This window comes from Gymnoscopelus microlampas, assembly GCF_963454915.1.
Source record: "Gymnoscopelus microlampas genome assembly, chromosome: 6".
NCBI lineage: Eukaryota > Metazoa > Chordata > Actinopteri > Myctophiformes > Myctophidae > Gymnoscopelus > Gymnoscopelus microlampas.
The window spans coordinates 51,237,641-51,381,819 of NC_139943.1; the positions used below are offsets into that span (position 1 = coordinate 51,237,641).

At 41.1% G+C, this 144,179-nt stretch overlaps 4 protein-coding genes across 5 annotated transcripts in view; 1 reads left to right on the plus strand and 3 right to left on the minus strand.

Annotated features, from left to right (window-relative positions):
• The window catches only part of gtf2h1 (general transcription factor IIH, polypeptide 1), a 17,083-nt gene extending 12,681 nt beyond the window's left edge, over positions 1–4,402 (minus strand). Inside the window, exons 1-3 of the mRNA XM_084060466.1 lie at positions 4,245–4,402; positions 2,748–2,903; positions 1,814–2,006 (exon numbers count right to left, since the gene is read on the minus strand). Coding sequence (XP_083916592.1) covers positions 1,814–2,006; positions 2,748–2,901 — 347 coding nt within the window. The 5' untranslated portion in view covers positions 2,902–2,903; positions 4,245–4,402. The remainder of the gene's footprint in view (positions 1–1,813; positions 2,007–2,747; positions 2,904–4,244) is intronic.
• Positions 4,403–20,373: 15,971 nt separating this feature from the next.
• Positions 20,374–28,494, minus strand: LOC311047510 (E3 ubiquitin/ISG15 ligase TRIM25-like). 2 transcript variants are annotated; one of them, XM_084060250.1, is made up of 6 exons: positions 27,692–28,494; positions 27,012–27,369; positions 23,877–23,999; positions 23,284–23,439; positions 21,090–21,200; positions 20,374–20,957 (listed from the first exon to the last, which is right to left on the minus strand). In XM_084060250.1, the coding sequence occupies exons 4-6, from the start codon at positions 23,322–23,324 to the stop codon at positions 20,567–20,569; spliced, it is 543 nt and encodes a 180-aa protein (XP_083916376.1). In that variant the 5' UTR covers positions 23,325–23,439; positions 23,877–23,999; positions 27,012–27,369; positions 27,692–28,494; the 3' UTR covers positions 20,374–20,566. The 2 variants fall into 2 exon arrangements, with proteins under 2 accessions (XP_083916376.1, XP_083916375.1); XM_084060249.1 differs by having other exon boundaries at positions 23,284–23,445.
• A 16,077-nt stretch (positions 28,495–44,571) lies between these two features.
• LOC311047895 (mucin-5B-like) lies at positions 44,572–104,188 on the plus strand (the record flags this gene model as incomplete). The annotated part of the gene is made up of 50 exons (XM_084060844.1): positions 44,572–44,596; positions 44,863–44,946; positions 46,885–47,010; positions 49,451–49,553; positions 50,177–50,315; positions 52,332–52,433; positions 53,004–53,139; positions 53,857–54,021; positions 54,547–54,641; positions 55,865–55,991; positions 57,111–57,360; positions 57,573–57,661; positions 58,180–58,280; positions 58,588–58,739; positions 59,020–59,158; positions 59,910–60,008; positions 61,438–61,611; positions 62,253–62,489; positions 63,304–63,460; positions 65,033–65,158; positions 66,998–67,148; positions 68,557–68,601; positions 69,143–69,220; positions 69,753–69,765; positions 70,764–71,043; positions 71,341–71,553; positions 71,911–72,068; positions 72,342–72,496; positions 79,906–79,957; positions 81,392–81,575; positions 81,714–81,900; positions 82,933–83,102; positions 83,225–83,294; positions 85,394–85,518; positions 85,630–85,661; positions 86,029–86,200; positions 86,346–86,593; positions 87,503–87,686; positions 87,825–88,011; positions 89,363–89,532; positions 89,656–89,725; positions 90,686–90,810; positions 90,922–90,953; positions 92,811–92,994; positions 93,133–93,316; positions 94,353–94,522; positions 95,853–95,884; positions 96,952–97,135; positions 103,229–103,382; positions 104,029–104,188. The coding sequence occupies 50 exons, from the start codon at positions 44,572–44,574 to the stop codon at positions 104,186–104,188; spliced, it is 6,795 nt and encodes a 2,264-aa protein (XP_083916970.1).
• Positions 104,189–111,400: 7,212 nt separating this feature from the next.
• Positions 111,401–144,179, minus strand: part of LOC311048065 (uncharacterized protein) — a 57,951-nt gene continuing 25,172 nt past the window's right edge. Inside the window, exons 26-48 of the mRNA XM_084061085.1 lie at positions 142,874–143,002; positions 142,099–142,249; positions 141,645–141,688; positions 139,510–139,713; positions 130,943–139,198; positions 130,283–130,461; positions 129,211–129,382; positions 128,843–129,084; positions 128,089–128,272; positions 126,835–127,021; positions 125,549–125,724; positions 124,769–124,838; positions 124,461–124,594; positions 124,286–124,317; positions 123,112–123,280; positions 122,202–122,306; positions 120,946–120,986; positions 120,651–120,773; positions 119,238–119,336; positions 118,715–118,837; positions 117,934–117,973; positions 115,041–115,161; positions 111,401–113,358 (exon numbers count right to left, since the gene is read on the minus strand). Coding sequence (XP_083917211.1) covers positions 113,193–113,358; positions 115,041–115,161; positions 117,934–117,973; positions 118,715–118,837; positions 119,238–119,336; positions 120,651–120,773; positions 120,946–120,986; positions 122,202–122,306; positions 123,112–123,280; positions 124,286–124,317; positions 124,461–124,594; positions 124,769–124,838; positions 125,549–125,724; positions 126,835–127,021; positions 128,089–128,272; positions 128,843–129,084; positions 129,211–129,382; positions 130,283–130,461; positions 130,943–139,198; positions 139,510–139,713; positions 141,645–141,688; positions 142,099–142,249; positions 142,874–143,002 — 11,147 coding nt within the window. The 3' untranslated portion in view covers positions 111,401–113,192. The remainder of the gene's footprint in view (positions 113,359–115,040; positions 115,162–117,933; positions 117,974–118,714; positions 118,838–119,237; positions 119,337–120,650; positions 120,774–120,945; positions 120,987–122,201; positions 122,307–123,111; positions 123,281–124,285; positions 124,318–124,460; positions 124,595–124,768; positions 124,839–125,548; positions 125,725–126,834; positions 127,022–128,088; positions 128,273–128,842; positions 129,085–129,210; positions 129,383–130,282; positions 130,462–130,942; positions 139,199–139,509; positions 139,714–141,644; positions 141,689–142,098; positions 142,250–142,873; positions 143,003–144,179) is intronic.

A 144,179-nucleotide genomic window follows, 5' to 3' on the forward strand; every position in this document is an offset into this window, starting at 1 on the left:
GCTGAGAGGCCAGGTTTAGGGTGTGGGCGTAACACCTTACGTGCAGGAATTTGCCCTCTTGAGCTGCAGAAACCATGTTTGTAGCATTATCAGTAACTATAGCCAAATGATCTGTACTGAACTGCCATTCTTCTCCTGCTTTTATTAACATCTCCTTCAGGTTTTTTCCTGTGTGTTGCTCTGTCATTCTCCTTGTTTGGAGTACATGAGAGATGAGCTGCCACTCGTCACTGATGAAGTGTGCAGTTATGGTGATGAAGGAATCTGTGGCAACCGATGTCCACGCATCCGTAGTTATAGCAACCCTTTCTGCTTTTTTTAGAGACTCTAAAACGAAGTCTTTGGTATCGTTGTAGAGTGCGGGGATGACTGTATCTCTAATGGTTGACCGACACGGGACGACGTACCGTGGCTCCAAAGTGCGCAACATAGCGCGGAATCCATCGTTCTCAACGACTGAGTATGGACGCAAATCCTTGGCAATAAAAGCCCCGATGGACTTTGTAATTCGCTGCGCCTTTTGAGAATGTATGGGCAGCTTTGTCAACGTGTCTGGGATCGTTGTTTGGGTTGCAGCAACAACTGGCTGTTCTTCTCCCAACTCAGGGTGCCAGCGTTGAATATGGTTCCTGATGTTAGTCGTGTTCCCACAATATGCATTTTTGGCTTTACATAACTTGCACACGGTGTGACTTTTATCGAGTTCCTTTTTTCCCTCAACCTCGTAGAATCCAAAATGCTGCCATACGCTTGCTTTGAATTTCGAAGGAGCCGGTCGAATTGTTTTTTCTGTCATATTTTCTCTTGCTTCTCTCGGTGTTTCTGCCATATTTTCTCTTGTGTGTCTCGGTGTGTCGTCATAAGTTTGTTTAGCTAGTTTGTTTTGAGTGAAGCGCGTGGGTATGTTTGCAGTGTGCGTCACCTTAAAATGTCCGGTACGGCGCCACAGCGCAGTCTCATAATAGTTCCCCCCTTTCACTCCATCCGCGAAAGGGGGGAACTAATCTGCGACTGCGCTGTGGCGCCATACCGGACATTTTAATCCTGACGCACACTGCAAACGTGCACACACGTGGACGCGCTTCTCTCTAAACAAACTCATGAGACACAACACAAGGGAAAATATGACAGAAAAACGAATTCGAACGGCCCCTTCGGGATTCAAAGCCAGCATATGGCAGCATGTTGGGTTCTACAAGGTTGAGGGAAAAAGGAAGTGGATGAAACTGATTTTTTTTAACATAATGTGTAAAATATAATATATATTTTTTATATTAAAAAATCGATTTTTGACATTTATGAATCGATTTATAATCGCGCATGTCCGAATCGCGATTAATTGCTGAATCGATTAATTTCCCCACCCCTACTAAATATATTGACAATTTTGTCAACAAATAACAACTAGAATAAAATGTTAGGGAGGAACTAGTGGAGAAGAGATCCAGTAGAACTAAGACTAGTGGAGAAGAGATCCAGTAGAACTAAACGACAAGTAATTTTAGAGACAAGTCATTTTTTGTTTTATTTGCGCTCGGGTGTGCTCTGAAAATAGCAAATCTACAAGCTCACAACGCGTCGTTGTGTGCTTGTAGATCGGCTATTTTCAGCATGCAAGTGTAAAATCAGCCATTACGACGCCATCAAGGCACCGCCAACATACATTTTAGTCGACTAAAACATAAACTAAAACATTTCAGATGACTCAACCTTTATTCAAAAGACTGCGACTAAAACTACATCAAAATGTGTTGTCAAAATCAACACTGAAACTAAGCTGAAGAACTAAAGCCATAATAACACATCTCTCAACCTGTTCTTCTCCTCCAGCTCCTTGTTGGCCTTCTTCTTGAACTTGGGCAGCAGCTGCTGCAGCAGCTCTTTAGCAGCATCTCTGTCCTTGGTGGCACTGCCCTGGTTGGAGAAGTGGAAGGTGGAGCTCTCTCCTGTGTGCAGGACCAGCTGCAGCTGGATCTTAGCCTTACCGTCCGGACTGATCTTCTGACCTGAAAAACACACACACACACACACACACACACACACACACACACACACACACACACACACACACACACACACACACACACACACACACACACACACACACACACACACACACACACACACACACACACACACACACACACACACACACACACACACACACACACACACACCACGGGATCCATTAGGGGATCCACTAGTACCTGTGTACAAGATCTATTAGGACCAAAAGAAGATCCATTAGGATACAGGAGCATCAGAATAAGCTGAATAAGAGCTAAGCCTGCTGCCACCGAACTGTTTTTTAACCCATTAAGACTAGCAAAGTCATTTTAGATTTGAACCACTTTAACCATTATCTTATACTTTGGCTATTCAAAAATAACAGATATACAAATATTCTACAAATACGTCTTATAAATCCTAATAGTTTTTTGAAAAAATGTTGTTATAATCTCAGTGGTTCTCAAACTTTTTTCATGTCAAGGACCCCCAAAATTATATGTATTTGGCCGCGGATCTCAGAATATGTTGTTCCGGGGACCCCCAGAAGCAAAGATTTCAGTTAAAAGTGTTCGCTTTAAAATATATATATATATATATATTCAAAGATTTGAATATATATTTTTTATATATATTCAAAGATTTGCAAAAATGCTATTTTTCCCCCCTCAAAAACAGCAGATCTACAAGCTCATAGCGCGGCACTCGGTACTTCAGTACTCATTCAGTACTTTACTCACAGCGTATATCTGCATACAGGTGGCTGACAGAGAAGCGGTCTTTCCCCTCGGGACCCCAGGCGATGCGTTCAGCCATCAGGTAAAGGGTTCCGTCCTGTTTCCTCTGACGAACCTTCTTCACCACCAAGAGCACTTCCTCTGACAGAGACGACATTACTGAGGAACAAGACACAACAACACAGAGACGCCATTACTGAGGAACAATACACAACAACACAGAGACGACATTACTGAGGAAGAAGACACAACAACAAAAAACAACACACAGATCACATGAAGTCCACTTGAACCCCAGCATTCATATTCTGGGATTCTGGGAGATTAGCCAAAATAAAACAAGCTCACAGCGCGTTGACATTTTACTTGACCATTAACACGTTGAGTGCCAAAGACGTACTGTAGATCTACGTCTTTTCCCCCCAAAAAAGCGATAGAAACATGTTTGTTCCAGTGGATGGACGGCAGCGGTGTAAAGTAACTGAGTACATTTACTCAAGTACTGTACTTAAGTACAATGTTGAGGTACTTTTACTTTACTGGAGTATTTTCCAAGTAAGTGTCGCTCAAATAAGTGTGATTAACAATGCAATTTAGTTTTTATGTGAACATTATGAATAAAAATAACATTTCTTACATCATTTAATAAATGTATATGAATAGTGGACATAGCCGATCTACAAGCTCAAATCGTGTTTGCGACACATTTTGAGCTTGTAGATTGCCTATTTACACTTTTTCTTTTATAATCCAACATGGAAATGACGATTATGCAAAAAGAAATATTGCGATTATCTCAAATAATTGTGATATGTGTTGATGATATTGTGTGTTTGTGTTATTTCATGCTATGTTGATTAATTGAATACATAGGATCACAATGGAAACAAGTCACACTACTGCTCAATATGCACTAAAAGCCACATGAGATGAATTATGCTCAATGATATCAGTTTGCATTAATACAGATGTTTATGTACTTTGTATGGATTAGCCAGCTAAGCTAACAATGTCTTTATATCTGTCTCTAGTTAGCTTAGTGAGTAGAACACACACACACACACACACACACACACACACACACACACACACACACACACACACACACACACACACACACACACAGACAAAGAGACACACACACACACACACACACACACACACACACACACACACACACACACACACAGAGACAGACAGACAGACATAGAGACAGACACTCACACACAGACACAGAGAGACAGACAGAGACAGACAGAGACACAGACAGACAGACAGACAGACAGACAGACAGACACTAGATGAGCGATAGTTAGTTATGAACAATGAATGGACCCTTATGGGTCTGTAACTCTGCGAGGTCCATTTGGTGCCATATGTGTACACTCTGAGTTACATTAACACACACACACACACACACACACACACACACACACACACACACACACACACACACAGTTCAGAGAAAAGTCCCTCTCTCAGTGAATTAGATAAACTGACCTCTAGTCGGCGCTCCTCCGGTGGGCTAGGACGCAGGAGGCTCAGATAAAGATGTGAATGATGATAAATGAATGTTATTATTCCTATAAAACACATTAAACTCATTAAACTGAATCACAAGCACAATTAAACAGACGTTAACATGACTGCTGCCGCGCGGTGCTGCACTCTAATGGGTCCGGGTGGAAACACCGGACGGACGGGCGACAGTTCTCACCTTCTAGCTCTGGGGCCAGTTGCACCACCTCACACTAAGTTCAAACTTAGCCTAGTTATAGCTTAGATGGCTTTTTAAAAAAAGCCATTTAAGCTATAATAGCCGGGAATGTATGTGTCATTTTTAGATTTCTTTGGCTATTCAAAAATAGCAGATCTGCTATTTAAAAAAAAAAAGTGAACATTTGTGCAAATCTTTATTTATTCAAAGATTTGCACTCATTTTCACGATTAAAAAAAAAGAGCAGATCTATAATATATATCTTATCTGCTATTTTTTTTTATAGCCTAAGAAATCTAAAATGACACATATACTTTCCCTTTTGATTGAATGTGTTTAAGCTATAACTAGGCTAAGTTTGAACTTAGTGTGAGGTGGTGCAACTGGCCCCTGGTCCATAGCGTAGTGGTGTAAAGTAACTATACGTACATTTACTGAAGTACTGTACTTAAGTACAATTTGGAGGTATTTTTTCACTTTACTGGAGTGTTTCCAATGTTCAGTACTTTTACCTCTACTCCACTACATCTCAGAGGCATATATTGTAATTTACTCCAGTACAATTATTTGAAAACTTTAGTAAACTTTTAAACTTTGGCTATTTGAAAATAGCAGATCTACAAGCTCACAACGCGTCGCATTGCGGCGCGTTGAGCTTGTAGATCAGCTAATTTCAAAAGATTTTAATACAAATATACATATGATACCTTGTGAAATGGGACATTCTGCATATGAGAAGCGAAGAGAGAAAAAAAAGTCCGCCGAACGTAGCGAAGCAGGCTGGATACCAGGCTACAAACTTTCTGCTAAACCAGCTAAATTAAGTTCACCAGAGGGGGGTGGGACTCCAGGCTCCACCCCCTTTTGACTTCCAACCTCACCGTGAGCTTGGAGGTCCATTTAGCTGTTCTAAATAATCAATGATGAACAAAACCTCCTAAATCCACTTTTTTTTGGTCATTTCCTGAAAAATGAACATTTTGGAGTTATAGCTGGTTGCTGCCGGACAGCAGAGATATACTATATATATATATATATATATATATTTATATTTATATAAGCTCACAGAATGTAAGGAAACTTGAATTTGGGCCATTATATCTCCCCTTTACTAATACCAATCAGTAAAGTGTTGTATATCATTTTTATCGGTGATTAGTCACCTTTACAACAAGGTACAGCTTGTAAGCATCGGGCATTCATGGAATGAGCAACACAGGCAAACGTGTGGGTAGCGCCGAGCAAAAATGTGCCAAAATCACCCAATATGCTTTTGCTGGTAATCGCTCTTGTTTTGAGCGACCTGCCAGCACACACCTGCTGAGAGGTGGGTTCTGCAACTTTACGTTCTGCAACATGGGTTCTGCAACTTTGTTGAGTTTGTGTATGCTCCAAGCAGTAACACTGCCCCCATAGAAAGATGCCACATGTGTCCCTTCAGGATAAGGCCCGTGCATTAGGGCAAGTGAAGCTGGTATTCCGTTACGCAGATTACGCATTATTTGACAGCCCTGGTACCATTTGCAGGCAGGTGTGTGCCAGTCAAAGGTGTGTGACTGGCACCTGAGCATGGGCCCTGCAACTTTGGCATCTGTCTTTGGTACCGTTGTGCATATCTTGCCTGTAAATCTATGGTTCCTCAGTGAAGATTTTATTTATAACGCACTTTACATTTACAAGAAATCTCAAAGTGCTACAGAAGGCAATTGCAAAAAAAACAAAGACATCACATCAATAAAAGAAAACAACAATTAGGAGACTAGAGTAAAACTATTAAAACATGTGGCATAAAGCCTAGAGGTAAAACCAGCTAAGGAAAAGCTTTTCTAAAAAGGTAAGTCTTTAGTCCTCTCTTGAAGGAATCAAGTGACTGTGGAGCTCTCAGGTGGACAGGGAGTGCATTCCACAGTTCAGGAGCGGCCAATAATACACCAAATAATGATGTCACTCTGCATAACGGAACACCAGCTTCACTTGCCCTGTTGCACGGGCCTTATCCTGACAAAAGTGGCATCTTTCCATGGGGGCAGTGTTGCTGCTTGGAGCATACACAAACTCAACAAAGTTGCAGAACCCATGTTCAGGTGCCAGTCACTCACCTGTGAGGCAGTCACACACCTGTGACTGGCACACACCTGAAGCCCATTGAATGTCATGAATGTCACGACATTGAATGTCAGCAGAAAAGTCTAACAGGCCATTTTGGCACATTTTTGCTCGGCGCTACCCACACGTTTGCCTGTGTTGCTCATTCCATGAATGCCAGATGCTTACAAGCTGTACCTTGTTGTAAAGTTGACTAATCACCGATAAAAATTATATATAACACTTTACTGATTGGTATTAGTAAAGGGAGATATAATGGCCCAAATTCAAGTTTCCTTACATTTTGTGAGCGGTTTATATATACGTATATGTATCATACAGAGAAGGTGGGGTGCTGAGAGGCTTCCTACCTCCTAGAATAGACTTTTAACAACACAAAACAGTATTTGTTTCAGTAAATAATGAAGTAGTTTTGTTTATTTTTACTACAGTTGTAACTTGTAGCCATGGTTCACATGACGGCGATGACGCTCGTCTGTCACAAGCGTCATGGCGCAATTTGTTCCTGTTTTTTTTATTTCTTCATTTACAACCCGTCCCGTACATCTACATAAACATTTAGATTTCAAATATAAAGTGCTGACCTCACGGCCATGGATGTAAGTTAAACGCTTGGGCCTAAAAAGTACCCCTATTTTCCGTATTGTTCAATAAAAGAGCATTTTAATCCGGTCGGATTTACAGAATATTGTACATGCTTTCAACTACGTGACCCTATTGGTTGGGAGGTGTACTGCACTCATATACATTTATAACTCTATGACAAAATGGCCGGCAATCGGATTACAATGCTTTTTATTGAACAATACGGATGATACGGGTACTTAGACCCAGGCGTTTTAACTTGTTATATCCGTGGCCATAGGGTCAGCACTTTAGATTTGAAATCTGAACGTTTGTGTAAATGTACGAGTTGTAAATGTAGTGCTGTATATTTCTTAACTTAAGATACACATTTAAGTCATATGTTAGAATTATTACTTAACTTTACAAGTCACTTTGGCCAGTACAGACAGAGGAGTGTATTACCATTTGTTAGCCTGGTTGGGTGTGGGGTACACTTAGCATGGAGACAGTGCGTCTAGGCATTTGTCATCAAGGCTGACACCTCTCTTTTCCTGCCTCTTTACAGTTGCAAATGTGGAGGGCCAGGGGAAGTGGGGGTTCACCTTACAGGGCTGACACACCCACATGTACCTCTTCTTAGATCTCAAGTGTGACCACTACTATAAGTACTGACTGAAATGTAACTAACTTAGGGTGCTAGTCCAAGGCCGAAGGGCCGTGGGGTGGACCTTAGGGTCCATGGGAAGCTGCTGTACTATGAAATAAACTGGAAGAAGCAACGAACCTCACTATTGGAGTGATGTCTCATCCATTCTTCACCATTCATTCACATCTCTGGAACATCAAACTAACTTTACAATATGGCGTTGTTGGCAATCAGTATAGTGCAGTAAACCTGTAAACCTGTGGTTTTAAGATACCAAATACGGCGCAGACGGCAGGATACCACATATGGCGTTGTCGGCAGGATGGTTATCGGCAATTTACCACATATGGCGTCTAAGTCGGCAGTCGCGTTGGTTTGGTTATTTGGGGAGCGGGACGCCGATCTCCAGAAAATGCTGAGCCAGGCGGTGAAAGGACATGCGCGGTGGGGGAAGTCTTGGCCTTGCGGTGGAGGTCCAGTTATCTCCGGCGACGTGGGGGGACCACTGCAAGGACATCGGCACGACATGACGACAACTTTTCGAGGATCTACGGGGAGAGGCCCTCATCATGACCAGATCTAGGATGCTGTACGACTCATCTGGCTGCACAACTTATCCTCTGCGATCGCTAAAGGAGCGCGCTGTGGTGCTGACGGCGGTGCGGGGAACCTGTGGATCGACGGGGTTCTCTCGTGGTGGGTAATGTTGTGAGGATGGACGGGAGACAGCGGGTGCCAGCAGAACGTAGAACCGGCGATGAGGGGTTCTTCGTGGGGAGTGTGTTTACATTTTCTACGATCGCAAGTAGAGCGTGCTGTTGTAAAATGCAGCTATCTGTTGGACAATCTGGAGGGCTGCACTGGGAAACGCGGCTGGGGCGAGAAGATGACGTTGAGGGAAACTACAGAGAAACATTATCGAGCGGGACAATGAACATGCGGGACCTGGGGTTATGTTTTTGTGATGTTGGGGGTTTAAACTGTGGAGCGAGGGCTGCCATGGCAAGTGTTGTGAGGATATTTTTTTACTTTCTGGTCTCTGGTATTTTATGTGAGCTTACTTTGTGTTTTTGTTATTTCATTGGGGGTACACTGCCTTGTCTTTTCACTGTGGGCGCTTCCGTTCGTAGCTGTCATTTGTACTTGATGGTACAGTGTAAGCTTAGGGATAAGTATTAGGCTATCTTTGAGTATTATTTGGTGGCTCGGCGGGGGGGACATTGACCTGGAGGGTGGTGCTATCGGTTGGTGAGTGATGATTCAACTGTATGCTGTCAGCTTCCATTGTGCTTGTTAGCTGTGTAATGTTTTATCCTGGAGTTTAAAGGACTAACAGAGGGATCCTGCACGCTAATTGGAATCAGGGAATGAGTTTTTTGTCTATTTGTAGATCACCTTGTCACTGTACTATGTAATTTTGGTTCTTGTATGTGCATTATTCTGTATTGGATATTGTTTGCTATTTAGTGTTCCTGAATGTTTTATTTTTGTCCTGGTTGTGTTCCAGTAAGTTTCATGGGGGGCGGTTCTTTGTTTTTCTTTTGGAAATATACGTTTTTGCGGAAGACGTTTGGAGTCTCCCGTGGGGGGTATGCTGTATATTTCTTAACTTAAGATACACATTTAAGTCATATGTTAGAATTATTACTTAACTTTACAAGTCACTTTGGCCAGTACAGACAGAGGAGTGTATTACCATTTGTTAGCCTGGTTGGGTGTGGGGTACACTTAGCATGGAGACAGTGCGTCTAGGCATTTGTCATCAAGGCTGACACCTCTCTTTTCCTGCCTCTTTACAGTTGCAAATGTGGAGGGCCAGGGGAAGTGGGGGTTCACCTTACAGGGCTGACACACCCACATGTACCTCTTCTTAGATCTCAAGTGTGACCACTACTATAAGTACTGACTGAAATGTAACTAACTTAGGGTGCTAGTCCAAGGCCGAAGGGCCGTGGGGTGGACCTTAGGGTCCATGGGAAGCTGCTGTACTATGAAATAAACTGGAAGAAGCAACGAACCTCACTATTGGAGTGATGTCTCATCCATTCTTCACCATTCATTCACATCTCTGGAACATCAAACTAACTTTACAATATGGCGTTGTTGGCAATCAGTATAGTGCAGTAAACCTGTAAACCTGTGGTTTTAAGATACCAAATACGGCGCAGACGGCAGGATACCACATATGGCGTTGTCGGCAGGATGGTTATCGGCAATTTACCACATATGGCGTCTAAGTCGGCAGTCGCGTTGGTTTGGTTATTTGGGGAGCGGGACGCCGATCTCCAGAAAATGCTGAGCCAGGCGGTGAAAGGACATGCGCGGTGGGGGAAGTCTTGGCCTTGCGGTGGAGGTCCAGTTATCTCCGGCGACGTGGGGGGACCACTGCAAGGACATCGGCACGACATGACGACAACTTTTCGAGGATCTACGGGGAGAGGCCCTCATCATGACCAGATCTAGGATGCTGTACGACTCATCTGGCTGCACAACTTATCCTCTGCGATCGCTAAAGGAGCGCGCTGTGGTGCTGACGGCGGTGCGGGGAACCTGTGGATCGACGGGGTTCTCTCGTGGTGGGTAATGTTGTGAGGATGGACGGGAGACAGCGGGTGCCAGCAGAACGTAGAACCGGCGATGAGGGGTTCTTCGTGGGGAGTGTGTTTACATTTTCTACGATCGCAAGTAGAGCGTGCTGTTGTAAAATGCAGCTATCTGTTGGACAATCTGGAGGGCTGCACTGGGAAACGCGGCTGGGGCGAGAAGATGACGTTGAGGGAAACTACAGAGAAACATTATCGAGCGGGACAATGAACATGCGGGACCTGGGGTTATGTTTTTGTGATGTTGGGGGTTTAAACTGTGGAGCGAGGGCTGCCATGGCAAGTGTTGTGAGGATATTTTTTTACTTTCTGGTCTCTGGTATTTTATGTGAGCTTACTTTGTGTTTTTGTTATTTCATTGGGGGTACACTGCCTTGTCTTTTCACTGTGGGCGCTTCCGTTCGTAGCTGTCATTTGTACTTGATGGTACAGTGTAAGCTTAGGGATAAGTATTAGGCTATCTTTGAGTATTATTTGGTGGCTCGGCGGGGGGGACATTGACCTGGAGGGTGGTGCTATCGGTTGGTGAGTGATGATTCAACTGTATGCTGTCAGCTTCCATTGTGCTTGTTAGCTGTGTAATGTTTTATCCTGGAGTTTAAAGGACTAACAGAGGGATCCTGCACGCTAATTGGAATCAGGGAATGAGTTTTCTGTCTATTTGTAGATCACCTTGTCACTGTACTATGTAATTTTGGTTCTTGTATGTGCATTATTCTGTATTGGATATTGTTTGCTATTTAGTGTTCCTGAATGTTTTATTTTTGTCCTGGTTGTGTTCCAGTAAGTTTCATGGGGGGCGGTTCTTTGTTTTTCTTTTGGAAATATACGTTTTTGCGGAAGACGTTTGGAGTCTCCCGTGGGGGGTATGCTGTATATTTCTTAACTTAAGATACACATTTAAGTCATATGTTAGAATTATTACTTAACTTTACAAGTCACTTTGGCCAGTACAGACAGAGGAGTGTATTACCATTTGTTAGCCTGGTTGGGTGTGGGGTACACTTAGCATGGAGACAGTGCGTCTAGGCATTTGTCATCAAGGCTGACACCTCTCTTTTCCTGCCTCTTTACAGTTGCAAATGTGGAGGGCCAGGGGAAGTGGGGGTTCACCTTACAGGGCTGACACACCCACATGTACCTCTTCTTAGATCTCAAGTGTGACCACTACTATAAGTACTGACTGAAATGTAACTAACTTAGGGTGCTAGTCCAAGGCCGAAGGGCCGTGGGGTGGACCTTAGGGTCCATGGGAAGCTGCTGTACTATGAAATAAACTGGAAGAAGCAACGAACCTCACTATTGGAGTGATGTCTCATCCATTCTTCACCATTCATTCACATCTCTGGAACATCAAACTAACTTTACAATATGGCGTTGTTGGCAATCAGTATAGTGCAGTAAACCTGTAAACCTGTGGTTTTAAGATACCAAATACGGCGCAGACGGCAGGATACCACAGTAGACATTTCAAAAAACAGGAACAAGTAGCGCCATGTTTCAGGGTTACTACCATGGTTACTACAGTTGGAGCCCTTGCAGGGCAGTGGAATTCTCTGTCTATGAGCAGAAGCTCCATTCCGTGAGCAGAAATTGGACCTCCGGTTTTCGAGCTAGCAGAAATAAGGTTTCCGGTTGCCTTCAAAATAAGATTGTGAATTTTTATGTTTTTTAAAAGACACAAATCTAATTTAAAAATACATTTAGGATGTATGCCTTTTAAATGGCTCATACTAAAACACTTCTAAGTGGCAAGTTTTTAAAAAAAGACACAATTGTATTTAAAAAATAAATTTATGATGTACAGTATGTCTTTTTATTAAATGGCTTATACTAGATCACTTCAAGTGCCAGGTTGTTCCAGTTTGAAATTGGCTATTGACCCCCATTAAATGTGCACTTAGCACTGTTTTGCACTTTAACTGGATATTGATTTGTGTGTGTTACATAATATGTATTGTTTTTGTATTGTTTGTCCATTGTTGTAATAATGCTGACTCTAGGCCAGGTCACTCTTGGAAAATGATGATGATATAATATTGTTTATTGCAGAAGCAAATAAACAATGATAAAAGAGACCACAAAATATGCTACAAATAATAATAGTAGATAGTGCAGGTGAGATAAAAAAAAGAAGAAGAATTTGGGGTTTATAAAGTTGATCTCACCTATTTAAAAACTAAAATACAATACAAATACAATCAGAAAAAAAACATAAAAAATGTATATTATTTATTTAACAACATATATACAACATGGAAACACAGCATAAAAAAAGATAGAGGTGTGTGTGTGTGTGTGTGTGTGTGTGTGTGTGTGTGTGTGTGTGTGTGTGTCTGCCTGCCTGCCTGCCTGCCTGCCTGCCCCTGCCTGCCTGCCTGCCTGCCTGCCTGCCTGCCTGCCTGCCTGCCTGCCTGCGTGCGTGTGTGTGTGTGTGTGTGTACTTCTCCATAACTGAGCGCCCCTAAACTTGATAGAAAATGGATACAGACCAGTACAGAATGTTGGTGAACATTTGAGAGATAATTTGTAAAAAAAGGAAAGTGGCAGGCCGCCCAGTGCGGCCTGAGGTAAGAAAAGTGCCATTTTCAGACAATACTGGACACTGGACAGGAGACGGCTGTTGGCCTCTGACCTCACTGGACGAAGTGAAGTCTATGCTCTGAAAATGGACCGTTTTCTGGCCCCTGACCTCACTGGACGGCCCGCCACTTTTCCAAATACACCTGTCTGGCTTAGCGGAGAGTGTGGCGTTGTAGAGGGGGTCTCCCTGAACGCATGCGTATGTCACACGTGCCCCCGCAAATAGCTGTCTCGTGTCCAGCTATTGTCTGAAAATGGCAGAAAAGGGCACTTTTCTGACCTCTGACCTCACTGGACGGCCCGCCACACTTTTTTTTACACCTCTCCCGCTTAGCGGAGAGTGTGGCAGTGTAGAGGGGGTCTCCCCGAACGCGTGTGTATGTCACAAGTGCTGGCATCGGCAGCCGTCTCCGGTCCAGTGTCCACTATTGTCTGAAAATGGCAGAAAAGGGCACTTTTCTGACCTCTGACCTCACTGGACGGTCCGCCACACTTTTTTTTACACCTCTCCCGCTTAGTGGAGAGTGTGGCGTTGTAGAGGGGGTCTCCCCGAACTCGTGTGTATGTCACAAGTGCTGGCATCGGCAGCCGTCTCCGGTCCAGTGTCCAATTTGTATAGGCTATGCAATCCTTTGAACAGCATTTATCCATTTAGATAATCTCTCAAGAACAGATTCTGACCTGCGGTGGAATCTGTCGGAGCGGTTCGTCATAACGTGTGCGCAATGGCAACAAGTGGGCGTGCCTTCAGATCAGGAAGGAGGCCGCGCTTTACCCAATCAAATGTAGTGGGCGGGATTCACGTGTCCGTCCACTATGGTCCACCCTCCCCCCCTCGAAACTAGCCGAAACTAATTTAACAATAGCGTCCTCGGAGCGGACAAAACCACGGAAAGATATTCACATTTTAAATTACTCTTTCATCATAGAAACAAGTGGGCTTATAACCAAAACCATCCATGTTCTCTGGGAGAAGTGGTGTTAGTGTTCCGTGTAGAAATATTGTTAGTGGGAATGAAAACGTAGCCGCACCAACCGGAAGTGATGCGCTATAGGCAGACATGAAACCGGTGTTTCCCTGCGCTCTAGTCTAACATTATCCTCCGGCCAGACTCCACAGAATATCAGAAAAGCAGAGGTCGCTGTTTTTCATTTTCTGTGGGGTCTGGCTACGCGAGACTACCATTTAGATAATGTTTTAATGTTTTAAAAAACGTTTTTGTCACACAGAAACATAATATGTGTTATATAGCTTCGTTTACTTTAAATGCTTAATTTATAGTTTTAATGTGCAAATGAACCGTTTTTCAATGATTTTCAATGGTTTCTTTTTACTCTAGAGGGTACTCTTATTCTGAAGAGATCGTCAACTGGAAGTCTTATTTCTGCTCCGTTATTTCTGCTCACGGAACACAGCTATGAGCAGAGCAGTGCGCCTGGAGCTCCGGACCAGGGCTACTTCCTTCTTCTGCTTCTGTTTCTGTTTTTTCATTGATTTGTTGCATTTAGCGCCACCTTCTTTTGAACTAGGAGTAATTACTTAAAGGTGGCGGTGCTGTAAGTAAGTGGTTCTCAAATTGGGGTCCGGGGACCCCCAGGGGTCCTTGGGGGGGATACCCAGGGGGTCCCCAGCAAAATGTGTTAATACAGCATCACAATCATATTAACCCATTTATTCATATTTTATACTTTGGCTATTGAAAAATATCTTATCTTCCATATTATTCAATAAAAAGCATTTTAAAAAGGACCTGCCCCCCCCTCCCTCACCACGTTTAAAACCACACTCAAAACCTATGCTCAAAACCCAACTTTTTAGGCTCGCATTCCCTTCATAAGATTAACCCAATTAAAATGTAAGCTATATTGTGTTGCTTATATAATTAAAAAAACATCTAATGTATTTCCAAATATCAGATTTTACATTATTAGACTGTTAGTATGTGATTACTATGTAATTTTTAGCCAATTTCCATGGGAGCGGGAAAAAAGCCTGTTATGATTATAAGTACAATTTATACCCTTTTTTATTGTATAAAAATACATATTTAGCCTAAATATGTCTATATAGGCTAAATATGTTTTTTTTTTTTTTTTTTTACACAATTGGTCTTAGTAGTATTATATAGACTAACCTATAGTGTGTGTATAGTTTCAGGCTGATGATAGGTTCTTGGTTTACATATGTATTAGTTATTATTAGATTATTGGCTTACTTAGGTATGACTTTATTATTAGATTACTATTTCTATGCATTTGATCTGCTAAATGCCTAAATTGTAAATGGTTTGCAATGATGAAATCATTAAATATGTAATAAAAACTCAGAAACTTGAATAGAATAATTGTGTGTGTTCTTTCCTCTGAGATGATTGGTTTACAGTCTGTGAATAGTCCGCAAAACAAAAAAAATCAAGACAGCCCGTCTGAGTATATAATAAACAACTTTATTTACAAAAAAAGTAAAAAAAAACATAAGAAGTAGAAGTAGAAGTAGAAGTAGATGTGCATAATGAGTATGTGCTGTATTTTTTCTTTTGTTGCATCTTTTTGTCCTCAAATTGTGTCTGTGCATGTCTTATTTTTTCAACCCTCCTGAGTCTATCATTTCTATCCTTTTTTTTCTAGTTAAGTTCTTTCTGGTCTGGTGTTTGTCTAGCTATGATAAGTGCATTTTGCAATTGTTTAATTTGACGTTGTTGTTCTTCATCTCGGTTTTTAGTTTGAATCTACACCCAGTGTGAAGTGAGCGGTGCTATTTATGAGCAAGGTTTTTGCTCAATTAGATGTTCTTCATTTCGCTGTATTTCTTTTGGTCCCCTCTTTTGTTGCATCGATTGGCCTCAAATTGTGTCTTCATCTCGGTTTTTAGTTTGTCTGGGAGGGGGGGGGGGGGGGGACAGGTTAAGCGGTAAAAAACAACCAACTTCAAACACTGTATGGGAGGGGGGGGAGACAGCTTAAGTGGTAAAAAACAACCAACTTCAAACACTGTCTGGGAGGCGAACAGCCTTTTTGCATGTAGTTTAAGCGCAAGGGGGCGGGGGGCGGGTGGGGAGAGAGCCTGGCGACGCAAGCTATGTTAGTGCACTGAGTTGGGGCAAACGCAGTCCCCACAACATCATTTACGATTCTGTGCCTATCGGTACATAACTCGGACGGCGCTTAGTCGACTAGCAGACCATCGGCCGGTCGTCGCGGGCCGATGGTCCGATGCTCGGGCGCGACTCCTCGGCCTCAAGGTCTGCTGAGTCGGCGCGCCTCCGTCATGGTCCAAAACTATACTTTAGCGCCAAGTTATGTACCGATAGGCACAGAATCGTAAATGATGTTCTGGGGACTGCGTTTTCCCCAACTGACACTCAGTGCACTAACATAGCTCGCGTCGCGAGGCTCTCTCCCCACCCGCCCCCCGCCCAACGCCCCCCTTGCGCTTAACCCTGCAAGGCCCGAATTAATTTTCACTTGCAAATTGTTTTTTTCAACCTTTCAGATGGTCTTGTACGAGTACTTTGGAGAGGAAAATGTAACGTTTTAAAAAAAAAAATGTTTTAGCAAGGTTTTATTAAAATGTTGTCGTATGACTACACAGGGGCCTCTAGATAGCAGAATTTCCAGAATTTCAGAATAATGTCAAATGTCTAAATGCTTCACTATAACAACCTAAGGGTTCATTTATATGCTTATGGTTCATTATCTGGCCTCAACACAGTATGTGCATTATGAAAAATCTTTATTCTCAGAACACTATACATTATGAATAATAACAATAAGCATTTTTTTTTAAAGAAGTGTGATTTTATTAAAAGAACAAAATTTAAAAAAGTACAATAAATGTACTAAAGAAACCTAATTACAATATACACTGGTCAAACAACACTGTCTAAATCTTCCTTTGAAAGGGATCATCATCTCATCCACACTGTTGTGCTCTTCTGGAATCACCTGCAGACAGTTCTCTCTGAAGGAATTCAGCCAAGGTCTGATTTTCCAGAGCTTATCTTTTCTTTCCCCCTCTGGCACAGTTAGGTTGTCAACTAGATGTAACTTGGTCAACAAACTCTGAAATCTGTTCCGAGTCATCACATCAGCTACAGCAGGTTGACGTGTGTTGCCTTCCCAGTACATGCGGCACCCATTCATTGGCATGAGGCCCATCTGAAGATACATTCCGATAACCTGGTCGATTTCTTTGGGACATGTGTTGACTAATGTTCCATTAGTTTGAAGGCTGTACAGGTTTGTGTATGTGGTCAGAGAGTCAATCATTTCTTCAGACACAAACTGGCGGAAATATTGGAGAGGTGAGAGCAGGTGAGTCACATCTTGGGTCAGGGGTGGGCCAGAAAAGTCTGTATTAGGATTGATGAAGGTTTTCTTCTGCCATTGATATTTGCGTTTGGCTGGTTGGGGTAGCTGAATGTCTGGCGGGCCGTCAGTGGTTTCACTGGGAGGCTGGTTTTTCGTTCGACTCCATTCCATAGTCCTCCTCTTCCCCTGACCCTGATCAGTTTCTGTGATGTCGATGTCCACATCACTCTCTCCATTGACGACCATCTCCATCACATCCCGTGGAGTCCATCGCATCCTTGACGGTGCCATTCTGAAAAGAGAATAAAGAAATGCCGTTAGTACATTTGGTAGTGTTCACAAATTTCACTGTACAATACACAATCATACAATACAGTCTGGCCAAGCTATTGTGCGTGGCTTATCATCACAAAAAGAGAGTTGACGATGGTCGTTATGTTGGAAACCCCTCACCCCCTCACATGAAAAACCGGTTTAGCTTCTTTGTTCGTACACACACAGAACAGTAAGAGTAAAAAATAAACTATAGCAGTTTTATTTTCATAGAGATATACAGATTGTATCATTTGTGTATTTAATTAGGTATTAGAAAAGAAAAACTGAAAAGAATACGAAAGTGAGGAAGTTTTATCTAGGCAGTGTAGTATATTTCATAACATAATCATACATAAAATAGGCCACAACTTGACTTATTTAATTGGTACAAGTAGAATGATTAAATTTAGGTTCTTTAAAATGTTCCTTAAAGGGACATGGACATTTGCTGTGTTGTGACAATAGACCCTCTGCTGGGAGAGACGGCCCCGGTAACCAAATGGGTGTTTGGGGAGACAAAGACAAACACCTCGCCTTGGTTGACAAAAGAGATTTGTGTTTGCACCAGGAAGAAAAGCTTTTGTTCTATTGTGATCATTTGCTTTGAGGCTCGACCCCATGGTATTCTATTTAGCATAGGCCTACCTGTCTGAACAGCCCTGTGACCACAAGCCCACATGAATGAAACTCACTTGAATGAATCTAACTCACTTGAATGAAAAACAAAGTTGCTTTGATTGTGTAACTATTATTTCTGGGTAAAAACATATACTGAAGTAAAATGAACAAAGTCTAACTATGGCCTATGTGATTTTAACTAAAGTAGAAGCCAGGAGAAGTAAAAGTCTCCACTCCTGCGTTATTAAAAGCCTCATTGAGTAACTATTGTTTACAGATGAATGAGAACATGATTCTTGGTACCATTTTAAAGTGTATAATGTGCCGAGTATTAATCTCATAATGAAACTTAATTGTGAAATGTGGTTCTGTACTGAAAGCATATTATTGTGGAATTGATTTCAAGGCATTGTGTGACCCTATTAAAATGCGCAGTGGGCTACCCGCTCGGCCATGACGGATCAGCCTGTGATTGGTTGAAAATGAGGACAGGAGGGGCTCTGAAACCAAGGAGCCTATTTTGAAATCTAGAGTATATATGCGCCTGTTGAATGTGAAAGCAGGGTGCTGCTAATTTCTGGACCCTCTGCAGTTACCTTTATGCTCCTTGTCGACAAATAAAGACACGGAGGAACCTTATCACCACGGACTAGTCTCCTTTGTTCTGCAACCCCACTAAAAGCTTGCGTTTATTCCACGTTATTTAACCACGGTGTGTTACACAAAATATTCAACAGTTGGCGTTGTTCGGCAGACGATTTAACTATCCGCCTTAGGAGGACTTTTTCTGGATGTGTGGAGTTTTGTGCTGCTCAAACGGTGAGTGTTACTATAGCCACATTTCTGTGAAATGGTTTTATCTGAGGGGGTACTCGTTAAAGATCCTGTTGTTTTCTTGTATTCTGTGTACGCATTCGTGGCAACGTGCGCATTTATGGGGGATGTATGGATTGGGGAGGCCGTGAGGATAATGGGTACTTTGAAGTACAATAATACAGGTTTAGGGGCTCTATATGGGCTCACGGCTTGTTAGCGGCAGTACAACACATGTGTAATTTGGTATGCTGGTTATGCGCATAAAGAGGATGCAGAACCTGTTGTGTAATATGGCTTAAACGTACCTTGTTGCGATATTGAGAACTGAGGCATTGAAAGTGCAAAATATTAGTTACATGGGTATTTTCCCCACATTGCAGTACTTGATATATTTCTCTAGAAACAGAGAGAGAGATAGTAAATGCAATGTAGGTAATCAGTGGTGTAAAAAGTACTCACATTCTTTACTTGAGTAAAAGTATCAATATTGCATTAGCTTGTAGATCGTCTCTTTTCAAATAGCCTTTGTATAAAATAAGGCCAAAGTGTTTAATGTACGTTTTATAATATCATAATTTATACCTGAAAAGTAACTAGTAACTAAAGTGTTCCAATAATTTTAGTGGAGTAAAAGTACAATATTTGGATCTGAGATGTAGTGCAGTAAAAGTAAAAGTACTGGAAATTGGAAATACTCAAGTAGAGTACAAATACCTCCAAATTGTACTTAAGTACAGTACTTAAGTAAATGTACTTAGTTACTTTACACCACTGGGTAATATAAACATATAACTGTTTAAATGCATTGTGAAAAGAGACTGAATGCAAATAGATGCTCATCATTGAATTCTGCTCCCACAAAACCCCTGTGTAGCCGACCGACAACAATGATGAATCATGCTCTAATTTACATTTGGGGTATATCTTTCACTATAATGACATTTGTACAAGTTCTAGACATTCTAATGATCAGCAAAATAATTATTACAGGCACTTTACTTACGTTTTTGTGAGGAAAATCTTCAGTAGAAAGGCAGAGATGTTTGCAGTCCCAGAGATTTTCAAGTACTGTGCCTAGAGCCTCCGTGGGGGGTATTTATATGTAAATATGCTGGCCAATGACATTGTAATACTGAACGATAGGCTCCAGTGAGTATGCTAATTTGAAGAAAGAGGAGGAAAACAACTTATTTAAACTATTTAAACTAATGTCTAAATGCTTCACTATAACAACCTAAGGGTTCATTTATATGCTTATGGTTCATTATCTGGCCTCAACACAGTATGTGCATTATGAAAAATCTTTATTCTCAGAACACTATACATTATGAATAATAACAATAAGCATTTTTTTTAAAGAAGTGTGATTTTATTATAAGTACTTTATTAATAAGTATTTTATTAAATAGTTATTTAAACTATTTATTTTATAAAACATAAATATGATCGTGCGATCACATTTATGGCCTTGCAGGGTTCTACATGCAAAAAGGCTGTTCGCGTCTGGGAGGGGGGTTGGGTCTCCTACATTCTCTCTGTCTTAGTTGACCCGGGCCAGGGTGTGTTTCTGAAATGCTGGTACGGTGTAGTGATGCTCGAGATGATTGTCACAGAAGGAGGCGCTACACGTCACGCAGGTCTTGATGGCTGGACGTGTTTTGCTGGAGCAAATATCACAGGCTGTACAGCCTGTCTGCTGCTCCAGCACCCAGTTCAATGCTACATTAATGGAGAGCTCAGGACGGGTTGGGTAGCTCTTCTCACACTGGAGGCACACATAGTCTCCTGCAGGGCCTGGCTGGGACCAGTGGGTATCGATGCAATGCTTGCAGTAGCTGTGTCCACAGGGAATGCCGACAGGGTCCCTCAGGGTGGAAGAGCACACAGAGCATCTGAGATGGTCTGCAGTCAGAACGCTGGAGCTCAACCCACTGGGGAGAGGAGGGGGAAGAGAGATAGACAGTGTTAGAGAGAACAACAGATGGGGGCAGAGTTATAGACAGAAACAATACAGCCTACTATAACATTCTGAAGTCTTCAGTGATGACCCCAAGCTTTCTTACCTCGACTCAGGAGAGTCCATGGGTGGATCCATTGACTTGTCACTCTTCATGGACACAGTGGCACAGATGGTAGAGGGACTCTTCATGGACACACAGCTGGTAGAGGCACTCCTGAAAACCATACAGCTTCACGTTAAGACCTCTACACACTGTACAATATTTGACCCGATTTGGCTCTCGGGGATATTTTTTGGTGATCGCCGACAAAACCACCGATCTCAGTCCAGATCGGGCGTTCCTCGGCGAGGTGTTGATCGCGCAGTATGTAAGGTACTCCGAGAAGAAACACCCCGATAAATTGCGCTCGGCGAGCGATTCCCGATAATTTTTACTTTTCTAGCATGTTGGATATTTGGGTTTGTCGGATCCAATGAGAGTCGTGCTACAGCCAATCAGAGCTCAGTACCAGCCAGCGAGGTAGCTGGTGGGAAAACAATTTTATTATCAGCATGATTCACTGTTGAGTCTAATACAACAGAGACGCACCGTGGCTAGTCCTCCCGCATAGAACCGCAATATTACCGTACAGACAGTCCAGTCCTGTATTAGTTAAACATGATAAACAGATTGATAGAGTGAGCGAGCCTGCACGACGATGGGGCTGTTTATTATTACAGGAAAAGACTTGCAGACAGAGAGAGAGAGAGCTGTGTGTGTGTGTGTGTGTGTGTGTGTGTGTGTGTGTGTGTGTGTGTGTGTGTGTGTGTGTGTGTGTGACGCACGTATCTCTGAACAGAATTGCCAGGTTTTGCGCGAGAAATAAGCAACCAGGTCTATGAAAACAAGCCCAACAAAAGCAACTATAGGCTGCATCAGCACTTTAAACCTATCTACAAATAAAATAGCCGATCTACAAGCTCACAATGCGTCGCAACTATTTTCAAAGAAAAAAAGCAACATTAAGAAATAAAGCCAAATAAGCAACTACACTTTGGAAATAAGCTAAAAAGAAACGCAACCACCAATATTTTTTACAAGCAACTTGCTTATAATAAGCGGACACGGCAACACTGTTTCTGATCTGAATTGGACTCTGGTTGACTTTTGAAACGTTTTTTTCAGAGAGGGAGAGAGAGAGAGAGAAATACAGAGAAATTGAGAATTTTTTAATGTCAATCATTAGCGTCCTGTCTCAGTCTTGCGCATATATTACGGGAGCCTTTCACATTTTCATGAGACGTTTGGAAATTAAACAAAGGTATGTATTGGGTCGGGATCACATCGTGGTGACATATCTTGTAATCAGTGAACCCCTGTCGCCGACCAATCGTGCGAGAATCACAACGATATATTTAGCCCGATTTCAAGAGAGAAACTCGTGCAATGTGAAATGCTTAACGATCTGCTCACTCGCTGACCATTTCAAATATCGTACAGTGTGTAGAATAGGTCTTTAGTCTCTCCAGACTGTATGATGGAAGCATTTGAACATTGAGTGAACATCAACAGTCTTTTGTGCAACGGAAGCACTGAAAATGATACGGCAGTAACACAGATGCCCCAGCCCCCTCCCCAACTTCTGTCTCGTCTTTGTAGCTGCACAAATTTGTCCTATTGTAAATCAAATTAGTAAAAGCCTATATAGCTTGCTGCTTAGCAGAAATGAAACTGATGACAGCTTCTGTTATTGGCATGCAGGAGGTGTAGTTCCAGAGTCTATGTAGCATTCAGAGGGGATCCAGAGATTGTGGAAGGTCTGGTCTCAATACAGTGCAAAGCAAAGTTTAAAATTGCTGAACGATTTTGATGAGCTTTTGTTATCTTCCATGCACGGCTACAGGCATGGCAAGGCCCTCAACGTTGCAATCACTTGTAAATGTGTGTGAGTGTGTTAATCACAAACTCCCCATCTGGTCCCTGGTCTGCCCCAGGGTCTCCTCCCTGTGGGATGTGCAACGAGGACCTCCCTAGGGAGACGCTTGGGAGGCATCCGTACCAGATGCCCGAACCACCTAAGCTGGCTCCTTTCTAAGTCAAGGAGCAGTGGATCTACTCCGAGTCTCTCACGGATAACTGAACTTCTCACCCTATCTCTAAGGCCGGCCACTCGTCTGAGAGAACTCATTTTGGTCGCTTGTATCCGCTTTGCGGCCCTCACATCTAGATGTTTAATGTTTAAATTATGATGTATGCATGATAATAATTATGCATACCTCTCTTCTCCTCCCCTCCCCTCTCCCCTAGATTTTCTCACCTGGAGTATGGATGACGATGAAAGGAACTCTCAGTTTGCATGGACACACAGCTAGATGCCGGAGACACTCTCTGAAATCTGCACCTAGGAGACTTGCTCCAAGCAGATCTGCACCTAGGATACCTGCTCCTAGCAGATCCACAGCTAGCAGAAGGCCTGCTCCTAGCAAAAATAATACATTATTAGTATTCTAATTATTACAATTATTATACTACTACTACTACATGTGTATTGTACTACAAACAACCCACACTACTGCCAAGTCGCGATTTAAAGATCTGTGGGAAAGGTTGTTCTGTAAGAAACAAAAAAACTGTCATTAGTGGGATTTTAGCAGGTACAGTGTTTCGTACAGTAGGTACGTCTCGTACATCTCGGCTACATTGAAAATGAGGGCCTGCCCCTCAACTGTACTCCGAGCTGAAATAAAGGTTATGATGATGATGATGATGATGAGGTACCTGCAGCTTCTTTTAAGTTAAAATGGAGAATAACGGACCAGTCACTTTTCACTCTAACTTACACTGATAAGTATCTAAATACCAAGTCAATTATGTGGGATATAAATACATAGAAACATCTTGTGGTCCAACCTGCTCTCTTGTGTCCCGGTGGTTGCATTGCAGTTACCATGTTAAACCATAGAGGGCACACTGTCCACAAGCGCATCACTGCTGGCAGATGTCTCCACTTGAGTCTCCTGGTCCTGGATGATGCTGTGAATACCATTGTTTCTTATTATGTTGTTTCACTCAAAGCAAAGGCAAAATAAATAAAGTCGTATTCAGGTAGGACTGGGCAATATGGACAAAATAAAATAAGCTATTTGCTCTGTGATGGCCATTCACTCTCAGGAGGTCACTAGACAGACCTCCATTCAGCTCTCCATGCTCCTTTGTTGCCTTAGGTTTCGACTTTACTCTTACTTTACTTTCCATCCACAACCCCTGCACAATGCATACATATACTGTACACACACATACTGATTTACTGACTCCACACCATAGGGTCCTTAGCTGTATGTTCTGTTACCTCTTTCAGTTATGCTTTAGTTGCTTTATGTTAGCTTTGATTATTCAACAAACATTATACCTTTTACCCTTGCTCTGCCTTCCCCTTTACTTGGCATGGCAATATGGAGATAGATACAGTATGTTGCGAAATTCGTAAGCAGATTTTATTTTAGCACTTATAATATGGGATCCGAACAGTTGTAGGTTGGAATTTGCAATCTGTAATCTGAATCACAGAAAAAAAGATATATATATATATATATATTGTTTTGTTTGTTTTTGATAACGACAGCTTTGTTTAACTCCCGATTTACTGATGCCAAGTCAGTTCAGCATTCCGGTTGTTATTGCTTCTTGAAATTGATTGCAAGCAGACAGCACACTATCTAGCTATATATAGTCAGGAGGAGACAGACCTGCAGACGGATGGATGGATGCAGGGCAGAATATTTAGGCCAATTTAAATACTAAAATAAGAAAAAAAACATTATGAAATAGATTAGGCTATATCATTACATGGTATAATTTATGCATTTTACTGTCCATCCGTCCACACCTACCTACCCAAAAAGTACTCAAAGTAAAAGTACAAGCAATGTAGACATACTGGCCCTCATTTATCAACGTGGTGCAGCCCGAATAATGAGCGTACGGCGTAATCACCGCAATTTTCGGCATTTATCAATATATCCTGACGTGGGCTTTATCCTACGGTACGCTGAGATCTCACGTCTGGTCGAGACCAGTTGTTGACGTTGGCTGCACCCGTTTATTCCATTCTAGACCTGCGGAGCACCATTGTCTGACTGTCTGACAAGCATCTGGACACATAATCCACTCCTAAATGTGTATATCTACACTAATAAATAATGGCTGTGAAAATATATCATTTTATAAAGTAATTTAAACAAACTGCTTTAACAGTCATTCAGATAAGATTGTAGATCTGTCTGTATTGAAAATAGCAGATCTACAAGCTCACAAGCCAGCGTTGCATCGCGACGCGTTGTGAGCTTGTAGATCTGCTATTTTCAAAAATATACGAGCGCTTTTGCGCCGGGAGTCCCGGCCACGTTTTCATGGACAGTGGGGTCTACAAACTTACAGTAGCTTGTCCTATGTTATGGAGTTATGTCATAGAGAGTTATGTAGGCTACACAACCTGGCTGGGTTAAGGATATAAACCCGACGCTCCAATATTAACGTGGCGGCACGGAATCACTGCATTCCGCCCGAGTCTCATGTACCGCTACGTTCTACGGACACGGACATGAAAGACAAAGTTGGGCGGGCGCGTGTGTGTGTGTGTGTGTGTGTGTGTGTGTGTGTGTGTGTGTGTGTGTGTGTGTGTGTGTGTGTGTGTGTGTGTGAGCGAGAGAGCAAGAGAGAGCGAGAGAGAGAGGCGTGTGCGTGTGCGGCGAGGCCAGCGGGGGGGGGGGGGGACTGTTTCTTATTGGCTTTTCATGTCTTTGGTCGTATTCTGGTTCGTCTTCATGTCGTAAAATCGGGGCGTTTTGAGAATATTTTAAGGGCGTGTTATTTAAATGACGCTCGTTTCAGCCGTGACATTTATCAATGCTGGGACCAAGTGTAAGCTCGGATCAGCTGTGTAGGATGCGTTGATAAATGTGACTTCGACGTTGGTGTACGGCCGAATATATGGAAAAATATACGCCGGTTTATACGCTGCGTTGATAAATGAGGGCCACTCTGTTACAAGTAGAAGTGCCGTATTCAAAATGTACTTGAGTAAAAGTACAAGTGTATATACACGTGTATATAAAATATACTTCAGGTACCAAAAGTAGTCATTGTGAAGAATGTCCCATTTCACAAGTTCAAAATGTATAAAAAATATATAAAAAATATTCAAATAGCCAATCTACAAGCTCATAATGCATCATAATGCGTTGCATCGCGACGCATTATGAGTTTGTAGATATGCTACTTTCAAATGGCCGAAATGTTTATAGGGCTGAAGTGGTTAATGTATGTTTTGTAATAATAAACAACATCTATAAAGTAAAGTAATTGTAGTGGAGTAAAAGTACAATATTTGCCTCTGAGATGAAGCAAAGGTACTGCAAATTGGAAATACTCCATAAAGTAAAAATACCTTGAGATTAGGCCTACTTGAGTTAATGTACTTAGTTACTTTACACCACTGCTATCTATCTATCCATCTGTATATCGCTTCAAATTGATTGAGACAAGCAGACCGCGATATACAGGGGGAAAAAGTAGATAGATTTTGTGTAAATGATGTGTGCAACTGCGATTTACACATTGTGTGCTTTTTTTCTGTGAGCTCAAATGTTTTTCCGTTTTGTGACTTCAAATTCAGATCATGTGTGGATGATAGATTACACATTGCAAATTCCATTTAGCAACATATCTATCTCCATATGGCATGCTATGACATCCTATGACAGCACAAACATACTGTGATTACTGATATTGGTGGGATAGTGCTTTCACAAAATATTTACAGAATGATATGTTTGATATAAACTCATCTGACTGTTATAGCTGTTCTATTATTTGCCTAACCCACTCATGTAGGCATTACTGATAAGTACAGACGATTGTGTCACTACTCTAATGCAGATCATTCAAAACCAGGAAATTCAAAATATTGCAATACGAAAAGTCCCAGAAGATATAAGGTGTCATATCACAGTAGATATTGCCCATGCAGCCCTCCTTGAGACCAACCTGTCATTCTTGATGTGATCCATGCCTTCCAATGGTGGCTACAGCCTAAAGGGCCGTTCACACGGAGCACAATAACTATGATGATGTTGTAGACTTCCCGCTCCCTCGGTGAACCTTTGCAGCCTCCTGGGAGCGGTATAGTCTCTGTGTCTCTATCCCTGTTCACCTCTTTCTGCTGTGTTTTAGTTGTTTAAACTATTCAAATTAGTTTTTTTCTTGTGTTCGCACTGTTGTTGTCTCTGTTGGTTGGGTGTTGATAGTTTTCAGCTCACACAGTTATAATTTATATAGTTATAGTGCTCTGTGTGTGAACGGCCCTTCAGACTTCGTCTTGAATTCTTCAACCAATGAATATGACCTGCAGTTTTCACACATACACACACACACACACACACACACACACACACACACACACACACACACACACACACACACACACACACACACACACACACACACACACACACACACACACACACACACACACACACACACACACACACACACACACACACACACACACGACATTTAAGGCCTAATATTTCTACAGTTGCTAGAAAGCCTGCAGATAGCCTGCCAGTTATGGCATAAACAAGAAGTTTAAGGGTAAATGTAGGTATGATAATGATGTACAAATGAAGCATACTTTACATTATTTCAGAACATTTTCCAAAGCATACTTTTATTCATAACTTTTTCACATTTGGGGGGAGTAGGGTTATCCATTCTGGTTCTTGATTCTGACTGGTTTGAAGCTGTTGTACAATAAATGTAGAATATATCATGTATAAATATATACATCCCCATTCAATTCAAAGAAGCTTTATTGGCATGAGAAAACATGTTTACATTGCCAAAGCAAGTGTCAAAAACATAATAAAACAAACAGGTTAAGTATGTACAGTTGGAGGGGGTAAGTAGGCTACAGCCTTATATAAACAGAGTTATGTCAACATTGCAAAAACTTGGAAAAACTGTCTGTATTAAATAGTTTTATTTATACATGTTGGTGGGGGTAGAAAGCTTTTTGATATAAAGCTTTTTTATTTTTTAACAAATAGCAGCAATCTGATTGCTGAGATCCCACAGACCGCCCGCTGATTGGCCGTGGACAATATAACTACGACACAGCCGCTATGGGCTACAGATCCCTTTGTCCAGCGATACAACTAAAGGTCGTAAAAATGAATAAACAGCTGAATAATAAATTTGGTGAAATTGTAAAAATAGGTATATTCCCTGCTTATGCTAAAGTCTAACTCCCATGTGCAAGTTCAGATTGACACAACTCAACAGTGCAGAAAAAGAACTGCGTCTCTAAAAGGAGATTCAAGGGCTTGTCAAGTTGTCGCCATTTTGGTTATTGTTTATGCATGTCCTGTTTTGTCCCAGTTAGAGATGTCGTAATGTTTTAAAAGCAGTTTATGATTTAAAAACATAAGAATGTTGAACTTCTGTACTCAAAATGCTTCAGAAATTAACTCACGAAACTGGTAGATAAATAGAATAGCAATGTTCTGCCCGCGTTAGCACCTGCGTTGTCTTAAGATCTGCGTCACTTTTTAAAAAGGGAGCGGTCACCACTCTCTTTTTAAAAAGTGACGCAGATAACAGGATAAGGATAATTCCTTAACAGGTCCGTTCATGAAAGTCCTTGCAGTCTTGTTTCCAATGAGGGCCTGTGATCAATTAGGGGCTAAGAGTCTTGCTCAGGGACAAATTTCATTTCATCGACACATTTGCTGGGCTGGCCTGGAGTGGTCCCTGGGGCAACCAGGGCCTCTGGCTCCCTAGGCGGGCTCACTAACCACTCAGCTATGGCCGCCCCTAGATAAGTGGTGTCTTAAAAGTTTTGCTGCACAAGTCATGAGACACTGCCATAAAAGTTAAAAACAAAAACGTTGCACTAAAATCGCACTTGATACTATTGTCGTATTCCCACACATGAAATGGTTACTTACCTGTCTCGATGAGGAGGAAGAAGGAGTGTTGCCAGATTTTGCAGAAGAAACAAGCAACGAGGTCTATAAAAATCACACCCAGTGTGAGTAAGCGGTGCCTACTCTATTTCATGTGTGGGCGTGTATTTTTACTCATTTTAAGTATTTTTACTCATTGTAAGTATTTTTACTCATTTTAAGTATTTTTACTCAAAAGTGTGTGTGTGTGTGTGTGTGTGCGCGCGCGTGTGTGTGTGTTGCACTCCTGTTTGTGTATAATTAGTGTAACTGGTTGCATCTTTGTGTTGCAATCAGCCGCAGCTGTTGAGGTCATGCTGAGGTCGTGCTCAAACATACACACAGACAAAGTCAAATGTAGAGCGGTTGGCACCGCTAAAAACGAGCCCAAAATAAGCAACTATAGGCCACATGAGGCATGAGCATGCACACACACGCATATACAGTATAGTGGCTATTTCAAAATAGCAGATCTACAAGCTTGTAGATCTGCTATTTAAACAAAAAACAAAAAACAAAACATTAAAAACATTTTAACAACACAAATCTTGCATGGGGGGTTGCAGGCAGAACATATTTACAGATGGGGGTCCGAGGACAGATACACATTATTCGGTCGGGGGTGCTTGACATGAAAAGAATGAAAAACACTGGTTTAGAACATGAAAAACACTGGTTTAAACAACGGGAGGCCAAATAAGCAACTACTTTAGAATCAAGCCCCCCCAAAAAACACAACCCAGAAAAACTCAATATTTACAAACCACTTACCAGTAAACAAGCCCAAAGGCGCTTATAATAAGCAAACGTGGCAACCCTGGAAAGAATTTGTTTTTGCAGGGCTTAACTCCACCCACCCACACCTCATGCCTATGGTATCTGTGAAGCGTCCCTGTTGTGTTTACTTAAGTAAAAGTATCAATACTGCAATGCAGAAATACTCTGTTACAAGTAAAAGTCCGGAATTCAAAATTCACTTGAGTAAAAGTAAAAAAGTATTGGCATCAAAATGTACTTAAAGTACCAAAAGTAAAAGTACTCAATATGCAGAATGACCTGTTTCACAAGTTTTCAAAAAATCTTCCATGCGGTTGGGGGAAGCCTCGCCCCGAAGGGCGGGGACTTCTTTCCTCTATAGAAGAGTTAGGAAGTCACATTCTAAGCCCAAATACCCAAACTTAGCACCGGCTTCGGTGGCGCACCTCGCAAATCATTGGACTACCGATCCACTACCTCTGGGAGTCTGGGCTCGACTCCCACTTGGGACTATGCCTTTCAAACAACCGCAGACTACTTTTTTTCGCCGATAAAGTATAGTTTTGGACCATGACGGAGGCGCTGACTCAGCAGACCTTGAGGCCGTGGAGTCGCGCCCGAGCGCCACAAGGCGCGAGTGCCCGCGACGACCGGCCGATGGTCTGCTAGTCGACTAAGTGCCGTCCGAGTTATGTACCGATAGGCACAGAATCGTAAATGATGTTGTGGGGTGCCCCAACTGCCACTCACTGCACTAACATAGCCCACCAGCCCCGCCCCCTTGTGCCTTCAACCGTATGGTAGAAGGCTGTTCACGTCATACACACATACACTTAGGTAGGAAGTCACGTGGAGTTTGGGGATCTTGTTTTTGAGCATTAATCTTTTCACATAAACCTCCGTTACTTCAACTCCTCATAGTGGGTGGAAAAAAGTACTACATTTGTTTTACTTAAGTAAAAGTATCAATACCACAATGTAGAAGTATACTCTGTTACAAGCAGTGTTGGGCATAACAGCGTTTAAATAAACGGCGTTACCTAACGCCGTTATTTTGTCCAGTAACGAGTAATCTAATTAATTACAATTTCAATTTTGGCAACGCCGTTACCGTTACTGACATGAAATGTGCTCCGTTACTATGTCAAGCGTCCCCAAGCTTTCTGTTACCATGGGCCGGCTGACAGTCTGTCTGTCTGTCTGTCTGTCTGTCTGTCTGTCTGTCTGTCTGTCTGTCTGTCTGTCTGTCTGTCTGTCTGTCTGTCTGTCTGTCTGTCTGTCTGTCTGTCTGTCTGTCTGTCTGTCTGTCTGTCTGTCTGTCTGTCTGTCTGTCTGTCTGTCTGTCTGTCTGTCTGTGTGTGTGTGTGTGTGTGTGTGTGTGTGTGTGTGCGCGCGCGCGCGCGCAGCGCTACAGGCTGGGGCCGCTGCTGCAAAGATGACACGGTTAGAAAAAATACCAAGGATACGACAGTGATGTCTTTTACTTTTTGCTGTTACGCAACCAGGAAGTAACACGGGCTCGACACTGTTTAAGAAGTGACATGTGACATGACATCACTGACGAATCCTTGGTATTTATATCTTCGTGATTTTTTACACACAAACCCAGCGCGGCGCACACACACGATGGCCCAATTCCAAACCACCCCCTCACTGACTCATTGACTTGGGTGCGCGTTCATGTGAGCTCCGTAAGGGCTTGAGGGTTGTTCCAAATGAAATCGGAAAGTCAGCCTGAAGTTAGCGAGGGCTCGGGAACGCCCCTTTCTGCACCCTTTCCGTAAGTCAGTACCTTTGGAGACTTTGGCAAAGAAATTGCCCACAATACATTGCGTAGTGGGAGTTACCAGAGGACGCCGACGCCCACGGTGCCCGGATTTAAAAGGGAAAGAGGCCTTTCTTCTGCGACGTCGCTGGCCGAGAAATAAATGCAGAATTAAGAGGCGAGTGAGTCTTTTTGCCCCCGGTCTCAGTAGCGGGGGGGGGGGGGGGGGGGGGGGCGGAGGGCGGGGGTTAGGACGGAGGGGAATTCATGTCATGGCATCAGGCCAGGGTTCATTAGTGAGGAAAATGGAATAAAAAAATAAAAAGAAGTTCAGTTGAACGTTTGAGAACCTTCAAAAAGCAGGTTTCTGAGGGATTTTTATTTATTATTTATTTTATTTCTAAAGGAAAAATTGTAATAGAATTTTTATTATCAAATAAATTGATTAAACACTTTAATCAACCCTATTTTATACTTCGTTGTACAAAGTTGTTGTGCAAAATAACAACATGTCCCAAAAATATAAAGTTACTCCTAAGGCTATCATATAATGATTTACTTATATTGACTGTATCGATAGCTGTTTCACTCATGATACAATGTCTCTTTTTTATAATATTTTATAATATAAAAGTTTATAATATTTAGAGAAATTCTAAGTTTGTAGCCTTCTTAGGCTGTCGTGAAAGTTTAATATTTAGAGAAATTCTAAGTTTCAAACGCAAAAGTAGTGGCAACTGGATATTTATTATAGTTAGACTGCATGTTTCCAAGTTTAATGCACGTCTCCCATAGAGTTAAAAGGGGACGTCTCCGCCCCCCGCTACTGAGACCGGGGGTCCAGGGAGGCAAGTGTCAGTCGCATCTTTGGTTGTCACGGCAACTTTGTCATCTGTCGTCAAGGTAACGTGGGACGTCACAAAGGGCTGTTCCATTGCTTTTGTACCCTTTTGGAGCCCTTAAACCCTCCCACACTCAGGCACTTTCCAGCTGACTTACCTTAGGCTAATGATGGTGCAGGGCTTGAGGGCTTAGGGCGGAGTTTGGAATTGGGCCAAACAAACCATCTATCGACAGTAAAGAGATGGCGAGTCACGAGCAATATGCAGCTGCGTCGGGTTAAAAAAGAAAGAGAAGCAACACTTAGGTTTATAAAATAAATGTCCGTTTATAAGTTGTTGTGTCACTGTAGCTAGCAGCATGCTGAGTGATAATGACCCACAGCTGTTTGTTCTTCACGCAGAGTCTCTCCGACGCAAGATAATTTTGTAATTAAAGAAAGCTTCTGCGCTGTATTAGCTACACACACGCATGAACAACAGCAACGTTGCTGGGACTGTACTGATTGTGTTTAAAATAAAGTATTTTTCACAACTTTTCGCTATTGATGCCTTTTCTTTCTCTCTCTGCTGCTGCTCTCTCTGGGCTAGAGCCTAATTTACACTTCGCAGCACGACGGTGTCCCGTGCTTAAAATAGCAGATATGCAATCTCACAACGCGATGCAACTCATTGTGAGCTTGTAGGTCTGCTATTAAAACATTATGGCTACAAATGGCATAATCCTGGATTATATTCATATAATATAATAACACAGGCCTGGGTATTCAACGTTTTTCAAGTCAAGGACCCCTTAGCTGAGAGAGAGACCCTTATTATTTGTTTTATATATATATATATATATATATATATATATATATATATATATATATATATATATATATATATATATATATATATATATATATATATATATATAGAAAATAAATAGCGAAAAAGAACTGAACTAGTTCATTTTTTTGAACCATGAACTTCTATGAACTATGAACTGAACTAGTTCATTTTAAAATTTGTGAACTGAACTTTGAACTAGTTCATATTTTAAGTGAACTTTCCCAACACTGTCTATGCACCTGGCTTGTGAAACCTGCTCCCAAAAACAATCCAAATTCTTTGACATATTACAACTTTTTCACGCAAATAGTTACTTTTCCTAGTAACTAGTTACTTTTACAATAGAGTAATTCAGTTACTAACTCAGTTACTTTTTTGGAGAAGTAACTAGTAACTATAACTAATTACTTTTTTAAAGTAACTTGCACAACACTGGTTACAAGTAAAAGGCCTGTGTTCAAAATGTTACTTGAGTAAAAATACAAAAGTATTGGCTTAAATACTTTACCAATTACTAAGTACTTTTACTTTTAAAAGTAAAAGTACTTACATGTATGAAAATAGCCTATGTATAAAATAGGGCTAAAGAGGTTAATGTGCGTTTTATAATACAATAATTTATATCTGCAAAGTAACTAAAGTTTTCAAATAATTGTTGTGGAGTAAAAGTACAATATTTGCCTCTGAGATGTAGTGGAGTAGAAGTACAAGTATTGCAATTTGGAAACACTAGTAAAATAAAAATGTAACTCAAAATTGTACTTAAGTACAGTACTCAAGTACATGTACTTAGTTACTTTCCACCACTGCTCATATAGTTAACTGCCACCCGATGGTACAGAAGAGTATTACACCCTCTAAATAAACTAAATGAATGGGTGAAAATATTTGAATATTGAATTATATAAATATTTGAATATTGAATTATTTTAATAATAATAATGGATTTTATCTATAATGCACTTTACATTTGTGAAAATCTCAAGGTGCTACAATAGGCAGTTGCATAGAAAAAAGAAACATCACATTATTAAAAACATCAACTGAAACAAGACATTTAAAACATGAGGGCATAAAGCCTAGAGCATACATGGGCAACTGGCGGCCCGGGGGCCACATGCGGCCCCCACCTTCACTTAATGGTAATGCGGCCCACAGGTTAATATCAGAATAATGATATATTATTGATTTCAGTTGTTACAATTCCAAACATGCAAACATGACCCGCTGCAATTACTTCAGTCTATATTACTAGACCATACCCGGTCGACGCATCCGTGGGGGGATATGCGCACATGATCTGGCAACCCGGGAGGCGACATTGTTTGACACATAAACGCTAATAAGAAGCTGAGATTTGATGAAAATGATTAGCATGCATTAAGATTCTATTGTCTTTTGTATGTCCAATGTATTTGTATTTAAGTTCATACATTTAACAAGTACAACTAAACTAAACTAAATTAAATTCAAAATGTACTTTTCAGGATTCCAATTCAAAAATAGCAACGAAAAAAAAATCAGTTTTGAGCTTTTAGATTGGCTAACTTTTGTGTGACATAGAATGGCGATACGGAGATAAGAGGTGTCTGCCCAACAGTATATGCAATGTGTCCCTCTGGAGTAAGTGTGGAAATATAGTGGCCCTCTCCATCATCAAGTTGCCCATCCCTGGCCTAGAGGTAAGACCAGTGTAGCTAAAACAATGCTTTGTGAAAAAGGTAGGTCTTTAGTCTGAGAAAGAGCCATTCTTTTTTGCCCCTTTTTTATATTATTATATTATTGGGGATTTTTTTTATAGTGGAGAGTGGAGGAGGACAGGACACAGGGAGAGAGAGATGGGGAGAGACATGCAGTAAAGATCGTCGGGAACAGGACTCAAACCCACGATGCACTGTCAGGCTACATTAGAGCCTAGGTGCCCGGACCGCCAAGCCACGGTCCGGGCCAGAGGTACACATTCTCAGTGTGTTCGGCAGATTGTATGTATCGGTTTCCCTGATTGGCCACATGTGTTAATTATGTGTGCAAATGTGATTAATTTTTTGAATCGCGTTAATTTTCTGTAATTAATCAATCTAAATTAATCAGTTAAAGTCCCAGCCCTAATATATATATATATATATATATATATATATATATATATATACACACACACACACACACACACACACACACACACACACACACACACACACACACACACACACACACACACACACACACACACACACAAAATAACATTAGTGGCATGTCTGTGCTATGGACTGCACTGAATGCCATAAAGAAATACAAAAATCCGGGAATAGGGATGCTACCTGTGTCCAACGTAAGCCGATCCCAGTGAATGAAATGATAGAAGGCCTTGTGAAGGAATGTAACCTGATCGTTTTGAATCAGATGATAGAAACTCTTTGTTAAACGTTGTGGGAATTATGTTTGACCTGATAACTCTTTCAGGATGAGACATCCATCTTGTTACAGCCACTTTGATTAAATGCCGTTTAACCCTGTCTAAGACCTGAGGCTGATTCTACAAATGTCTTCTAACAGTTTAAAAAAAACAAAAACATATGTTGCTATATCATTGGTGCTTCAAATGTGTCACGTCCAGGACCCCCAAAACTACATATTTGGCAGCTGACCCCCATCTCAAATTATTTTGTTCCAGGGACCCCCCAGAAGCACAGATTCCAGGGACCCCCCCAGAAGCACAGATTTGAGTTACAAAAGTTTGCTTTAAAGATTTGCACATGCACACTTTCACGAAAAAAAAGAAAGAAAAAAAAGCAGATCTACAAATTCATAGCGTGTTGTGACGTGTTATGAGCTTGTAGATCTGCTATTTTTGAATAGCATCAGCTAGCATTGAATAGCATCAGCATCAGTATCAAATAATGGTTAAAGTGGTTAAAATGTAAAATGACACAGATGCTTTCCCGGTTTTAAATGGTTAAAAGGTGTGTGTACTTGGAACTGCAAGTGTTGACAAAGTCTTGCACGCTATTTTTGGGCCGGACGGATGGCGTAGCGGTCCGGGCACCTCGGCAGCCAATGCCAACAGCACGGCAGTGGGCTTGAATCCCGACGACGTTTGCATCACTCCCCATCTCTCTCTCCCCATGTCCTGTCTGTCTACTGTATCTATCAATTAAGGCAGAAAAAGACCCCTAAAATATATTTAATTTGTTTTGTTCCAAACTGTTAAAGAAAAAAAAAATGTTTTTAAGTAAAGTAAAGTATACATGATTAGAACATGCTTTAACATTCGACAATTAAGGTCTAATATTTCTACAAATTCCTACAAAACTGTATATCCAGTCATTTTGGGGCAAAAACAAGAAATTGAAGGATAACATTAAGTCTGATAATGATGTACCGTGCATGTTCACATCATGTATACTTTACATTACTTACGACATTATATTACTTGGACGAACACGCTCATTTAACATCAAGGTGCCCATGCAGATGTCCCTACAGTGCCCACCAATCCTGTACACGCACACGCACACGCGCACGCGCACACACACACACACACACACACACACACACACACACACACACACACACACACACACACACACACACACACACACACACACACACACACACACACACACACACACACACACACACACACACACACACACACACGGCATCTGTATACATAACATGCTATCTATAACTATAACTATAACTATAATATAACTATAACTATATAACTATAACTATATAAACTATACACACTATAGGATGACCTGACATCTATCTACATAACATGATATCTAAGTTACATTTTAGCCTTTGCATAATCCTGCAATGTCGTCAAGGCTAGGGCAAGTTCTATGGGCTGAGATGGAGTCTGAAGAGGTGATATTTCGATGTTACTCCTCACAAATCGGTACACATGATCTCTATAGTCATGTGATCAAGAGGGATCTGTCTGATTTTTCATATTCCATCCTGATTGGCGAATTAAGAACATTGCTGGCCCACAATAACCAACCTGACCTGGCGGAGACCTGTGCTCCGAGTTTTCTATCAATGAATGTTTTTTTGGGTGAACTACTCCTTTATGAGTCATGTTGACATCACCTGTGGAATCAGTGGGATAATGAATGGGGTTTTGGTCGTTACTGTAATAAATGATGTCCTGCTCCTTGTTGTGTGAATGAATCACCCACACCTGTCACTGAGCCTGTTCAGCAGCCATTCAGAACAGATCCACCACAAAGCAGGAGATTCCAGAGCAGCAGATCTATATCTATATCTGTTCATTCTGACACCGGACCCCGGGTCAAGGCAGGCGGCCAGCTTCTTTTCGAATTGTTCCGTTTGAAGTGGATTCGAGTGCCGTGCCGTGACGACGGTGCCGTGCCGCTCTGCGGTCGCCAAGCGAGCACTCATGAGGGAATTGTTGGGTTTATGTAAACTACACAGTCCAGTCTTTGCTCTGTATGTAAAAAACGTGAGGTAACGATTCAGTGGTGGAAAGTAGCGAAGTACATGTACTCAAGTATACTGTACAATTTTGAGGATGTTTTACTTTCCTGGAGTAGTTCCATTTTTCGATACTTTTACTTCTATACTCCACTGCCATCTCAGAGGCAAATATTGTACTTTTACTCTTAGTAACTTAGTAACTCTTTTACTTTAGTTACTAGTTACTTTGTAGATTTTGATTATTATTACAAAACATACATTAACCACTTCAGCCTTATTTAAACGAATAGCAATCTATGTACTAAAAAGACACACTTCTGTATGCCACCGTGGGATGTTGTATGAACTGTTTGTCCACACAGTGATGTGATGTAATGTCTCTCTCCTCTGAAAAGCTTTTTTTTTTAAAACATAAGTTGGTCACAAAAAAAAAAAAAAGGAACCTGTCCATCCAGTCTATGGGATGGAATGTGTCCATGTCCATCCTCCAGCCTATGGGATGGAATGTGTCCATGTCCATCCTCCAGCCTATGGGATGGACTTATTCTCTTGTCAAGGACCCCCAACTTGATATGTATTTGGCCGCGGACCCCCTTCTGAAAAGATTTTGTGCCAGGTGTTTCGCCCAGGTGGGCGTGGTTATACGCCCTTTAACCTCACAAAAACTATGCCTAACCCTAACCTCAAAAACCACGCCCACCTGGGCGAGAGTGAGAGAGAGAGAGAGAGAGAGAGAGAGAGAGAGAGAGAGAGAGAGAGAGAGAGAGAGAGAGAGAGAGACCTTATAAAGGAGCAGTCAGATCAGCAGCAGCATCAGGTGTAAAACATGGAGCGGAGCAGGATGACACACAGATGGATGCTGGCATGGATGATGCTGAGCCTGGCACTACCTGCAGTTACTGGTCTGTTACATCTATTAATGTCTTATTACACTGGTCTGTTACATCTATTAATGTCTTATTACACTGGTCTGTTACATGTATTAATGTCTTATTACACTGGTCTGTTACATCTACATTAATGTCTTATTACACTGGTCTGTTACATCTATTAATGTCTTATTACACTGGTCTGTTACATCTATTAATGTCTTATTACACTGGTCTGTTACAGCTATTAATGTCTTATTACATTGTTTTCAGTGGGTGTGAAGTAACTATAAGTACATGTACTCAACTACTGTACTTGAGTACAATTTTGAGGTATCTTTTTATTTTACTGGAGTATTTCCAATTTTCAGTAGTTTTGCTTCTACTCCACTACATCTCAGAGGCACATATTGTACTTTTACTCCACTACAGTTATTTGAAAACTTAAGTTACTTACTTTGTAGAGTTTGATTATTATTACAAAACCACTTCAGACGTATATACAGACCTACAAGCTGTGAACTTACAGATCTGCTATTTTCAAAAGATCTTTTGTGCATTTTATACATTAGAAAACTTTGTGAAATGGGACATTCTGCATAATGAGTACTTTCTACTGGTACCAATACTTTTGTACTTTACTACATTTTGAAGTACATTTTGAATTCCAAACTTTTACTCGTAACAGAGAATTTCTACATTGCAGTATTGATTCCTTATCAGGGGTCTACAAGGTTTAGGACCCCTTAGCTGAGAGAGAGATGAAGCAGGGACCCCCACATAATGATTGTACAAAATGAATTGCAGATTAAACTTGTTCATAGATTTCATAGAAGTCTATGAACTATGAGCTTGTAGATCTGCTATTTTTTTTAAATCGTGATAATTTGTGCAGATGTTTGAATATATATTTTTTAAGCGAACATTTGTAACTCCAATGGTTCTGGGAGTCTCTGGAACAACATATACTGTCAATCATTTTGGGGGTCCTTGACATGAACAAGTTTGAGAACCACTGATATCATTGATGTTATTGACATTATGATATTATAGCAACATACGGCACTCGGTGCGGCGCTGTGAGCTTGTCGATCTGCTATTTTTGATTAGCCAAAGTATAAAATAATGGTTAAAGTGGTTACACAGATGCGTTCCCGATTTTAACGGGTTAAATTGTATGAGATGAATAGAGTACAGAAGTCCCGACGTCACTCGTTCATCCCCTGGTTCGTAAAGTCATTTCTCTATGGAGAATAACATTGTGTCATCATAGAATCGTCTCATTTAAGAATTGGGGTCCAACAATAAACTAACTGTCTCGGCGAAATTGTCAGGGAGGAGGCTCTTATGATAGTCAGTCACTAATATTTGATACAGTCTGTTATTGGCGAAAATGTAACTAATTCGGCGGAAGTGACATTGGCGTTTTCTCACCGTCAGTTGATGCTTCATATCCATAAGAGTCAAACCGCCGGGATCATTAGTTTATTTTTGGAACACAGTTCTTATTTGACGCGATATTAAACACGTCTACGGGAATTCAGAGCGCGGGGGAAAAAACGCGACCCGGGTAGGATCATGGATGTGTAAATTACGTCAGACTTCGGTGCTCTATAAAGGTTGATTGATTGATTGATTGATTGATTGATTGAGATTGTTTTATATTGTAGAGCACCACATGTCTTATTATTATTGGTTTATTATATAGAATAGATGGATATAGAAGTATTTACGTTGCTCTCGGGCAGAAACGTCTTATCTCCATATTTTAGCTTTTTTTGTTGTTGTTATTAACGCTCTATACTTGATCTATATTACCACAGCTAGGCCAGCGGGCACCCAATATTTACAGCAATTTCTTATGTCGTTTTTAATCATATAGTATTTTGAAGAAAATCCATTTTTTTTGGGTCATATTTTAGTCATAAATGTTTTAGTTTTTGTCTTGTTTCAGTCGACTAAATATCATAAGATTATAGTCGACTAAATCTACAGTTGATTTAGTCGACAAACATATATTTTGCAAATCATTTGTCCAGGCAAAATGGACAAATTATTTGCATGTGGATTATTTGCTGTTTTGCCCTGTGGTCTTTTAAGGTAGAAACCTATCAATAGTATGAATGCAAATAAAATATTGACTTTTTTCTCCTTTCTTTATGATCTGGGAAGCTTATCAGGTAAACCGCTACTACCAGCCAGAATCTAACTCAGAACCAGAATCAGCTTCATCACCAAACCACGGTAAGAAAGATTTAAACAAAACTGTCATTTAAAGATCATTTCCAGAGTTAAAAATGTGATCTTTGTGACACTTGGAGTCGTGTGTGTTGAGAGGATTCTTAGCTTCCAGCTATGTCAATATTATTATTTTATTTGTGAGCTTGTAGATCTGCAATACATTTTTTTTTATTTTTTTTTTATGTGAGATGTATTTTAAACATTTTAACACCAATAATGTGGGAGTTCCCTGCTTGGCACACAAACAGATGTTTGAGAACCACTGGGTCAAAGGCGGCGGGTTAGCCTGACAATAGAGGATATGCGCATGCTTAAAGTGAATGGCACATCGAGTGGCAAATCGAGTGGCAAAGAAACATGCAAAATGAGTTTAACATTGTTTAATGTTGTTTAATGCAATCAGATATGACTTTTCTGTTAGGATGCATGGGCTGTCAAGGCCAGAAAGTATTTTTTTGACACTCAGTAGGCATTCCTGCATAACTTCCGGGTTTGATGATGATGTCACACGCATATCCTCTATTGGGAAGGCTAGGAGATCTGGCTTGAGGCTGGGGGGTTTGGCCGCGCGCGTGCACGTACATTTTTTGGGGCGGATTTTGTTAGTTTCTTTTCGTTTTTTTGGTTATTTATTTTGGTTTTAGGGTTAGGGTTGTTATTTAATTCTTATTTTTGCCTGACTTTACTGATTTTACTGATTTATTATCAAAGAATTAACTAAATAATGCTGCGCATAATATTATTATTATTATTTATTTGCACAATTCCCAGAATTTCCCAGCATAACATTTGGGAAGGCTTCATTACCCGCCGCCTATGCACTAGGTTAACCCATTCAGTCCTGGTTCCAACTACAAGCATGAAAATACATGAAAATATTTGCAAATCTTTGAATATATATGTATATACATTTTTAACTCAAATCTTTGCTTCTGGGGGTCCATGGTAAAAAAATATTTTGAGATGGGGGGTTCGTGGCCAAATCATTTTGGGGGTCCTTCAGTGGTCCGTTTGAGAACCACCGATATTATAGCAACATACGTTAAAAAAAACAAAAAACTGTTAGGATTTATTGACGGAGGACTTTTGTCGGATCCCCCAGAAGCAAAGATTTGTGTTACAAATGTTCGCTTTATATATATATATATATATATATATATATATATATATATATATATATATATATATATATATATATATATATATATATATATATATATATATTCAAAGATTTGCACACATGCTCATGATTTTTCAAAAACCACTCGTGTCGTGCTATGAGCTTGTATATCTGCTATGTTTAAATATCCTAAGAAATCTTAAAATGACACAGGTTTGAATGGGTTAACCTCTTTAGCCCTATACTGTCTACTGTCATACGATGAATAGCAAACATGTACACGTAGCATCGTGATGAGTTGTGAGCTTGTAGATCATTTATTATTGCTACTTTGGAAATAGTTGGTAAATCTTTTTTTAAATGTTTGAACAAATCACCTATAGTGGAGGTTGATAACTGTTGATGACTGTAATCATGTGATTAGATCAGGGGGTCCTCAATGTGTTTATGGGCAAGGACCCCCTTAGCTGAGAGAGAGATGAAGCAGGGACCCCTTAGCTTGGACCCTTTAGTTGAGAGAGAGATGAAGCAGGGACCCCTTAGCTTGGACCCTTTAGTTGAGAGAGATAAAGCAGGGACCCCTTAGCTGAGAGAGAGATGAAGCAGGGACCCCTTAGCTGAGAGAGAGATGAAGCAGGGACCCCTTAGCTAAGAGACAGATGAAGCAGGAACCCCTTATCTGAGAGAGAGAGATGAAACAGGGACCCCCCCCCCTGTGAAAAGGTTCATGTTATCCGTAAAGCTTGCATGCGGGCCGAAATGTATATAGGGCTGAAGTGGTTAATGTATGTTTTGTAATAATAATTAAAGTTTTCAAATAATATTAGTGGAGTAAAAGTACAATATTTGCCTCTGAGATGTAGTGGAGTAGAAGTAAAAGTATAGACAATAGGAAATACTCTAGTAAAGTAAAAGTACCTCCAAATTGTACTTAAGTATAGTACTTGAGTAAATGTACATTGTTACTTTACACCACTGTTTACAAGCGACATTACAGAATAATAATCCGCGGACTTGGCAACGATGTAAATGCCACTGATGTGGCACGTTGTCCAACATGCTTTGAGAGGCCGGTCCAATAAAACACACAAGGCCAATATAGGCTCTATTCACAGCAGCCATATTATGAAGACATTCACAGGTGTTACCAATGATACTAATGAAGGCTCTGTTCCATTTAGTGTAGCAGAGTGGCTTCCATGACCCCCATAACTCTGGGAGTGTACAAATGGAACCAAATGGACCCTTACGGGTCCATTTGGTTCCATTTGTACACTCCCAGAGTTACACGCCTGTAAGGGGCCATTTGGAAGCCCATGAGGGTCCCTGGACCCCAACTGTAGACCCACTGGTGTTTCCAGTCTCTGTTTGACCAGAATGGAACAGAGCCTTCATTAGTATCATTGGTAACACCTGTGAATGTCTTCATAATATGGCTGCTGTGAATAGAGCCTATTATCCCAGCACTGGTCGTGATAGAAGTCACGTACGCAGTGTTTCACAAACACTGGTTCGAGATCTATTCTTTGGTCAATTTTTTAAGATAAAAAACGACTTTTTTTCTCCAACAGAATTTCTGGAAAAAATATAAAAACATCCATAAATGATAACAAATAGTGTAAATATCTTCACTGTTAAATAGGGCTTAATTCATTCAATCGACTTCTGGTGAGTTTGTTGGCGTCCCACGGGGGGAGACGACAAATCTGATCTTTTGGGTCTCAGCTGTGAAAAGCTTTGGGAACCAATGACAGTGTGGTATATTCAGGTCAGTATACGTGTGAGGGAAGCTTTGGGCCGTCAGCCCAGCAGCAGCATTGATACCGTTCTGTTCACAACTAAACACTGAACTGGAGCACCTGGCACAGAGTCCTCCCCCCATCACCTAGCTCTGGTCCAGAGCGTTAGCGAGTTCTCTCTAAGGCTTTGCCAGGCACGCTGCTATTCTCATAGATGGAAAATTCCACTACCATGCGAGGGCTCCAACTTTAGTAAAAAAGTATACAAAACTGTTTCGCTATACTCACCGAAACAAAGGCTGTTTTGTGTTGTTGAAAGTCTATTGTGAAAGTCTAAAGTGTCTTTAATTACTCACCTGCGCCCTCTCTGGTCAATGGTAATTCATATTGACCAGATCTCTAGAGGGCGCAGTGGAGGTAATACAATAATTTACAAAATGCATCTCTTGTATACACATGGACATAATGAATATGAACCTTCCAATGTTAACATTTTAGGGTACAGAAGCAAGCAGGTGGCTTTATTTTTCTGTCTCTGCAGTAGCTGTGACCGTCCGTCAGTCTGGCCGAAACGAGAGCAGAAACACACAGAGAGGAGAGGGAGGGGAGGGAGGGGGTATTCTGCTCACTCTGCCGGGCCGCGGAGTAACAGCGGCCACGTAGTCCTAGTGCCGCATCGCTCTATTTTTTTAATAGAACGCGAGACTAACTGATGGTTGCATTGAAGCACATTATAACACCAATTTCACCGGATTTGGATCCACTGACTGTGACGGTTGTATTTACCTCTGTTTACCGTTGTTCTGAGTTCTTGACACTCAGAACATTTATTATCAAACTCAAGATCAGACTGGCAACAAACAATCACGAACAAGGCCATGACATTCCATGACAAAATCTATAATCGAACAAGGGAACACTGACCACAGGGCGGCTTAAATACACAAAGACTAAATAGACACAGGTGAAACAAACACTACAATCAACACATGAATGGCTGAGACTGAACAGGACACAGGTGAACTACAAATGCAATTAGATACAGGCGAAACAAGACAGGAAGCGGCAACAAAGCAAAACAGGAAACACTAGGACAACACTACAAAATAACAGTACAAGGAGAACAGGGAACAATACAACAGAAAGACACAATGAGACAGATCCTGACACTTAGTAACCTTAACCGCTGTGCCGCTGACATCTATCTATCTATCAATCAATCATCAAGTCAGGCTATAGGCCTACTTCACATGTTCTTTGTTTTTTTATCCACCTTTAATTCAGAGTTAGTCGGAGGCCCCCGAGCTGCAGCCCACCCTACCCCAACGGTAAATCCGGCCCTGACCTCAGAAGCTGGGAGGCCCTCTGGTAAGTGATGAACATAGAACCCTAACCCCTTTGTTTAGTGATGAGATAGAACCCTAACCCCTTTGGTAAGTGATGAACATAGAACCCTAACCCTTTGGTAAGTGATGAACATAGAACCCTAACTCCTTTGGTAAGTGATGAACATAGAACCCTAACCCCTTTGGTGAGTGATGAGATAGAACCCTAACCCCTTTGGTAAGTGATGAACATAGAACCCTAACCCTTTTGGTGAGTGATGAACATAGAACCCTAACCCTTTTGGTGAGTGATGAGATAGAACCCTAACTCCTTTGGTGAGTGATGAACATAGAACCCTAACCCTTTTGGTGAGTGATGAGATAGAACCCTAACCCCTTTGGTAAGTGATGAACATAGAACCCTAACCTCTTTGGTAAGCGGGGATCATAGTCAGCCGGGGTGCCTGATGGAGGGGGCACCCCGGCTGACTATGATCAGAAGCGGCCTGCTCACTCCTCATGCATTGAAGGAAGCATGAGCTCAGTTTGGGGCTCTCCCCAGGCTGGCATAGGGAGAGTAGCACCCAGGATTACAAGCTTAGGCAATTGGCACTGGGTGAAAAATGGGTTACAAAAATCGTGGGATAAAAAAAGGATCAGATCTACAAAAAAAGGCTAGCTACTTTCAAATTTGGATCCTGAAAAGTAAGGGTTTCCACCCGACAGAGAGGATATACAGTATAGCTAAAATGCTAACATTTGTTTCTGTTAAAGGTAGGATAAGTGATATTGTTTTGTTCAGTGAAAGGGGTTTCCCTGTCTCAACAGTTTAGTCAACAGAAAAATCGTTTTCAGGCCGGGATACTAATTTGATCCAATCAGGAGAGAGAACTCATACAGCACACATAATAGCCTGAACAAGTTAAATTGGAAATGATGGCACAAAGAAATGAGCAGACATCATTGGAACCGGAACACTATACAATTTAAGTTGATAAATGGGTAGGCCTACTCTCTTACTGAAAGTAGCACTACATGTAACTCTCCTCTTCTACCCCGGTGTCCTGCTCAAGTGCTGACATTTTTACCATTGAGCTAATAGAGCCTGTCTGCCTGCTTGCTCTGGGGAGATATTGGTCAAAATACGTGTCAGATTCCGTGTCTAGGTGAGACATGACTTTTGACACGATCTAAATGTCTCAGTAGAAGAGCAGGGAGACAAAATACAACCACCCCAATTATATAAGTTATATTGTTTTAACATACTCTACCATACATATTGTATAAGTTATATTGTATTAACATACTCTACCATACATATTGTATAAGTTATATCGTATTAACATACTCTACCATACATATTGTATAAGTTATATTGTATTAACATACTCTACCATACATATTGTATAAGTTATATTGTATTAACATACTCTACCATACAGATTGTAAAAGTTATATAGTTTTAACATACTCTACCATACATATTGTATAAGGTATATTGTATTAACATACTCTACCATACAGATTGTATAAGTTATATTGTATTAACATACTCTACCATAAAATTGTTTAAGTCATGTTGTATTAACATACATACAGATTGGACAAAATTGCATTTTATTTATTACAAAAAAAGTTACATAGCGAGGCTTGAACAAACACTCTATACTATAGAGTGTTTGTTCAAGCCTCGCTGTAAGGTCGCTGTAAGGTAAATGTAACTTTTTTTTGTCATTATCATTATCAGGATATAGAGTCTATAGCAATGATTACTATCACAATATAGAGCTATTTAACACCGTTACTGAACAAACACTCTATAGTAATGATTACTATCACAATATTGAGCTATTTAACACTGTTACTGAACAAACACTCTATAGTAATGATTACTATCACAATATTTGACCTTTTCACAAAATAAACATTTGTTTTAATCAACTTATTTTAAGTAAATATAACTTGCCCTTCCTTTAAACAGAGAAGTCATGTCCTTTCAACATGGAGTACCAGGAGTGTGGCAGTGCCTGTCCCCTCACCTGCAGTAACCACGACCCTATCCAGCCCTGTCCACTTATCTGCATTGCCGGATGCTTCTGTCCAGCAGGTACCATCACACCACTCTAACTATTTGTCAACTAATACAAAGCATGTATGGTATATTGTATTAGCCTGGTAAACAGTGGTGGAAAGTTACTAAGTACATTTACTCAAGTACTCTACTTAAGTACAATTTTGAGGTATTTGTACTTTACTTGAGTATTTCAAATTTCCAATACTTTAACTTCTTCTCCACTACATCTCGGATCCAAATATTGTACCTCTACTCCACTACAATTATTTGAAAACTTTAGTTACTAGTTAGTTTGTAGATCTTGATTATTATTACAAAACATACATTAACCACTAACCGGCCATTTGAAAATAGCCGACCTACAAGCTCACAATGCGTCAGATTTTTTCTGACGCCGGGGGGGGGAGCCGGGCGGGAGGAGGGTGATATTTGTCGCTGTAAGTAAAAGTATTGAAATTGGAAATTTCCAGTAAAGTAAAAGTACCTCAAAATGTTACTTAAGTACAGTACTTGAGTAAATGTGCTTAGTTACTTTCCACCACTGAGTTCTTGATGTCAGAGGGGTTCCATCTGACCTGAAGGCAGATAGGACCCCGGTCTTCAAGTCAGATCAGACAGTCAGTCAGTCGGAATATCGAAACTTATCTTTCCTCCCCATTTCATATTCATTTCGTACGTGGATTTGACCCCCCTTGGCTTAGGTGATGTGGATATGTTATAAGACAGTGACTGTGCCGGGGCACACCTTGATTAATGCTCTCATAAAGCACCGGCTTTGGCGTGCTATCAGGGTTTTTTTTTTAAATCTCCGTTTAGGCAGGTGCATTACATGGAAGATAATCGAAAAGTAGGTTGAAGTCACGCAATAGAAAGAGGCGTGCCATCTCCTGGAAAGGAACTGATAAGAGTGTCCAGCTCTTCAAGGACCTGGGGGGGGCGAGGACAATGGAGCACAATGACGAAAGAGGGACAGGTTGTGTAATTGAGACAAATCCTGTGATTCAAACGTTGAAAGATGAGACATATTTGGAAACACCAAATTTTTCCACCAGGGAGATGTGAGTAAACCGGTGCCAGCAGCCTCTCAGCCCAGAAGCCTGGGAGAAGTGGCTGAATCCGTAGGGCTCCGAGTAGGGCTGTGAATCTTCTGCTATCTCACGATTCAATTCGATTCCGATTCTTGGGGTCACCATTCCGATTTTTTTCCGATGTTTTCAAAACAAAGGATTCTCGATTCAAAAACGTGTTTTTTTTTTTTTTTGCTTTGATGTCTCATTTCCTAATGTAGGCGAGCTAGGCTCAATATTTTCTGTTGACCGTTTACGTTTTTGGTCCTTATTATTCTGTGTTAATAAATCACCTGAACTCATTCACTGCCAGAGTTTTTCAGAACAGTCTGCAGCCAGCGCCAGCGTTTTTGAGCATTTTTACTAACCTTTCAAGAATATTTCGCTCCAGGAAGATCGACACACCGAGTGTCACAAAAGACGGAGGAGTGTCTCTGCTTCCATCGGGGGAAAAAAGCGTGTCACCCGCCGTTCTTTAGTTATTGGCTGTTGAATATAGCTTGTTCTCGCCAAAAGGGCAGAAAAAAACCCTTTAACATTAGATCGGACGGGGCTGCGTTTGTTGTGATCACGTTATTTACGGGTCTACTCTTCCCCGGAAGTCATAGGATCATAGGTTGGCGAAGAGTGCCATCTAGCGTGAACACTGAAAACACTGTTTTGACGTGTTACACGTCTTTGGCACTGAATGACAGCGAGACGTTTTCCGGTTTTGTTTGGAGTGGAAACACGTCACAGTTCCTGCCAAAGCTCATCCTCTTAGCGCTACTTTTAAATGGTTTGAATAGTTATCGGGAAGAGGTAGTCGCTACAACTTCTCTGGTCTGTTCTTTATTCCCTCTACACCAAACCTCTTCACCGAAAATAGATCTGGTAGATCTGCTATTGTCGGTATTTTATGGTTTCAGCACCATGGACAGGACAGCAGTCCGTCTGGCGCAGGATCTGCGTTGTATCGCCTGTCCTCTTGAGCGCGGGGTGACAGGCAGGGACGTGCTGGCCACTGGGACATTTGGGACAATTCCCGGACGGCCGCTCCATTCCAGGCCGGCCTAGACGGCTCACAACTCATTATTTTCAGCATGCAACCAAGTGTAAAATCAGCCAATACAACGCCATCAAGACACCGCCAAAATACATTATAGTCGACTAAATCAACTCGACTATAATCTTATGATATGATATTTAGTCGACTGAAACTAGACAAAAACTAAAACATTTCAGAAAGACAGAAATATGAAAGACTATGACTAAAACTAAATCAAAATTTGCTCTCAAAATCAACATTGGGTCAGACTAATGGGAGGTCAGACTAATGGGAGGTCGGACCAGTGACATGTTCCCTCTACAGGGATAGATGATTTTGTGATGTCGCGTGAAAGACTAACGTCTTGAAATCTCTCCAGGAACGATCCTCGATGACGTCACAGAGTCTGGCTGCATTCCTGAAGAACAGTGCTCCTGTTTACACGACGGCAAGACGTTCCACCCCTGGGAATCCTACACAAGGTCATGCAGGAAATGGTAATCATTTGACTGATTTGTCCCAAATAAGTAAGTGCGTTCTGTCAGAATATTGTTCTACATGAACTGAGGCTTTGACAGTGGTGGAAAGTAACTCAGTACATTTACTTAAGTACTGTACTTAAGTACAATCTTGAGGTATTTGTACTTTACTTGAGTATTTCCAATTTCCAATACTTTTACTTCTACTCCACTAAATCTCAGAGGCAAATGTTGTACTTTTACTCCATTACAATTATTTCAAAAACTTTAGTTACTAGTTACTTTTCAGATATAAATGATTATAAAACATATATTAACCATTTCAGCCCTATTTTATACATAGGCTATTTGAAAATAGCAGATCTACAAGCTCACAACGCGTCGCATTGCGACACGTTGTGAGCTTGTAGATCCGCTATTTTCAAACATTTTTGTACTTTTACTTTTGGTACTTTAAGTACATTTTGATGACAATACTTTTGTACTTTTACTCAAGTACATTTTGAATTCTGGACTTTTGCTTGTAACAGAGTATTTCTACATTGCAGTATTGGTACTTACTTAAGTAGAGAATTTGAGTACTTTTTTCCACCACTGGGCTTTGATTGGAACTGTGTTGCCGTCAGTACCTGTCAGCATGGTGTCTGGAAGTGTATGGACACGGACTGTCCTTCTACCTGCTCCATAGTCGGAGGTTCTCACATCACCACCTACGACGACAACCAGTACACCTTCCATGGGGACTGCTCCTACATTCTGTCCAAGGTGAGGAGTTCAAATGAGATTCAAATAAGAGGACTTGCTATTACAAGGACACAATAACAAAAAAAAACAGCATTGTTTTTCAAAAGACTCATTTCTATAGAGTACAGAAGTTCTGACGTTACTCGCTCAGCCACTAGGTCACGGTTTTGTTTCCCCATTCTGAATTCCCATAGCCGTGTTTAATGTCGTGGCATGTAACAATTGTGGTCCAGAAATAAACAAACTGTCCCGGCGATATAATCAGGGAGGTGGCTCTGTATCGTTTACGATATAGTCAGTCACTCATATTATAGTCCGTTTCTGGGAAGATTTAAGGAATTCGGCGGCGGTAACGTTTTCTCGCCGTCAGTTGATGTTTGATATCCATATGAGTCAAACCGCCAGGATCATTTGTTTTTATTGAAACACAGTTATGCCACGATATTAGAAACGCCTACGGGAATTCAGAACGGTGGGGTGCTCCATTACAGTTGTTCTCAACCTGTGGGTCGGTACCCCAGAAGGGTCCCCAAATGATTTGGGGGGGGTCCCCAGATGACAGTGAAGTGACAATTTTAGGACTTTTAAGACCTTTTTAATTAGTCCAAAAAAAGAAAGGAAAAAAAGAAAGAAAGAAGAAAACAAAAAACATTATTGCATCAAAAGAAATCAACAAACTACAATAAAAACTGGTAGTTTGGAAAGAGGCAGAAATTGTGAAAACAGCCGATCTACAAGCCCACAACGCCTCGCGTTATGAGCTTGTAGATCTGCTATTTTCACAATATTTATCTGTGGAACCAAGTCAAACAAGTTCTTGTCACGGTGGGGGGTTCCCAGTTCAGATATGATTGTTTTGGGGGGGGGGGGGGGGTCACAGCCTGAACCACTGCTCTATTACAAGGACTTGCAAAACTGCAGACCTCTCAAAACAAACTGGTCAGGTTACTACTAGGCCTTTACACCCAGAACTCACCTAACCCCTGCTCATGATGCTAGGGTGGGATGGCTCAGGGTAGGACAGAGTACAGCAACTGGCAATGGGTCTGGTCTACATACACATTAAAACAGAGATACCCATGTACCTTCCAGACTACTTCAGTGGCGTAAGAGACACACACAAAAATGGGGTCAAATTTGTTCTACTGCTGGCATACAAAAGTGTGACTCCTTACCCTTCAAAACCACTCTAAAAGCAAATTGTAACTGGCCCCTGTAAAAAGTAAAAAGTCTAAGCTTATCACTGTAAATTAACCCCCCAACTGTTTAATGTACATAGCTTTCTTTCTTATTACTACTGGTTTATATGATGTTTTTTGCATATTACTGTATATTATTGTTAGTCTTTAAATGTCTCGACGAATTGAGACATTTAAAGTCCTCAGAGTTACTACGGGGGGGGGGGGGGGGGGCAAATCTTTGCGTGATAGCTGATAGGAACTTTTTATTTTATTTTAAACAATAACCACTTGAACCTTATTCTGGGGGAAACATTTGCCGAAAAATAGCAGATCTGCAGTTTTTGGTGAAGAGATTTGGTGGAAAGGGGAACAAAAGAGCAGACCAAGTACCAGAGGTCAAAATGTGATAAAACACATTAAGAAAAAACATTGATTCAAACAACACTGATGAAAGTGCTGTCAGAGAAAAACAAGAAAAGAAAAAACAAGAAAAACACAATTGTGTAGTGTGTGTGTGTGTGTGTGTGTGTGTGTGTGTGGGGGGGGGGGGGGGGGGGGTTCATCTCTCTCTCTCAGCTAAGGGGTCCTTGGCCTGAAAAACGTTGAAGACCCCTGCTGTAAGCTATAATGTATTAATTAATCCACCTGTATAACACTCTACTTTAGCATTAATTGTGCAATTCAGGTGACGATGGCAGAGGGAATAAAAGATGTTTGGTTGTCCTAAGCATCGAGTGCCAAAACTATTCAGAAGCTCTTGAAATTAACGTTGTTTTATGCAATAATAGTGTTTTAGCGGTTTGAGACAATGAGAAAAAGTTGCATTTCCATGTCCATGTCTTAACTTCTTTTCCAGGAAATGAACGGGACGTTCACGGTCCTCGGGGACATGTACCGCTGTGGTAACAAATACGAGACGTGTCTGGAAGCAGTGACCGTCGTATTACCATGGTCAACGGTAAGAGCCATCGGAGCTTCTCTCCTTGTATAGGTTATGTGGATGAATATATGCAACGCATTCTCACTCCTTAAGACGTCTTTTTGGGACGGATTTGACCAAACGTTGATACATAACTCTATCACCTACTTAGACCGATCAATAGTCTGATTAAACGTGATAATGTCCCATTCAGTGCATTGACAGAATTCGAGATGGGTGCCGGGACAGCACCGTTTTGACAGGAAGGGACTGGTCAAAAGGTTTTGACGTTTGGTCACATTTGTCCCGAGGAAGTCACAATAGGACCGTTTGGGGTGTGAGTGTGTTGATACACAGCATATGTGAATAAATGGTATTCAATTTGCAGACAATTCGAGTTCAAGACACCGGGATGGTCTCTTATAACAGACTGAGTTCTCAAGTGCCGCTGTTACTGAGTGAGCATCCATTTCTTTACCCTTTCTTCAAAATAATGACACGTGTTTTTTTGGTTTGATTGCTTTGCAAGTTACTCGTTAAAACAGATGAAGTGATTGTAGATGTGTTGGTGTGTTTTTACAGTAGATGTGTTGGTGTGTTTTTACAGAGGACATAACCATCTACAGACCATCATCGTTCTACCTGGTCGTACACACCACCTACGGACTACAAGTTACCATACAGCTAACACCCGTCATGCAGATCTACATCACCGCTGCCACATCCCTGAAAGGCAAACTCCGCGGTATGAATCCATTCAACCAATAGAGCTCTTATCATCATGGATTAAAGCTAAATAAAATCTCACAACTGAAAATATTTGTACGACCTGAAGTCCTAAATGAGTGATCTGTGAAACAGCATGAAAGGAGCCCCCGATTTTTGTGGTGAACTGTCCCTTTGACCTTTGCTTTTATGAAATATCCCAGACGGGATGCAAAGGCTAAAATGTAACTTAGATATCATGTTATGTAGACAGATGTCAGGTCATTGTTGACCTGGCATCCTATAGTGTGTATAGTTTCAATATAGGCTGATGATAGGTTCTTGGTTTACTTGTATTAGTTATTATTAGATTATTGGTTTACTTATGTATTACCTTGTGTCCTTGCTTACTGTAGGCCTAAATCGCTCTGGATTAAGAGCGTCTGATAAATGCCTAAACTGTAAACTGTAGTTTGACCTCTTCAAATGCTCTAATCTTAAAATAAATAATAACCAAAAATAGCTTTGTAGATCGGCTACTTTTGGTTATTATTTTATTGCCGAAATTAGCCGATCTACAAGCGTCGCAGACGTATTGAGAGCTTGTAGATCGGCTATTTTTGCTGCACAACATGCTTCCGTAGAAGACACGCTGGCTTCTGTGGAATCTAAATGAAATTAGTCCAAAAAGAGGGTTTTCTGACTAAGTGTTGAAATGTTTGATGGTTTCATTTGTGTGGTATATATATACCTCCAGGCCTGTGTGGAGATTATAACGACATTGAGGCTGATGATTATGAAGCCAGTTACGGGCTGATTGAGGGACACGCCGTGCCATTCGCCAATTCATGGAGGTCCAGATCGAGCTGCGAAGACGTGCCGATCATCATCGGGAGCCCCTGCAGTTTGAGTTTAGAAAAAGGTAGATGACATTGATGACTTTGTCAAAGTTGCAAATATTACAATGGACTTTTACTTACAAAGTCTATCTATTTAAAGGAGAATTTTGGACTAAAGTTTTATTACCTTTTCTATAATGTTATGATATCTTAGGATGAATGGTACAGTAGAAACATTTCATAACTCCACCCCTGGTCCGCTACAGCTTAAAACGTGCGTGGATAGGCCTTAGGTTAGATCACATATTTTAATAGCTTTTTTTTTTGTGAGAGATCTGACGTTCATAGTGACAGAACACTGTAAAAAAAAAAAAAAAAACCTAAGTCTCGCTAGACGAGATTGAAATCTCGAGATTTCAATCTCCTTTAAGGCTAAAACGCATTTTTACATGGCTGATATGTTATTGCACAAAATAAATGGCAGCGTTTGAGGACAATATACATTAATATACTAAAGTGAATTGTGGATAAAGGATGATCTTCAAGTCTCACTCATTAATATAACACAAGTAACACATGTTTATTTGTTTATTTGTTCGTTTTAACAGAGACATATGCAAACCATTGGTGCTCCATGTTGGCCGACCCAACAGGGACGTTTTCAAAATGCCATTGTGCGTTGAGTCCAGACGTCTACGTCCAAGTAAGATTTCATCACTTCTTTTATGAATACATTTTTCTCAGTTCATTTTAGAACAGAATTACCAAATCGTCTCTGTCGGGTGGACACCTCATTACATCCAGAACAGTTACTTTTCAGGATTCAACTGTGTGGAGTTTGCATGTTCTCCCCGTGTCTCCTAGGGTAGTTAATACCCTCACAAAAACATGTAGTAATCCTGGTCGGATCCTGATGGAGGGGAAAGGAACTGGTTGGAATAACGAGTTCCTTCCATGCGCTGCTACCAGGGAAACTCCCCCCTGTCAGGTGACAAGAAGGTCAGTTGGCTCTCATGCATTGAAGGAGGCATGAGCTCGGCCCTGGGCTCCCTAGGCTGGTGGGGGGAGTGTAGCGCCCAGGATCACTTAGAAAATTGGCACCGGGTGAAAAAAGGGTTACAAAATAGTGGGATGAAACATTTCAGATAAAAAAATAAGGAAGATTCAAATAAAATAATTAGCAAAAGTAGCAGATCTACAAGCTCAAAACGCGGCGCAGAGCGTCAACAATGACCACACAACAATAAGGATGACAATAAGGATGACATTCACCTTTTCCCCTCTCCAGCTATAGGTGCTAACCAGGTGCCTCTCCAGCTATAGGTGCTAACCAGGTGCCTCTCCAGCTATAGGTGCTAACCAGGTGCCTTTCCAGTGGCATGTCCGTCACTCTATCCATAACACAGGGTTTACTAGGAATCCCATTTCCTATGTTTGGTGGTCCGTCCATCCCGTTTCCCAAAAGATTTCTTTAAGTCGTTGCTCCGTGCCAAACAACAAACATTTCAGTGGCAGCTCTGTCTGATGCTCTCCTCCCCCCCAGCTCACGTTGGGCTGGCTTTAATGAGTCATTTGCTCCCAGTGTTCTGGTGCACTTCCGGTGTTCCCGCAAGACCTTTCAAAATAAACGTTTCTGTCCTGTGTCCGTTACACACGCCGCGTTTCGCGTGTAGATCTGCTACTTTTGATGCTTTTCTGTGACGCTGTAGTATGATCCAGTAGGGCGTTAATTTACAAAAAAACACAAAAAGTTAAAATATGGAGATAAGAGGTTTCTGCCCGACAACAACGAAATGCATGGTGTGAACTGTGTGTGTGTGTGTGTGTGTGTGTGTGTGTGTGTGTGTGTGTGTGTGTGTGTCTGTGTGTGTGTGTGTGTGTGTGTGTGTGTGTGTGTGAACTGTGTGTGTGCGTGCCTCTCCACAGAACTGCATCTCTCACACCTGTGCCTGTGCAAACAGTGAAGCCTGCATGTGCGCTGTAGTCTCCTCCTATGTGCACGCCTGTGCCGCAGCAGGCCTGGTGTTAGACGGATGGAGAGACGTCATGTGCAGTAAGTCCTTTTATAACCAAGTGAGCTTTCACATTGAAGGGCAACTGTTAAGGTTTTTTAACCTGAATCTTACCGGTCTACTTAAAGGAAAACACCACTTTGGTAGAGGTTTGGGTTGTGTAGTTACCTTGCCATGATGTAACTCCAAAGGTGGACAAGAAATCTAAAATAATTGCTCCATTGATTAGAAATTGATATTTCAAAATATGCTCCTCATTGACTTACATTGTACGGTAAACCAGCTCTCAAAGTCACTCTTTTAGCATGTAAACGAACACAAACAAAGCTGATTCAGACAATATAGAACATCACCAAACCCACTACTGGGTTACTTTAATGTAGAAACACTCTGTTACAAGTGAAAGTGTGGCAATCAAAATGTTCTTGAGTAAAAGTACAAAAGTATTGGCATCAAAATATACTTAAAAGGACCAAAAGTAAAAGTACTCAATTTTGCAGAATGTCCCATTTCAAGTTTTAAAATGTATAAACATCTTTTGAAAATAGCAGATCTACAAACTCACAATGTGTCGCATCGCGACACATTGTGAGCTTGTAGATCGTCTATTTTCAAATGGTCAAAATGCATATAGGCTGCCTGAAGTGGTTAATGTATGTTGTGTAATAATAATCTAAATCTTCAAAGTAACTAAAGTTGTCAAATAATTGTAGCGGAGTAAAATGTACAATATTTGCCTATGTAGTGGAGTAGAAGTAAAAGTACCAGTGGCGCGGGAAGGGGGGGGGCTACGGGGGCTGCAGCCCCCCTGGTGATGGGAAGGGATTTTTTTATTTTTTATTTTTATTTTATTTTATTCTTTTATTTATGAGAACGAAAATTAAATAACGTAACCCTAACCTAACCCTAACCCTAAAACCGAAATAAAGTAAAGGAAAAAAAGTGCCAAAACCCACCCAAACCCGCAAATTTTTCGACCCGAAACCGCAAAAAAATCTCACGCGCGTGCATGCGTCAAGCAGATTCCCCCCGACGCTCAGCCCCCCTGGCTATTAAGTACTTCCCGCGCGCCTGAAAAGTACTGCAAATTGAAAAAACTTGTACTTAACAGTACTTGAGTATGTACTTAGTTATTTACACCACTGCATGTTTTCCCTTAGGAGTCCACTGCCCCTTCAGCATGGTCTACAGCTACAACATGAGCAGCTGTGGCCGTTCCTGCCGGGATCTCAGCCAGCCGGACCCCACCTGCCTGCTCCCCGGGCGCCCCCTAGTGGACGGCTGTGGCTGTGCCGAAGGGACGTACCTCAACGAGAAGGGCCAGTGTGTGGAGGCCTCGCTCTGCCCCTGCTACGAGGGGGAACACGTGGTGGCCGCAGGCCACACCCAGACCATCCGGGGAAACGCATGGTGATGGTTTATTCTTTTAATTTTTTAAAATGTGTTTATTTAGACGGCACACACGACATCATTTTAAACCATTAAGACCCATGAGGTTTTCTTTTCATTTCTTCTTTGCCTCACCTCTCTGCACTCTAGTGTCTGCAAACATGGGAGATTAAGCTGCACTAGGAGCAACGAGAGTGAGTATTCACCATCCAACACTTTTAATGTCTGTGTAGCTCAGTCGGTAGAACACTCGCCTTTCGGCCACAAGGTCATGAGTTCGATCCCGGGCGCCGCCAACTCAGCGTAGTAGCACTTGGCTTGGGTGCGGCAAGTCAAGCGGTAAAGTACTGGGAGCTAATAGTAGGTGTTCCGCTCCACCTCAGCAATCCATCTCCCAGGGGTTTAGCCATAGAGTTAAAAAAAATAATAGAGAGGGCACCGGAAATCCCCGCCCATCCACTTGTATGGAGTTGCTCACCTGGCGCATACTCCCTTTACACCCCTTTTTCCGGGTTGGTAAATGTGACGGGCGGGGCCTATTTGGGGCTTCTGTAACGCGTTGTGCGCTTGCGCAACCCCGTGCGCAACCCTGTGCGCGAGCTCGTGCGCAGAGCCCATTGGTCGAAACCGTTATGTGTCTGGCCCCTGCCGTAATAAGCTGCAGTACCTATGATTGGCCAGCATGTCCAATGCGCTTCACTGCTCCCGCTCGGTTCTGGGGCCTTGGGTCTCGCGCACTACGAACAATAAGCTCCAACCTACTACTATTATTCTACAACAGAAAGCATTGTTCACAGTGTATGTTTTAACATTCGCATTATGCTGTATGTATACCTACAGCATGCACAGCACCCATGGCTTTCTTCAACTGCTCCAGTGCACTGCCAGGCACCAAGGGATCAGAGTGCCAACAAAGCTGCCAGGATCCAGACATAGAATGTGTGAGTAGATGTTTGGTTTATAGTTAACATGGATCCAGACATAGAATGTGTGAGTAGATGTTTGGTTCATAGAGAACCCAAGTCTGACATCACTGCCACTAGAGGCCGCTATTCCCCTGTTATTCCCCGGTGCGCATATCCGAACGCACCCTTACTTGAAATCCAAAAGTTTGAGAACCACTGAATCAGCCAAAAAGGGCTTGGAGTGAACGGTGGTGATCTTTTTGTTTGAAGGTTGCATTATTAGCTGCGTACCTAATAGTCCAATCACATGTTAAGTAGGCCTACATTGTTGTTGTGTTCTTAGGTGAGTGAGCAGTGTGTGTCAGGCTGTGTGTGTCCTGATGGCCTGCTGTCAGACGGTCATGGAGGATGTATCGAGGAGCAGCAATGTCCCTGTTCTCACAGTGGAGCTTCCTACCAGCCTGGGCAGACCGTCAAGGTGGACTGTAACATCTGGTAAAACACCTCATGATTACCACTGTGTTTGATTGTCTAGCACAGGGGTCTTTAACGTGTTTGTTATGCTGTTCAGTGTTTTTATGTGGAGAGGCCCACAATGGAAATTAGCCCTCAGGTTTTTATCCTCGGCGATGCTATGACTTTGTGTCGGAAAGTGCTTTTGTGCTCTTTTTTTTATCACCAATAAAATATATCAATCAACCATGTTTGATGACACAATCGTCTTACGCTCTCAGTGTGTTAGGGCCTTAAGAATAACATTGTTTTGTTGTCACAGCACCTGCAGAGGGAGACGATGGTCATGCACGAGACAACAGTGCGACGGAACCTGTACCGTGTACGGAAGCGGCCATTTCATCACTTTTGATGACAAGAGGTTCTCTTTCACTGGTGACTGTGGATACATTTTGGCTCAGGTATGTCAGAGTGTTGATTTCATGTTACATTTAAAGCTTCCCAAACATTTGGGAACAATTGGGGTTAGGATTAGGCTTTTTAAGGTTTAAAGTTATGCCTATATTTACTTTGTTGTACGTGGATGTTACACACTGAAAATAGAAGATCTACAAGCTCATGCTTTAGGATTGGGGCTAAAAAGGTAAATGGGGTGATCAATGTCAATCTTTGCATACACTTCCTGTAGGCCAAATCGGCCTCATGGTGGCGCTATACCAGGTCACTTTGCATGGTGGTCTATTTGTATATATTTTTTTCACATAATGGGGGCATTTGGGGGGGGGGGGGACTCAGAGAAAACGTTTTTTCACATCCACTCATGGGGCCACAGATGCTTCAAAAACAACGTTTTAGACTACTGTCTAACAGGACTACTCTATAGTTTACTGTAGTTCACCCCCAAAATGACTCGATTAGACACTTGAATTCATGGATATTTTTTTTGTTTTTGTTTCATTCCTAAGACAATAATTTGATGACCGGCAGCGGTTCCGGTAGGAGACACAAAGAGTCTCCTTTGTGTCTCCTACCGGAACCGCTGCCTACCGGAACCGCTGCCAGTCATCAAATTATTGTCTTAGGAATGAGAAAAAAAAACAAAAAAATATCCATGAATTCAAGTCTCCATGGGGTGACTAATCCATAGAAAACAAGTATCTTTTTGGGTGAACAATCCCTTTAAACCCTTGTCTTAAACCACTTGTCTTACAGGACTACTGTGGGAGCCACTCCAACGGGTCGTTCAGGATCGAGGCTGAGATCGTCCCGTGCCAGAATGGTTCCTCAATTGTTATCAAGCTCATCTTGGAGGTATCAGGGCTTACTGCTGAGAATAGATTACATTCACGTATCCTCAGTATTTTGTTGACGAGGTATAGGATACACGAGATGAACATAATACGACTAAACAAGCCAGTTCAGGTGATCTGGTAGCACCCAATAGACCAAGAACACATCTTCTATTATCTATGGAACTGTATAGGATGGAAGTCACTACCTAATTAAATAACTCAATACAAAAACAAAATTCACCTTTAAGAAAAAGTTAAAAGAACACCTTATGTAACAAGCCTGTATTAATCCCCAGAGAAACAACGTTTCATGTGTTGTAAGTGATTTAGTTTTAGTTGTAATTGTGTTACTTTTTAGCATCTTTATTTCATATTTGTATTCAAATTATAGTGATTGTAAAGTTGATGTAATTCATGTTTTTGTTAAAATGTTTCTCTGTGTCCGACCCCAGGAAGATTAGCTTTTGTCATGGCAAAAGCTAATAAAACAATATTAATCCATTAAGACCGCATTAAGAACGCATCTGTGTCATTTTAAGATTTCTTTGGCTATTAAAAAATAGCAGATCTACAAGCTCATAGTGCGGCACTGCTATGAGCTTGTACAGATGTGCCACTTCAAAACTTCACATGTCCTGCCATCGCCAAGACAGTACATTTTCAGGGGATTCCCAGGGCAATAAGAGGGACAAAGAAGGGCATTTAAAATGCTGAATTATTTTGATGATCACTGCTTTTATGATGCTAATTAATTTGAGCAACTGGTCAAATCACCTTTCGCCTCATAATGAGTCTGACACCTTGTTCAACACATATTCTTTTGTTCTCATGTATATGGATGTCTGTTGAAGGGAAAAACGGGGGTGTGTAGTGACAACTTCTTTTCAGGGGCAAAACAGTGCATTTTAAGGGCAGAAAAGGGAGGAAAAGAATGCATTTTCAGGTCACTATCAGGTAAAGAACAGTAACGTGTGAAGTTTTGAAGTGGCACATCTGTAGATCTGCTATTTTTTGGAAAGAAATCGTGAAAATGTGTGCAAATCTTTGAATATATACATTTTTTTTCCCAAACAAAATATTTTGAGATGGGGGTCCACGGACAAATACATATCATTATTATTATTTTATATATTTTTTGGTAACTTTTATGATTTAGAAGGCATTTGTAGAATCCCCAAAAGCAACGATTTGAGTTAAAAATATTCGCTTTAAAAAACAAACATACTCAAAGATTTCCACAACTATTCACAAAAAAAATTAATACAAAGGCAGATCTACAAGCTTGTGGCGCAGCATTCGATGCCGCGCTATGAGCTTTTATATCTGCTATTTTTGAATAGTCAAAGAAATCTTAAAATGACACAGATGTGGTCTTAATGGGCACAGCTGAATCAGACATTTCAACTAATGTAATTCACAAGTTAACAAGCTTTGTTTATTATGAAAAGGACTACGAACTTCTGCTGGGAGAGGAACTCCTGGAAGAGGACGTGATGGAACCAGACGTCCCCTATCGGGTCTACAGTATGGGTTTGTATCTGGTGGTTGAGACCAACACTGGACTGATCCTCCTCTGGGACAAGAAGACCAGCCTAATGATCAAACTCAGCTCCACGTTCAAGGTGAGTGAATGAGCCTTATTGTCATAATGTAACTACTAACCAGTGGTGTAAAGTAACTATGTACATTTACTCGAGTTCTGTACTTAAGTACACTATTGAGGTATCTACTTTACTGGAGTATTTCCAATTTTCAGTATTTTTACTTTTACTCCACTACAATTATTTGAAAACCGTGAGACACATTGTGAGCTTGTAGACCTGCTATTTTCAAAATAATTGTATACATTTGAAAACTTGTGAAATGGGACATTCTGCATAATGAGTAGCCTACTTTTACTTTTGTACTTTAAGTTTATTTTGATACCAATACTTTTGTAGTTTTACTCAAGTACATGAATGAATTCCGGACCTTCACTTGTAACAGAGTATTTCTACATTGCAGTATTGATACTTTTACTTAAGTAAAACATTTGAGTTATTTTTCCACCACTGGTAATCACTAATGACTCCCAACCTTTTAGTTTTTTTTTTTTTTTTTACCATTTTGAAAAACGTTTTGAAATAGTGAAAAGAGCCAATCTACGACAAGTTGTGAGCTTGTAGATCAGCTATTTATACAAAATAATACAATAAATCCCCCCAGAAGTTTAAACATAAAAGTGTGAAAGGCGCCCCCCACAGTATAATTAATGCACCTGCAGGGAAAAGTGTGTGGCCTGTGTGGGAACTACGACGGAAACGCCAGGAACGACCTCACCACCAGGGGGCAGGAGGTCGTGGTCGACGCTTTCGCGTTGGGAAACAGCTGGAAGGCGTCGCCCGGCTGTCGCGACGCCAACGAGACGAACCCCTGCGCGGCGTACTCCCACAGACAGGCCTGGGCCGTCAAACACTGCAGCCTCATCAACAGCCCTGTGTTCGCCGTGTGCCATCCTAAGGTAAGAACCACCCACACTCATACACTATGTGTCCAAAGTTATTAAAGGCAGGGTGCTCGAGTGGCACAGAGGTTAAAGTGTCTTTGTCCTCCCGGTGGGGGCTCTTCACTTTAGAGTTAAGATGTTAAAGGGACCCCAGACCATTTTTATTCAGCTAGAAATATGATATTCATTTTATCAGACACGCCCCCTTCCTATACAAACCCATTGTAACTTCAAACTCCATTTTTAACATGTTAGATTCATCAAACACAACCGTCCTTGGTTCTGGTGACTCACCCTGCCCTCCTAATATGAAAATAAAAAAATACATATCTTTTTTTATTGTATTTCATTTTTTTCATTTTCCCCCAAAAATATTAAAAATAAATGAAAAAAGTAATTGAAAAAACACAGTCTCCTCATGTATTAGAAGGACAATATCAGTCACCAGAACCAAGGACGGGTGTTTCTGATGAATCTAACATGGTTAAAATGGAGTTTGAAGTTACAATGAGTTTGTATAGGAAGGGGATAAAATGAATATCAAATATCTAAATACTGAATCAAGCAACTTAACAACTGTCTGTCTGTTCCCAAAAGCCTGAGCAGACGATAAAATGACCCAACATTTGTTTGAAAGTGAAATATCCCTTTAATACAATATAATTGAATCTTCTCTTCTGGGGGTCCCTGGCACAAAATGTTTTCAGATGGGGGTGGTCTGCGGCCAAATATATATCAATCTGGGGGTCCTTGACATGAAAAAGTTTGAGAACTACTACTACTACTGCTTTAAATAAAGAGTTATAAATGTTTTTCTCTGTGTCTGCAGGTGGATCCCAGGAAGTTCCATGACGCCTGTGTGAGAGACTCGTGTGCCTGTAACAGCGGGGGGGATTGTGAGTGCTTCTGTACGGCCGTAGCGGCTTACGCAGCGGCCTGTAACGAGGCTGGAGCCTGTGTGCGATGGAGGACGCCCACCATATGCCGTGAGTCTCTGATTTAGCCGATGGCAGTGCTGGAAAAAAGTACTACTACTCAGTGGTGGAAATAGTACTACTACTTAACCCTTTAACACATTGACTGCCTGATATTGAAACATCGTCTTTTATCCCCTTGCCAGCGTTTATTACTTACATGGGCAACTGGCGGCCCTGGGGGCCACATGCGGCCCCCACCTTCACTTAATACGGCCCACAGGTTAATATCGGAGTACTGATACATTATTGATTTCAGCTGTTAAAATTCCAAACATGACCCGTTTTAATTACTTCAGTCTATAGCTTAATGACTAATATTAACATTATATTGTCTTTTTTATGTCCAAAGTTCATAAGGTTAACATAAGTATAACTAAATGCATTTGAAATTAAATAAAAAAGTTACTTTTCAGGATTCCAATTAAAAAATAGCAAAAACAAATTCAGGATTCCAATTAAAATCTATAAGCTCAAATCGCATAGCGGTGCGACGCGTTTTGAGCTTGTAGATCGGCTATTTTTGCTACTTTTGTGTGACATAGAATGGAGAAGTACAACAATTTACAAAAAAAGTTAAAATACGGAGATAAGAGTTGTCTGCCCGACAGTATATGCAATGTGGCCCTCTGGAGTGAGAGTGGAAATATAGTGGCCATCTCCATCATCATTGTTGCCCACCCCTGGTTTATTACCTGAAAAGCTGTGGAAGCCACGTTGTGTACACAAATGTAAAAAAAACAATCCACCTGTGTAATTTTTGGATTTCTTTGACTATTCAGAAAATTGCAGACATACAAGCTATGAACAGAACAGAATATCTGCTATTTTTGAAAAATTGTGAAAATTCGTGAAAATGTTTGAATATATTTTCAAGCTAACATTTTTAACTAAAATCTTTGCTTCTGGGGGGTCCCTGGGTCAAAATATTTTGAGATGAGGGTCCGCGGCCAAATCATTTTGGGTGGTCCTTGACATTAAAAAGTTTGAGAAGAAGATATTATAGCAACATACGTTTTTCAGAAAACTTTTCCTGTACTTTCACTTCTACTCCACTACATCTCAGAGGCATTTATTTTTATTTTTACTCCACTATAATTATTTGAAAACTTTAGTTACTAGTTACTTTGTAGATTTTGATTATTATTACAAAACATACATTAATAACTACTACTATCAAACTGCCTGTACTGTGTCTTACTGCACTAAAGCATTTCCTTATGTATTGTCCAAAAAGCTGGAAATAAACTGAAACTGAACTGAACTGAACCACTTCAGTCCTATATACATTTCGGCCATTTGAAAATAGCCGATCTACAAGTTCACAATGCGGCGCACACACATTGTGAGCTTGTAGATCTGCTATTTTCAAAATATTTCAATACATGATCAACTTGTGAAATGGGACATTTTGCATAATGAGTACTTTTACTTTTGGTACTTTAAGCATATTTTGATGCCAATACTTGTGTACTTGTACTCACTCACTTTACTAAAGTAAAAAAAAGGAGTACTTTTTCCACCACTGAGATTAAGAGTGTGTGTAAATTCCTAAATTGTATTGAATTTCTCTTCCCCACTCAGCTCTGTCCTGTGACCATTACCCTACTGAAGGATGTGAATGGCTTTACCAGCCTTGTGGGAAACCATGCTTGAAGACATGCAGGAACCCTTCAGGAACATGCTCCAATCAGATCCCAGCTCTGGAGGGTAATAATAAAACATTGTATTCATCACGTCCGCCAGGCTGATGGCCAGGGATTGAGATTATGTTTTCGCCCATGTGTGTGTGTGTGTGTGTGTGTGTGTGTGTGGTTTTTTTTTCAGTGTGTGCACAGTGCCAAGGAACACACTACAATACACACACAGTGTTAAAATTGGCCTCATGGTGGTGCTATACCGACAGAACGATGCAACTCCCCATATAGCTTATTAGGCCACACCGATTTCCAGCATTTTTTTCATTTTCCTCTAAACACAGATCTTGCTCAAAACTCACATAATTTGCTCCACAGGATCTCTGGAGTCACATGACGAACATGCATCATACATATTTTTTATATTCCATAGCGATTGGCTTAATCTGGCTGCAATTGGCTTACAACGTTTGCAGGAGGGGCCTATTGAGGGCCCTCTAAACACAAGGAACAGCCAAAAGTAATTTCACTACAAGCAGCACAAATGTGATGTCACTGTTTGATGCAGAAACAATCTTCACCACGTTAGGTACATAGACATATAAAGGCAGGCGCCTTCTCCGGCTCTGAGGCGTCTGTATCTCGGGCGCCATTTTGGAGAAGGCAAGCTTCCTGACTACTGGCCAATCACATTCTGACAAGTCACGGAAAAGACGTGATGTGATTGGCCAGTAGTCAGGAAGCTTGCTTCTCCAAAATGGCTACCGCTATACAGCGTGATAGTGATATGCAACAGACTTCTGCCAAGACCCGCCCCAGACCCGGAAAAGTCGCGCTGTGATTGGCCAGTGGTCACTTTGAGTGACAGTTGGGGCAAACGCAGTCCCCACAACATAATTTACTATTCTGTCCCTATCGGTACATAACTCGAACGGCAAGTCGAATCGGCTGGTCGTCGCGGGCACTCGCGCCTGGAGGCGCTCGGGCGCGACTTCCTCAGCCTCAAGGTCTGCTGATTTGGCACGCCTCCGTCATGGTCCAAAACTATACTTTATTAGCCAAAAAAAGTTGTCTGCGGTTGTCGGAAAAAGAGTGCCCCCAGGCGGGGTCGAACTCGAGCCTCAGAGTCGGCAGGCTAACGCCTAGTGAGGCACGCCACGAGACCAGATGCAATTTCAGGGTTTTGGTCTGTATTAGACTGTAAATGCCCCCACCGTCCCCCTTGGGGGCGGAGTCCTTGTTTTCTCGTTTTTGTATTCAGCCAATTGCAGGGCGGCAGGGCGGTGTTTGGCAGAAGTCTGTTGCATTTCACTATTACGCCGCTATACAGGTCGCTTTTTTGTGGGGGGGGGGGGGGGGCAAAACCATCTATAGCACGAACGCAACATCCAATCAACCCCAAATTGGAATCACATGTTGAGGTGCCTCTATAGAACACACCTCCAAAAGCACACTCACTTCTCACCATAGGTTTAGCGCCGCAAATAAGAAAAGTTGGAACTGTAACATTATTTCCACCATGAAGCTTTCTTGGGGTCATGATGGTTACAGCCCACAGCCATGGGTAGGGCCACCTAGCCTGGCGGAGGGAGATATGCATTCCACCTTATTTTTGTTGTATTTGGCCTCCCTCGCACAGTTAAAACAATCGTTTTATGGCTGCCTTATGCCTTACGTGAGGCATAAGGCCGTTTCAATTAATTTCCTATGCAAGTCACGTGTTTTGATAAAGCTGACTTACTTGCCTTAGGGGAGGGGGGGGGGGGGGTAAAGCCAGAGAGTGGCGAGGCAAGTCAGCTTTATCAACTTATGCCTCATGTAAGGCATGAGGCAACCATAAAACGATTGTTTTAACTGTGTGAGGGAGGCCTTTGGGTCTGACTGGAATTAACTTATTTTGTTTGTTCTAAAGGCTGCTATCCGACATGTCCTCCTCAACAAGCTTATTTTGAAGAAAGCAGCATGCAGTGTGTTCCAGAGACGGGCTGTGGATGTTACGATGGAGAAGGACAGAATTACAAGGAAGGAGAGTCCATGCCCTCAGAGATGGAATGTTACACATGGTACTTAAAATTAAACTTAACGACCGGGAACACGTCTGTGTCATTTTTAGATGTATTTGGCTATTCAAAAATAGCAGATCTACAAGCTTGTAGATCTGCTATTTTTGAAAGATCTTGAACATTTGTGCAAATATGTTTAAATATGTGTACATTTTTGACTAAAATCTTTGCTTCTGGAGGTCCCTGGAACAACATATTTTGAGATGCGGCCGAATACATATAATTTTGGGGGTCTTTGACAAGAAAAAAGTTTGAGAACCACTGATATTATAGCAACATATAGGGTTTAGAAGACATATATATATAGAGAGAGATTTTCACGCATTTTCACGATTTTCTAAACAAATAGCAGATCTACAAGCTCATAGCCCGGCACCGAGTGCCGGGCTATGAGATTGTATATCTGCTATTTTTGAATAGCCAAAGAAATAAAAAAAGATGCGTTCCCGGTCTTAATGGGTTAAAACTCAGCTGCTATAATGCAGCTATGTTGTTAAATTAATATATTATAATATTACATTAACATAATATATTATATTACATTAACATAATAATATATCATAATATTACATTAACATGTTAGGCCACTTTAGATGTTTCACACCGTAGAAACACATGTTTCCGTTTCTCTCCTCTTTCTGTTTTTTTTAGTCGTTGCTCATCAACAAAGAGCAATTGCACCTACGATGGCTGGGGTGAGTGTAATATCTATTATTAGACTATGTTAAAGGAGTAGTGCACCCAAAAGAATTACATCAATTACACATCCCATTTTTTTTGTTTTTGTCGCATTCTTGAGCCAATAAGTTGATGATCGGGTCATCGGTCCATAGGAGACTCAGTAGGAGACTCAATTGAATCTCCTACCGGAGACTCCGCCGGTCATCACATTATTAGCCTCGATCTCCAGGCTTTTATTTTTTATTTTTGCTCAAAAATAAGAGCCTGGACCAGCCTGTTGACGTTCCTGGAATAGGAAGTGTTTCATTTCCCCAACCAACCAGAGTGCAGTTGGCGTCGCTCCAAATGTTGTGACGTCAGGGCTCTCAATGCTGCACATTGAGGGAGGAGGAGGGGCGCGGGGCAGGGCGGGGCGGGCGGGGGCTGACGGACAGATCTGTGAACCAATAGGATCTGGCGGATTTTTTCTCCAGATATTTTGAACCCACCCCTCTAGACATGATATCAGACTCGCTAGGGCAGCCTGTCAAATTATTAGCTTAGGAATGCAACAAAAACAGTTAAATCTCCATGAATTCAAGGCTTCATGGGGTGTGTAATTGATAGAAAAAAAGTCATTTTCTCTAGGTTTCTATGAGTCCCGCTACCTCCTGCCACACCTTGCTGAGGGCAGCGTTTACCTACACACATCTCTCACTCTGTAAACTACGTTTTATTTTTGTTCTAGCTTGTCCTACAACTCCACCCCCAACCACCACCCCAACAACAGCTGGTAAGTAACTTCAAATTGACGTCTAATATATCGAGAGATTTTTATTTATCAATGTTGCTTTTGATGATTTATTCCCTTCATCTCAGCCTGTGTCGATCATTCAGAATCTGATTGTTAAATCAAGGAATATGGATGCCGTGACAACCAGTATGGTGTAAAGTAACTATGTACTCAAATACCGCACTTAAGTAAAATGTTGAGGTATTTTTACTTGACTTGAGTTTACTATTTTCAATACTTTTACTTCTAATCCACTACATCTCAGAGCCAAATATTGTACTTTTACTCCACTACAATTATTTGAAAACTTTAGTTACTGGTTACTTTGTATATTTTGATTATTATTACAAAAATATTTTGTAATAGCGGTTAATTCACAAATACTCAAGTAAAGTACAGAAAGAATTTACTCAAGTACAGTATTCAAGTAAACACATTGTACTTAGTTACTGTCCACCGCTGGTATTCATGCAGGATTTTGAACATCACTAAATGAGAGGTTCAAATTAAATTATCATCTACCTTACTGTCATATTCACAGGAACTACAACACCCACGCGTGGAACTACAACTACGACGACGAACTGGACAACGATGCCTCCCACATCCTGCCGTGTTTGTAAATGGTCAGATTGGATAAATAACAATTACCCTTCGACCGGTGACGACACTGAAAGCATAGACGGTTGTTCCGAACCTTTAGAAATCGAGTGTCAAGCTGCACGTTTTCCAGGTGTTTCTTTGGGCGACGTAGGACAAGACGTTACGTGTGACCCAAGAGTTGGGCTGATTTGTAAAGGCCAGGACCAAGGCATACCGCCCGTATGCTTTGACTATAAAATACGAGTCAAATGTTGCTTTGATTGCGAGCCAACTACTACAACTCCACCCGAGCCAACAACTACTATAGTTACTACAGGAGGAACGACCACAGAAAGGCCATGCATTTGGTCCGAATGGACCAACAACCATCAGCCTTGGATGTCAAGTGGTGACGAAATGGAAAAAATAGAAGACGTAAAGGACTTTGACTTGAACGCTTGTAGCGGACCTCTACAAATCGAGTGTCGATACGCGCAGTACCCAGATCTTCCTTTGGGTCATTACGGACAAGAACTTATATGTGACCCGAGCATGGGACTGATTTGTAGAAGCCAGGACCAAGTTGGTGCGTGCTACGATTATGAAATACGAGTCGCATGTTGTCCAATGGTAACAACAACCACAGATTGGACTACAAATCATAGCACCAAAGTGCAGACGACATCCACGACTCCAACTCCAAATACTCACCATACTACCACAACTACTCAAACTCCTACAACTACTCAAACTACCACAACTCCTCAAACTACCACAACTACCACAACTCCTCAAACTACCGCAACTACCACAAGTCCAACTCATGACACAACTACCACGACTCCAATTACAACTACTCAAACTACCACAACTCCCCAAACTACCACAACTCCCACAACTACTCAAACTACCACAACTCCTCAAACTACCACGACTCCAACTACAACTCCACAAACTACCACGACTCCAACTCCAACTATTCAAACTACCACGACACCCACAACTACTCAAACTACCACAACTCCCCAAACTACAACAACTTCAACAACTACTCAAACTACCACAACTCCAATGACTACAACTATTCAAACTACCACGACACCCACAACTACTCAAACTACAACTACTCAAACTACCACTACTCCAATGGCTACAACTACTCAAACTACCAAAACTCCCACAACTCCTCAAACTACCACGACTCCAATGACTACAACTACTCCAACCACCAAGACAACTATTACCCCTACTACTATGACAGTACCGACGACCAAACCCTGCTATGATTGTGAATGGTCAGACTGGACCAACAGCCATTACCCTGTAAATGGCGACGACACTGAAAGCATAGAAAACATAAAGCACATTGACCATTGTAACGTACAAGAAATCAAGTGTCGAGCTGCAGACTACCCACACACGCCTTTGGCTGATTTAGGACAAATTGTAACATGTGACCAGAGCGTTGGACTGGTTTGTAAAAGCCAGGACCAAGCGAGTTTTTTTTGGACATTCAGACGCGTTTTGTGCTTTGATTATGAAATATCTGTCAAATGTTGCGTTGACCGTTGCAAACCAAGAATTACTACTGGACCAACAACCACAATAATGCCTACCACAACTCCAACTACTCAAACTACGACGACTCCAACTCCAACTACTCAAACTACCACGACTTCAACTACAACTACTCAAACTACCCCTCAAACTACCACGACTCCAACTCCAACTACTCAAACTACCACAATTCCAACTACAACTACTCAAAAAACTACCACGACTCCAACTACAACTACTCAAACTACCACGCGTGGAACTACAACTACGACATGGACAACGATGCCTCCCACATCCTGCCGTGTTTGTAAATGGTCAGATTGGATAAATAACAATTACCCTTCGACCGGTGACGACACTGAAAGCATAGAAGGTTGTACCGAACCTTTAGAAATCGAGTGTCAAGCTGCACGTTTTCCAGGTGTTTCTTTGGGCGACGTAGGACAAGACGTTACGTGTGACCCAAGAGTTGGGCTGATTTGTAAAGGCCAGGACCAAGGCATACCGCCCGTATGCTTTGACTATAAAATACGAGTCAAATGTTGCTTTGATTGCGAGCCAACTACAGAAAGGACTACAAATCATAGCACCAAAGTGCAGACGACATCCACGACTCCAACTCCAAATACTCAAACTCCAACAACTACTCAAACTACCACAACTCCAATGACTACAACTATTCAAACTACCACTACTCCAATGGCTACAACTACTCAAACTACCAAAACTCCCACAACTCCTCAAACTACCACGACTCCAATGACTACTACTACTCCAACCACCAAGACAACTATTACCCCTACTACTATGACAGTACCGACAACCAAACCCTGCAATGATTGTGAATGGTCAGACTGGACCAACAGCCATTACCCTGTAAATGGCGACGACACTGAAAGCATAGGAAACATAAAGCACATTGACCATTGTAACGTACAAGAAATCCAGTGTCGCGCTGCAGACCGCCCACATAGGCCTTTGGCTGATATAGGACAAATTGTCAAATGTGACCGGAGCGTTGGACTGGTTTGTAAAAGCCAGGACCAACCGAGCTCTTTTTGGACATTCAGACGCGTTTTGTGCTTTGATTATGAAATACGAGTCAAATGTTGCATTGACCGTTGCGAACAACCAACTCCTACTATTACCCACATTACTACAACAACGCAGGCGACATCCATGACTCCAACTACAACGGCTCAAACTACCAAAACTCCCACAACTACCCAAACTACCATGACTCCAAAGACTACAACTACTCAAACTCCAACTACTCCAACTACCCCTCAAACTACCACGACGCCAACTACAACTACTCAAACTACCACGTCTCCAACTACAACTCCTCAAACTACCACAACTACAACTACAACTTCTCAAACTACCACGACTCAAACTACAACTCCTAAAACTACCCCTCAAATTACCACGACTCCAACTACAACTACTCAAACTACCACAACTACTCAAACTACCACGACTCCAATGACTACAACTACTCAAACTACCACGACCCCCACAACTACTCAAACTACAACTACTCCAACCACCAAGACTACTATTACCCCTACTACTATGACAGTACCGACAACCACACCCAGTACTACTACTCAAACTACCACTACCCCAATGGCTACAACTACTCAAACTCCCACAACTCCTCAAACTACCACGACTCCAATGACTACAACTACTCCAACCACCAAGACAACTATTACCCCTACTACTATGACAGTACCGACAACCACACCCTGCCGTGATTGTGAATGGTCAGACTGGACCAACAGCCATTACCCTGTAAATGGCAACGACACTGAAAGCATAGGAAACATAAAGCACATTGACCATTGTAACGTACAAGAAATCCAGTGTCGAGCTGCAGACTTCCCACATACGCCTTTGGCTGATTTAGGACAAATAGTCACATGTGACCAGAGCGTTGGACTGGTTTGTAAAAGCCAGGACCAACTGAGTTTTTGGTCTTTGGACTTTTGGACATTCAGACGCGTTTTGTGCTTTGATTATGAAATACGAGTCAAATGTTGCGTTGACCGTTGCCCTACAACTACTACTGGACCACCGACAACAACATCAGTAACAACAACAACACCGCCTTCAACAACATTATGTTACTGCAAGTACAAGGGTCTAACCTACCCTCCTGGTAAGTTGATCACAAATTGTTATTTTTCACTGAATGTTAAAGGATATTTCACTTTCAAACATGTTTGGGGTCATTGCAAAGGGACTACACCATGAATTCTAACTTGTTCTTCTTTTTGGTGTGTTTTTGGTCTCCCCTACCTCTCTTCTATCCCCAAAAATACCCCAGTTTGAACACTCAGGCTTTCACAGCAAATCTGGGGTTTTCTGTAAATTGGTCTCAAAACAGGCCAAACTGATTTGCACCCTGACGTGACGTCACGTCAGGGTACAATCCCTCCCGTTTTTCAGTTCCAACCAATTTTTTTTTCCCACACAGAACCAGGAGAAAACATGCATACAAACTGGCTCAATAGTGCCCCGTGCCAAACAGGACAATGTGGTATTGCAGGTGAAAGTGCTTTATAAGCCAGAGAGAAGTTAGTTGGAATGAGTAGGCCTATATCTGAGGTTTGATTTAGGCTCAAACCTTTTGAAAAACGTTTGAGGGACATAAACAATGATATTAAATATTATTATTTTTTAAATTCATGGTGTTGATCCTTTAACGTCTACTCAGGCTTTTGTGTTTCACCCCAGACAGTTTTTAAGTTGCTTGATAATTCAGCATTTAGATTTTTGATATAAATTGTATCAGACACGCCCCCTTCCTATACGAACCCATTGTAACTTCAAACTCCATTTTAAACATGTTACATCCATTGAAAACACACGTCCTTAGTTCTGGTGACTGCTATTGTCCTTTAGGCTATGTAATGGGCCGTGTTTTTTCAATTACTTTTTTCATTTATTTAATTAAAGTTTATAATTGTATTTAATTTTTAACATTTTCCAAAAACATGATAATAAATGAAAAAATGTATTGACAAAACACGGCTACCTCACGTATTAGAAAGGAGGAAGGGGGCGTGTCTGATAAAAATCTATATCAAATATTTAAATACTGAATCAAGCAACTTAAAAACTGTCTGGAGTGAAACACACATGGCTGAGTTAATGTTAAAATGAACAGGTTCGAAAGTGAAATATCCCTTTAATTCAATTCATGTTCTTAAAGGTAAACTATGTAACTTCTCTAGCTATCCGTTTGTAACAAGGATTCAAACGTGGGGGCGTTTGAATCCTTGTTACAAACACTTCGCTCGCTTGCGTTTCAGTGAACTGTTAATGACCATATTCTGAATTCCGAAAAAGAGGACAGTTCACGCATGCACGCGTGTGCACGCAAACATTTTCAGTTTTTTTCGGGTTGGTTACTTTCATGTTTTTTTTTTGTTACCTTAATTCGGTTAATTTGTTAATTCGGTACAAAAAATGTTCTCCATGAAGTGTAGATGTAGATGAGTTATTTTCAATGAATGACAGGCAGTGCGGTGTGCGTGCTGCCCAGTGTGTGTGAGTGCGAGTCTCGTTGCTGTCACTGTGTGCATGCATACTGTCAGCAGTGTTGCCAAGTCTCGTGACAGAAATAAGGAAACATGCCTCCAAAAACAAGCAAGAAAAACAAGCCAAATCTTGTCCAGAAGTTGCGGTAAATAAGCGGACATGGCAACACTGAGAGTTTGCTCGGCAGCTCATTGGCTCATTTACTCATGACACGACCAATGACAGTTATCGCTTTCATTGTTGCTAAGATACATCCCCCCATACTGATACACAGATACAGTAAATGCTAACCAAACTCTCAAAACCCTGGACATTTGAAGGATTTTATAAAACCCCCCCGGACAGACCGGACAGCCTCCCAAAAGAAGGCATGTCCGGGTAAAAGAGGACGTATGGTCACCCTAATTAACAAACATTCACACATAGGAAATTCCTTTGAACACATCCTTGCACCGTTAGTGTCTGGAAGTGGCATGGAAACCAAACAAATCTGCCATTGCAAAAAAAAAATTGCCCTCAGCAGATCTGGTCCGACACCGCTCAGTTGTGATTGGATTTCACTGTTTATGTTGTTGCTTGATTCAGTATTTAGATCTTTGATATTGATTTTATCAGACACGCCCTCTTCCTGTACAAACCCATTGTAGCCTCGATCTCCAGGCTTTTATTTTTGCTCAAAAAGAAAGCCTGGACCAAGCTGTTGACGTTTCTGGCATAGGAAGTGGGAGTCAACCTTTAATTTCCCCAACCAACCAGAGTGCAGTGGGCGTCGCTCCAAATGTTGTGACGTCAAGGCTCTCAATCCTGCACATTGGGGAGGAGGAGGGGCGCGGGCGCACAGATCGGTGAACCAATGGGAGCCCACGGATGTTTTCACCGGAGATTTCGAATCCGCCCCTTTATACCTGATATCAGGCGCGCTGGGGCAGGCTAAACCCATTGTAACTTCAAACGCCATTTTAATGTTAGATTGATTGAAAACACCTGTCCTTGGTTCAGGTGGCTGATATTGTCCTTTTAATACGTGAGGGAGCTGTGTTTTTTCCAATAACCTTTTTCATGTATTTTTTTCTCACGTTTTTGGATTAAAAAAATAATAATACAATTAAAAAATATAAATACATTGAAAATTCACGGCCCCATCACGTATAGGACAATATCAGTCACCAGAACCAAGGACGTGGGTTTTCAATGGCTGTAACATGTTTAAAATGGAGTTTGAAGTTACAATGGGTTTGTATAGGAAGGGGGCGTGTCTGATCAAATTAATATCAGAAAATCTAAATGCTGAATCAAGCAACTTAATCCATTAAGACCGGGAACGCAGCTGTGTGTCATTTTAAGATTTCTTTGGGCTATTCAAAAATAGCAGATCTACAAGCTCGTAGCGCGGCACTCGGTGCCGCACCAAAAAAAAAAGTGAAAATGTGTGCAAATCTTTGAATATATATATATATATATATATATATATATATATATATATATATATATATACATACACACTCACATTTTAAACTCAAATCTTTGCGGGGGGTCCCTGGAACAAAACATTTTCAGATGGGGGTCCGCGGCCAAATACATATCATTTTGGGGGGTTTTTCGGAAATTTAGAAGACATTTGTAGAATCCTCAGAAGCAAAGATTTTAGTTACAAATGTTAGTTTAAAAAAAAAATATATATATTCAAAGATTTGCACACATTTTCACGATTTTTCTAAAATAGCAGATCTACAAGCTCATAGCTTGCACTCGGTGCCGTGCTATGAGCTTGTATATCTGCTATTTTTGAATAGCCAAAGAGATCTGAAAATGACACACTGTCTGGGGTCATGTTTGATTCTGACATCACTAATCACTTCTCTCAGGTACTGTCATTTTTAATACATCATGTTAGATTCTAACGTGACTACTCACTTCTCTCAGGTACTGTCATTTATAATACAACTGACGGAGAAGGCTGGTGCGTCGCTGCATATTGCAGCTCATCCTGTGATATAGAACGGGAGTTCAGACGCTGTCACACGCCTGAGAACTGTTCTCACCTTGAGCCACCAAGACAGGTATTTCAACATAGTCGCATGCAGTGGTGGAAAGTAGCTAAGTACATGTACTTAAGTACTGTACTTAAAGGTAGGGTAAGTGATATTTTTTGGTTAAAACAAAAAATATTTTGTTGAAAGGTTAAAGCACTATGCAAGGGATAATGCATGGGGAGGTAGTCATTATTGAAATTTAAAGCCCGACAGGGCGATTGGTTAATCGCCCTGAAGGGCTTTAAATTTCAATAATGACTACCTCTCCATGCATTATCCCGCTTATTACACGGCTACTTAATAAATACACAAATACATTTACCCAAAAGTAACAACAAAACGAAGTATTTCCTTGCTTACGGCAATGAAAGTATTCCATAAGTATTGGGCTGGGCGGACAAGTTCGCCTCGGGAAACAAATGACAAAATGAAATTAAAAACTCGCCCCAAAACACACTCGCCCCCCATTCTATATACCACCGATTTGCCTGTAATGCCGCCGGATTTGCCCCGGGGCGACTGTGTTTTGGGGCGAGTGTTTTGGTATTCCCCCGTATGCGCCACGATAAACAAGGAAGTGCAGTGGATCAAATAGAATCACTTTTCGGTTATTGCATCGTCTATTTCTCACTTCAAATGTTTTCAAAAACATTGTTGAGAGCAACGTTTAGTTGTAAATTACATTGTTTGTTTGTTTACATGGCTGTCATGTTGGATAAAGCATAAAACCAAGCAGCGCAGGCCGCAGGTTGATATGAGCAGGTGTTCTGAGTCTCTGATTAGACAGTGGTCCGTTATTGAGCTCATCAGTCATTATCCAGAAATAATGACCGATGACTGACCAATCAGAATCGAGCATTCAACCAAGCCGTGTAATAAATTCTGATAGTAATCATTTCTATAGAGTGTTTGTTCAGTAACAGGAGTCTCCCTGTCTCTCCAGCTCTTTAATAAACAGAAAATACATTTTCCGGTAGGTGTCAAAATCTCAGCCAATCAGGAGAAAGTACCAATTTTTAAGCTTCATTTTTATAGTGTTCCAGTTCCAATTTTGCCTGCTCATTTCTTAGTGTCATCACTTCCAATTTCACTTGTTTAATCTATATCCTGATTGAGTTCTCTATCCTGATTGGATAAAATTGGAAATGAAACTGAAACAAAAATGCATTTTCTGTTTTATAAAGAGCTGGAGAGACGAGACTCCTTTTACTGAACAAACACTCTATAGCAATGAGTACTATCAGAATATAGAGCTATTAAACACTTATTTTAACCAAAGAAAATCACTTACCCTACCTTTAAGTACAATTTTGGGTTACTTTTTATTTTACTAGAATATTTCCAATTTGCAATACTTGACATTAACCACTTTAGCCCCTATTTTATCGGCTAAATGAAATAAATGAAATGAAAATAGCAGATCTACAAGCTCACAACGTGTCGCGACGTGACGTGTTGTGAGCTAGTAGATCTGCTATTTTCAAACATTAGCACTTTTACTTTTGGTACTTTAAGTATATTTTGATGCCAATACTTTTGTACTTTTACTCAAGTAACATTTTGAACAGGCCTTTTACTTGTAGCGGAGTGTTTTGGTATTGCTGCTTTTACTTATGTAAAATGTTTGAGTGCTTCTTCCACCACTGGTCGCATGTAGGGTTATGGGACGATGTGAACATTACATGTCACGATTATTGTGCGGAAAAATTATTGTGATAAACGATAGAATCACGATAATCAAAATATGCTTCAAACTTAAAAATGCCACTTTTTGTTAAAACACTTGAACCCCCCAACATCCCTACTCTGGGGGTAGCGTTAGCCAAAAATAGCCGATCTACAAGCTCACAGCACATTGCGTTGCAACGCGTTGTGAGCTTGTAGATCTGCTATTTTTGGCGAATCGATTTGTATAAAGTGAAATGAGAGCGTACCACATGCGCTCTTTATAGGTATGTTTAAGTATAGAGGGTTTAAGTGGTACTGAATTTGCAGCTCGACAAAAGGCTAGTGTATGACAGAGGACGATTTCACGATAAATACAAATCTCTGCGATGCGATTATTGTGAGCGTTTTGTTTTACCACGACAAAGAATAACAACGATTATCCCATCCCTATAGTTGCATGTAAACAGAAGTTACACAAAATGTAGATTTAAATACCATTCAGTCACATTTAAACCACAAAGGTTTTAGCCTCTTGAACCATACTGCCCTAAAAAGGCAATGCACAGTGACTAGAATCTTTGGAGATATTAACTTATTTATTAGTAATAATATGTAATGTACTATTTTTTTACATAGTAATATGGTACAATATTACTATTTTGGCAGTGTAATACCTTACACTACTCATTACTGGGTAAAATAATAATATTAGACTAATATATTAAAAGGAACTTGTTACTGCCCAACACCGGTGGGGGGTCCCTGCTTCATCTCTCTCTCAGCTAAGGGGTCCTTTGCCTGAAAAACGTTGAAGACCCCTGATCTAGACAGTATTCAACGAGCATCTTCGTGTAACGAAACAGGTTATAATCATGATTATACATGGGGATGAATTAATGCAATACTTGATTTAAAGGGCAAGGCCACTTTGGTAGAGGTTTGGGTTGTGTATTTACCTTGCCATTATGTAACTCCAAAGGTGGAATAATCGCTCCATTGATTAGAACTTGATTATTCTAAATGTGCTCCTCATTGACTTACATTGTAAGATAAAACAGCTTTCAAAGTCACTCTATAAGCACGTAAACGAACACAAACAAAGCTGATTCAGACAATATAGAACATCAAAAAACCCAGTACTGTTTTTTTTTTTTATAAAAATGTTAACTTCCTGCTGATTTTACTATTTGAAGATCCGGATCCGGATCCGCAAATCCAGTCCAGGTTTTCTTCTTAATAAAAATAGCAAAATCAACAGGAAGTTAACATTTTTATTTAAAAAAAAAAAACAGTACAGGGTTTGGTGATGTTCTATATTATCTGAATCAACTTTGTTTGTGTTTGTTTATGTGCTAAAATAGTGACTTTGAGAGCTGTTTTACTGTACAATGTAAGTCAATGAGGAGCATCTTTTGAATTATCAATTTCTAATCAATGGAGCGATTATTTTTGATTTCTTGTCCACCATTGGAGTTATATCATGGCAAGGTAAATACACATGGTCTTGCCCTTTAATTGCAGTAGGACGCCTGCAGGCCCCGTTTAGACGACAATGGTCTCTAGAGAAAACGGCGAAATAAAATATCAGATACAGTATGCCTTCCGTTTAGACGGCAATGGCATTTTCGGGGGTTTGAAAACGCAAAAGTTTCCGGAGTGGAAGTCTTTGAAAACACAATATAAAACGGGCATTACGGGGGGAAACCGCAAAAGGTGCGACGTCATCATGGCTCGCGTCGGCTCACGCCATGTATGCCGTTGCATTGATGTAAACAAAGGGTCGTGATGGGAAGTAGAACGGACGTGGTTCTATACACATGCGTGACTGGTCTATCTGGCAGCGCCACCTAGCCACCTGGCATGCACACTACAGTGTTTTCAATAATTGTTGCGCCCTTCTCTTTCTTCCTAACAGGAAGGTGAAACCTGGAAGCCAGACAACTGTACCACTCAAATATGTGACGCTGGTGAAGTCATTACAGAGTATCATCCCTGTCCGCCAGTGATCATACCTGTATGTGAAAATAACTTACAGCCGGTTAAGGTTTACGATGAAACGGGATGCTGTTTCCAGTATGAATGCAAATGTAAGTTTTATTTAGACTAAATCTAAATTCACAAAACCTTCACACTTGCCATAATTTGTCAAAACGTAAGTTATCCCTGTGACAGTCTGTTTATTGACTCCATTACTTCATACATTTTTCAGGCATCTGCTATGGCTGGGGCGATCCTCATTACGTCACATTTGACGGTCAATATTACAGTTTCCAGGGAAATTGCACTTATGTCTTGGTTAAAGAGATTATTCCACAATACAATTTCACCATTCTTATTGATAACGAGAACTGTGGTAGCAACGGTGCTCCGGTATCTTGTGTACACGCCTTGACGGTGCGTTACAAAACATATGAGGTTACCCTTCAGCAAGAGAGGACCCCGCAGACTGTGAACGTTGTAAGTATTTATGTAATTTAAATTTCATTATATATTATACATTATTATAATTTTTAAATGATTGATTACAAACTCGAAAAATGCTCCTCGGATCACAGGTCTCCGCCAGGTCAGGTATGTTAGTGTGGCCTCCTGGTGGCGCTATAATAGGCCAATGTGAAAAGGGTGCCATTTCTTCTTAGGCCTTTCAAATCGGACACTGCATTCATGATTTGAGGCATTTTGTTCCAAAAATGTGTTTTGCTAAATTAGACCTGCTGGTGGCGCTATAACAGGCAACAATGTGAAAAGGGTGCCATTTCTTTCTCGGCCTAGTGGGAAGGTGTGCGCCAAATTTCACGGAAATCGCATGCTGCGTTGATGATTTGAGGCATTTTGTTCAAAATGAACCAATCCTGCAAACTTTAGAAGCCAATCTTAGCCAATCAGGATAGAATATGGAAAATCGGACAGATCCGTGTTGATCACATGACTATAGAGATACTGTGTACTGATCTGCGTGAGGTTTGGACAAAATATGTAGGAGTGATATCCAAAAATGTGTTTTGCACAAATCGGCCTCCTGGCGGCGCTATAACAGGCCAATCTGAAACATTCGGGGCGGAGGTTCGGCTTTGGCATCGAGGGAGTGTGTGTGCACAGTTTTGCAGCAGCCGGGTTAACGGTGCCGGAGATTAGCTGTTCACAGACAGACACACGGACGGACAGGGTGCAAAACATACTCTCGCCATGCCTTTCGGCCTGGCGGAGAAAATAATGTATTGTATATGTAATGCGTCACCATTCCCACTGTAATGAGGCTTTAATAATGTTGTATAAATCATATTTTAAAGGAAAATTTAAATTAATGTCATTCTTCTTGAGACAAAATTACGCTTTTAGTGAAAATATCTCATAGTTAGAGCGATGACTCCATGAACTCTAACTTACTTTGCAAATTCCAGGTGCTCGTCAATGGCAAGCGTGAAACCCCAACCTTTTCTAATGATGACTTTACAATAACAAGCAGTGGGATTGAGATGCTGTTGAAAATCCCGGCGATCAAGGCCACTGTGACGTTCAAAGGGTTTCTCTTCAGTGTGGACCTGCCTTTTAACCTCTTCCACAACAACACAGAGGGACAATGTGGTGAGATGATCATTTTAAGACCCTTGTGGCAATAACATTGATAAGGCGGAATGAACAGAAATTTGTAATTAGATATTTATTATTTAATTTGGTGTGAAACATTATTAATAGATTGTGTTCATATTTTCCCCTCAAAAGGAGTATGCGACAACAACCAGTCGAATGAGTGCAGGCTGCCAAACGGAACGATTCATTCCTCTTGTTCTGAGATGGCACATGAGTGGCAAGTAGAGGACCACGACAAGCCGTATTGTCAAGAGCCCCCGCCTCCACCACCACCCCCCCCAAACTGTACGGCTGAGATCTGTCAACTCATAATGAGCAGGTATGAAATAACAGAGTGACAAACAAATCATAGTGAGCAGGTATGAAATAACGGTGTGACAAACAAACGAGGCAAAGTAATGCCAACGTCGACACATTCTCACTCCCAACTCGTCTCATATGACTAGGGTTGCCAACTTTCAGAAATGGAAATACCGGACACATGCTTTTTTTGGGCGGATTTTGGTACTTTTTTCCAATGTTTTTTGTACTTTATTTCGGTGTTAGTGTTAGGTTAGGATTATGTTATTTAATTATTTTGGGGGAGCCAGACCCCAAAACTCCTGAAATGCATAGAAATCTATGAAATCTATATAAATAAATTTAAAAAATCTATGAAATTTATATAAAAAAAGCCAGCCCCCCAAACCCCTAAAATACATAGAAATCTATGCATTTTGGAACAGTATAATAATATATAGCACACTATATATAGCTAACCTGCTGCTGCAGCCGCGGGGGGAGGAGGAGGAGAGGAGATAACTCATTCTTTCATAATATCCACACAGTTTTGGGGCCAGGCACGTTGGCGGTTATGCTGTTGTAGCTCAGTCCGTGTCTAACTAACTATAAGCTAGTATGATATACCGTAACATGCAGCAACTTATTTTCGGTAGAGCAATGCCAATGTTAGATACACGTGCACCTTTATTTTGTTTCGCCCGCTTCAACCAGCGCACATTTTTCCACAACACAATGAGGAAAGTCTCACACATGGCACGCGAGAGCACGAACACTGAGCCTGCCCTGTCAACTGAGCGGCACCCCCAGGGTCCTAGCGCCCTTCGGATACAGCACACAAACACAGAGGCAGGCAGACAAACATAATTACCCTTTACCGGGACAAGTGAAGTCCAGTACGGGACGCGCCTCTGTTGGTCAAAATACGGGGCGTCCCGGGCTAACTCTGTTGGCAACCCTTACATATGACTCATATGATCGTCAGTTTATGTTAACGTCAGAGGGAGAATGCCAACATACGTTGCATTTGGACTTGACAATTGACACCGTGCCTCTCTTCTCTCACGTCCAGTGTTTTTGAGGAGTGCCACGCTGCGGCGCCACCAGGACCGTTCTACCAGGCCTGTACGTTTGACGAATGTCACACTCGCATGGGCTGCACCAGTCTGGAGACGTACGCAGAGGTCTGCGCCCAAGCGTTTGTATGTGTCGACTGGAGGACGGCCACCAACGGCACATGTGGTAATTTAACCTTTCATTTTATACTTACTTAAACCCTATTTTAGACTGTTTGCTTACTGGATCATCATTTGAAATTGTATAAAGAATTTCGTTTTTTCTTTTTATGTCCCCTCTTATTGCAGAATATGAATGTCCAGAGGACAAAGTTTACAAGCCTTGTGGTCCATCTGATCCACCAACATGTAATGCAAGGTATCCGTCTGTCTGTCTGTCTGTCTGTCAATACATACAGTACATGTCATACACACTAGGGGTGCAGCGGTTTTTGGTTTGCACGGTTCAATACAACTTAACGAACCAAAGGTTAAAAAAAACATCACTCCCGGGATTCCCCTCGGCCTGCGAGTGAATCCAGCTGGTGTTGCTCGCCAAAAACGGCCGATCCAGGAGCATCACGACACATTGGGAGTCTGTAGATCGTCTATATTCGGCAGGCGACATCATCGCATTGATAAATGAGCATAATGACTAGCCTACCTGACGTTATTGCTGTCCTCTCCACTCGTAGCAGGGGCTCATTAGAAGTTATGACTGTAGAAAGGAACTCTTCTTGTAAGCGTTATAAGCTTTCTAAAAATCCTAAAGCTGGGGCCGATGTCACGTCCGTCTATTGCTTCTCTGAGTGACGAAGGATCATTCCTAAGCTGTGTTAGAGCGCCTTCTTGTGGAATTAAAAAAAAAAAAATATTGAAAATAGTACGCATATCTGCGTCCTTGGCGGGTAATGTGTTAAAATCCGATGTTTAATTGCCGTAAACTAAACTTTGAAGTGATTTTTTTGGCGACGTACCTCCCCCTATTCCCTATACAGCACACTTGTGAGGCATGTGTACACACACACACACACACACACACACACACACACACACACACACACACACACACACACACACACACACACACACACACACACACACACACAATGTATATATTTGTACGTACGTATGTATGTGTGTATATGTATACCAGTAAGACTCCCTAATCGGGAGATAAGCGACCGTAGGTCACATGTATACAGATTGTTTGTGGGGGGCAAGCCCCCGAGTTACGGCATTTTATGTGAGCTGCAGTGGCAGGGGGTCCTCCACTGGGGGCGCCACCACTTTTGCATCCGTTCTGGAGCACCAGGAGTGGGTGGTCCCCGGGAATGCCCCGTGAGCAGCCCCGTTGGGGTGGTCATTTGGTAATTAGTCCACATGTGCTCATTTTTTACACTTGGGGGTCCCCGAGGCAGCTGGGGGTCCCTGGAGCTCCTTGGAGGGTGTAGTTTGGCAGGTAAGGAGTGTGTGTGCAAAATGTGGCATGGATCGGGGCAATGGGTGCGGAGATATGAGCAGGGCAAAAGTGTGACGTGTGTGACGGAGTGACGGACGGACACCTGGTGCAGCTTTCTGTAGTAAGTGCGACCTACGGTCGCAACCAGTAAGACTCCCTAATCGGGAGATAAGCGACCGTAGGTCACATGTATACAGAAGAGGGCTGTAACGGCGATTGGTTCCTAGTTGTGTGGGCAATGTATAGTTTTGTTTGGTGGTCTAAGAAATGTGGTGGCAGGCATGTTGATGACATGAGTGTAGACATACTGTGTAGTGTGTAGCAATTTGCGTGTTTTTAGGGGCAAAACTGTAGGAGTAGTGGGCAAAAATGTGTTGTGAAAAGCGGCCTGAAGGTGGCGCTAGAAGAGGGCCATGTGAGAAATTAGGGGTGGGGTGTCCGCGTTGCCTTGGCGGACGAATAGGTACCGGCCGCGGCTCTCCCGGACGCTCCTAGCCCGAGTTACGGCATTTTATGTGAGCTGCAGTGGCAGGGGGTCCTCCACTGGGGGCGCCACCACTTTTGCATCCGTTCTGGAGCACCAGGAGTGGGTGGTCCCCGGGAATGCCCCGTGAGCAGCCCCGTTGGGGTGGTCATTTGGTAATTAGTCCACATGTGCTCATTTTTTACACTTGGGGGTCCCCGAGGCAGCTGGGGGTCCCTGGAGCTCCGGGGGTCCTTGGAGGGTGTAGTTTGGCAGATAAGGAGTGTGTGTGCAAAATCTGGCATGGATCGGGGCAACGGGTGCGGAGATATGAGCAGGGCAAAAGTGTGACGGGACGTGTGTGACGGAGTGACGTGACGGACGGACACCTGGAGCAGGTTTCTATAGTAAATGCGACCTACGGTCGCAATTATACATACATACTGTAGATTATATGTTGATCTAATTTCTATCTTAATTCCTAATCCACATACACACATGTTGTAGTTACTGTCTGTAATTCTGGACCGTAATGCATCTTCTTAACATTTAGATACGTTGAATCGTGCCAGGGACAACACAACGAGCTGAACCCCCGATGCCAGTTTAAGGAGGGCTGTTTCTGTGCTGAGGGGACAACGTTGCTCAATTCAACCTCTGACTCCTGTGTTTCTACCTGTGAGAACATGGCATCATTGATCTGCGTTCATTTATCGTCTTTCTAAGAGAAAACTTGTATTAAATGCTCCAGTGAAAACAATCACCCGTTTCTCCTTCTTTCTGTTTAAGGTTGCTTTGGACCTGATGGAGAACCTAAAGAGGTACGGCAGGGGTGATGTAACTTTGATGATGGAGAGGGCCACTATAATTCCACACTCACTCCAGAGGGACACATTACATATACTGTCGGGCAGACAACTCTTATCTCCGTATTTTAACTTCTTTCATAAATTAATGCTGTACTTGGCCATTTGGAAGCCCATGAGGGTCCCTGGACCCCAACTTTAGACCCACTGGTGTAGCAGAGTGTTTCCAGTGAGCCAAAATGCACACAATATCAGCACCCTGACTCTGTTTGACCAGAATGGAACAGAGCCTTCATTAGTATCATTGGTAACACCTGTGAATGTCTTCATAATATGGCTGCTGTGAATAGAGCCTATTGTTGCGCCCTTCTCTTCCTAACAGGAAGGTGAAACCTGGAAGCCAGATGACTGTACCACTCAAACATGTGACGCTGGTGAAGTCATTACAGAGTATCATCCCTGTCCACCAGTGATCATACCTGTATGTGAAAATAACTTACAACCGGTTAAGGTTTACGATGAAACGGGATGCTGTTTCCAGTATGAATGCAAATGTAAGTTCAATTCAGACTAAATCTAAATTCACAAAACCTTCACACTCGTCATAATTTGTCAAAACGTTGTCAAAGTTATCCCTGTGACAGTCTATTTTTGTTCCCCAACGTGTTTATTGACTCCATTACTTCATTAATTTTTCAGGCATCTGCTATGGCTGGGGCGATCCTCATTACGTCACATTTGACGGTCAATATTACAGTTTCCAGGGAAATTGCACTTATGTCTTGGTTAAAGAGATTATTCCACAATACAATTTCACCATTCTTATTGATAACGAGAACTGTGGTAACAACGGTGCTCCGGTATCTTGTGTACACGCCTTGACGGTGCGTTACAAAACATATGAGGTTACCCTTCAGCAAGAGAGGACCCCGAAGACTGTGAACGTGGTAAGTATTTATGTCATTTCAATTTCATTATATATTATACATTATTATAATTTTTAAATGATTTATGATAGAAAAATGCTCCTCGGAGAAACAGGTCTCCGCCAGGTCAGGTATGTCAGTGTGGCCTCCCGGTGGCGCTATAATAGGCCAATGTGAAAAGGGTGCCATTTCTTCTTCAGCCTTTCAATCGGACACTGCATTCATGATTTGAGGCATTTTTGTTCCAAAAATGTCTTTTGCTAAATTAGACCTGCTGGTGGCGCTATAACAAGCAACAATGTGAAAATGGTGCCATTTCTTCCTTGGCATAGTGGGAAGGTGCGCGCACAATTTCATGGAAATCGCATGCTGTTCAAAATGAACCAATCCTGCAAACTTTAGAAGCCAATCTTAGCCAATCAGTTTAGAATATGGAAAATCGGACAGATCCGTGTTGATCACATGACTATAGAGATACTGTGTACTGATTTGCGTGAGGTTTGGACAAAATCTGTAGGAGTGATATCCAAAAATGTGTTTTGCACAAATCGGCCTCCTGGCGGCGCTATAACAGGCCAATCTGAAACATTCGGGGCAGAGGTTCGGCTTTGGCATCGAGGGAGTGTGTGTGCACAGTTTCGCAGCAGCCGGGTTAACGGTGCCGGAGATTAGCTGTTCACAGACAGACACACGGACGGACAGGGTGCAAAACATACTCTCGCCATGCCTTTCGGCCTGGCGGAGAAAATAATGTATTGTATATGTAATGCGTCACCATTCCCACTGTAATGAGGCTTTAATGATGTTGTATAAATCTTATTTTAAAGGAAATTTTAAATTAATGTCATTCTTCTTGAGACAAAATATCTCATAGTTAAGCAGAGTTAGAGCGATGACTCCATGAACTCTAACTTACTTTGCAAATTCCAGGTGCTCGTCAATGGCAAGCGTGAAACCCCAACCTTTTCTAATGATGACTTTACAATAACAAGCAGTGGGATTGAGATGCTGTTGAAAATCCCGGCGATCAAGGCCACTGTGACGTTCAAAGGGTTTCTCTTCAGTGTGGACCTGCCTTTTAACCTCTTCCACAACAACACAGAGGGACAATGTGGTGAGATGATCATTTTAAGACCCTTGTGGCAATAAAATTGATCAGGCGGAATTAACATAAATTTGTAATTAGATATTTATAATTTAATTTGGTGTGAAACATTATTAATAGATTGTGTTCATATTTTCCCCTCAAAAGGAGTATGCGACAACAACCAGTCGAATGAGTGCAGGCTGCCAAACGGAACGATTCATTCCTCTTGTTCTGAGATGGCACATGAGTGGCAAGTAGAGGACCACGACAAGCCGTATTGTATAGAGCCCCCGCCTCCACCACCACCGTCCCCAAACTGTACGGCTGAGATCTGTCAAATCATAATGAGCAGGTATGAAATAACAGAGTGACAAACAAATCATAATGAGCAGGTGTGAAATAACAGTGTGACAAACAAACGAGGCAAAGTAATGCCAACGTCGACACATTCTCACTCCCAAATCGTCTCATATGACTAGGGCTGCCAACTTTCAGAAATGGAAATACCGGACACATGCACGCGAACACGTGCACGTGTCTTTTTTGTCCGCATTTTGGTACTTTTTTCATTTTTTTGTTACTTTATTTCGGTGTTAGGGTTAGGTTAGGATTATGTTATTTCAGGCGCGCGGGAAGTACTTAATAGCCAGGGGGGCTGAGCGTCGGGGGGAATCTGCTTGACGTATGCGCGCGCGCGATTTTTCGGTTTCGGGTCGAAAAATGTGCGGGTTTGGGTGGGTTTTGGCACTTTTTTTCCTTTACTTTATTTCGGTTTTAGGGTTAGGGTTAGGGTTAGGTTAGGGTTACGTTATTTAATTCTCGTTCTCATAAATAAAATTTAAAAAAATCTAAAAATCTAATAAAAAAAAAATCCCTTCCCATCACCAGGGGGGCTGCAGCCCCCGTAGCCCCCCCCTTCCCGCGCCACTGTGTTATTTAATTATTTTGGGGGAGCCAGACCCCCAAACTCATGAAATGCATAGAAATCTATGAAATCTAAATAAATAAATAAATACATCTATGAAATATACATTAAAAAAGCCAGCCCCCCAAACCCCTAAAAAATATAGAAATCTATGCATTTTGGAACAGTTACTATATATAGCTAACGTGCTTCTGCAGCCGCGGGGGGAGGAGGAGGAGAGGAGACAACTCATTCTTTCATAATATCCACACAGTTTTGGGGCCAGGCACGTTGGCGGTTATGCTGTTGTAGCTCAGTCCGTGTCTAACTAACTATAAGCTAGTATGATATACCGTAACATGCAGCAACTTATTTTCGGTAGAGCAATGCCAATGTTAGATGCACGTGCACCTTTATTTTGTTTCGCCCGCTTGAACCAGCGCACATTTTTCCACAAACACAATGAGGGAAGTCTCACACATGGTACACGAGAGCACGAACACTGAGCCTGCCCTGTCAACTGAGCGGCACCCCCAGGGTCCTAGCTCCCTTCAGGTACAGCACACAAACACAGAGGCAGGCAGACGCACAGAATTTCCCTTTACCGGGACAAGTGAAGTCCAGTACGGGACGCGCCTCTTTTGGTCAAAATACGGGCCGTCCCGGGCTAATACCGTTGGTAACCCCTACATATGACTCATATGATCGTCAGTTTATGTTAACGTCAGAGGGAGAATGCCAACATACGTTGCATTTGGACTTGACAATTGACACCGTGCCTCTCTTCTCTCACGTCCAGTGTTTTTAAGGAGTGTCACGCTGCGGTGCCACCAGGACCGTTCTACCAGGCCTGTACGTTTGACGAGTGTCACACTCGCATGGGCTGCACCAGTCTGGAGACGTACGCAGAGGTCTGCGCCCAAGCGTTTGTATGTGTAGACTGGAGGACGGCCACCAACGGCACATGTGGTAATTTAACCTTTCATTTTATACTTACTTAAAACCCTATTTTAGACTGTTTGCTTACTGGATCATCATTTGAAATTGTATAAAGAATTTTGTTTTTTCTTTTTCTGTCCCCTCTTATTGCAGAATATGAATGTCCAGAGGACAAAGTTTACAAGCCTTGTGGTCCATCTGATCCACCAACATGTAATGCAAGGTATCCGTCTGTCTGTCTGTCTGTCTGTCTGTCTGTCTGTCTGTCTGTCAGTCAATACATACATGTCATACACACTAGGGGTGCAGCGGTTTTTGGTTTGCACGGTTCAATACAACTTAACGAACCAAAGGTTTTAGGTTAAAAAAAACAAAAAAAAAACATCACTGCTGGGATTCCCCTCGGCCTGCGAGTGAATCCAGCTGGTGTTGCTCGCCAAAAACGGCCGATTCAGGAGCATCACGACACATTGGGAGTCTGTAGATCGTCTATATTCGGTAGACGACATCATCGCATTGATAAATGAGCATAATGACTAGCCTACCTGACGTTATTGCTGTCCTCTCCACTCGTAGCAGGAGCTCATTAGAAGTTATGACTGTATAAAGGAACTCTTCTTGTAAGCGTTATAAGCTTTCTAAAAATCCTAAAGCTGGGGCCGATGTCACGTCCGTCTATTATTTCTCTGAGTGATCATTCCTAAGCTGTGGTAGAGCGCCTTCTTGTGGAATTAAAAAAAATATATATTTGAAAATAGTACGCATATCTGCGTCCTTGGCGGATAATGTGTTAAAATCCGATGTTTAATTGCCGTAAACTAAACTTTGAAGTGATTTTTTTGCGACGTACCTCCCCCTATTCCCTACACAGCACACTTGTGAGTCACTTGTGAGGCATGTGTGTACACACACACACACACACACACACACACCCACACACACACACACACACACACACACACACACACACACACACACACACACACACACACACACACACACACACACACGATGTATGTATATGTACGTATGTATGTGTGTATAAATGTATATTGTATATTATATATTACATACTGTAGATTATATATTGATCTAATTTCTATCTTAATTCCTAATCCACATACGAACATGTTGTAGTTACTGTCTGTAATTCTGGACCGTAATGCATCTTCTTAACATTTAGATACGTTGAATCGTGCCAGGGACAACACAGCGAGCTGAACCCCCGATGCCAGTTTAAGGAGGGCTGTTTCTGTGCTGAGGGGACAACGTTGCTCAATTCAACCTCTGACTCCTGCGTTTCTACCTGTGAGAACATGGCATCATTGATCTGCGTTAATTTATCGTCTTTCTAAGAGAAAACTTGTATTAAATGCTCCAGTGAAAACAATCACCCGTTTCTCCTTCTTTCTGTTTAAGGTTGCTTTGGACCTGATGGAGAACCTAAAGAGGTACGGCAGGGGTGATGCAACTTTGATGATGGAGAGGGCCACTATAATTCCACACTCACTCCAGAGGGACACATTACATATACTGTCGGGCAGACAACTCTTATCTCCGTATTTTAACTTCTTTCATAAATTAATGCTGTACTTGGCCATTTGGAAGCCCATGAGGGTCCCTGGACCCCAACTTTAGACCCACTGGTGTAGCAGAGTGTTTCCAGTGAGCCAAAATGCACACAATATCAGCACCCTGACTCTGTTTGACCAGAATGGAACAGAGCCTTCATTAGTATCATTGGTAACACCTGTGAATGTCTTCATAATATGGTTGCTGTGAATAGAGCCTATTGTTGCGCCCTTCTCTTCCTAACAGGAAGGTGAAACCTGGAAGCCAGATGACTGTACCACTCAAACATGTGACGCTGGTGAAGTCATTACAGAGTATCATTCCTGTCCACCAGTGATCATACCTGTATGTGAAAATAACTTACAACCGGTCAAGGTTTACGATGAAACGGGATGCTGTTTCCAGTATGAATGCAAATGTAAGTTCAATTCAGACTAAATCTAAATTCACAAAACCTTCACACTTGTCATAATTTGTCAAAACGTTATCCCTGTGACAGTCTATTTTTGTTCCACAACATGTTTATTGACTCCATTACTTCATTAATTTTTCAGGCATCTGCTATGGCTGGGGCGATCCTCATTACGTCACATTTGACGGTCAATATTACAGTTTCCAGGGAAATTGCACTTACGTCTTGGTTAAAGAGATTATTCCACAATACAATTTCACCATTCTTATTGATAACGAGAACTGTGGTAACAACGGTGCTCCGGTATCTTGTGTACACGCCTTGACGGTGCGTTACAAAACATATGAGGTTACCCTTCAGCAAGAGAGGACCCCGAAGACTGTGAACGTGGTAAGTATTCATGTCATTTCAATTTCATTATATATTATACATTATTATAATTTTAAAATGATTTATGATAGAAAAATGCTCCTCGGAGCACAGGTCTCCGCCAGGTCAGGTATGTTAGTGTGGCCTCCTGGTGGCGCTATAATAGGCCAATGTGAAAAGGGTGCCATTTCTTCTTCGGCCTTTCAATCGGACACTGCATTCATGATTTAAGGCATTTTTGTTCCAAAAATGTCTTTTGCTAAATTAGACCTGCTGGTGGCGCTATAACAAGCGACAATGTGAAAATGGTGCCATTTATTCCTCGGCATAGTGGGAAGGTGCGCGCAAAATTTCATGGAAATCACATGCTGTTCAAAATGAACCAATTCTGCAAACTTTAGAAGCCAATCTTAGCCAATCAGGATAGAATATGGAAAATCGGACAGATCCGTGTTGATCACATGACTATAGAGATACTGTGTACTGATTTGCGTGAGGTTTGGACAAAATCTGTAGGAGTGATATCCAAAAATGTGTTTTGCACAAATCGGCCTCCTGGCGGCGCTATAACAGGCCAATCTGAAACATTCGCGGCAGAGGTTCGGCTTTGGCATCGAGGGAGTGTGTGTGCATGCACAGTTTCGCAGCAGCCGGGTTAACGGTGCCGGAGATTAGCTGTTCACAGACAGACACACGGACGGACGGAGAGGGTGCAAAACATACTCTCGCCATGCCTTTCGGCCTGGCGGAGACAATAATGTATTGTATATGTAATGCGTCACCATTCCCACTGTAATGAGGCTTTAATAATGTTCTATAAATCATATTTTAAAGGAAAATTAAAATGAATGTCATTCTTCTTGAGACAAAATTACGCTTTTAGTAAAAATATCTCATAGTTAAGCAGAGTTAGAGCGATGACTCCATGAACTCTAACTTACTTTGCAAATTTCAGGTGCTCGTCAATGGCAAGCGTGAAACCCCAACCTTTTCTAATGATGACTTTACAATAACAAGCAGTGGGATTGAGATGCTGTTGAAAATCCCGGCGATCAAGGCCACTGTGACGTTTAAAGGGTTTCTCTTCAGTGTGGACCTGCCTTTTAACCTCTTCCACAACAACACAGAGGGACAATGTGGTGAGATGATCATTTTAAGACCCTTGTGGCAATAAAATTGATCAGGAGGAATTAACATAAATTTGTAATTAGATATTTAATATTTCATTTGGTGTGAAACATTGTTAATAGATTGTGTTCATATTTTCCCCTCAAAAGGAGTATGCGACAACAACCAGTCGAATGAGTGCAGGCTGCCAAACGGGACGATCCATTCCTCTTGTTCTGAGATGGCACATGAGTGGCAAGTAGAGGGCCACGACAAGCCGTATTGTATAGAGCCCCCGCCTCCACCACCACTGCCCCTGTGTAAGGCTGAGATCTGTCAAATCATAAAGAGCAGGTATGAAATAACAGAGTGACAAACAAATCATAATGAGCAGGTATGAAATAACAGTGTGACAAACAACGAGGCAAAGTAACGCCAACGTCGACCCATTCTCACTCCCAAATCGTCTCATGACTAGGGTTGCCAACTTTCAGAAATGGAAATACCGGACACATGCACGCGAACACGTGCACGTGTCTTTTTTGGCCGCATTTTGGTACTTTTTTATTTTTTTTGTTACCTTATTTCGCTGTTAGGGTTAGGTTAGGATTATGTTATTTAATTATTTTGGGGGAGCCAGACCCCCAAACTCATGAAATGCATAGAAATCTATGAAATCTAAATAAATAAATAAATACATCCATGAAATATACATTAAAAAAGCCAGCCCCCCAAACCCCTAAAAAACATAGAAATCTATGCATTTTGGAACAGTTACTACAGTATAATTAGCTAACGTGCTGCTGCAGCCACGGGGGGAGGAGGAGGAGAGGAGACAACTCATTCTTTCATAATATCCACACAGTTTTGGGGCCAGGCACGTTGGCTGTTATGCTGTTGTAGCTCAGTCCGTGTCTAACTAACTATAAGCTAGTATGATATACCGTAACATGCAGCAACTGATTTTCGGTAGAGCAATGCCAATGTTAGATACACGTGCACCTTTATTTTGTTTCGCCCGCTTGAACCAGCGCACATTTTTCCACAAACACAATGAGAAAAGTCTCACACATGGCACACGAGAGCACGAACACTGAGCCTGCCCTGTCAACTGAGCGGCACCCCCAGGGTCCTAGCGCCCTTCGGATACAGCACACAAACACAGAGGCAGGCAGACGCACAGAATTTCCCTTTACCGGGACAAGTGAAGTCCAGTACGGGACGCGCCTCTTTTGGTCAAAATACGGGGCGTCCCGGGCTAATACCGTTGGTAACCCCTACATATGACTCATATGATCGTCAGTTTATGTTAACGTCAGAGGGAGAATGCCAACATACGTTGCATTTGGACTTGACAATTGACACCGTGCCTCTCTTCTCTCACGTCCAGTGTTTTTGAAGAGTGCCACGCTGCGGTGCCACCAGGACCGTTCTACCAGGCCTGTAGGCTTGACGAGTGTCACACTCGCATGGGCTGCACCAGTCTGGAGACGTACGCAGAGGTCTGCGCCCAAGCGTTTGTATGTGTAGACTGGAGGACGGCCACCAACGGAACATGTGGTAATTTTAACCTTTCATTTTATACTTACTTAAAACCCTATTTTAGACTGTTTGCTTACTGGATCATCATTTGAAATTGTATAAAGATTTTTTTTATTTTTTATTTTTTTGTCCCCTCTTATTGCAGAATATAAATGTCCAGAGGACAAAGTTTACAAGCCTTGTGGTCCATCGGATCCACCAACATGTAATGCAAGGTATCCGTCTGTCTGTCTGTCTGTCTGTCTGTCTGTCTGTCTGTCTGTCTCTCTGTCTGTCTGTACCAAATGGACCCTTACGGTCCATTTGGTTCCATTTGTACACTCTCAGAGTTACGCACCTGTAAGGGGCCATCTGGAAGCCCATGAGGGTCCCTGGACCCCAACGGTAGACCCACTGGTGTTTCCAGTGAGCCAACATGCACAATATTAGCACCCTGACTCTGTTTGACCAGAATGGAACAGAGCCTTCATTAGTATCATTGGTAACACCTGTGAATGTCTTCACAATATGGCTGCTGTGAATAGAGCCTATGACTAGCCTACCTGACGTTATTGCTGTCCTCTCCACTCGTAGCAGGAGCTCATTAGAAGTTGTTATGACTGTAGAAAAGAACTCCTCTTGTAAGCGTTATAAGCTTTCTAAAAATCCTAAAGCTGGGGCCGATGTCACGTCCGTCTATTGCTTCGAGGGATCATTCCTAAGCTGTGTTAGAGCGCCCTCTTGTGGAATTTTCAAAACAACTCATTTGAAAATAGTACGCATATCTGCGTCCTTGGAGGGTAATGTGTTAAAATACGATGTTTAATTGCCGTAAACTAAACTTTGAAGTGATTTTTTTGGCGACGTACCTCCCCCTATTCCCTACACAGCACTTGTGAGGCATGTGTACACACACACACACACACACACACACACACACACACACACACACACACACACACACACACGATGTATGTATATGTACGTATGTATGTGTGTATATATATATATATTATACATACATACTGTAGATTATATGTTGATCTAATTTCTATCTTAATTTCTAATCCACGTACACATGTTGTAGTTACTGTCTGTAATTCTGGACCGTAATGCATCTTCTTAACATTTAGATACGTTGAATCGTGCCAGGGACAACACAGCGAGCTGAACCCCCGATGCCAGTTTAAGGAGGGCTGTTTCTGTGCTGAGGGGACAATGTTGCTCAATTCAACCTCTGACTCCTGTGTTTCTACCTGTGAGAACATGGCATCATTGATCTGCGTTAATTTATCGTTTTTCTAAGAGAAAACTTGTATTAAATGCTCCAGTGAAAACAATCACCCGTTTCTCCTTCTTTCTGTTTAAGGTTGCTTTGGACCTGATGGAGAACCTAAAGAGGTACGGCAGGGGTGATGCAACTTTGATGATGGAGAGGGCCACTATAATTCCACACTCACTCCAGAGGGACACATTACATATACTGTCGGGCAGACACCTCTTATCTCCGTATTTTAACTTCTTTCATAAATTAATGCTGTACTTGGCCATTCTATGTCACACAAAAGTAGCAAAAATAGCTGATCTGCGACGCGTTTTGAGCTTGTAGATCAGCTATTTTTGCTACTTTTGAATTGGAATCCTGATTTTTTTTTTTTAATTAGAATCCTGAAAAGTAACATTTTTCTTTAATTTCAAATGCATGCTTATGTTAACTTTATGAACTTAAATACAAATATATTGGACATAAAAAAGACAATATAATTTTAATATTAGTCATTAAGCTATAGTATAGACTGAAGTAATTAAAGCGGGTCATGTTTGCATGTTTGGAATTGTAACAGCTGAAATCAATAATATATCAGTATTTAGATATTAACCCCCGGGCCGCCAGTTGCCCATGTATGAGGTACGGTATTCAGCTGTAGGTCACAGATCACAAAGCCTACTTCACCTCGTGGTGTCTGCCATGATTGTACTACAGTATACTAACCAAGCCTACTTCACCTCATGGTGTCTGCCATGATTATACTACAGTATACTAACCAAGCCTACTTCACCTCATGGTGTCTGCCATGGTCCTATGACAGTATACTAAACAAGCCTACTTCACCTCATGGTGTCTGCCATGGTCCTATCACAGTATACTAAACAAGCCTACTTCACCTCATGGTGTCTGCCATGGTCCTATCACAGTATACTAAACAAGCCTACTTCACCTCATGGATCCACCCACCAGCAAATCCAAGCCTGATTCTCCTCCTAAAACCAACTCAGTCCAGTTGAGGGATTCAAGAGATCTCTTGAATCTCTTGAACTTACATATTTCTGTACAGTATGGTGATGGTTTTATCTATATTTCTGTACCGTATGGTGATGGTTTTATCTATATTTCTGTACCATATGGTGATGGTTTTATCTATATTTCTGTACAGTATGGTGATGATTTTATCTATATTTCTGTACAGTTTGGTGATTGGTGGAGCACTAACTGTACAAACTGCATGTGTGACGAGGAAACCAATGACGTCCAGTGTGGTCCGGTACAGTGTCCCATGGTCTGGGAGGAAATACATTGGTGTGATGATGATTACACAGATGGTTGGGTAAAGGTCCCGTACATAGAGGACTGCTGTGAGAAAGTACGATGCGGTGAGTTATGTGAGGTTATGCGTCCACTAGCGTTATTCCTGTTGGTATCGGTATAGGCGTTATTATGTATTATGTTTTAGTTTAGTTTTTTCGTTGTTCTGCTAACACCGGAGAAAAACAAAAAACATTAAATTATGAAATGAATCATTTTAGCAACTATATTCCTCTTTCATTAAGACAGTACTGACCTCTCCTTTACCAACAGAATGTAATACAAGTCTGTGTTCACCCTCACCAAAGTGTGATCTGGGATTTGAACCAAAGATGCATATCTCAGAGGAGAGCTGCTGTGAATACACTTGTGGTAAGACCGTCCTCTTCATCAGTGGTGTAAAGTAACTAAGTACATTTACACAGTACTGTACTTGAGTACAATTTTGAGGTATTTTTACTGGAGTTTTTCCAATTTTCTGTACTTTTACTTCTATTCCATTACATCTCAGAGCAGGCCCGGCGCCACGGGGGGCCTGAGGGGGCATGGCCCCCTCAGTTTCAAATTGTGCCCCCTCAGTTTATTTTGGGGAGAAAAAAAAAATGAAAATGTATTTTTTTATAATTAATTTGTTGATAAAAAAATAAAATCGGTAAAATCAGGCAAAAATAAGAATTAAATAACATAAGCCTAAACTAACCCTAACCCCGAAATAAAGTAACAAAAAAACGCCCAAAAACGTCCACAATCCGCGCAATTAACCGCAAAATTTCCCGCGTGCGCACGGGTCCCGCAACATGCACGCACGTGCATGCTGCGCGACTGGTGTGCCCCCCCACAATTTTCAACTGCCCCCTCAGTCATTTTATCCTGGCGCCGGGCCTGTCTCAGAGACAATTATTATACTTGTATGCAACTATAATTATTTGAAAACTAGTTACTAGTTACTTAGTAGATTTAGATTATTATTAAAAAACATACATTAACCGCTTCAGCCCTATATACATTTGACATTTGAAAATAGCAGATCTACAAGATCACAATGTGTTGTGATCTTGTAGATCTGCTATTTTCAAAAGAATTTTATACATTTGAAAACTTTAAATGGGACATTCTGCATAATGACTATTTATTGCAGTATTGATACTTTTACTTAAGTAAAAAATTAGTACTTTCCCACCACTGCTCTTCATCACTCTTACCCCTGTGGTCAGATCTGCATCACTTAAAGCAGCACTCTGCAACTTTTGTTTAATGAATACAATGATAATTTTGTCCAATCTGTATGGTAGAGTATGTTAATATAATACAATTTACACAATCTGTATGGTAGAGTATGTTAATACAATTTATTACCCGGCTTGGTTGAATGCTCGATTCTGATTGGTCAGTCATCGGTCGTTATTTCTGGATAATGACCGATGAGCTCTATAACGGACCGCTGTGTAATCAGAGACTCAACCTGCGCTGCTTGGTTTTATGCTTTATCCAACATGACAGCCAGACAGACATGTAAACAAACAACCAATGTCATTTACAACTAAACGTTGCTCTCAAGAATGTTTTTGAAAACAACAAGTGAGAAATAGACGATGCAATAACCGAAAAGTGATTCTATTTGATCCACTGCACTTCCTTGTTTATCGTGGCACAACAACGGGGGAATACCAAAACGCTCGCCCCAAAACACAGTCGCCCCGGGGCAAATCCGGCGGTATTACAGGCAAATCGGCGGTATATAGAATGGGGGGCGAGTGTGTTTTGGGGCGAGTTTTCCGGTTACCTTGTGGAATACTGTCATTTGTTTTCCGGGGCGAACTTGTCCGCCCAGGCCAATACTTATGGAATACTTTCATTGCTGTAAGCAAGGAAACACTTTGTTTTGTTGTTACTTTTGGGTAAATGTATGACCACCTCCCCATGCATTATCCCTTGCATAACTTATATTGGTGGTTGTATTTAGCAAGACATTGGTGAGACATTTTTCATCCTGTGTCTAGGTGAGACATGACCTTTGACCTGAAGGTCAAGATTCAATGGCAGATTCCCTGAGCAAGCGGACAGGCTCTATTAGCTCAATGATAAAAAAAAAGTGAAAAAAATAAACGTCAGCACATGACATGGGTTCAAATCCAGGGTAGAAGAGGAAAGTTACATAGTGAGTGCATCTTTAATTATGTGACAACCACTAGTAATAATGGATTATATTTGTTGTCTTATATTTTTTTTAGTGCCGAAAGGTGTCTGTGTCTTCAACGATACCGAATACATGGTAAGCAAGCCTGGATATGAGTAAAACATGCACTTTTTCATACAGACATTAGAACTGTACATTGCATTTGGCATATTATGTCACTGAACTGTGATGTGTGTAGGTGCACTGCACTGCAGGTGGCGCCTTGTAAGACACAAATAGAATGATTCTTTTCCAGCCTGGTGTGGAGGTTCCCAACACAAATACAATAATTATTGGGGAGGTTCCCAACGACCGATGTGAAACCTGCCACTGTGGTTGGATCACGAACCCCGGCGGGCTGCATGACATGGAGTGTGTCCCCAGAACGTGTGAACCCTGCTCTCTGGTCAGTGAGTTAACTGTAACATAGTGTTGATTTTGACAGCAAATTTTGATTCTGTTTCAATCATAGTCTTTTGAATCAAATTCCACTTAGGGTTGGTCATATTTCAGTCATCTGAAATGATTTACTGTTTTTAGTTTTACATTTAGTCGACTAAATATCATAAGATTATAGTCGACTAAATCGACAGTTGATTTAGTCGACTAAAATGTGTTTTGGCGGTGCCTTGATGGTGTCGTAATTGCTGATTTTACACTTGGTGGCATGCTGAAAATAGCCGATCTACAAGCTCCCAACGCGACGCGTTGGGAGCTTGTAGATCGGCTATTTTCAGAGCGCAACACCCGAGCTCAAACAAACATAAAATTACTTGTCTTGTAGTTCTACTGGATCTCTTCTCCACTAGATCCCTCACTAACATTTTAGTCATTTTAGTTGTTTTTATTTGTTGACAAAATTGTCAATACATTTAGCCTTAATTTTAGTCTTCGTAGCTTAGTCTTTATTTTGTTTTTATTTAGTTTTCGCCATTGAAAAAAAGGTAGTCGACGAACATTTTTCGTCATAGTTTTAGTCGACGAAATCAACACTGCTGTAACATGACATGGAGTGTGTTCCCATCAGTGTTGATTTTGTAGACTAAAACTATGACGAAAAATGTTCGTCGACTACCTTTTTTCATTGACGATAACTAAATAAAAACTAAGCTATGGTGGTGACTAAAACCAAGACTAAATATATTGACAATTTTGTCAACAAATAAAAACTAGATTAGAATGTTAGTGACGGACTAGTGGAGAAGAGATCCAGTTGAACTAAAAGACAAGTAATTTTATGTTTGGTTGCGCTCGGGTGTTGCGCTCTGAAAATAGCTAATCTACAAGCTCACAACGCGCCGCGCTGTGACGAGTTGTGAGCTTGTAGATCGGCTATTTTCAGCACGCAACCAAGTGTAAAATCAGCCATTACGACGCCATCAAGGCACCGCCAAAATACATTTTAGTCGAGAGCCGAGGTAATAGCGCCGGTTCCGACCCGGCACTAAGTGATTATGATAAAAACACGGATCCGACACGTGCGGGTCCGTCTCGGCTCCTGTAGGGTATTTTCGGAATCGGGGGGCCCGTGAAGAGCTCTACCTCAATACCCTCATATCTGTCCAACTACTTCTTCTCCAAAGTGGGTGACACCCACAGCCACAACACTAGAGGGAGCTATGATCTAGTTCCTTTTAGCCTTTATGTCTGACTGTACCACCATGCTGTTTACATTTGACTAATATAGTATTCAATCAATCCATCAATCAATACTGATAATAATGATGATGATGTTCCTTCATAAAGGTCTATACGTATGAAAATGAATGAATACATACTGATGATCTTATTTCTTCATAAAAGGTTATGTGTAATTGTGTATGAAAATATGACTAGAAAGAATCACCCTACTTTGGAACCACATTACTCTGGCATACTGTTACGTAGAAACATGATTTAAAACGTGAAACAGCACACAAGAACAGGGACTTTATCGTGGTTCAAGCGATATTCAAATCCGTCACACGGTTCTTACGCAATTACAGTTCAAAGTTTGGGTGGATCGTACCAACACCAAAATTGCACACGTTGTACATCAATATCTCGGGCCACTCACAGTGAGAAACAGAAAATCGCATTTGACTTGTACTTGTTTCGCTATAGTAATTTGTTTGGACATACGGTAGCTTGCACTGCGAGGTGTTGTGAGCTTGTAGATCGGCTATACAGAGAATTTTGCAAGTCATTATGTTAGCTAGCAGGGGTGCTTGCTTGATATATCGATATCATCAATCAATACTGATGAATGTATTCCTTCATAAAGGGCTACATGTATTAAAATGAATGAATACATACTGATGATGGTATTCCTTCATAAAGGGCTACATGTATTAAAATGAATGAATACATACTGATGATGGTATTCCTTCATAAAGGGCTTTGAACTCAAACTGACTAAAAGCTGCTGTGGGGAGTGTATACAGACCAGCTGTGTTGTGGTGCTGCCAGACGGAAACACTCACATTATTGAGGTGGGTTTACATGCATACGAGTGAAAACATACACACCAGTCAGTTCTCAAATGTTTTCGTGCCAAGGACCCCTGGGGGTCCCCGGACCCCACTTTAAGAACCACTGGAATACTCATATTCAATGGTACACATTTAATACACAGTGAATACACATTCAATGGGCTTAAAGTCATATTATCAACCGTTTGTGTTTCTCTGACAGCCTTCACATAGCTGGACTCCACCGGATGATAACTGTACATCGTATCACTGCCCCATAGATAATAACTTCACGGTCATTCAATCGCTTGCACTGTGTAGTCCTGAATATGACTGCCTTCCTGTGAGTATACGTCTTTAACAGACCGTGTTATTGGTTTGATGGATTATTGTGGCTAGTAGCCGTTTTACATTTGCCCTTAATGCTTTTAATTCTACCTGCAGCCTTCTTGAATGCTTTTAATTCTACCTGCAGCCTTCTTGAATGCTTTTAATTCTATCTGCAGCCTTCTTGAAAACGAATTTATCAGCTTCTATGATGTGGTTTGGACATTCTGTTTTATGTATCCCAGTGCTTTTCATAGCCTGAATGATGAGTACAGTATGCATATTAAACATAACATAACAGTGGTGTGTCTTTATGTCTGACAATGTCAAAATTAATGCCCACGTTACAGGGAACTGAACTGAGAATGGATGCAAGTGGCTGTTGTAAAATTTGTGAGTAATATATATTTTACATTTTATTGTTTATTTGTTGTTTATTCAGTATTATACTGAGATTTAAGAGTGTTAACTTTGCTGCCACTATAGTTGCTACTGCACACACACACACACACACACACACACACACACACACACACACACACACACACACACACACACACACACACACACACACACACACACACACACACACACACACACACACAACCTCAATGTGTCGTCTTGGCATTAGGCACAAACAAATCAGTCCGTTCCATACATGGGCAAAAAAGGGGGTACGTATATAGATCTCCATATATGGCCATTAATGGGACATGGACTGACAGATACAGATATCTCCATATATGGGCATATCAGTCAGCATCGCCCGTGCGACGGAGGTGTGAGGGCCACCTAGCGGCCTGAACCCTAGATGTGAGGGCCACATAGGGGCTGAACCTCTAGATGTGAGGGCCACATAGCGGCCTGAACTCTAGATGTGAGGGCCACATAGCGGCCTGAACTCTATATGTGAGGGCTGCGTATAGCGGCCTGAACTCTAGATGTGAGGGCCACATAGCGGCCTGAACTCTATATGTGAAGGCTGCGTATAGCGGCCTGAACTCTAGATGTGAGGGCCACGCAGGGGCCTGAACCTCTAGATGTGAGGGCCACGTAGGGGCCTGAACTCTAGATGTGAGGGCCACGTAGCGGCATGAACTCTTGCCATGCCTTTCGCCCTGGCGGAGACAAAAAGTAATTTTGGGGGTGAACTATCCCTTTAATGTGTTATGTTACAATGTGACTGAAGTGCCTCTCTCGTCCCCCAGGTACTCCAGGTACTCCAGGTCCTCCAGGCACTCCACCACGTAAGGTTAGCTGTGAACTCCAGGAGACCAGCAAGTTCCTCGAGGTGAACGGCTGCAATTCCACGGTGCCGGTGGAGCTCACAGCCTGTCGTGGATCATGTGAAACATCCTCATGGTGAGAACCAGTGGTTCTCAATCTTTTAAAATAATCATACTTGAACTGGGCACCCCCACCCTGACAAACTCTTGTAATTGTAGGAGTTGAGTCATTACATTTAGTTTGACTCGCTTCCACAGATAAATATTGTGAACATTTTGTACAGCTTGTAGATCTGCTAATTTCAAACATTTTTTTTAATACATTTTGAACTTGTGAAACGGGACATTCTGCATACATTAGTACTTTGACTTTTGGAACTTTTTAAACTATATTTTGATGCTGATACTTTCGTACTTTTTACTCAAGTGCATTATGAATACAGGACTTCTACTTGTAACAGAGAATTTCTATATTGCCGTATTGATATTTTCACTTAAGTAAAACATGCAAGTACTTCTTCATCCATCACTGATGGTTCCTTGTCTCTATATGTTAAGGTACTCTGTGGAACACAACACCATAATGCTGTTGTTCCTTGTCTCTATATGTTAAGGTACTCTGTGGAACACAACACCATAATGCTGTTGTTCCTTGTCTCTATATGTTAAGGTACTCTGTGGAACACAACACCATAATGCTGTTGTTCCTTGTCTCTATATGTTAAGGTACTCTGTGGAACACAACACCATAATGCTGTTGTTCCTTGTCTCTATATGTTAAGGTACTCTGTGGAACACAGCACCATAATGCACTCCTGTTCCTGCTGCCAAGAAGTGTCCACCAGTCAGAAGGAAGTGGAGATGATCTGCCCAGGAGACCAGAAGACGACTCACTCCTATGTTTACATCGACCAGTGTGACTGTCATCCCTGTTCCAATTAACCCATTACAACCCCATATGGGTAACCACCGGAGTCCCTCAGGGCTCAATACTGGGGTCTTTTCTGTTTTCCGTTATTGTGGCGAAAGCTTTCGCTGAAAATAGCAGATCTGACAAGCTCACAACCAGTGGTGGAAAGTAATTAAGTACATTTATTCAAGTACTGTACTTAAGTACAATTCTGAGGTATTTGTACTTTACTTGAGTATTTCCAATTTCCAATACTTTTACTTCTACTCCACTACATCTCAGAGGCAAATATTGCACTTTTTACTCCACTACAATTATTAGAAAACTTTAGTTACTTACTAGTTACTTTGTAGATTTTGATTATTATTACAAAACATACATTAACCACTTCAGCCCTATATACATTTCGGCCATTTGAAAATAGCAGATCTACAAGCTCACAATGCGACGCGTTGTGAGCTTGTAGATCGGCTATTTTCAAAAGATTTGTATACAATTGAAAACTTGGAATGGGACATTCTGTATAATGAGTACTTTTACTTTTGCTACTTTAAGTATATTTTGATGCCAATATTTTTGTACTTTTACTCAAGTAAAATTTGAATTCCGGACTTTTACTTGAAACAGAGTATTTCTACATTGCCGTATTGATACTTTTACTTAAGTACAAAATGTGAGTACTTTTCCCACCACTGACTGATCTGCTATTTTCAGCGAAAGCTTTCCCCACAATACCGATGCTGGGGTTTAAGTGGTTAACGTATTAAAACCGGGAATACATGTCATTTTAGTTTGTAGCCACACACGCACACGCACACGCACACACACACACACACACACACACACACACGCACGTTCTTTTCAGAAAACTCTTAGGATTTAGAAAATCAGTTTAGAATAGTGGATCTCAAAAAATAGCGGATATACAAAAGCTCACAGCGCGTCACGTTGTGTCCCGCTGAGAGCTTTTGTACTGCTACTGCTATTTTTTAAATGTTTTGGAAATATTTCTTTTAACACAAATCCTCTCTTCTGGGGGTCCCCCTTGGCACAAAGAAAATTCAGATGGGGGTCTGCAGAGACATATCATTTAGGGGGTCCTTGGCACAAAAAAGGTTTGACAACTACTGATCTAGGAGGCATTTGTAGAATCGGCCTCAGGTCTTAATGTGTTAATATTATCAAGGGGTCCTTGATGGGGTTCCAGGGGGTCCTCAGCTAAATTACAGTCAATACAGCATCACAAACATTTCAACCACTTCGACACTAGATATAGCAGCTATTTGAATATAGCCGATCTACAAGCTTTCACGAGTAAGCTTGGCTTACTCGTGAAAGCTTGATATTTTATTTTCAAAAGAATCTTGAAAATGTTGAAATTCTTTTGAAACATTTCAACAACACAAATATCTTATTAGGGGGTCCCTGGGCCAAAAAAAATCTGAATGGGGGGGGGGGGGGTCTTGGCCAAATAAACTATTAATTTGGGGGTCTCCAGTTCTAATATGAATATTGTGGGGGGTCGCGGCCTGAAAAGGTTGAGAACCACTGGATTAGATTACAGACACCTCAGCTGTTATATAACATTTCCTCGCATATTGTAAATTATTCAGATGATAAGTCATGCTGTGCAGGCTTTGTTTTTGATGAATATATGAACATTATTGTAGCTGTTGTTGCACTTATGGGGAGACTCTTGTGGGGAGACTTGTTGTAATAGTGTTGATGTCGTCTGCACTCATCATGATCATAGAAGCACTTTGGTTTATTCTGTCTGAATGGGTTTAGATTTAGTGGAAAACCATCTGGGACATTCTTAATAAGTTGTACTTTCTTATTGCTGTGTTTTTGTTCAAGAAGAACTAGCTGAACATTTAAATCAACAAAACAGAACATTTGTTGAACTTAACCATATTTTAATTAAAATTCTCCAGTAGATCTAAGATTATATGTGTTTGTTTTGTATTATTCTTATTCTAGAACTAACTGAAGGTGAATTTACATATTTACTATAATTTACAAGAATATTCACATATGGCAATTCGAGAAGCATGTGTTAACTAAATGTTATATAGTGTTCCTGTCAGGTCAATCTGGGAACCCATCGCCAAATAAAAAAGGAAAAAACAGCGCCCTCTGCTGTTTTTTACTCTTTCACTTGGCTCTGGGGGGGGGGGCTCAATGTAGCACCCGTGCGCAAGGAAACCGGGGTTTTTGGTCTGCCCTCAGCGCTCCACTTCCGGTGGTGCGACTAAAATTCATTCCCACTAACAATATTTCTACACGGAACACTAACACCACTTCTCCCAGAGAACATGGATCGTTTTGGTTATAAGCCCACTTGTTTCTATGATGAAAGAGCAAGTTAAAATGTGAATATCTTTCTGTGGTTTGAATATCTTTCTGTGGTTTTGTCTGCTCCGAGGACGCTATTATTAAATGAGTTTCGGTTTGTTTTTAGTGGGAAGCGAGAGCACAGAGAGTAAATCCCGGCCACTACATTTGATTGGGTAAAGCACGGCCTGCTTCCTGATCTGAAGGCACGCCCACTTGTAGGCCAGTGCGTACACGTTATGACGAACCCCCCCGACAGATTCAAGCGGAGAGCAGAATCTGTTCTTGAGAGATTACCGTCAGGTGGATAACCTAAAAAAAACACTTTTCAGGATTCCATTTTGTTGCAAAAATAGCAGATCTACAAGCTCAGAACACGTCGCACCGCGATGCGTTTGTAGATCTGCTATTTTTGCCACTGTAGTTTGATGTAGGGCATTCATTTACAAATATGTTATTCATATCATATAATATTCATATCATATAATATATATAATATTCATTAATTCTAAGACAGTTCCATATGTTTTTTTTTGTGTGAAAATGAATAACTTTTTGCAAGCTGGCCAGTGGGCCGTGTTCATGTGGGCCAGCGGTGATGCAACATTGATGATGTAGAGGGCCACTATTTCCACACTCACTCCAGAGGGCCACAGTGCATATACTGTCGGGCCATTCTGTAACACAAAAGTAGCAAAAATAGCCGATCTACAAGCTCTAAACGCGTTGCACGATCTGCTATTTTTCCTATTTTTGAATTGCAATTTCAAATGCATTTAGTTATACTTATGTTAACTTTATGAACTTAAGTACAAATACATTGGACATAAAAAAATCTAATACTAGTCATTAATCTTCTAATATGAAATCTGAAATCAATAATATATCAGTATTCTGATATTAACCTGTGGGCCGCATTAAGTGAAGGTGGGGGCCGCATGTGGCCCCCGGGCCGCCAGTTGCCCACGTATGATGTGGGCTGTGCTGTTCAGCTCAATCCCTGTCAGCACGTGGAGGATCATGTGCAATAAGAACGTTGGATGTTTGATCTCTGAAATTAAAATAATTTCAATGAACTCTCATGGCTTCTAGGAAATCAGCCTCTCAGGTCTGACAATGTGCCTCACCAGTTGAACGTAACTCAATTAAATTTGCAACCAAATTATTAGTTTCTCTCCATGTGCAACGTGTGGCCTGATAAACAACATGTGGCCTGATAAACAACACGTGGCCTGATACACAACACGTGGCCTGATACACAACACGTGGCCTGATAAACAACACGTGGCCTGATAAACAACACGTGGCCTGATAAACAACACGTGGCCTGATAAACAACACGTGGCCTGATAAACAACACGTGGCCTGATACACAACATGTGGCCTGACAAACAACATGTGGCCTGATACACAACATGTGGCCTGATAAACAACATGTGGCCTGATAAACAACATGTGGCCTGATAAACAACGTGTGGCCTGATACACAACATGTGACAGAGAGAAAGCGTGCCATGAGGTACACTACAGGCCTGTGCTCCCGTTGCCACCAAGCCAGTCATATGAAACAATATACAGTACAGCCCCTACTGACAACCTACACCAGCAGCCACAACACAACATCCTGTACATCCACATCAGACTTCAATTCCAAAAGAACATTTTAAATTGAAAAGGAAATAACAAAGTCACTCATAGGCTGATTGAAGTGACCCTAGGCCCTATATACTTATACTGTTCTCTGTCACAACTCACCACCTTCAACAACAACAACACAACACGACACCACACACACTGCAGATTCACAACAGCCTTCATTTCCAGAGCCAGAAACAGTCAGTGAAAATGTTTCATTGACTCCCATTGGGTCCCAATATGACAGCAGTAGAACATGAATCACATTAGTACAAAACATACAAAACAAGCAGCAGCAAATACATATAAAACAAGGTTTCTACCTTGAGCCGTCTTCTTATTGACTTCATATTCTTCCTTCTGACTCATTCAGTTGTATAGGTGATGATCAGGGACACACTGTGGAGGCCATGGGCCCCTGGACTGTATGAAAGAAAGAAAGAAAGAAAGAAAGAAAGAAAGAAAGAAAGAAAGAAAGAAAGAAAGAAAGAAAGAAGCTGAATTCTTGCTGCTCTCCACTGATACTACTGGTTAATGTGAGATTGGTCAGTTGATCCCCTCCGTTTACACTAGGTGGCAGCAGAGCCTTGTTTATGACTAGTAGCATCAGTCAGCTGATCAGATCCTCACTGAGTCACTTTGCTTGTTGAGATGATGCAATTATTCAGAGGTTTTCATTATTAAAGCCTTAAAGTGTAAGGCTTTACAAAAAGTGTGTAAAAAAACAGCAACATTTTCAGGTCATGTCACACCAAAGTGTTTCATCTTTGCGTCATCATATTTCATCATATTTTATTTTAAAATAATAGAATTGAAACACAATTCAGTTCATGTATGTATTAATGCTAATGCTAAGCAGCTAACTGTTAACAGCTAAGCTAACTCACCTGTTCAAAGAATCCAGTTGATTAGAGAGAAAACCACCAAATGAAAGCAGTTTATCATGATGACCAGACCTATTACATTCACATTAACACTTTTCACTGACAACACAACTCTCCTCTCCTTCCATCATGTGTGGAAAATCATTACAAGGTGTTTATTTCACTCTTTTACGTCCAATTTACAAAATATAAAGAGCTTGTCTCAAACTGCTGTGTGGGGGGCAGTGTTGCCAGAGTTTGTGAGAGAAATAAGCAAGCAGGTCTAGGAAAACAAGCCCAAAAGAAGCGACTATTATAGGCCACGTGAGCACTTTTAAACCTATATTGTTATACATACAAGGCACTGTGTCCATCATGGCTTTGTTCCCTGGAAGGACTGTGTCTAAACACATTGAATATAATGTTGCCATGGAGATTAACAAAGGGTACAAAAGTTGTAAAATTTGATATAATAATAAGTTACTGTAATAGTGCCCTTTATAGTAGACGATAGTGTCAACTACATACTGTAGGGATATCTGACACATGAATTATTGAATTTGGGGTTTTAATTGATAAAATAGAACTGTAATACATAATACTATTTCATATCATGTTGAATGTGATGTCTGAAAACAACTCACAATAAGGAATCACTTTTTTGACCTTTAGTCTGCAGTTAACTATTGTTTACTAAATGTATTCTAATAACACCTGATGTGTAGAAGAATATAAAGGCATTTCTCTCTTTGTAAATACATAATTTGTGGAAAACAAGGTGTACCTTGTCAGGACAGTAGGGGGAGCCACAACATCAGCCCAAATTTATGTCAAATAAAGTATTCAATCAATCAACATGACAACCAAATAACGCCTTATCATTTAATATCATATTTATTTATTATAATGCTGTATCATTTATTTGTCGAGGAATTCATGTTCAATTATTGCAGTAGGGGTGCAACAGCTAATTGAGCTCAACATATTCTTGATAAAAAAGATGATGAAACACAAATCTTTGTTGTTATTGTTGAACAAAAACATAAACAATAGAGATCATAGCAGATCTCCAAGCCCATAGTGCCTCATGATGCAGTGTAGATCTCCTATTTCCAGGACGAGGACACCACAATGTTCATGCCACGTTCTGACAACTTTTTTCCCTTTGGGATGTTGACCCCAGCTGTTAAAGCTGCAATAGGCTCTATTCACAGCAGCCATATACGGGTTTCCTGTTTGTAAACATGAGAGGATGCGCACGCAGTGGAGGGGTGAGCCTATAGAGGGCGCTATTACCCGCAGCAGCTCTGGTCAAATCTACATTCATAAAATAAATGGTCTTCACCGGGTTTAATGAAAGATTAAATTATGCAGTTTGTAATATCTTGTTTACTCAATAAAATTTTGATTTGTTGGAAGTTAGATCTGTTCGTCTTTTATTTGTATACAATAGCAGCATTATGCCTATTATGCCTATAATAGCAGCATTATGCCTATCTAACTCCCAAACACAACAACAGAGTGAAGGGCACTTCCGGGTTCGTTCTACCCCGGGCATGCGCAGATTGCGCATTCTGCTCTGTGATGACGTCGCGCGGAAACCTGTCTATAGTGTGAAGACATTCACAGGTGTTACCAATGATACTAATGAAGGCTCTGTTCCATTCTGGTCAAACAGAGTCAGGGTGCTGATATTGTGCATGTTGGCCCACTGGAAACACTCTGTTGCACCAGTGGGTCTACAGTTGGGGTCCAGGGACCCTCATGGGCTTCCAAATGGCCCCTTACAGGTGTGTAACTCTGAGAGTGTACAAATGGAACCAAATGGACCCTTACGGGTCCATTTGTACACTCTCAGAGTTATGGGCGTCGTGGAAACCACTGTGCTACACTAAATGGAACAGAGCCTTCATTAGTATCATTGGTAACACCTGTGAAGGAAGTGATAATATGGCTGCTGTGCATAGAGCCTATTGCTACAAAGCTGTAATAACTTTACTCTTATAACGCAGATTTTGAACCCGGTTTCCTGTGCAAGTGCAGAATGTTTTACCATTGAGCTAATAGAGCCTGCCTGCTTGCTCAGAGGATAAATAAAGTACTTGACCATCAGGTGAAAAGTTGTGTCAGATCCTGTGTCTATAGGTGAGACAAAATACAACCACCACAAATATATAAGTTATATTGTATCAACATACTCTACCATACAGATTGGACAACATTTAATTCATTTAATAAAAAAAAAAAAGTTAAATAGTGCCGCTTTAAGCAAGGACAAAAGATTAATTTTCACAAATACGTTGTCTCTGCTAGGCCTTATGAATAACGTAATCCTTAATGGCCAAACGTCCTTACTGTAAAGATGTAAATTCACCTTTGTTAGTTCTATAATAAACGGACGACACTGAAAGCTAAAATGCAGATCTGCTTGAGCATTTTAATGAAAACTGGGGAAAAAAACATCCGTAGTGAAAGATAGAATGGACACCCTTTATAAGTTGCATCTTATTTTATTTATCTTATAATATTTGTTCAAGAACACCCAGCTCTTAAATCAACAAAACAGAACATGTAGTGAAACCCCTCCCAAACAGAACAAACACACACGTCTCCATGATCATGATGAGTGCGGTCGACAGTCATCACAATTGTCTCCCTATAAGTGCAACAGCAACGATAATGTACGCATGAAAAAGCATGACTTCATAATCTCATCACAATATTTTATTTTAATATTAATATGCGCGGACGTTTTGGGCCACGCCCCTTCTTCATAATGCTTGTCAGACAACGTAGAACCTCTGAGCTGAGGTACAGTAGCTGTAATCTAATTCATACAGATTGGAGATGATGATACTAACGCAACATGTGCCTGGGTGGCAGTGGTGGAAAAAGTACTCAAATGTTTCACTTAAGTCAAAGTATCAATACTGCAATGTAGAAATACTCTGTTACAAATGAAAGTCCGGAATTAAAAATATACCTGAGTAAAAGTACAAAGGTATCAAAATGTACTTAAAGTACCAAAAGTAAAAGTACTCATTATGCAGAACGTCCCATTTCACAAGTTTTCAAATGCATGACATGTAAAAAAAAAAATCCATTCAGATAGGCTCATCGGTGATTAACACCGTGAGACCTGTTTTGGGAGTTTATATTATCATTTTATAGTTTAATTGTGGTCTCTGACCACAGCAGCTACCTCAAGTATGGAATTATTGTCTCAGGAATGCGACACAAACAAAAAACATTCATTGGGTGAGTAATTGATAGACAAATATGTCATTTTGGGGTGAACACTTCCTTTAATCCATTCAATCCAGGAACGCATCTGTGTGTCATTTTTAGATTTCTTGGGCTATTCAAAAATAGCAGATCTACAAGCTCATAGAGCGGCACCGAGTGCCGCTCTATGAGCTTGTGGATCTGCTATTTCCAAAAATAGCCAAAGAAATCTTAAAATGACACAGATGTGTTCCCGGTCTTAATGGGTTAAGTTCTAGGACCTGATGGGGTTGTAAGTATACTGGGAGCTGATGGTAGGCGTTTCCCAGGGGTATTAGTATGATCATAGAACAGTCCAGAACATCACATCAAGTTCACTGTAAACCTGTGTTGATGTTTGGTTCATTCTGCGTTCTTCATTATAATTATTAACCGATGCTGAGTGACTGGGTAGCTCCCCCTCCTGGGCTGTTTTATCCTCTATTCCACACTTTTTCAAAGTAGGGGCCACCATGGGGGCCAATTGGAAAGGAGAGGAAAATGTAAAATACATTTATCATAATAAAAAAATATATAAAAAGATAATAAAATAAAATAAATTCAATTTATACGATTATTTAGCCAGTTTTACCACTTTCAAAATTCCATCCCTATTTTGGGCATTTCATTTGTTAATATTGTTTCTAAAAATGGCAATTATTTAATTTATTTAAATTTTGTATTTCTTTATTGAAATAGTAAAAATAGCAGATCTACAAAATGCCTATGGATTACCAGCGCCTGGACATGGTTCCACATTGTCTGACAAGCAGAAGAAGAAGAAGGGTTTGGCCTGAATCTTCCGTACACATTCTAAATATTGTGCAGACCTTTTCATGGATACCGCACTTACTAGCTTAAGGTTCTAGCTCACCAATACTAAAAGATACATGATATGTCTATGAAGCGATTTAACGTTGACCTTTCAAACAGGTTCCAGTTAGTCCACACACTTAGTGGGATTACAGCCACACGTGTCGATGTAAACGTAGGAGTGAGTCTTCTTCTGACCGCCTGGGCAGATCATCTCCACGTCCTTCTGACTGGTGGACACTTCTCTGCAGCAGGAACAGGAGTGCATGATGGCGTTGTGTTCGGTAGAGAACCTTAAGATAGAGACAGAGGAACAGGGGTGCATTATGGCGTTGTATTTGGTAGAGAACCTTAAGATAGATACAGAGGAACAGGAGTGCATTATGGCGTTGTGTTTAGTAGAGAACCATATAGACAGAGGAACAGGAGTGCATTATGGCGTTGTGTTTAGTAGAGAACCTTAAGATAGAGACAGAGGAACAGGAGTGCATTATGGCGTTATGTTTGGTAGAGAACCTTAAGATAGAGACAGAGGAACAGTAGTGCATTATGGCGTTGTGTTTAGTAGAGAACCTTAAGATAGAGACAGAGGAACAGGAGTGCATTATGGCGTTGTGTTTAGTAGAGAACCTTATACAGACAGAGGAACAGGAGTGCATTATGGCGTTGTGTTTGGTAGAGAACCTTAAGATAGAGCCAGGGAATGATGTTCAATAAATAAACAACCAACACCTTCCGTTCACTGATAGCAACCTCTGCTATGAATACTGACAGATCATGACTAACCGTCTTCTGTCAACATTATATGATATTGTTGTTGTTGGGCAGAGAACAACTTTGTCCAAAATGTAAACTTTTCAGGAAATGAAAAATAAGACCATGTTTTTAAAACAACACAATCCTGCCTCATCAAAGTTGGTGATTTTATACATTGTCAGATACTTGAATGTGTCCTTATGGAGTTAGGTGGAGTTTTCTGATTTTCCGTCTGACTTGGTCATTCTAATCAATGATGGTCAAAACAACTATCTCCGCAAGTTGGAGGTAGGAACGACAGTTTTGAGGATCCAATGGAGTTAGGAGGTTTAGTCAGAAGCGCTTTTTAATACTTTCCATTGGTTCAATATCTGTAAAACCCACACACAGATGTAAAGGATGTTCAATAGCACTGAAGAAGTTGAAAAATGGAGATAGCTGCTTTCTGCCCGATAGAGACGATAAGAAATATCAGTGCACTGACCACTCTTCTTTAACCCATTAAGACTTGAGGCCGATTCTAAAAATGTTTTCTAAATCCTATGTTGCTATAATATCGCTGCTGTCGGGCAGAAACCTCTCGTCTTCATATGTTTTATGTGTTTTTTTCGTAAATGAATGCCTTACTCGATCATACTACAGCGTCAGACAAAAGCAGCAAAAGTAGCAGATCTGCAAGCGCCGGTGTTTCGAGCTTGTAGATCTGCTACTTTTGAAACTTTTTAATTTGAATCCTGAAAAGTAACAATTGTGGAACATACAGTATGAGGTTTCCACCTGACAGAGACGATATGAAATATCAGCGGTCTGACCACTCGTCTTTAAAAGCAAACTCCACTTTAGCCAAATGTACATAAACATTTAATAGTTAACCCATTTAGACCAGAAAAGAAGCTGTGTCGTTTTTAGATTTATTTGGCTATTCAAAGATAGTTGTTTGCTTTAAAAATATATATATATATATTCAAATCATGATTTTTCAAAAATAGCAGATCTACAAGCTCATAGTGCAGCACTCGGTGTCGCGCTATGAGCTTGTAGATCTGCTATTTTTGAATAGCCAAAGTATAAAATAATGGATGAAGTGGTTACACGGGTGCGTTCCCGGTCTTAATGGGTTAAGGAGAAGTCTCCCCCGCCCCAACAACATCAGCCCTCAGAATGTGCGTTCAAAGGATAGCTGTAAATAGATATTACATCATATTATTATAAAACTCACATTGAGGCTGTTTCACATGATCCATGACAGGCTGTGAGCTCCACCGGCACTGTGGACCTGCAGCCGTTCACCTGGAGGAAGGTGCTGTTCTTCTGGATCTCACAGCCGTACCGACGATTACCTGGGAACCATCACACACAGCTTTAGAACATGGGACATATTGCTTATTTTACCTTAAAAAAAAAGAAAAGAAGCGGTAAATATAATTAGAACCAGCTCAGTGGCCTTGTTGTGGTTAGAGTGTCCGCGCTGTGGTGGTTCAATTCCCCGGCCGAGTCATACCAAAGACGGTACCCAATGCCACCCTGCTTGGCACTCATCATCAAGGGTTGGATTGGGGGTCAGTCCCTGTGACATTCTCGCGTCATGTCCAGTGGATATATCCACTGGACATGACGCGAGCATGTCACATCATGATGTACAAAGTCCGGACATGTGACGTGCTAGAGTCATGTCCAGTGGATGGACTGACTTTTGACTTTGATTGTGTTTTTTTCTAAGCACCTTAAAGTAATGCTAGGTAACTTTTTCAATAAAACTAAAGTTAAATTGTATATCTTTTGTGAGTGGCAAATGTTTCACAACACCCACTCCATGAATTTCACCCCCGAAAGCCTTTTATTTATATATTTTCTATTGAACATGGTCGGGGTTGACTGTCCCGCGAAAATGACGTCATCTGGCCGGAAAATGGAAGCGGAAATGCACCGGTTTCCTGTTTGGCCAGGAACTACTGCACCGGTTTCCTGTTTGGCCAGGAACTACCGCGCTAATAACAAAAAGGAAACTCACGCTGATTTTAACAGAACGAAAAAAAACAGAAAAAGAAAACACAGCTCACGGTAACTAAAGCTCCACTGGCTAAGAGAAACGATCCACAGATCGTATAAAACAATTAAAAGAACGCTTTTTAGAACGCTTCCGTCTTCCGGTGAAAACGAATGGAATTCTGGGTAACGCAGTAATAAACAAACGGGCTGCAGTGACGGTAATGACCAGCAGAGGCTGCTAAAAATCGTTTTTTTTTTATTTGCACTGTACAGCTTTAACTAATGTCCATAAGTATGTCATGCACAGTGTACATCTGCTGCTATGCTTACGCACCTTATATCTTATCTCAGGTACCAGTGTAAATGTGTAGATATCTGCTTTGTTTCTTTTTGTTTTCTTGTTTTATCTCCTTTCCCACTCCCCCCCCCTCTTCTTCTTTCTATGGAAAGAAACGCCACGATGGGAACTATGCATGAAAACTAATTTCACCCACTTTTTGACTTCTGTAAACCTGTGATGTGACAATAAAGCAAATGCTGATTCTGATTCTGATGGACTTGTACATCATGATGTGACATGCTAGCATCTGGACTTGTGCATCATGTCATGTGACATAATAGCTAGCATCATGTCCAGAGGGTGTACTCTTTTACTCTTACATAGCTGACTCATGCTACTCATGCTACATGCTAGCATCATGTCCCAAGGGGGTAACCGCCTTCCATTCAGACATCTCGCCACTCCGACTAGTGGCTTCCGCGTGCGGTTAGGGTTAGGGTTAGGTATAGTTAACGTCGGAAAGGCGACATGTCGGAAAGGCGACATGTAACCTCCAGAGGGTGTGCTCTCTTACATGAAGCTGACTCATGCTACAGAAACAGGAGTTAGGATCCTGGCCTGTGGGCCTCATGGCTCAGAAACCGTTGGATCCCGAGGCTGTTTACTCACTACTACTCAGTGAGGGAGAGAAACCTGTGTAGCCCTGTGGGGGCAATTCAGTTTCACCCAGCTGCTGGCTGCTCAGATTTGCAGTGGTGGAAAGTAACTTAAGTACATGTACTCAAGTGCTGTACTTAAGTACAATTTTGAGGATTTGTTTACTTTACTGGAGTATTTCCATTTTCTATACTTTTACTTCTACTCCATTACATCTCAGAGACAAATATTGTACCTTTACTCCACTACAATTATTTGAACACTTTATTTACTAGTTACTTTGTAGATTTTGATTATTATTCCAAAACACACATTAACCACTTCAGCCTTTATATAAACTTTGGCGATTTGAAAAATAGCAGATCTACAAGCTCACAACTTGTCGCATGGCGACGCGTTGTGAGCTTGTAGATCTGCAATTTTAAAAAGCCTTTTACACATTTTAGACGGTATTAGTATTGATGCCAATACTTTTGTACTTTTACTTGAGCGAATTCCGGACTTTTACTTGTAACAGATTATTTCTACATTGCTGTATTGATACTTTTACTTAAGTAAACAATTTGAGTACTTTTTCCACCAATGCAGATTTGTATGATAAGCTTCTCTTTTCAATTTTTTGGATAACAATAATAAAATGAGATAGAAAGGTCAAATAAGTAACATTGTTACATAGAGCATTTTTATGTCCTTCCAACAACTAAAACAGAAGTATAGGCTGTACCCGACATATACGTTTTAAAATACTTACAATTAAGACATTTCATAAGAGTTATTTTGTCACGGCCAGTGGAATCTACCCGGCAACATGATGTCACCCTTTGAAGTTCTCTGTCATGGTGGCCAATTAATGATTATTATAGGACTATTTCTAAGATCTATGATTGGTTGTCGTTACCTCCTCTGTCAATCCGTGGATAGGAAAGACCTAGAGAGTTATAGGTGTTAGAGAATTATTTAGATATACTGTGGGGGCACACTATATTCATCATAATACTGTAGATTGATTCAGTTTAATGTTCTGCATCAGATCTATCTCACCCCCTTCGTAACTACATGTGTGTTATATACAGCAGAACACACTGTGGTTTATGTGTGGTAGCAAAGTCAACATTCTGGAGCTCAGTAGGAAGGAGAAAAAAAGAAATGCAATGGAAAATGTAATAGAACTGGAAATATTACTCACAAGTTATACAACAGCCACTTGCATCAATTCTCTCTGTCCCCTGTAACGTGGACATGCATTTATACATCAAAAAGACAGTCCAGTATAGAGCACCGAAGTCTGACGTCATTTATGCATCCTACCTGGGTGCCGTGCTATGAAACTGCAGATCTGCTTTTTTTTGACAAATCTCGAAAATGTGTGCAAATCTTTGAATATATATATTTAAAGCGAACATTTGTAACTCAAATCTTTGCTTCTGGGGGGTCCCTGGAACAAAACATTTTGAGATGGGGGTCAGCGGCCAAATACATATCTAAAAATGTTTTCTAAATCCTAACGGTATGTTGCTATATCAGTGGTGCTCCAACTTTTCCATGTCAAGGACCCCCAAAATGGGGCCAATGTATTTGGCCGCGGACCCCCATCTCAAAATATATTGCTCCCAGGACCCCCATGAAGTAAAGATTTGAGTTACAAATGTTCGCTTTAAAAAACATATATTCAAAGATTTGTTATGTTCACATAAATAGCCAAATAAATCTAAAAATGACACAGATGCGTTCCCGGTCTGAATGGGTTAATATGCATACAATTACTTATCATTGCAGGTGATAAAAAAACAGTCAGCCTCATATGAACCAACAGGGATATGTTCAGTTACATCAGTTTTCGAGAAGGATGTACTGTAGGTAGAGTTAAAAGAATCCAGAGCCAAATGTAAAGTGGCTTCTATAGCCACAATAATCCATCAAACCAATAACACGGAGTCATGCTGTTAAAGATGTATATATATACTCACAGGAATGCAGTCGTTTGGATCGTATACAGGACACTGCACTTGCTTTTTGACGACCATAAAGTTATCAACGGGGCATTCATACTTCACACAATTATCGTCTGGTGGAGCCCAGGTGTGTGAAGGCTGTCAGAGAAACACCAACCAAGTTCGTTTAAACATGAAAAAGGATTCAAATAATATGACTGAAGCTCATTGAATGTGTATTCACTGTGTCTTAAAAGGATAGTTCCCCCAAAAAAAAATAAATTATATGAATTAGTCATCCCATGGAGACTTGAATTCATGGATATTTTTTTGTTTTTGTCGCATTCCTAAACCAATAATTTGATGACCGGCACAAAGGAGACCCTTTGTGTCTCCTACCGGAACCGCTGCTGGTCATCAAATTATTGTCTTAGGAATGCGACAAAAACAAAAAAAATATCCATGAATTCAAGTCTCCATGGGGTGACTAATCGACAGAAAAAACTAAAAAGGTAATTTTGGGGGTGAACTATCCCTTTAATGATTCATTTAAACCCACCTCAATAATGTGAGTGTTTCCGTCTGGCAGCACCACAACACAGCTGGTCAGTTTACATTTCCCACAGCAGCTTCCAGTCACGTTTTCATACGCGTATCCCTTTTATGAAGGAATATGATCATCAGTGTTTATTCATTCAAGCTGTAACATGTTCACATTAACATCTTGATATTCCAGTGTTCCTTTTTTCACTGATGAAAACGAAATAAAAACTAAGCTATGATGACTAAAACTAAGACTAAATATATTGACAATTTCGTCAACACATAAAAACTAAAACTAAAAATGTTAGTTAGGGACTAGTGGAGAAGAGATCCAGTAGAACTAAAAGACAAGTCAGTTTATGTTTGGTTGCGCTCGGGTGTTGCACTCTGAAAATAGCAGATCTACAAGCTCACAACGCGTTATGCTGCGACGCGTTGTGAGCTTGTAGACCAGCTATTTTCAGCATGCCACCAAGTGTAAAATCATCCATTACGACGCCATCAAGGCACCGCCAACATACATTATAGTCGACTAAATCCACTGTTGATTTAGTCGACTCTAATCTTATGATACAGTATTTGGTCGACCGAAACTAGACAAAAACTAAAACATTCATATGTCTAAAATATGACTATAACTGAATGGAATTTGATTCAAAAGACTATGACTAAAACTAAATCTAAATTTGCTGTCAAAATCAACACTGCTCCTTTACCCTGGTTGTGTTTTATATATCTATTCTAATGCTGCGTTCATACTTTACTACTATAGCTATCGCTAGCAGTGACAAAACGACAGACAGCCTACAAGACATTTCAATGGAAGGCAGCGACATGAAGGTACAAATGATGAGACCTGATGAAGGCCATTAAAAGGTTTAGAACCATTGATTTAAGGCACAGACCTGAGGACTGTGTGTGACACATGGTTTACAGCACACATGGGCAATTGGCGGCCCGGGGGCTACATGCGGCCCCCACCTTCACTGTTACAATTCCAAACATGCAAATATGACCCGCTTTAATTACTTCAATCTATATTAGTAGCTTCATGACTAGTATTAGAATTCTATTGTCTTTTTGATGTCCAATGTATTTGTATTTAAGTTCATAAAGTTAACATAAGTATAACTAAATGCATTTGAAATTAAAGAAAAATCTTACTTTTCAGAATTCCAATTAAAAAATAGCAAAAAAAAACTGTTCCAATTAAAAAATAGCAAAAACAATAGATCTACAAGCTCAAAATGCGTCACACTGCGTTTTGAGCTTTTTGATCAGCTACTTTTGCTACTTTTGTGTGACATAGAATGGCGATACGGAGATAAGAGGTTTCTGCCCTGTAATGTGTCCCTCTGGAGTGAGTGTGGACATAAAGTGGCCCTCTCCATCATCAAAGTTGTATCACCCCTGGTTCATAGAGACTGACCTGAGGACAGTGAGTGTCACATGGTTTGGGGACACAATGGACGATGTTCAGGTTGTCGTTGGGATCCTGAATCTGACCACAGTGACACTGTTCACACTGGTCGTTAGGAACCTGCACACCAGGCTGGAACACAACGTACAGAATGTCATTATATATGTGTCTGACAGCTTTCTGATGAAAAGGTTCATCTTGGTATATTATATATATACAGTATATATATTATATTATTAATATATATATTATATAATATATATATTATATGTTATATATTATATATATATTCAGGCTTGCTTACCTTGTATTCAGTGTCGTTGAAGACACAGCGACCTTTGGATACTGATGAAAAAAAGTAGAATCACGATTACATTAATAATAATAATAATAAATGTAAATGTAATAATAATAATAATAATATCTAAATAATATCTAAAATGTATACAGTGCTTTTCTAAGTATCCAAAGACGCTTTACATGGTGGGGGAGAAAAAACAAAGAAAAACAGCTTTATTAGGAAAACAAACACTTGGATTCAGATCTCCAGTGGAGGCGTGTCCTGGACAGGAGTCTCCAGATGTAAAAACGGATGATAAGGAACAAAAACACCAAGAAAAGGCTAAGACTGAGAATAAAATAAAACAAACTGTGGAATGATGAGAAAAGGGGTCTGTGGAGTTAGCTGGGGAAAGCCATATTGAAGAGGTGGGTTTTGAGAGCGTTTTTTGAAGGTTTTGAGGGTGGGGGGGTAGCCTGGTAAACCCCTCCTTCCGGAAATCTCATTTGTATTGATTGATTTCAGTAGTGAGTTTGGCATGCAGGCCTGTTTGCCTTTTTTTCTGTGGCCGGGAGCTGTGCGGGATTAGTACCGTTGACTGACAACCCCTTTAGCCAATCAGCAGTTTGTTCCCCTTCAGCCAATCAGCAGTTTGTTCCTCCCCCACCAGAGCTTTCAAAAGTCCCCTTTTGAAAGGGCCATGCCGAAAATAGGTTGCTTTATTCAGATACATGAGTATCACTGCCCGCCCCTGCCGGTTCTCTGAATTTTCATTTTTAAATAGGCTCTGTCATGATTAATTGACCACATATATGAAGTTAAACAACTAAATGCTATCCGAAAAATATCTTTAAAGTAGATAAGCTCTCAGGCCAGACCCAACTCCTGAAATCAAATGCAAATGAGATTTCCGGAAGGGGGGGGGTTACCAGGCTAGGTGGGGGGCATCTCTCAGAGTATTGGGGAGTGCATTCCACCGGGTTGGGGCAGCAAAAGCAAATGTTCTATTGCCCCAGGTACGGTACCTGGTCCTGTAACGTTGTATTAAACAATATATTATTACTAGTGGTCATCACCTTATTGAGAGATGAAGCTCTTACCACATGGTGTAAGAGTGATGAAGAGGATAAAGATGAAGCTCTTACCACATGGTGTAAGAGTGATGAAGAGGATAAAGATGAAGCTCTTACCACATGGTGTAAGAGTGATGAAGAGGATAAAGATGAAGCTCTTACCACATGGTGTAAGAGTGATGAAGAGGATAAAGAGGAAGATCTTACCACAGGTATATATGGGGCAGCAGTTGCCGTTAGTCGGTTGGTCCACCATTATTTCAAATCCCAGGTCACACTTCTTGATGGGCGGACAAGTCGTTATGTCACATTCTGTGGGTAAAGTATTATATCTAGTCAGTACTGCCTTACATTAACCCATTCAGACCGGGAACGCATATGTGTCCTTTTTTTTGTATTTCTTTGTGCTATCAAAAAAATAGTGCCGAGTGCATTTTTGAATATGTATATTTTTTTAAGCAAACATTTTGAACTCAAATCTTTGGTTCTGGGCGATTCTACAAAAATATTTTTTTCAAAAACAGTTTTTTTGAAAAATCATATGTTGCTATAATATCAGTGGTTCTCAAACGTTTTCATGTCAAGGACCCCCAAAATGATATGTATTTGGCCGCGGACCCCATCCTGAAAATATGATGTTCCAGGGACCTCCCCAGAAGCAAAGATTTGAGCTAAAGATGTTTGCTTGAAAAAAAAAAGACATCTATATATTTTCAAAGATTTGCAATTTTTCAAAAAATAGCAGATCTGCAGTACAAGCTCATAGTGCGGCACTCGGTGCCACAGACATCTAAAACGACACAGATACGTTCCCGGATTAAAACATATTAAAAAATCCATCCATTATTGCCACATTATAGCGTTTTTGAAGTGTGTGATTACTTGTTAATATCAGTTGCAGCTGGACATTTCTGTGTGTAAATTACATCACTCACCACACGTATAATCCATGATTACCTCACATCACTCACCACATGTATAATCCATGGTTACCTCACATCACTCACCACATGTATAATCCATGGTTACCTCACATCACTCACCACATGTATGCTCCATTGGTTACCTCACATCACTCACCACATGTATAATCCATTGGTTACCTCACATCACTCACCACATGTATAATCCGTACAGCAGTCCTTGGTGACCTTGACCAACACATGTCCTTCCTTCACACAGCTAACAGGGTTTGGTGTAGAACACTTCACCGGCTCACACTGAACACCCATGGTCTCCAGATCACATGTGCACCGCTTACAGTCTGTGGTCCACTTATCACCGTACTGTCAACACACAATGAATAACACACTTATCACCATACTTTCAACACACACAAACATCAACCATGAATAACACGTTCTTCATGACTTCATCGTCATTCGTTATGACATGGGAATGGAACATTAACGAGTAGATTGTCATGTGGGGTTGAAGTTTACGCTCAACTGGACTGAATTGGTTTTTAGGAGTCTAAGCATGATTATTAGAAGGTTGACAGTGGCGTGCACAGACATTTTGAGGGGCAGGTGCTCAAGTAAAAAAAAAAGGGCACCTTGCGCGGTGCGTGGAACCGCCGGCTGCCTTAGTAGTGTGAGATTTATAGAAGAAAATTGCAACGCACATTTTGGGGAATTGTTAATATATTAGAAGCTTTTAATCCAGAATTGATCGATGTCACCATTGGCTACATACTGTAAACCAGGGGTCTTCAATGTTTTCAGGCCAAGGACCCCCTAGCTGAGAGAGATGAAGCAGGGACCCCTCTATATTGTATAAAATTGTGTTTAAGATTATACTTTTTTTTGTTTACTTGTTCTGCTCTTTTTTCCCTCTACACCTCTACCTCTTTGCCAAAAATAGCCGATCTACAAGCCCACAACGCCTCGCAGCACGAGGCGCTGTGGGCTTGTAGATCTGCTATTTTTGGCTAAAGTTCTCCTCATAAAAGGGATGCTAGGTTTCGAGTGGTTATGGTAAAAAGAAAAATCATATCACATAAAGATTTGGCGGACCCCCTGTAGTAACTCTGAGGACCCCCTAGGGGTCCCGGACCCCCTGTTGAAGACCCCTGCTGTAAACTGAAAAACAAAAAACTTGTTTTTTCTTTTTTTCAAAAGGGCACTTCTGGTCAAGAGGGCAAAGGGCAGGTGCTCTAGCGCCACCTAGAGTCTATCTGTGCACGTCCCTGAAGGTTGAGGTTGAAGCAGAAGGTCCTATATTGTGATATATATTGTGAACCATAGCAGACACCATGAGGTGAAGTAGGCTTGGTAAACTGAATACTGTACCTCTTTAGGTTTTCCATCAGGTCCAGTGCAACCTTAAACAGAGACAAAGATGAAAGAGAAACAAATGATTCGCTTGAGTTTTTACTAGAACTTCATTTGATATTACTTTTCTCTTAGAAAGATGATGGTGCAACAAAGTTTCACAGAATGTGCATAAATGATGCCATGTTCTCACAGGTAGAAACACAGGAGTCAGAGTTTGAACGGAACAGGGTTTTCCCCTCAGGACAGAAACAGCCCTCCACAAAACCATCACAACCGTCCAGCTCCTGTTGTCCCTCACACGCTTTCAGAAACTTCTCATTGTACCTAAGTATTAAGAAAATACATTACAGTCCAAGAAATGCAGACTGTAGTAACAAATACATTGGGAACTAATTAAAAAATAATATATATATTACTTTATAGTGCTGATAATATCATAATCCAGTCAAATAACTGAATTTCTTTGACTCCTTAAATGAGTAACAAGTTGATCATTACCTTGCATTACATGTTGGTGAAACAGCGGGGCCACAAGGCTGGTAAACCTGGTCCTTTGGACATTTATATTCTGCAATAAGAGGGGACATTAAAACAATCTGAATTGAGATCCAGTAAGCCAACACAATAGGCTCTATGCACAGCAGCCATTTTGGAGAGAAATTGGGCCTCTTCTTACTTCCTTCACAGGTGTTACCAATTAGGGTTGTCCGATATTGGCTTTTTTACCGATAACCGATATACCGATATTGTCCAACTCTTAATTACCGATACCGATATCAACCGATACCGATATATGCGGGGATTATTGTGATTAGGGTAAGCTCAAATTTCATATCACACACACCATATACAGTAAGAACTCCTGTAACTTATTTATAAGGCAAAAAAAAAAAACGATACCGATATTTTCCCGATATCAATTTTTATGCTAATATCGGCCGATAATATCGGGAGGCCGATAATATCGGACATCCCTATTACCAATGATACTAATGAAGGCTCTGTGTCTTCAGAGTCAGGGTGTTGATATTGTGCATTTTAAAAAGGTGTGTTACGGGTCCATTTGGTTCCATTTGTACACTCTCAGAGTTATGGGGGTCCTTGAAATTAAAAGTTTGAGAACCACTGTGCTACTTGAAATTGAACAAAGCCTTCATTAGTGTCATTGGCAAAACCTGTGAAGGAAGTAAGAAGAGGCCCAATTTGTTTCCAATATGGCTGCTGTGCATAGAGCCTATTTAAAGACCCGCATGAAATCAAATAACCAAGACTTCATACCACATATTCCATTGGTCGCCACTCTCCAGTCTATGCAGATGGATGCTTCAGCACACCTGCGTGCGTACGTCTCCAGACTGGAGCAGCCCATCCTCTTGTTGGTGTAGCACACGTCGTACTTGCAGGCGTCGTAGAATGGCTTTGGCGGGATTACTTTGTGGCATTTCTCAAACACACTTTAAAAACGTGGAGAGAAGAGCACGGTGTCATCCATCCAGGTGGATTTTGGTGGAAAAAGTACCCAAATGTTTTACTTAAGTAAAAGTATCAATACTGCAATGTAGAAGTACAAGTAAGAGTCCGGAATTCAAAATGTTACTTGAGTTAAAGTACAAAAGTATTGGCATCAAAATGTACTTAAAGTACCAAAAGTAAAAGTACTCGAATGTTTGAAAATAGCCTATGTATACAATAGGGCTAAAGTGGTTAACGTATGTTTCATAATTTATATCTAACAAGAAAGAAATGACTTGAAGTCATATTCTACCAGGTGCTCTGTGTGTGTGTGTGTGTGTGTGTGTGTGTGTGTGTGTGTGTGTGTGTGTGTGTGTGTGTGTGTGTGTGTGTGTGTGTGTGTGTGTGTGTGTGTTTCTTTTCATAGACCTGATTACTTGTTTTTCGGATTGCTTGTTTCTCGCCAAACCTGGCAACATATATACGACGGTAAACGCTGATAATGTTTTGTGACACCACACGGGTCTTCCCAGCAATAGCAAAGATGAAAGTCAGTGTGAACATGGCCAAATAATAACTTAATAGCCAAACTAGGTCTAATGAAGCACGCTAGCATTTAGGCTAACTCTTGCTAACTAACTGTTGCCTAAGGCTGCAGTGCAACTTGCACTGTCTGTGTGAATGAGGGGAGCGGAGGGCAGTTACTGCAGAGGACGGGCCGTCTCCCCATTGGCTTAAAGGACGGACCGACGGGGAAGTGTCCCCCATTGGCTTAAAGGAGTGAAGGACAGCCAGGACAGCCAATGACGAATAGGTGTCGCTTACGTGTCGCTGATGATGATGTCTCTGTCTCTCTGTAGACTCAGGCGCTCTTCGAGCACCTGGTAAAAAGTAACTAGTAACTAAAGTTGTCAAATAATTGTAGTGGAGTAAAAGTACAATATTTGCCTCAGAGATTTAGTGGAGTAGAAGTAAAAGTATACACAATTGGAAATACTCCAGCAAAGTAAAAGTACCTCAACATTGTACTTAAGCACAGTACTTAAGTAAATGCGCTTAGTTACTTTACACCACGTTTACATGACCTTGTTTGTTACACTGTTGTCTCTTACCTGCTAGTAATGACTTCACACACATCAGCTTCACAGGTCGGTGATGGTGTAGGTGGTTCTGGGGGAGGTCTACAATATGGCTTCTTTGGATCCTCTACGTGCCACTCATGTGCCATTTCACGACAAGCGGGATGGGTCTTTCCGTTTGGTAACCTGCAGTCATTTTTCTTGTTGTTGTCACAGAATCCTTTTAAAAGGGAAATATTTAACAACATGTGTTAATAATGTTACTATTATAAAATTACACTTTCACACTTCAAAATTGAAATATCGGGCCCTATTTTGCGTGTTTTAAAGGGACATTTCGCTGATTTTGCATCAAACCCCTATTTTTATCTATAGGTCTAGGACCCATAAACATGATCCTGGTGTGTTTTTTGTGTTTTATCTGTATTTTTAGATTTGTATCCATATCCTCAGAGACTATGAGTCATTTGACTCATAGTCTCTTTATCTCACCTTATTTCCTGACTACTATGTAGACCACACCCCCACGCAGCCTCCCCTCCCCACAAGGAAGGGCAGTGCCCCAAAGCATTATGGTCATTGTAGCATTGCAGCAGTCCAGTCAAACCCCAGTCAAACACACAGACTTCTATATTTTTCTGGCCATAGGGTGCACATTTCAAATTTTGCTACTGTTATCTACTACAAATAGTATTAACATTGAGTGACTGTAAGTTCTTCCAGGGGTGAAATGCTCCTTTAAGTACCAGGTCTGATCATTCAATTTAAGACCTGGAAGGCGTGCCCAATGCTGTTTGGCCACTCAAAACAGTTAAACAGCATTGGCCACGCCTCCAAGTCTTCAGTTAAGCCATAAGACCTGGTCCAGACACGCAACATAGGGCCCATAATATCTAATGTCATGACGGCCTTTCCAATTCCTATCAAACTAGACCATACCCGTCGGGGGATATGAGCACCCAAAGTGCGTCATGGTCCGCTTGTTTCACGGATGGTCCGCTCGTTTCACGGATGTGGCAACACCGGCGCACATGATTTGGCAACCCGGGAGCCAGCAAACACAAAAAACGCTAATAAACAGCTGACATTTGGGGAAAGAGAAAACGGGGCTTCGGTTGTTCCGTGCACATGGTAATGGTCAATGGCTCTGTGCAAATGCAGATCAATTGCACACAGCCACTGAGGAGAACCCGGCAGAAGAGATTTTGGCCTCACCACACTACAGACACACTAACAGACAAACAGAGGTTTCTCAAATTATAGGATGATGAATGATGATCATCTCACCACATTGTCCCTCTGTGTTGCGGTTGAAGAGGTTATAAGGCAGGTCCACGCTGAACATCCACCCTTTGAACACCACAGTGGCCTTGATCGCAGGGATTTTCAACCTCATCTCAATCCCACTGCTCGTTATCGTAAAGTCATCGTTAGAAAAGGTTGGAGTTTTACGCTTGCCATTGACCAGCACCTGGAATTTGCAAATAAATAATCAAATATCAGATATTTTCGGTAAAAGATTAATTTGGGCTTGTTCAAAAATAGCAGATCTACAAGCTCATAGCGCGACACCGAGTGCCGCGCTCTGAGCTTGTAGATCTGCTATTTTTGAAAAAAACTTGAACATGATATATTCAAATCTTTGCTTCTGGGGGTCCCTGTAACAAAAATATTTTTAGATGAGGGGGTCCACGGACAAATTCATATCATTTTGGGGGTCGTTGACATGAAAAATGTTTGAGAACCACTGATATTATAGCAACATGAGTAAAAAAACAAACAAAAAAAGTAGAATCCCCCAGAAGAAGATTGATCGAAAAATATATATATTCAAAGATTTCCACGATTTAAAAAAAAAGCTGATCTACAAGCTCATAACTCGGTGCCGCGCTGTGAGCTTGTATATCTGCTATTTTTGAAAATCTAAAAATGACCCACAGATGCGTTCCCAGTCTTAATGGCCTCATTATATTGAGAATGGCGACACATTACATACAGCTGTCACCAGAATTGAAATTGAAATGACATAATATATAGTTACCATGTTCACGGTGGGGTTTCTCTCTTGCCGAAGGGTAATCTCGTGTGTTTTGTAATGCACCGTCATGCCGCGTATGGACGATACGAATCCACCTAAATCACAGTTCTCGTTGTCGATAAGAATGGTGAAATTGTATTTTGGAAGAATCTCTTTAACCAAGACATAGGTGCAATTTCCCTGGAAACTGTAGTATTGACCGTCAAATGTGACATAATGAGGATCGCCCCAGCCATAGCACACACCTGAAAAATGAAATAATGGCATAAAGGATCATGTTACAAACAAATATAGCCTGTCACTAACTAAGTGAGAAAATGTCTTGAATTTAGATTTATTTTGAATGAAGTTTAGTGGCGATTTCAACTTACATTTACACTCATATTGGAAACAGCAGCCATTCTGATCATAAACCTTAACCGGTCGGAAATTATTTCCACATGCAGGTTTAATCAGCGCCGGACAGGGAAGATATTCTGTAATGACTTTACCACTCTTGCATGTTTGAGTGGTACATTTGCCGGACTTCCAGACATCACCATGCTATTAGGAGTACAGAGACAGACATGTTGAACACTTGGGAGCATACCTGAATATAACCCAACTCCCCAACCCTAACCTGTATCATGTAATGAACATTGGGGGCGGACCTGAATATAACCCAACTCTCCAACCCTAACCTGTATCGTGTACAATACGCTGATATTCTTCTTGCAACTTAAAGGAGTAGTTCACCCTAAAAATGACTTATTCTATATCAATTACAAACCGCATAAAGCCTTGAATTCATGGATATTCTTTTGTTTTCTTGTCGCATTCCTAAGCCAATAATAATCAATAATTTGATGACGGGTCTCCTACTAAGCAGCCACCCAGTCAGAAGAAAGTAAGAGTAAGCAGCATAACATTGTCATTATAATAACTGAATTCATTATTTTGGAGAAGTAAACTTTGTGTCTACTAACCTCTGACCTACAGAACTAGGCTGGTTCAGAGATCTATAGTTTGCTACCATGTGTTGTTGTCGTCGGTACAATAGATATCAGAGCAGATTCATAGATTGGTGGTTCATGAATAGAATGAGAATGAGAGTCTCATGGGTGTTTTACATAATATAAAAGGCTGGTTGTGTTCAGCAGTTTTGAGACAAACCGTTTGTACCAGTGTCACGTCTTCATCGCTGCGACAATTAATATAATCCTTAAAGCTGTATGTCTTATGTGTATTGGTTTCTGACTCTTTATTTCTGAGGTTATACCAACAAAGTAAACAATAAAATAATCCATGTATTTTAAGTGTATCATGTCATGTGGATGGTAATAGTGCTCCCACTGTTTCTGCTGAAGCGTCTCTGACTGAATTGTGTTAAATCTACACTTTGTGTAACGTTGTCACAATTTGTGGAAAGCTTTGCTGTTTGCATGCGACCATGTTGAATTGTACCTTTCGTGGTGGCTCAAGATGGATGCAGTCTGTGGATGGTAGGGGTGTGGTGGTGCTGATTACAGGAACAGTGGTGGTGTACTGGCACGGCCTGGCCTGCTTCTCCACCTTACAGGAGGAGCTGCAGAATGCAGTGAAGCACCAGCCTGCTCCGTCAGTCTGGTTATACATGAAAGTACCTGAGAGTGGTGAAAAGGTCACCTTAGATCATCGTCACATGTACCGTATGGGTCACAATTTATTTGAGCTTGATGAGAATCTAGGAATATAATTAACGTTTAATTGGTCTTAAGGCTTAATTAAATGGTCGGTCTCTGGTGGTCGTTCAGAGACTGACTGTCCTCGCTACTCCTACCCGCCTGTGAGCACTCATCCTGGGCATGTAACAGTGACACAACGTCCTAAACTTATGAAATACTTGATAACACTTGGTTAAGTCATAGTGACCTCACCATTAGTTAGTGAATAATGATGAGTTCATGATAAATTCTCGATGAATTAATGTATGAGGTCATCATTAATTAATCAGTAATTAAGTGTTAATTACGTGTATAAATTTGAATTATCAAGTAAAATGTGACCATTGTATGCACTGGAAAATACTTAAGAGCATAACATGAATAACATTTAATGAAGAAATAACTATTGTGTCTAACTTACCAGGGGAGAAATACTGATCTTTGTATTTGCAGGAACATACTGTTGTTAAGGGCTGTGTTGGTGTTTGTGATGGTGTTATAGTAGGCTTTCCTGTGGTTGTTATTGTAGGCTTTTCTGTGGTTGTCGTAGGCGTTTTTGTCGTTGCCTTTGGAGTGGTTGGCTTTTCTGTGGTTGTTATTGTAGGCTTTTCTGTGGTTTTCATTGTAGGCTTTTCTGTTGTTGCTTTTGTAGTGGTCGTAGGCTTTTCTGTGGTTGTGGTAGGCTTTTCTGTGGTTGTGGTAGGCTTTTCTGTCGTAGGCGTGTTTGTCGTTGCCTTTGGAGTGGTTGTCGGCTTTTCTGTGGTTGTGGTAGGCTTTTCTGTGGTTTTTATTGTAGCCTTTTCTGTTGTTGCTTTTGTAGTGGTCGTAGGCTTTTCTGTGGTTGTGGTAGGCTTTTCTGTGGTTGTTATTGTAGGCTTTTCTGTGGTTTTTATTGTAGGCTTTTCTGTTGTTGCTTTTGTAGTGGTCGTAGGCTTTTCTGTGGTTGTGGTAGACTTTTCTGTGGTTGTTATTGTAGGCTTTTCTGTGGTTGTTATTGTAGGCTTGTCTGTGGTTGTCGTAGGCGTGTTTGTCGTTGCCTTTGGAGTGGTTGTCGGCTTTTCTGTGGTTGTGGTAGGCTTTTCTGTGGTTTTTATTGTAGCCTTTTCTGTTGTTGCTTTTGTAGTGGTCGTAGGCTTTTCTGTGGTTGTGGTAGGCTTTTCTGTGGTTGTTATTGTAGGCTTTTCTGTGGTTTTTATTGTAGGCTTTTCTGTGGTTGTTATTGAAGCCTTTTCTGTGGTTTTTATTGTAGCCTTTTCTGTTGTTGCTTTTGTAGTGGTCGTAGGCTTTTCTGTGGTTGTGGTAGGCTTTTCTGTGGTTGTTATTGTAGGCTTTTCTGTGTTTTTTGTTGTAGGCTTTTCTGTTGTGGCTTTTGTAGTGGTCGTAGGCTTTTCTGTGGTCGTTATTGCAGGCTTTTCTGTGGTTGTTTTTACGATAGTAGTTGCAGCTGTGGTAGAGACGCATGTGTCAATACAACATTTGACTCGTATTTCGTAGTCAAAGCAAACAGGTGGTGAACCTTGGTCCTGGCCTTTACAAATCAGTCCAGCTGTTGGGTCACATGTAACTTTTTGTCCTACCTGAGACAAAGACTTATCTTTGTATTGTTTGGCACGGCACTCAATTTCTAAAGGTTTGGTACAAACGCTCAAGTCAAGATTCTTTATATCTTTTATGCTTTCAGTTTCGTCATCATCACCATTTGAAGGGTAATGGTTACTTGTCCAATCTGACCATTTACACACATGGCAGGTTGTAGACTTTTCAGTGGTTTGTATTGCAGGCTTTTCTGTTATTATAATTGTAGTCTTTTCTTTGGTTGTTATTGTAGGCGTTTCTGTGGTTGTTATTGTAAGCTTTTCTGTGGTTGTTATTGTAGGCTTTTTTGTGGTTGTTATTGTAGGCTTTTCTGTGGTTGTCGTAGGCGTTTTTGTCGTTGCCTTTGGAGTGGTTGTCGGCTTTTCTGTGGTTGTGGTAGGCTTTTCTGTGGTTTTTATTGTAGCCTTTTCTGTTGTTGCTTTTGTAGTGGTCGTAGAATTTTCTGTGGTTGTGGTAGGCTTTTCTGTGGTTGTGGTAGACTTTTCTGTGGTTGTGGTAGGCTTTTCTGTGGTTGTTATTGTAGGCTTTTCTGTGGTTTTTATTGTAGGCTTTTCTGTTGTTGCTTTTGTAGTGGTCGTAGGCTTTTCTGTGGTTGTGGTAGACTTTTCTGTGGTTGTGGTAGGCTTTTCTGTGGTTGTTATTGTAGGCTTTTCTGTGGTTGTCGTAGGCGTGTTTGTCGTTGCCTTTGGAGTGGTTGTCGGCTTTTCTGTGGTTGTGGTAGGCTTTTCTGTGGTTTTTATTGTAGCCTTTTCTGTTGTTGCTTTTGTAGTGGTGGTAGGCTTTTCTGTGGTTGTGGTAGACTTTTCTGTGGTTGTGGTAGGCTTTTCTGTGGTTGTGGTAGGCTTTTCTGTGGTTGTTATTGTAGGATTTTCTGTGGTTTTTATTGTAGGCTTTTCTGTTGTTGCTTTTGTAGTGGTCGTAGGCTTTTCTGTGGTTGTGGTAGGCTTTTCTGTGGTTGTGGTAGGCTTTTCTGTGGTTGTTATTGTAGTCTTTTCTGTGGTTTTTATTGTAGGCTTTTCTGTTGTTGCTTTTGTAGTGGTCGTAGGCTTTTCTGTGGTTGTTATTGTAGGCTTTTCTGTGGTTTTTATTGTAGGCTTTTCTGTTGTGGCTTTTGTAGTTGTCGTAGGATTTTTTGTGGTCGTTATTGCATGCTTTTCTGTGGTTGTTTTTACGATAGTAGTTGCAGCTGTGGTAGAGACGCACGTGTCAATGCAACATTTGACTCGTATTTCGTAGTCAAGGCAAACAGGTGGTAAACCTTGGTCCTGGCCTTTACAAATCAGTCCAACTTTTGGGTCACATGTAACTTTTTGTCCTACCTGAGCCAAAGACTTATCTTTGTATTGTTTGGCACGGCACTCAATTTCTAAAGCTTTGGTACAAACGCTCAAGTCAAGATTCTTTATATCTTTTATGCTTTCAGTTTCGTCATCATCACCACTTGAAGGGTAATGGTTACTTGTCCAATCTGACCATTTACACACATGGCAGGTTGGAGCCTTTTCAGTGGTTGTTATTGTAGGCTTTTTTGTGGTTGTTATTGTAGGCTTTTCTGTGGTTGTCGTAGGCGTTTTTGTCGTTGCCTTTGGAGTGGTTGTCGGCTTTTCTGTGGTTGTGGTAAGCTTTTCTGTGGTTTTTATTGTAGCCTTTTCTGTTGTTGCTTTTGTAGTGGTCGTAGGCTTTTCTGTGGTTGTGGTAGGCTTTTCTGTGGTTGTGGTAGGCTTTTCTGTGGTTGTTATTGTAGGCTTATATGTGGTTTTTATTGTAGGCTTTTCTGTTGTTGCTGTTGTAGTGGTCGTAGGCTTTTCTGTGGTTGTGGTAGTCTTTTCTGTGGTTGTTATTGTAGGCTTTTCTGTGGTTTTTATTGTAGGCTTTTCTGTTGTGGCTTTTGTTGTGGTCGTAGGCTTTTCTGTGGTCGTTATTGCAGGCTTTTCTGTGGTTGTTTTAACGATAGTAGTTGCAGCTGTGGTAGAGACGCATGTGTCAATGCAACATTTGACTCGTATTTCGTAGTCAAGGCAAACAGGTGGTAAACCTTGGTCCTGGCCTTTACAAATCAGTCCAACTGTTGGGTCACATGTAACTTTTTGTCCTACCTGAGCCAAAGACTTATCTTTGTATTGTTTGGCACGGCACTCAATTTCTAATGGTTTGGTACAAACGCTCAAGTCAAGATTCTTTATATCTTTTATGCTTTCAGTTTCGTCATCATCACCACTTGAAGGGTAATGGTTACTTGTCCAATCTGACCATTTACACACATGGCAGGTTGTAGACTTTTCAGTGGTTTGTATTGCAGGCTTTTCTGTTATTATCTTTTCTGTGGTTGTTATTGTAGGCGTTTGTGTGGTTGTTATTGTAAGCTTTTCTGTGGTTGTTATTGTAGGCTTTTCTGTAGTTGTCGTAGGCATTTTTGTCGTTGCCTTTGGAGTGGTTGTCGGCTTTTCTGTGGTTGTGGTAGGCTTTTCTGTGGTTTTTATTGTAGCCTTTTCTGTTGTTGCTTTTGTAGTGGTCGTAGGCTTTTCTGTGGTTGTGGTAGGCTTTTCTGTGGTTGTGGTAGGATTTTCTGTGGGTGTGGTAGGCTTTTCTGTGGTTGTGGTAGGCTTTTCTGTGGTTGTTATTGTAGGCTTTTCTGTGGTTTTTATTGTAGGCTTTTCTGTTGTTGCTTTTGTAGTGGTCGTAGGCTTTTCTGTGGTTGTGGTAGGCTTTTCTGTGGTTTTTATTGTAGGCTTTTCTGTTGTGGCTTTTGTAGTGGTCGTAGGCTTTTCTGTGGTCGTTATTGCAGGCTTTTCTGTGGTTGTTTTTACGATAGTAGTTGCAGCTGTGGTAGAAACGCATGTGTCAATGCAACATTTGACTCGTATTTCGTAGTCAAGGCAAACAGGTGGTAAACCTTGGTCCTGGCCTTTACAAATCAGTCCAACTGTTGGGTCACATGTAACTTTTTGTCCTACCTGAGCCAAAGACTTATCTTTGTATTGTTTGGCACGGCACTCAATTTCTAAAGGTTTGGTACAAACGCTCAAGTCAAGACTCTTTATATCTTTTATGCTTTCAGTTTCGTCATCATCACCATTTGAAGGGTAATGGTTACTTGTCCAATCTGACCATTTACACACATGGCAGGTTGTAGACTTTTCAGTGGTTTGTATTGCAGGCTTTTCTGTTATTATCTTTTCTGTGGTTGTTATTGTAGGCGTTTCTGTGGTTGTTATTGTAAGCTTTTCTGTGGTTGTTATTGTAGGCTTTTTTGTGGTTGTTATTGTAGGCTTTTCTGTGGTTGTCGTAGGCATTTTTGTCGTTTTCTTTGGAGTGGTTGTCGGCTTTTCTGTGGTTGTGGTAGGCTTTTCTGTGGTTTTTATTGTAGCCTTTTCTGTTGTTGCTTTTGTAGTGGTCGTAGGCTTTTCTGTGGTTGTGGTAGGCTTTTCTGTGGTTGTGGTAGGCTTTTCTGTGGTTGCTATTGTAGGCTTTTCTGTGGTCGTTATTGCAGTCTTTTCTGTGGTTGTTTTTACGATAGTAGTTGCAGCTGTGGTAGAGACGCATGTGTCAATGCAACATTTGACTCGTATTTCGTAGTCAAGGCAAACAGGTGGTAAACCTTGGTCCTGGCCTTTACAAATCAGTCCAACTGTTGGGTCACATGTAACTTTTTGTTCTACCTGAGCCAAAGACTTATCTTTGTATTGTTTGGCACGGCACTCAATTTCTAAAGCTTTGGTACAAACGCTCAAGTCAAGATTCTTTATATCTTTTATGCTTTCAGTTTCGTCATCATCACCACTTGAAGGGTAATGGTTACTTGTCCAATCTGACCATTTACACACATGGCAGGTTGGAGCCTTTTCAGTGGTTGTTATTGTAGGCTTTTTTGTGGTTGTTATTGTAGGCCTTTCTGTGGTTGTCGTAGGCGTTTTTGTCGTTGCCTTTGGAGTGGTTGTCGGCTTTTCTGTGGTTGTGGTAGGCTTTTCTGTGGTTTTTATTGTAGCCTTTTCTGTTGTTGCTTTTGTAGTGGTCGTAGGCTTTTCTGTGGTTGTGGTAGGCTTTTCTGTGGTTGTGGTAGGCTTTTCTGTGGTTGTTATTGTAGGCTTTTCCGTGGTTTCTATTGTAGGCTTTTCTGTTGTTGCTTTTGTTGTGGTTGTAGGCTTTTCTGTGGTCGTTATTGCAGGCTTTTCTGTGGTTGTTTTTACGATAGTAGTTGCAGCTGTGGTAGAAACGCATGTGTCAATGCAACATTTGACTCGTATTTCGTAGTCAAGGCAAACAGGTGGTAAACCTTGGTCCTGGCCTTTACAAATCAGTCCAACTGTTGGGTCACATGTAACTTTTTGTCCTACCTGAGCCAAAGACTTATCTTTGTATTGTTTGGCACGGCACTCAATTTCTAAAGGCTTGGTACAAACGCTCAAGTCAAGATTCTTTATATCTTTTATGCTTTCAGTTTCGTCATTATCACCACTTGAAGGGTAATGGTTACTTGTCCAATCTGACCATTTACACACATGGCAGGTTGGAGCCTTTTCAGTGGTTGTTATTGTAGGCTTTTTTGTGGTTGTTATTGTAGGCTTTTCTTTGGTTGTCGTAGGCGTTTTTGTCGTTGCCTTTGGAGTTGTTGTCGGCCTTTCTGTGGTTGTGGTAGGCTTTTCTGTGGTCTTTATTGTAGCCTTTTCTGTTGTTTCTTTTGTAGTGGTCGTAGGCTTTTCTGTGGTTATGGTAGGCTTTTCTGTGGTTGTGGTAGGCTTTTCTGTGGTTGTGGTAGGTTTTTCTGTGGTTGTTATTGTAGGCTTTTCTGTGGTTTTTATTGTAGGCTTTTCTGTTGTGGCTTTTGTAGTGGTCGTAGGCTTTTCTGTGGTCGTTATTGCAGGCTTTTCTGTGGTTGTTTTTAAGATAGTAGTTGCAGCTGTGGTAGAGACGCATGTGTCAATGCAACATTTGACTCGTATTTCGTAGTCAAGGCAAACAGGTGGTAAACCTTGGTCCTGGCCTTTACAAATCAGTCCAACTGTTGGGTCACATGTAAGTTTTTGTCCTACCTGAGCCAAAGACTTATCTTTGTATTGTTTGGCACGGCACTCAATTTCTAAAGGTTTGGTACAAACGCTCAAGTCAAGATTCTTTATATCTTTTATGCTTTCAGTTTCGTCATCATCACCACTTGAAGGGTAATGGTTACTTGTCCAATCTGACCATTTACACACATGGCAGGTTGGAGCCTTTTCAGTGGTTGTTATTGTGGGCTTTTTTGTGGTTGTTATTGTAGGCTTTTCTGTGGTTGTCGTAGGCGTTTTTGTCGTTGCCTTTGGAGTGGTTGTCGGCTTTTCTGTGGTTGTGGTAGGCTTTTCTGTGGTTTTTATTGTAGCCTTTTCTGTTGTTGCTTTTGTAGTGGTCGTAGGCTTTTCTGTGGTTGTGGTAGGCTTTTCTGTGGTTGTGGTAGACTTTTCTGTGGTTGTGGTAGGCTTTTCTGTGGTTGTTATTGTAGGCTTTTCTGTGGTTTTTATTGTAGCCTTTTCTGTTGTTGCTTTTGTAGTGGTCGTAGGCTTTTCTGTGGTTGTGGTAGGCTTTTCTGTGGTTGTTATTGTAGGCTTTTCTGTGGTTTTTATTGTAGGCTTTTCTGTTGTTGCTTTTGTAGTGGTCGTAGGCTTTTCTGTGGTTGTGGTAGGCTTTTCTGTGGTTGTGGTAGGCTTTTCTGTGGTTGTTATTGTAGGCTTTTCTGTGGTTTTTATTGTAGGCTTTTCTGTTGTGGCTTTTGTTGTGGTCGTAGGCTTTTCTGTGGTCGTTATTGCAGGCTTTTCTGTGGTTGTTTTAACGATAGTAGTTGCAGCTGTGGTAGAGACGCATGTGTCAATGCAACATTTGACTCGTATTTCGTAGTCAAGGCAAACAGGTGGTAAACCTTGGTCCTGGCCTTTACAAATCAGTCCAACTGTTGGGTCACATGTAACTTTTTGTCCTACCTGAGCCAAAGACTTATCTTTGTATTGTTTGGCACGGCACTCAATTTCTAAAGGTTTGGTACAAACGCTCAAGTCAAGATTCTTTATATCTTTTATGCTTTCAGTTTCGTCATCATCACCACTTGAAGGGTAATGGTTACTTGTCCAATCTGACCATTTACACATATGGCAGGTTGTAGACTTTTCAGTGGTTTGTATTGCAGGCTTTTCTGTTATTATCTTTTCTGTGGTTGTTATTGTAGGCTTTTCTGTAGTTGTCGTAGGCGTTTTTGTCGTTGCCTTTGGAGTGGTTGTCGGCTTTTCTGTGGTTGTGGTAGGCTTTTCTGTGGTTTTTATTGTAGCCTTTTCTGTTGTTGCTTTTGTAGTGGTCGTAGGCATTTCTGTGGTTGTGGCAGGCTTTTCTGTGGTTGTGGTAGGCTTTTCTGTGGTTGTGGTAGGCTTTTCTGTGGTTGTGGTAGACTTTTCTGTGGTTGTTATTGTAGTCTTTTCTGTGGTTTTTATTGTAGGCTTTTCTGTTGTTACTTTTGTAGTGGTCGTAGGCTTTTCTGTGGTTGTGGTAGGCTTTTCTGTGGTTGTTATTGTAGGCTTTTCTGTGGTTTTTATTGTAGGCTTTTTTGTTGTGGCTTTTGTAGTGGTCGTAGGCTTTTCTGTGGTCGTTATTGCAGCCTTTTCTGTGGTTGTTTTTACGATAGTAGTTGCAGCTGTGGTAGAAACGCATGTGTCAATGCAACATTTGACTCGTATTTCGTAGTCAAGGCAAACAGGTGGTAAACCTTGGTCCTGGCCTTTACAAATCAGTCCAACTGTTGGGTCACATGTAACTTTTTGTCCTACCTGAGCCAAAGACTTATCTTTGTATTGTTTGGCACGGCACTCAATTTCTAAAGGTTTGGTACAAACGCTCAAGTCAAGATTCTTTATATCTTTTATGCTTTCAGTTTCGTCATCATCACCACTTGAAGGGTAATGGTTACTTGTCCAATCTGACCATTTACACACATGGCAGGTTGTGGTTGGCTGCACTGTTGTAGAAGTAGGGGTAGTGTTAGTAGTGGTCGTAAGCTTTTCTGTAGTAGGCTTTTCCGTAGTTGAGGTGGGTTTTAGTGTAGTTGGAATGGTTGTAGGTTTTTCTGTGGATTACAAAAGGAGCAAGGGTGATAAGCTCGTCTTCATTTGGTCAGCTGTCATATCAGCCCTATGGTCTATAAGGCAGCTAACCAATCAGCAGCAGCTAAAGCCATATCAGCCAGTAGCACTGTGTTAATTATTTAACATTGGTTCGTCACGGCAACCACATTCATTGTATGAATGTTAGATGTCACAATCAGATTCTGAATGACACAGGCTGAGCTCAAGAGAATAAATCATCAAAGTATTTGAAAAGGAACATTGATAAATGAAAATCAATTGATATAACAGACGTCAATTTTAAGTTACTCACCAGTTGTGGAAAATACAAAGGGTGTTGTAGTTTGGGGGGTTGTAGTTGTAGTCGGGCCTGTAGTTGTGGCACAAGGCTCGATGACCCTGGAAATGGTTCCATTTTCTTTGCAAACAGCCTTTATGCAGCTTCCGTCTCCATCGTGGGTGTGGTAGATCGTTTCTCCATAATCGTATAGTTTTCCTTGGTAGGTGCAATCGCAAGCTAGAACAGAGACACATATCCAGTTATGACTGTGGTGTGACTCGGACAGACAAGCCCTAAATGAAAGTGCGTTATAAGTTTGCAGCGTCTGTATTCGTCTGTTCTCTCGTGTGGCGTGAGCTAGAGATGACCATGTCGTCAAAGTAGCACTGCACTGCCCTCTAGTGGGTAGACAGGGTTTCTTTCGGGGTTTTTTAGACAGGGTAACCATTCTAGGTTCCCATTATTACAGAACCAATCATCACAAAGCACACACTCACACTTTGCAGAGAATGCCTTTTTTGGGGCCTTTTTTAAAGCCACGCCCCCTTTCCCCAGGAGATTTCATATGAAACCTGGTTTAAGGATCTGCTGGCTGCCCCCCAAACACATGATCTAAGTTTAATGATCTACTGGCTGCCCCCCAATGACATGATCTAAGTTTAATGATCTACTGGCTGCCCCCTAAAGACATGATTTAAGTTTAATGATCTACTGGCTGCCCCCTAAAGATTTAAGTTTAATGATTACTGGCTGCCCCCTAAAGTTATGATTTAAGTTTAATGATCTACTGGCTGCCCCCTAAAGATTTAAGTTTAATGATTTACTGGCTGCCCCCCAAAGATAAGATTTAAGTTTAATGATTTACTGGCTGCCCCCCGAAGACATAATTTAAAGGGTCTACACCATGAATTAAAAAAAATAATAATAATAATTAATATCATTGTTTATGTCCCTCAAACGATACAAAAGGTTTGAGCCTAAATCAAGCCTCAGATATACTCATTCCAACTAACTTCTCTCTGGCTTATAAAGCACTTTCACCTGCAATACCACATTGTCCTATTTGGCACGGGGCACTATTGAGCCAGTTTTTATGCATGTTATCTCCTGGTTCTGTGTGGAAAAAGTTTTTTTTTTAAATAAGAAAAAAATAAGAAATACATATTTATTTATTTTTTAAGATTTTTTTTATTTTTTATTTTGGTTGGAACTGAAAAACGGGAGGAATTGTTCACGCAAGTGACATCACTTTTGGGACCAAATCAGTTTGGCCTGTTTTTAGACCAATTTACAGAAAACCCCAGATTTGCTGTGAAAGCCTGAGTGTTCAAACTGGGGTATTTTTGAGGTTAGAAGAGAGGTAGGGGAGACCAAAAACACACAAAAAAGAAGAAAAATGTAACATTCATGGTGTAGACCCTTTAAGTTTAATGATCTACTGGCTGGCCCCCAAAGACATGATTTAAGTTTAATGATCTACTGGCTGCCCCCCAAAGAGATGATTTAAGTTTAATGATCTACTGGCTGGCCCCCAAAGAGATGATTTAAGTTTAATGATCTGCTGGCTGCCAACCAAAGACATGATTTAAGTTTAATGATCTACTGGCTGCCCCCCAAAGATATGATTTAAGTTTAATGATCTACTGGCTGCCCCCCAAAGATATGATTTAAGTTTAATGATCTACTGGCTGCCCCCCAAAGATATGATTTAAGTTTAATGATCTATTGGCTGCCCCCCAAAGAGATGATTTAAGTTTAATGATCTATTGGCTGCCCCCCAAAGAGATGATTTAAGTTTAATGATCTGCTGGCTGTCCCTCAAAGACATGATTTAAGTTTAATGATCGACAGGCTGCCCCTCAAAGAGATGATTTAAGTTTAATGATCTGCTGGCTGTCCCTCAAAGACATGATTTAAGTTTAATGATCGACAGGCCGCCCCTTAAAGACATGATTTAAGTTTTGGGTCAAAAAAGGACAAAGGTCAAGGTCACAATGAGGGTCAAGGTCAAAATTACCTCATCAGTCATATCTCGGGTAAACAGATGGAACAAGACGTGTGGGTGTAGACATATTTGACACATGTGCAAATATGCAGGGACAAAAACACCCCCAAAGGAATGGGGACGAAATTATTATTATTATTAATATTATTATTATTATACTCACCCTTGATATTGTAGTAGCAATTGCGCTTTGCTGATGAACAGCGACTAAAAAAAACAAAGCAGAAACATTTGTGTTGTTTGGCATCAAATATCAAAAGTGGTTTTGTAATTTTATGATATTAACAGTTTTTCTTTTAGAACAGTTTAAGAGATAAGTTCACCGCCAAAATGACTTTTTTTCTATGGATTAGTCACCCCATGGAGACTTGAATTCATGGATATTCTTTTGTTTTTGTCTCATTCCTAAACCAATAATTTGGTAGGAGACACAAAGAGTCTCCTTTGTGTCTCCTACGGGAACCGCTGCCTACCGGTCCGCTGGTCATCAAATTATTGTCTTGTGACAATGTGACAAAAAACAAAAAGATATCCATGAATTCAAGTGACTAATCCATAGGGAAAAAAGTTTTTTTTGGGGGGTGAACTATATCCCTTTAAGTACATTTTTCAAGTACCATGTGTAACAGTTCATCTCTGAGGGCATGGATTCTCCTTCCTTGTAATGCTGTCCTTCTCCGTCGTAACATCCACAGCCCTTCTCTGCAACACACTGCATGCTGCTCTCTTCCAGATAAGCTCGTTGAGGAGGACATGTGGGATAGCAGCCTTTAGAACAAACACGGTTCATTCCAGTCAGACCACAGAACAGATAGAGGCTCAGGCTCATATATCAGTATTGATTTTGACAGCACATTTTGATTTAGTTTTAGTCTTTTGAATACAATTTTGTTTTAGTCATATTTTAGTACATCTGAAATGTTTTATTTCTTGTCAAGTTTTAGTCGACTAAATCTACAGTTGATTTAGTCGACTAAAATGTATTTTGGCGGTGCCTTGATGGCGTCGTAATGGCTGATTTTACACCTGGTTGCATGTTGAAAATAGCAGATCTACAAGCTCACAACGCGTCGCAGTGCGACGCGTTGTGAGCTTGTAGATCTGCTATTTTCAGAGCGCAAAACACCCGAGTGCAACCAAACATTAAACGACTTGTACTTAGTTCTACTGGATCTCTTCTACTGGATCTCTTCTCCACTAGTCCCACCCTAAAATTTTAGTCTAGTGTTCATTTGTTGACAAAATTGTCAATATATTTATATTTAGTCTTAGTTTTTATTTTGTTTTTGTCAGTGAAAAAAGGTATTGACCAACAGTGTTTTGTCATAGTTTTAGTCAACAAAATCAACACTGATATGTATATACTACAGTATATGGATGTGTTGTGTATACCCTCTAGAGCTGGGATCAGATTGGAGCATACTCCTGAAGGGTTCCTGCATGTCTTCATGCATGGTTTTCCACAAGGCTGGTAATGCCATTCACATCCTCCAGTTGGGTTGTAATAGTCACAGAACAGAGCTACATAGAAAAGGAAAAAAACAAGTGAACTAGAAAAAGTGCTCCTCAGAGCACAGGTCTCCGCCAGGTCAGGTACGTTATTCTGGCCTCCTGGTGGCGCTATAATAGGCCAATGTGAAAAGGGTGCCATTTATTCTATAGGTCTTTCACGGCAATCAGAAACTGCATTCATGATTTGAGGCATTTTGTTCCAAAAATGTGTTTTGCTAAAATTAGACCTGCTGGTGGCGCTATAACAGGCCAATGTGAAAAGCGTGGCATTTCTTCCTCAACATAGTGTGAATGTGCGTTCAAAGTTTCATCGTAATCGGACGCTGCATTCATGATTTGCGGCATTTTGTTCAAAACGGGCCACTCCTGCAAACATTACATGTCAATGTTAGCCAATCAGGATGGCATATGAAAAATCAAACAGATCCGTCTTGATCACATGACTATAGAGATCATGTGTACCGATTTGCGTGAAATTTGGATCAAATATGAAGGCTTAATATAAAAAAATGTGTTTTACATAAGTCTGCCTCCTGGTGGCGCTATAAAAGGCAAATGTGAAAAATGCAGGGCAAAGGTTTGTCCTTGGCCTCTAGAGAGTGTGCATACAAAGTTTTACACTGATCGGTGCAGTTATAGGTAAAAACACGAATCGGCCAGTTACAGCGCCACCATGAGGCTGATTTGAACATTTTCAAATGGCATTTCTTCCTCAACCTAATGGGAATGTGTGTGCAAAATTTCACGGAAATTGCATGCTGTGTTCATGATTTGAGGCATTTTATTCAAAACAGAGTACTCCTGCAAACTTTGAAAGACAATTTTTGCCAATCAGGATGGAATATGAAAAATCTGAAATGAGCCGTTTCTTTTAATGACTATAGAGATACTGTGTACCGATTTGGGGGATTTTTGGCCAAAATTTGTAGGAGTACTGTTCAAAAATGTGTTTTGCACAAATCGGCCTCCTGGTGGCGCTATAAAAGGCCCATGTGAAAAATTTGGAGCAGAGGTTCGGCTTTGGCATCCAGGGACTGTGTGTGCACAGTTTCGCTGCGATCAAGCCAACGGTGCCAGAGATTAGCTGTACACAGACAAGACAGAATGACACACACACACACACACACACACACACACACACACACGGACGGACGGACGGACGGACGGTAAAACATACTCTCTCGCC

Bases quoted from the DNA above. Each gene is read 5' to 3' on its own strand.
- LOC311047510 (XM_084060250.1), bottom strand. From the start codon at position 23,324: ATGCAAACTGAGAGTTCCTTTCATCGTCATCCATACTCCAG. The intron at 21,201-23,283 runs GTGAGAAAATCT...TATGGTTTTCAG, and splicing joins CATCGTCATCCATACTCCAG to GAGTGCCTCTACCAGCTGTG. The intron at 20,958-21,089 runs GTAAGAAAGCTT...TCCTCTCCCCAG, and splicing joins ATGGACTCTCCTGAGTCGAG to TGGGTTGAGCTCCAGCGTTC.